At 36.5% G+C, this 144,179-nt stretch overlaps 2 protein-coding genes across 4 annotated transcripts; one reads left to right on the top strand and one right to left on the bottom strand.

The window, feature by feature from the left end:
* Window positions 1-34,613: 34,613 nt before the first annotated feature.
* On the top strand, window positions 34,614-84,608 carry LOC149777809 (mitochondrial-processing peptidase subunit alpha-like). The gene is made up of 11 exons (XM_089938868.1): window positions 34,614-34,701; window positions 46,523-46,725; window positions 51,592-51,671; window positions 56,422-56,607; window positions 60,183-60,275; window positions 65,405-65,683; window positions 68,630-68,841; window positions 70,543-70,633; window positions 74,101-74,163; window positions 78,935-79,079; window positions 82,818-84,608. The coding sequence occupies exons 1-11, from the start codon at window positions 34,649-34,651 to the stop codon at window positions 82,985-82,987; spliced, it is 1,575 nt and encodes a 524-aa protein (XP_089794994.1). The 5' UTR covers window positions 34,614-34,648; the 3' UTR covers window positions 82,988-84,608.
* Window positions 84,609-87,353: 2,745 nt separating this feature from the next.
* On the bottom strand, window positions 87,354-126,454 carry LOC149777808 (sec1 family domain-containing protein 2-like). Of its 3 annotated transcripts, none has more exons than XM_089938864.1 (16): window positions 126,363-126,454; window positions 121,750-121,973; window positions 121,294-121,530; window positions 118,385-118,528; window positions 116,362-116,439; window positions 113,367-113,498; window positions 107,468-107,643; window positions 106,289-106,391; window positions 104,200-104,327; window positions 102,742-102,951; window positions 99,677-99,776; window positions 98,525-98,588; window positions 96,251-96,353; window positions 94,933-95,088; window positions 91,756-91,888; window positions 87,354-88,822 (listed from the first exon to the last, which is right to left on the bottom strand). In XM_089938864.1, the coding sequence occupies exons 2-16, from the start codon at window positions 121,927-121,929 to the stop codon at window positions 88,730-88,732; spliced, it is 2,037 nt and encodes a 678-aa protein (XP_089794990.1). In that variant the 5' UTR covers window positions 121,930-121,973; window positions 126,363-126,454; the 3' UTR covers window positions 87,354-88,729. The 3 variants fall into 3 exon arrangements, with proteins under 3 accessions (XP_089794990.1, XP_089794992.1, XP_089794993.1); XM_089938866.1 differs by having other exon boundaries at window positions 121,750-121,943; window positions 126,363-126,429; XM_089938867.1 differs by having other exon boundaries at window positions 121,750-121,943; window positions 126,345-126,412.
* Window positions 126,455-144,179: the final 17,725 nt, after the last annotated feature.

Below are 144,179 nucleotides of genomic sequence, written 5' to 3'. Positions count from 1 at the left end.
ACCGTGTGCGAATGTTGTTTGAACGTTTTGAAAGGCACGATCCCTTTGTCCAAACACCAGAAACAATGCTTAGGCAAACATCGTCACGTTCTTCGCCAAATGGTTCAAAAGAAAATTCCCATTCGTCAAAAACAGAAGATGTTGGTCCAACGTGGAGGTATTTTACCTCTCTTGTTAGGCCCCATACTGAAAGGAGTCTTGGGAACCATGTTGGGAGGACTGGTGGGAGCAAGATAAAAAGGCCCTCGGAAGTCCCAAGATCTCAGAATCGACCCCTGACAACCCCATGGAAGGACGAAAACTAGCTTTAGTGCCTTACAAACGATGGATGGAATACCATCGGTGGCAAGAACAACGCACCCCGCATTTACCTCCCAATCCCAATTTGAGCGAGATGTCCCAGTTACAACACGAATTGCAGTCCTTGATGGATCGCCAAGATTTGTCCGAAGCAGAAAAATCGCAAAAGTACGGTCAACTCTTGCAACGATTGCAACTCTTTCACCAGAAAGCTTTAGACGAAACAGCTCTACCCACTCTGAAAGATTTTAAGACCTTGATGAAAAGTCCAGTACCATCACCAGAACCAGTACCAGTACCAGTACCACCAGTACCAGTGACCAAGACAGAAAAGGAGAAGAAGAAGACGAAGGGTTTCAAACTCCACCAGAAAAAGTACGCAAGTTAACAACACCACCTACCTCCAGAATTGGATGGATTAAAAAGATGATGGCCACCCCTTCTTCATCACAAGAGAAAAAGAAAGTGAAGACAGAAGTGAAGACAGAAGTGAAACAAGAACCGATATCCCCCGCTCAGACATCCTTCTCTTCCACACCTATTGCCGGCCGCACACGCAAAGCATTGCAATCCAAGAAAGTACCCCAAGAGAAAAAGAGTAGCATCCTCCAAGAGTGGGTGTCTTATTAACACACCAACCAACACAAAAAATGGATAAAGTCTTAGCCAGCATTTACTACGATCCCTCCCATCCTGCAGGTTACGCAGGAGTTCAAAAATTGTATCGTGCTGCCAAAACTCGACTGAAAAGTCTCCGTTTACCTCAAGTGCAACGATGGTTACAAGAACAAGCTACCTACACTTTACACAAACCCATTCGACGCAAGTTTGCCAGAAGTCGCACCCGAGTGGAAGGCATCGATCATCAATGGCAAGCCGATTTAGCCGATGTCTCTTATTTGGCCAGCTACAATCGTGGCTAGAAATATTTGTTTTGTGTCATCGACGTCTTTTCCAAATTTGCCTGGGTCGTGCCCTTGACTTCCAAATCGAGCAGCGAGTTAGTGCGAGCCCTGCAACGGGTGTTGAAACAAAGCGGTCGTCACCCTCTTCGATGGCAAACGGACAAAGGCACCGAATTTCTGAACCAAGCTTTCCAAAAAGAATTAAAGAAACGTGACATTCATTTTTTTACCACCGAGAATCCCGAAACCAAAGCCAGCATCGTGGAACGTTTTCAACGCACTTTGAAAGAACGCATGTGGAAATATTTTACGCATCACCACACTCTGAAGTACATCGACATCTTACCGCACCTGGTGCAAGCGTACAACCAATCTTACCATCGAAGCATTGGACGTGCCCCGCAAGACGTGACTCCCGAGAACGAAGTGTTGGTGTTTGAGCGTCTGTTTGGTACGTCCCCGACGAGGGCTGTCCCCAAGAAAAGTGGAGAGTTGACCGTAGGAGATTGGGTGCGCATTGGCAAAACCAAACGCACTTTCGACAAAGGTTACTTACCTAACTGGACGACCGAACTGTTTCGCGTCACTGGACGAGTGCATGGCCGTCATCCTGCCGTCTATAAATTGGAAGACATGAACGGAGAAGTGCTCAAAGGAACGTTTTATTTGCCCGAGTTACAACGTGTCACCAAAAAGGAAGACGACGTGTACGACATCGAAAGCATTCTCGAACGCAGAACCCGTAAAGTGGGCAAACGACGTGTCAAAGAAGTCAAAGTACGTTGGAAAGGATATCCACCCAGTTTTGATTCTTGGATCGACGCTTCGCAAGTCATCGACTATAAAAAGAAGTGACCATCATGCCTTTTCACACAGACGCACACTCCTCCTTCACCCAGTTCTTCTGTGCAACATTTACAAAAACAACCCTTGTGGGTGTGGTGTGGAGAACGTGTGCCTAAAACGCAAATCGACTTTTTCTGCCAAATCTTCGTGGTGTATTGTGTCATCGGGGCAGCCATCGCCAATTTGAGTTTGCAACAAGGAGACAAACAATTGTGGACCATTTTATTGAGCAGTTGCATCGGTTACCTGCTTCCTAATCCCTCCCTGAAATTCACCTCGAACGGGAACCACGGGAACCTTGTGTCCAGTGCCAGTGCCAGTCACCACTCCAACCACAACCAGAACCCCATTTTGGGCGGAGACACGCCTCTGACGTCCACTAACCCCTCGGACAGCCACAGAACTCTGGAATTATGAGTCACCAAAACCAATTTTACTTAACTTTACCCAGTGACAGTTCCATGGAGGTGTTTCCCAAGAACACGTTGTGCTGTTACACGGCCAAATTACCTCAAGCCATCCCATTAGATCACGAAGCCCATTGGGAAGTGGCTTTAGTAGAAATGATTCACCCGACCCAAGTCCTCAATGTCCTTCCCAATCAAACTTTTTTTGATGTGGAAGTTCATGACGAGCAAATGCAACAGTGGATGGATAGCAATGTCAAATATGACAAGAAAACCCGTACACAAAAGTACACCACCTATCACTTGTTCATTCCCCCAGGCTATTATTTTAGTGGTCAACATTTGGTCAGCACCATAAGCTCTAGGTTTAATGTCGTGTTTCTGAAAGCTTTGGAGCATGTCAACAAAAGTGTCACCATGGAGTACCACAATGCAGCTCGTCGCTTCTTGATGAAATTTGAACGAAGTAAAATCATGTCCATTTTATTTTGTCCTGAATTGTTTGACATGTTGGGCGGAGACATGGACATGAGAAAGACCATGATGAAGAAAAACGAATTACCCATCGTTTACGCCAACGAGTCTTTTAGCAAGTTATTTCGTGCCCCGGTAGAACTGAACCAAGGACTGAATTTGATGTTTGTGTACTCCGATGTGGTGGAGTATAACGTGGTGGGACACACCTCCGTACCGTTACTGCGTGTCATTCCTTTCAAAGTGGATTCTGCCACGAACGCTGACGAGGAAGGTAGAAACACTTACCACGTCCACCGCGAATTTGTCCATCCTCACTATTTGCCTGTCAGTAAGTCGTATTTGGACACGGTCAACATTGCTATAAAAGGAGATCTGGGACAAAATATTCCATTCACCAAAGGAAAAGTCACGGTGAAACTCCATTTTCGAAAACGGTTCTCTCACGACTCGTAAGTAAGTCATGTATCCAGTGTACCGAGGGGTTGCTCGACAGCGAGGACACGGTTTAGGAGACATGTTAAAATCGGCCTTTCGTTCGGTGGCCCCGGTGTTGAAACCGATGGTGACACGCGGATTGCACGCCTTGAAAGATGCGGCACTGACGCAAGGCAAAGAATTTCTCCAAAATGTCATCATAGACAAACAAAACCCTAAAGAAGCCTTCATGAGGGCAGGCAAAAATGTCTTGCTGCAAACGGACAAAGACATTTTAGGCCAACGAGAAACACCTATAAATGCCCTGCACGCTACCGAGTCAGGCATTCAGCAAGGACAAGGCAGAAAGAGACGACGAAGAAAACACCCTTTCACCAGACTTCAAGCGAGAAAGGCCAAGAAAAGAAGAACCGTTCGAGACTTAGACGTTTTCGATTATTGAGAAAAAAGAGACAAAAAAATGATGCACCGAGAATCTTGCGCTTGTTCCAAGACGGAACTGGATCTGTTTGCCATGCCCCCCACGATGATGACGATGCAAGAATCCCAGTGGGTGGAATTTCACCCCGTCTGCTCACTGACCGATTCCGCTCCCATCGAGTTTGAAATCAAAGGACAGCCCGAAGATTACATCGATCTGAATAGCAGTTACTTGTACCTGAAAGTCAAAATTCTAGATAAGACTGGAGGTGCTTTAGACGATGAAGCAGTAGCTCCCGTCAACAATTTCATGCATTCCTTGTTCAGTGGAGTGGACTTGTACTTGAATAACAAACTGGTCAGTAGCAGCATGGATACTTACCCTTATCGTGCCTACCTGGAGAATCTCTTGACGTACGGAATAGATGCCAAGAACACTCATCTCAATGCCTGTGTGGTATGGGAAGCTGACGAACCTACCAAGTTTGAAATATTGGAAACTGATGAAAAGAAAGACAACAATGATGGATTTGTAGAACGAAGAAAGAGAATCACGGGAGCCGACACAAGTTTAGAACTGATGGATCGTTTGCATTTGGACATGTGGTTGCAAGAAAAGTATTTGCTGAACGGGGTGGATGTCCGCCTGAGACTGAATCGTAGCAGTGCCGCTTTCCATTTGATGGCTGATAGTGACGGTTACAAAACCAAAATCCTAGAAGCCAGACTCTACGTACGCCGTGTGGAAGTGTTACCTAAAGTGGGAAACGACATCAGTCAGACGTTGAGCAGAACGACTGCCAAGTATCCCATACGACGCGTGGAAGTGAAAACCTTCACCATTCCCAAGGGACAGCGATCCATGATCGAAGATCATCTGTTCCAAGGACAGTTACCCAAACGTTTGATCGTTGGTATCGTCGAGAATACAGCCTTCAACGGAGCTGCCGAAAAAAATCCTTTCTACTTTCAACACTTTGGCGTGTCCAAAATCGAAGTCAGTCGCGATGGCAAGACCTTGTGTACCAGACCTTTCGAACCTGACTTTCCCAAGAAGAATTACTTGAGATCGTACTTGTCCCTGTACGAAGCCACCGGACAGTTAGGAACCAATACCAGTCACGGTATTACGTACGAGGATTATGCAGGAGGCTACGCTTTGTGGGCTTTCGATTTCACTCCAGACCAAGGCAGCGACGAGGGTCATTTCCACCCTACAAAATCCGGCCAGATTCGTGTGGAAATTCAGTTTAAAGACCGAGACCCTGATGAAACGGTGAACGTCATCCTGTATGCAGAATTCGATAATACCATAGAAATCAACAGTTTGAGAGAAGTCATCCTAGATTACTAGAAACCATGGAAGACTGTTATCCCTCTTTACCTAGTGGAGAAACTTTTAGTGTTGGATTATTGTTAAAAATGTTAGAGTTGTTGTTTAGTGTTAAGTGATTTTTGAATAAAAAATGTTGTGTTTTGAAAAAAATGCCTTTGTCTTTTGTTTAGCTATAAGAATGTTGGATTGATGCTCTTTCATTTCTTACTATCCCTCTCATGACACTCACTAAACGTTGCGACTCAAAAACCGTGTGGGGATGTTTTCCTTCACGTCCGCGCTTTGACTTTAAGAACCGGGTTGTTTCCAGTCTAACCATCCATTGTCGACTCATCCTCCTAAGAAGATGTGCTCCAAACTAACTAAACTCAACGAAGCCTACGTGAATTTGCATAGGGTCAGACACAGTCTGATACCGAAGCCAGAAGAAATAGAGAATGTGAGAATGTTAAAAATCACTGAAGACCTGATAGAAGAGCTCTTCAGAGAAGAAATGAACAGAGAAAAAGAAGAATGGACAGAGAAGTACAGACTTCAGAGACAGCAGCAACAACAACAACAAGAGCAGCAGCAGCAACCTGAACCTGACAGAGGCTTTGTCGATTGTCGTATCGACACCAAAGAGTTCTTCTTCTCTTTCCGAAGAAGCAGACCTATCGCCAGAAAGTCTATCCTCAGAGGACATCGCATTCTTAGAAACTAAAAAAAGAATGCCATAGCAAACAAAAAAAATAGCCCTTTTCAGGGCTACCCCAATACTCTAGAAAAGAAATAACAATCGATTTGCCAATGTGTGTAGGTAGAGTAGTGTGAAAATAAACACTAACTCTTTTTTTAAAAAATGTGAGGGTATGTGTTTGTGTGTTTGTGTTTGTAAGTGGTTAAGTAAGTTGGTATGGATAGTAGATTAAAATGATGGGTTTTTTTGGTGTTTGAGGTGTATATTTGGAGTTAGATTGGATTACTTTGCGTATGTGGATAGTCTATTGAAGTGATTTATAAAAAATTTTAAAATAGTGATGGGTAGCATAAAAAAGTGAGTGAGTGTTTCTTTTAGGTCGGCGCGTTGTTTTATGGTCATGATCTAGGTAAGATCAATTTTATGATTTTAGGGGATGTTTTCGTTCACGTCCGCGCTTTCACTATAAATTGAAACTCGTTCGGCAGTCCAGCTACCCTTGTTGATTGATCAACACCAAAAATGAACACGAGACTGGAGAAACTGTTGGAACTTCATGTGCATCTGGAATATGCCAGGCGCATATTAAATGAACTGGCCGCGGAAGCCATTGTGGAGGAGGGAAGGATAAGAGAGGAGGAGGAAAGAAGAAACAAAGAAGAGGAGGAGAGAAGATATAAAGAAGAAGAGGAAAGAAGATACAAAGAGGAGGAGAGAAGATACAAAGAAGAGGTGGAGGAGGAGGAGGAGGAAAAGGAGAGAAGAAGAAGAAATTTCAGAATCCCAGAGAGCGAAATTTGGGATTCTGAAGCGACATATCCTGCCTCTGCTCTCTCCCCCCAAAAGGTAAAAAGTAACTGGGGGATAAGATGTGTATGCGGCGCCAGGCCTGGAAGGTGCCACCATTAACCAGGTGTCCATGAAGTTCCAAACAAAAAAACAGCCCTTTTCAGGGCTACCCAATATTCTAGAAAAGAAATAACCATCGATTTGCCAATGTGTAGGTAGAGTAGTGTGAATATAAACACTAACTCTTTTTTAAGATAGTGTGAGGGTATGTGTTTGTGTGTTGGTGCTTGTAAGAGCTAAGGTATGTTTGTGTGAATAGTAGATTATGGGTTTCTTTATTGTTTCTTAGCGTAGGTGAAGAGTATAGTTAGGGTTCTGTAAGCGCTCACGTACGATTGTGTGGATAGTAGATTATGGATTTTGTTTATTGTTTCTTAGCGTATGTGGAGAGTATAGTTAGGGTTTTGTAAGCGCTCACGTAAGATTGTGTGGATAGTAGATTATGGATTTTGTTTTTTTGTTTCTTAGCGTATGTGGAGAGTATAGTTTGGGTTTTATTATATGAAATGAAAAAGTAGGGGATGTTTTCCTTCACGTCCGCGCTTTTCGTATAAGAACCCACAGTATTCGTCGTTCAAACCATTCTACAAAGAATAATCTAGACAAGATGACGCAAGTGACTGATTTATTTAATCAATTGAGGCATATCTATTTCTGGATAATAGATGCAGAATATGCTATAGAAAGGATACAAAAGGAATGGGAGTATGAAGATAAAGAACACTTGGTAACCAGTCAAGTCGAACGTATAAAGGCCGCCAGACATATAATAGAAGGAATGATAGAAGATGAAGTCAACAAATCAAGAGGATTTATTGACCCACCTTATGTAAGAGTGGGGAGTTTGAAGGAAGCACTGGATTATGTCATCCAAGTCCGGTGCTTCCTAGAACATATAGTGTATTGGACGGAGTTGTCATATATGAAGAGGGGACTGAACAGGTTGAAAAAAGGAGAAGAAATAATGAAACAAGTGATGACCCAAGAAGTAGAAAACATAAAGGAAAGGTGGACTAAAGAAAGAAAGGAAGAACAGAATAAGAAGAAGAAATTAGAATTCGACCAACTGAATAACAACTGGATGAAAATACAAGCCAAGTTCCGAGCCATGGGTCACCCGGACTGGATACCAGAAACAGAAAAGAAAAAGAAGAAAGGAATGATGGACAAAATAAGAGGATGGTGGAAAAAGTTAAGAAGTTAAAAGAAGAAGAAGAAGAAAAAACCCAAAGGCCCTTTTCAGGGCCAGCCATATTTCTCGAAAAGAGATAGCCTTTCAATTGCCTACCCCTTTTTTTTAAATTTAAATTTAAATTTAAATTTAAAAAAATTAAAAAAAAAAATCCCATATTCAATTCCCCTTGTCCCTAGACAGACCCAAACTCTATTCTCCATGTTCAATTCCCCTTGTCCCTATAGTGACCCGCGATTTTTCTCCATGTTCAATTCCCCTTGTCGCCAGAGTGACCCACGATTTTTCTCCATGTTAAATTTCCATTGTCGCTAGAGTGACCCAGGGGTCTCTGTAATGCTAATTCCCATTGTCGCTAGGGTGACCCCATTTACTACTCACCCGCACCCCAAAGGGCTAAAAGTCCCAGTCAAGTATTAACATATATATATTTATGGTGGTGGAAACATTTTGGTAGCCGTGGCCTAATACATTATTATTTATTCCACAATAATTTTGGTCTTTAGCACGTCAACCTTGATTAATGGAACGAACACTTAGTATGTACTTTCAGCTAGATCTGTAGCAATATGCTCCATAAAGCTCTTGTAAGTTATGTAAGAAGCGTGTGTGTGCAGAAGGACAGGATCAATACATATCGGATGTTCTTTTGTACTGTTTCCGACAACTATTTGATACATTATATCGTTTTACTCATCAATAACTGATACGTTATACTTTCATTTTACTTGTCAATGACTCGTTATGCAATTTGTTTTGTAAATATAATGCGAAGAAAATAAGTTTTGCTAGAGAATTCAGTAATAAATAAATATGCATTGTTGTTTGATAGTGTTGTAGCCTAATTTATGAAAAAGTTAACTTCATATTTTCTATATTGAAACATTGGAAAGTTATTTTGGTAAAAATAAATGTAAATGCGATAGCTCATATCTTGTTTCTGATTTAAGCTATAACCTTCATATATTAAATAAATGTAAAACGATGAAATTCGACCTTCTATATGCTCTTACTATGCTTGCGAAAACATTAATAACTTCTAAAGTAAACCAAGTATGTGTGCTTCATTGTTTGTATTTCGTCTTTTAATCAGTCTGTAATTTGGGACGAATCAGCCCATAATTTGCGCTGAATAAGCATGGTTCCAATCAGCCATTACCCGAATCAGCCTGATACATAGAGCGGCAAAACTGAGGAGGGGAGGCAAATTTTTAGTTGTGTTTTAAAAGAAAATGCCGCTTTTGAAAGGTACTCATACAGAAAAATACCCTTTATAAGTTGGATTCAGACTATATCTACGAGCTACGACATCTGCACCACTTACAACATCTTTAGATAAAGAGACAAACGCCCATTTCGTCAATGTAACGGCATCATCTTTACTCAACATGTGTCATAGCTTTGGCATGTCCCCTCGATTCGCTATTGAGACAGGGTAATTCATATATTGACATAAAGAATGTAACATGTAGAAGACCACTAATTGTATTTATTTCAGTACATACGTCTTAGTATAAGGAATACATTTTATTTTTGAATATACAGCATAAAAGACACTTCAACTCGAGTCCAGAGACAATTCGCCCCCAATTCATGCATGTTTAAAATAATAATTAGCATTAATATTAATTTCCACTAATCACGCCATTATTCATTGACGTCTACAATTCAAGAAGATACCAACACATCTCTAAGTCGCCGGAAAAAAAATGTCAACAGTTAATTAAAATTAAAGTCACATTTATTAAGTTAATGAATGCATGCTAATCTGAATGAAAATAAATCACATTTACTGCACACTAGAAATTTGCATAAAAAATCCGATTTGTTTTAGAAACAATAATTAGCACACTGCTAATGACCATTCCCACTAATCACACGGTTATTCATTGATGTCTGCAATTTAAAAAAAAACAGATAGAAAACAGTCAATTATAATTAAAGTCACTTTTATTAAGTTAATCAATGCACTCTAATTTGAATGAAAAGAAAATGGTTTGAAAATTAAATGCACCACACGCTTTAAATTTGTACAAACGAGCCACACATGTGTGTAAATTTTGGATTAATTTATAGTAATTACAGTTTATATTGTGACATTTCGATCGGATATATTGTGGTACAATATGAACTGAACTGTGTTAATTGTGACAATGGCGCTTTATCCTTGTGTACAATATCATAACCATGTCAGGCCTCGTTAGCTTGTTTTGTCTTGTAATACATGCGGGAAATGACAGCATCGCATTTGCGATACAGGTTAGTGTAATGATTCATTATCCTTTTTTATTCTTTCAGACTTCATCTCTTAAATATTTATTTATTTATCTATTTCTGAATTGAACATACGAAGTAGCATAGATGATGTTTGTATATTCATACATTTTAGATGTAAAAGTATATATATAATTTTTTTCCTTCAAGCTTACCAGCTTCATACAGTTATAGAATTTCTTTTTTTTTAGAACATAATGTAAATAATTAAATATTGAATCAATTAACGATTAGTAAAAACATCTTACTAATTTCAATATTTCAGGCTGACTCCAACATTGTTTGCAGTAATTGCGAAGTATTAAATGTTTGACTTTAAATACCAGTATATCATGTTCTGTAGTTTCCAATGTGTTTTATTTCTAAATTAATTATTAATGATCATGAAGTTAGTAGCGAAATCTTCTATACAATAAATCAATACTACGATTACAGATACATGTAAATTCTTAATAACATTTAGCTTTCCAAAACAATATATATTTTATAATTAGTAGTATATAATAATAATAGCTTTATTAATTACGGTGTATTTTCCATTTTGTGATTTCATGTACTTTGATTTCTATATACGTTTAATGTCCTTGAGGACGTTTGCGAAAATCTCTGTGTTTTGCTTTTCGGATTTGCACCTCCAGACGCTGTCATGTATGTGGCAAATGTGTTCTTTTTTCGTTAACTGATAATTCCCGCTGTCGTAAAGAGCACTTCTATCAACCATGAAATGGAGCTGTGTCACGCTGAAACGTTTATGTATTAGATCTTGCGCGTGTCGTGGTTTCCAGTCAAACGGAAAGTTGTAGAATGTTATTAATGGATGCATTGTCATTAGTCAAATCACGCGTTCAGTATTTTTGCAGCTATCTTTCTGAAAAATATTTATGTAGTCTTGGTTTCAAGTTATTTATAAAGTATGGTGCAAATGTCTGATGCTGTTCATTGAACTGTTTCCAAAAGTTCCGATCGACTTTCAAAATCTATTGTAGTATTTGCCTCTGTGATGACACCGGTATCAAATATTTGGGTCATTATTATATCACGTTCACCCTTTTCCACCCATATTTTATTTTGAAGGAAGTGCCTGGCATTATCCTTAAGATGTTTAGTGCAAAGATAGCGTGTAACCGATGTGAATACAGGCTCTATTGGCTTGGTTATATTCTTCACATCATCACTTCCAAATTCCATCATTTCAGACACTCTTACTTCCACGGACTCAACACCTCTATCTAGCTCTGTAGCAATGTGTTCCAGAAAGCTCTTGTAAGTTCTGTAAGAAGCGTCTGTGTACGACATTGATGTAAAATCGAAAGGAATTACAGAGCGACTTTCATTCACGGCTACATAAAATCAAGGGAAATCACTCGCGTGGAGCTTGTAACACTCTTTGGTCATGTATTCTAAACGTCTCTGTCAAAAATGTTGATGCACGATTTAAAATGAAAATTTGTATATAAACAGTTTGTAACAAAATAAATGAGAGAAGTATGGTACATAGCCATTAAAAAAGGAAATTGTTTAATAATATTATACAATTAAAGATATTTGATGCATAAGAGTTAGTTTCCGTAGGTTATTGGAAATAGGGACATCAACCAATACTATTAATCACTGATGGTAACAATGTATGTATGTGTGGTTGCTTTTCTTTTTGCTTCTTAGTGCGTTTTTGAGAGCTTAGGTGCCAATATATGTAATATTGCGGTGTTCTTGGAGAGTCTTGGGGTGTCCTGGGGTGTCTTGGGGTGTTTAGAGAGACCGTAATTTATTGGTTAAGTTTCAGATCAATCTTCATAGTTGTCTAGTTATACCACCATGTCGGCCAGTTCTGTAAACATTAGATCACGTGTTATTATGGGTCAAAAATCCATTTTGTATCAAGAAAGAACGGTCATAGTTTAATTAAGAAAAGTGATATTCATAAACTGTACAAAAATATTCCATATTTCGACTCGAAATGCATATGAAAATGTGATTTAAAATTGTCAACATGAAGACCCACTCCATGACCTTCTTGAACCTGTAACCCAGAAAATCCTATTTGCTATGTATCTTTTAGAATCGTACAAATAAATTTAAAAGATAGAAATGTATACCTTAAAAGAATTCTGCATTTTAATCCTAGTTTCGAATTTTGCAAGAAGTTGTCCCACACGTACAAAATCGTCTGCAACCCAACATGTCAACTTGCCGCTAGAACGGGATTCTCAAGAAACTCCTTAGCTTATAGTCTGTTTCTAAATTTTTTAATAATTTTTCCCCATAAACAAGACGTTGAAAACACATTACATCATATTCATTGTTGTTTCTCTTCCAAATAATAGCTTATTTTTTATATGTAAAATGTTGAACTTCTCTAAGTGTTTTGCAAGATCGGTTTAGTTGGTTTAATACCGTTTGCCATTTATTGGCATTGTTACGTTGAATTTTGTAAAACTGGCTATAAACCTGACCTAATTACTCGACCGAAATGCTGACAAAAACAGTCCAAAGTAATGTATTTCATTTCTATAGCCCGATGGATAAATATTACATCTTTTCAAGGCTGTGCACAGAATAGGCCGATATTTCGCGAGTCATGAAAACACGAGGGTGGTATCCTGAGTGTACAAAATTAATATTATTTTGAACAGAATATTCTGGTGACAATTGACTCTTTTCAAATGGTAACCATTGCAGTATTGTATTTTCGTCAATCGGTCGTATTCGGTATGCCTTTGGCTTCAGTATTGGTGACGGAAACCTTAGGTGCGCAGAAATGCCCAACAGCATTGTACATCTTCATCATAATACAATTACATGGAAAATAACAGGTGACTGTTGAGTCAAACGTTTAATGCAGGAAGTGTCATTGCTTATGACGCCATCTTGTGAAAAATAGCAGTTACAGTGTTGCGTGACGTAATTTAAATATTTTGCACAGTCACCTGCATATTTTGGTAATGTTTTATGTTGTGTGTTTTTGGGGTCATTTTTGTGTTTTTTTCCCCTTGTTGTCCCCCTACCCCCACCCCGAAAAGGAAGTGCTTTTGTGTTGCGTGGAATATTGATTTCTTCGATAAATACTAAACATACATTATAATAAGGACAATTGATTAATCTTTGCTTTCTTGAATTAGTTCTGAAGTTGGTATTTTCTGAGTAAGTAATCTACGGAGTAAATCATTAAAGAATTTAAAAAATACTGAAATAGAAAAACAGAAATGCTGATGCTTTAATTGACCCTATGTACAGAAGATACCTGATTCCGCGAAAAGACAAGTCTGAACAATTCTCAGTAGTTAATGGGGACACCCTAGGGACAATGGGACTTGCCATTAAAAAACACCTTGGGACACTCTGGGGACAATGGAAATTTAACATGGGAGAAATTGCTGGGACACTCTAGGGACAAGGGGAATTAACATGGGAATCTATTTTGGGTCAGTCTAGGGACAAGGGAAATTTAACATGGGAGAAAAAAAGCAATTCTAGGGACAAGGGGAATTGAACATGGGATTTTTTTTTTTTTTTTTTAAAAATAAAATAAATAAATAAAATAAAATAAAATAAAAATTTTAAATTTGTTTTAAAAAAAATGGTGTAGGCAATTGAAAGTCTATCTCTTTTCGAGAAATGTGGGTGGCCCTGAAAAGGACCTTTGGTTTTCTTCTTCTTCTAATTTCTTCTATTTCTCCACCAGCTTCTTATTTTCTGTCCTACAATCTTTCTCTTCTTTTCTTTCTTTTCTTCCTTCTTTTTCTCTTCTTTCTTCTTCTCCTCCTCTTCTTTCTTCCTCTTCTCATTTTCTTCTTCCTTTTCAATTTTGTCGTTCCATACTCTCATCCTTATCCTTTCCTCTTCATCCTCCTTCTCCTCCCTTATTTCTTTCATCAGAGCACTGATCATTTACTTTACTTTTCTGAAATTGTTGATCTCCATCTTCACTCGATGGGGACTATAAGAATAGTGATTCTCGTTTAACCTCACAAACATTTGCTCCATCATACCCAAATTGTCCAGGACGTCTTGCAATGTTTTCATTTTATCAAGTTGGTTTGAAGCCATCTTCTTTTTTATTCTTTCTAGAATGGTTTGAACGACGAATACTGTGGGTTCTTATAGTGAAAGCGCGGACGTGATGGAAAACATCCCCCTAAAACATAAAATTAGTTAGTTAGTTGGATTATAGTGGTTTTCGTTCTTTTGAACATGTACCACTTGTTTATTCACGCACTGCGTGATTGTTAATTACTCCTGGGGGAAGGAAAAGGAGCCTCATCCCCAGGCTTTTATGTACTCAAAGAGTACTTTTTAATTTAGCCACTCAGGTGTAGGACTAACTAGTCCATAACAACCTGACTAAAAGGCTAATAAACATGAGCGGGAATAGTCACACCACACACTCGTGTTTCTTAGTAGGATTCACTTAAAACGCGCGGACGTGAAGGAAAACATCCCCTACTTTTCTCATTTCATATGATCTACTATTCACATACGTAAAGCAGCAATAAACAAACCCCAAATCTACTATCCACACACGCAAAGCATTAAAATGAAACCCCAAATCTACTATCCACACAAACGTACGTGAGCGCTTACAAACACACACACACACACACACACACACACACACACACACAAGGAAAAAAGAGTCAGTGTTTATATTCACACTACTCTACCTACACACATTGGCAAATCGATTACTATTTCTTTTCTAAAGGTTTGGGTAGCCCTGAAAAGGGCTGTTTTTTTTTAACTCCATGGCACCTGGTTAATGATGGCACCTTCCAGGCCTGGCACCACACACACATCTTCTTCCCCAGTCTCTTTTCACTCTTTTTTGGGGGAGAGCAGAGGCAGGATAAGTGGCTTCAGAATCCCAATTTTCTGTCTCTGGGATTCTGAAATTTTCTTCTTGTGGTTGTGGTACAGCCATTCCTCTCTCCTTTTCCTCCTCTTCTTTTTTTCTTCTCTCCTCCTCTTCTTGTTTCTTCTCTCCTCCTCTTTCATCATTCCCTCTTCTACAGTTGCTTCCGCGGCCAGTTCATTTAGTATGTGCCTGGCATATTCCAGGTGCACATGAAGTTCCAACAGTTTTGCTAGCCTTCTGCTCATTCTCAAGTGTTGATCAATCAACAAGGGTAGCTAGACTGCCGAGCGAGTTTCAATTTATACTAAAAGCGCGGACGTGAAGGAAAACATCCACCTAAAACAAAATTGATCTTACCTAGATCATGACCAAACAAACGCGCAGACCTAAAAGAAACACTCACTCACTTTTTTTATATTACCCATTACTAATTTAAAAATTTTCATTAATCACTTCAATATACTATCCATATATGCAAAGCAATCAAATCAAACCCCAAATCTACTCTCCCCACAGGTCAAACAGCAAAAAAAAACATGATCATGATCTACTATCCACACAAACTTACGTGATCACTTACAAACACACAATCATATACACAAACACATACACTCACACTATAAAAAAGAGTCAGTGTTTATACTCACACTACTCTACATACACACATTGGCAAATGGATTGTTATTCTTTTCTAGAGTATTGGTTAGCCCTGAAAAGGGCTGGGTTTTTTTGCTTGTGCAAAGTTGAAGCTAGGGCGATCTTTTAGTTTCTAAGAATGCGACGTCCTCTGACGATAGACTTTCTGACGATAGGTCTGCTTCTTCGGAAAGAGAAGAAGAACTCTTTGGTGTCGATACGACAATCGACAAAGCCTCTGTCAGGTTCAGGTTCCTGCTGTTGTTGTTGTTGCTGTTGCTGCTCTCTCTGCTGTTTCTGAAGTCTGTACTTCTCTGTCCATTCTTCTTTTTCCTTGTTCACTTCTTCTCTGAAGAGCTCTTCTATCAGGTCTTCAGTGACTTTTAACATTCTCACATTCTCTGTCTCTTCTGGCTTCGGTATCAGACTGTGTCTGACCCTATGCAAATTCACCTAGGCTTCGTTTAGCTTAGCTAGTTTGGAGCACATCTTCGTAGGAGGATGAGTCGACAATGGATGGTTAGACTGGAGGCTACCCCGGCTTTAAAATCAAAGCGCGGACGTTGAAGGAAAACATCCCTCCACGGTTTTCGAGCCGCAACGTTCAGTGAGTATCATGAGAGGGATAGTAAGAAGTCAAAGAGCATGAATCAAGATTCCTATAGCCAAACAAAAGACAAAGGCATTTTTTTCTTCAAAACACAACATTTTTTTAAATTCAAAATCACTTAACACTAACAAACAACTATAACATTTTTAACAATAATCCAACAATATAACATCAAACATTTTTTTTCAAATCTCAAACATTTTTTTCAATTAACACTACTTTAAACAGGGCTGACAACGTTGTGAATGAAATTGTGATTTCCACTGTTGGAAGTCATTAGGCCATTGATGAACACTACGCTTCCTAGCTTGAGACAAAAGATAAGCATAATGGTCACAAAACCATTGATCTACTTTCACATCATTTCTAGAAGAAGAACGAGGATCAAAATGAGTCACTAAATGTTCTAAGGAATAGCCCAGGCTGCGATGATGCAGAAAATACACACAATATTTTCCACACATCAAGGAATCTGTGCCTTGTAATTTCACATTATTGAATCGGGTGGTCTGAGCATTTCTTCTCATAAAGTCAATGATATCGTCTTCCAAAGGGGGCAATCAGTACGAATCGAAATATTCCACACATCCTTCTTGAGGAAAGTAAACGGCTACCCAGTGGGTTCCTGGGAGATGACTGTCGTCCGTGTTGATCACATAAGCTAGATGGTCTTGAGGTTTGCGATGAGGGAGTTCATCTTTAGCACAGACGACAGGATTCCAAGAAGCCGTATACGAACTGTGGTTCAAAAGGTAATAAAGTTCCCAGGTATCCATGTTTTGTTTTTTTCTTCTTCACAGGTAATAATAAGTGATCAATTCGATCCTGACTTTTTGCTTGAAAATGTCTGACAAATAACCGTTTCTTCGTTTCGTCTCCTCACTCTGATTCAGGAGAGCTTCGATACGATCGATCTCTTGAGTGGTTAATGGTGGACAAGAATGTTCACGCAAGTCTTTATACCACTGATGCAACACGACTTCGTCCGAGATGAGACTCCAAGCTTCGTCCAGATACTCGTCCAGTTTTTCTTCTTGACTCAGCATTAGGCATTTATCGTGTTGAATTTGACTGGGATGATCGTTTTGACATCCATAGCAATCTTTCTTGATCAATTTCGTCATTTTTTCGACCAAGTGTTTGGCAAAACAGGAGACTAAATGCGCTGCTTGTTCTGGCCATCGGGATTTCATCATGATAACTTCTTCTTCCACAGTCTCCTCACATTCCATGTCTAAAGTTTCTCCACTAGGTAAAGAGGGATAACAGTCTTCCATAGCTTCTAATAATCTAGAATGACTTCTCTCAAACTGTTGATTTCTATGGTATTATCAAATTCTGCATACAGGATGACGTTCACTGTCTCTGGCAGAGGATTTGCAAACTGAAGTTCCACACAAATCTGGCCAGATTTTATAGGATGGAAATGTCCCTCGTCGCTGCCTTGGTCTGGAGTGCAATCAAAAGCCCACAAAGCGTTGCCTCCTGCGTAATCTTCGTACATATGCCGTGACTGGTGTTGGTTCCTAACTGTCCGGTGGCTTCGTACAGGGACAAGTATGATCTCAAGTAATTCTTCTTGTCAAAGTTAGGTTCGAAAGGTCGGGTAAACAAGGTCTTGCCATCGCGACTGACTTCGATCTTGGACATGTTAAAGTGTTCAAAGTAGAAAGGATTTTTAGCCAAAGCTCCGTTGAAGGCTGCATTATCGACGATACCAAGGATCAAACGTTTGGGTAGCTGTCCTTGGAACAGATGATCTTCGATCATGGATCGTTGCCCCTTGGGAATGGTGAAGGTTTTCACTTCCACGCGTCGTATCGGATACTTAGCGGTCGTTCTGCTCAACGTCTGACTGATGTCGTTACCCACTTTAGGTAACACTTCCACGCGTCGTACGTAGAGCCTGGTTTCCTCGATGACAGTTTTGCAAGCAGTAGTACCTATCAAATGGAAAGCGGCACTGCTACGACTCAGTCTCAGGCGAACATTCACCCCGTTCAGCAAATATTTCTCTTGCAACCACATGTCCAAATGCAAACGATCCATCAGTTCTAAACTCTGTCCGTCTTTGATTTTGTCTCTTCGTTCTACAAATCCCGCATTGTGTGGATTCTTTGTATTAATTTCTAATGTTTCAAACTGGTCTGCTTCGTCAGCTTCCCATACCACACAGGCATTGAGATGAGTGTTCTTGGCGTCTATTCCGTACGTCAAGAGATTTTCCAGGTACGCTCGATAAGGGTAAGTATCCATGCTGCTACTGACTAGTTTGTTATTCAAATACAAGTCCACTCCACTGAACAAGGAATGCATGAAATTGTTGACGGGAGCTATTACATCATCATCTTCTAGGGGCGGATTGTCCTCTTCGACAACTTTGACTTTCAAGTACAAGTAACTGCTATTCAGATCGATGTAATCTTCGGGCTGTCCTTTGATTTCAAACTCGATGGGAGCTGAAGCTGTCAAAGAGGAGACGGGGTGAAATTCCACCCACTGGGATTCTTGCATGGTCATCATGGTGGGGGGCATGGCAAACAGATCCAGTTCCGTCTTGGAACAAGCGCAAGATTCTCGGTGCATTATTTTTTTCTGTCTCAATACTTTAATAATCGAAAACGTCTAAGTCTCGAACGGTTCTTCTTTTCTTTGCCTTTCTAGCTTTAGAAGTGTGAAGTCTGGTCAAAGGGTGTTTTCTTCGTCGTCTCTTTCTGCCTTGTCCTTGCTGAATGCCTGACTCGGTAGCGTGCAGGGCATTTATAGGTGTTTCTCGTCGGCCCAAAAACTCTTTGCCCGTTTGCAGCAAGACATTTTTGCCTGCCCTCATGAAAGCTTCTTTGGGGTTTTGTTTGTCGATGATGACATTTTGGAGAAATTCTTTGCCTAGCGTCAATGCGGCATCTTTCAAGGTGTGCAATCCGCGTGTCACCATCGGTTTCAACACCGGGGCCACCGAACGAAAGGCCGATTTTAACATATCTCCTAAACCGTGTCCTCGCTGTCGAGCAATCCCTCGGTACACTGGATACATGACTTACGAGTCGTGAGAGAACCGTTTTCGAAAATGGAGTTTCACCGTGACTTTTCCTTTGGTGAATGGAATATTTTGTCCAAGATCTCCTTTTATAGCAATGTTGACCGTGTCCAAATATGACTTACTCACGGGCAAATAGTGAGGATGTACAAATTCGCGGTGTTTCCATCTTCCTCGTCAGCGGTCGTGGCAGAATCCACTTTGAAAGGAATGACACGCAGTAACGGTACGGAGGTGTGTCCCACCACGTTGTACTCCACCACATCCGAGTACACAAACATCAAATTTAGTCTTTGGTTCAATTCTACCGCGGCACGAAATAACTTGCTAAAAGACTCGTTGTCGTAAATGATTGGTAATTCCTTTTTCTTGATTATGTCCATTCTCACGTCCATGTCTCCGCCCAACATGTCAAACAATTCAGGACAAAATAAAATGGACACGATTTTACTCCCGTCAAATTTCATCAAGAAGCGACGAGCTGTTTTGTGGTATTCCATGGTGACACTTTTTTTGGCATTTTCCAAAGCTTTAATAAACACCTCATTAAACCTGGAGGCTATGGTGCTCACCAAATGTTGACCACTAAAATAATAGCCAGGGGTTTTCTTATCATATTTGACATGGGTATCCAAGTACTGTTGCATTTGCTCGTCATGAACTTCCACATCAAAAAAATTTTGATTGGGAAGGACATTGAGGACTTGAGTCGGGTGAATGATTTCTACTAAAGCCACTTCCCAATGGGCTTCGTGATCTAATGGGATGGCCTGAGATAATATGGCCGTGTAACAGCACAATGTGCTGTTGGAAAACACCTCCATGGAACTGTCACTGGGTAAGGTTAAGTAAAATTGGTTTTGGTGACTCATAATTCCAGAGTTCTGTGGCTGTCCGAGGGGTTACTGGACGTCAGGGGCGTGTCTCCGCCTAAAATGGGGTTATTGGTGTTGTTATTGGAGTGGTGACTGACACTGGCACTGGACACCAGGTTCCCGAGTTTCCCGTTCGAGGAGAATTTCAGGGAGGGATTGGGAAGAAGGTAACCGATGCAGCTGCTCAATAAGATGGTCCACAATTGTTTGTCTCCTTGTTGCAAACTCAAATTGGCAATGGCTGCACCGATGACACAATACACCACGAAGATTTGGCAGAAAAAGACGATTTGCGTTTTAGGCACACGTTCTCCACACCACACCCACAAAGGTTGTTTTTGTAAATCTTGCAGAGAAGAACTAGGTGAAGGAGTGGTCGACGTAGCTGCGTCTGTGTGAAAGGGCATGATGGTCACTTCTTTTTATAGTCGATGACTTGCGAAGCGTCGATCCAAGAATCAAAACTGGGTGGATATCCTTTCCAACGTACTTTGACTTCTTTGACACGTCGTTTACCCACTTTACGGGTTCTGCGTTCGAGAATGCTTTCGATGTCGTACACGTCGTCTTCTTTTTTGGTGACACGTTGTAACTCGGGCAAATAAGACGCTCCTTTGAGCACTTCTCCGTTCATATCTTCCAATTTATAGACGGCAGGATGACGGCCATGCACTCGTCCAGTGACACGAAACAATTCGGTCGTCCAGTTAGGTAAGTAACCTTTGTCGAAAGTGCGTTTGGTTTTGCCAATGTGCACCCAATCTCCTACGGTCAACTCTCCACTTTTCTTGGGGACAGCCCTCGTCGGGGACGTACCAAACAGGCGCTCAAACACCAGCACTTCGTTGTCGGGAGTCACTTCTTGCGGGGCACGTCCAATGCTTCGATGGTAAGATTGGTTGTACGCTTGCACCAGGTGCGGTAAGATGTCGATGTACTTCAGAGTGTCGTGATGCGTAAAATATTTCCACATGCGTTCTTTCAAAGTGCGTTGTAAACGTTCCACGATGCTGGCTTTGGTTTCGGGATTCTCGGTGGTAAAAAAATGAATGTTACGTTTCTTTAATTCTTTTTGGAGAGCTTGGTTCAGAAATTCGGTATCTTTGTCCATTTGTCATCGAAGAGGGTGACGACCTCTTTGTTTCAACACCCGTTGCAGGGCTCGTACTAACTCGCTGCTCGATTTGGAAGTCAAGGGCACGAGCCAGGCAAATTTGGAAAAGACGTCGATGACACAAAACAAATATTTGTAGCCATGATTGTATCTGGCTAAATGAGAGACATCGGCTAAATCGGCTTGCCATTGATGATCGATGCCTTCCACTCGGGTGCGACTTCTGGCAAACTTGCGTCGAATGGGTTTGTGTAAAGTGTAAGTAGCTTGTTCTTGTAACCATCGTTGCACTTGAGGTAAAGGGAGACTTTTCAGTCGCATTTTGGCAGCACGATACAATTTTTGAACTCCTGCGTAACCTGCAGGATGGGAGGGATCGTAGTAAATGCTGGCTAAGACTTTTTCCATTTGTTGGTTTGTGTGTTAATAAGGCACGCAATCTTGGAAGATGCTACTCTTTTTCTCTTGGGGCACTTTCTTGGATTGCAATGCTTTGCGTGTGCGACCAGCAATAGGTGTCGAAGAGGAGGATGTCTGAACAGGGGATATCGGTTCTTGTTTCACTTCTGTCTTCACTTCTGTCTTCACTTTCTTTTTCTCTTGTGATGAAGAAGGGGTGGCCATCATCTTTTTAATCCATCCAATTCTGGAGGTAGGTGGTGTTGTTAACTTGCGTACTTTTTCTGGTGGAGTTTGAAACCCTTCTTCTTAACCCTTCTTCTTCTTCTATTTTTCTGTCTTGGTCACTGGTAGTGGTGGTGGTACTGGTGATGGTGCTGGACTTTTCATCAAGGTCTTAAAATCTTTCAGAGTGGGTAGAGCTGTTTCGTCTAAAGCTTTCTCGTGAAAGAGTTGCAGTCTTTGCAAGAGTTGACCGTACTTTTGCGATTTTTCTGTTTAGGACAAATCTTGGCGATCCATCAACGACTGCAATTCGTGTTGTAACTGGGACATCTCGCTCAAATGGGGATTGGGAGGTAAATGCGGGGTGCGTTGTTCTTGCCAACGATGGTATTCCATCCATCGTTTGTAAGGCACTAAAGCTAGTTTTCGTCCTTCCATGGGGTTGTCAGAGGTCGATTCTGAGATCTTGGGACTTCAGAGGGCCTTTTTACCTCGCTCCCACCAGTCCTCCCAACATGGTTCCCAAGACTCCTTTCAGCAATGGGCCTAACAAGAGGGGTAAAATGCCTCCACGTTGGACCAACATCTTCTTTTGAACCATTTGGCGAAGAACGTGACGATGTTTGCCTAAGTATTGTTTCTGGTGTTTGGACAAAGGGATCGTGCCTTTCAACACGTTCAAACAACATTCGCACACGGTATCGATGACCTCTTTGGAAGCTGATTGACTGAGTTTTTTTCGTAGGGGTGGAGAAGCTTTGGACAGGACAGATAACATTGTCCCCATGTTTGACTAAACGTGGTGGCAGTCCTTTCCTTTTCTTTCCTTGGGGTTGTTTAGAAGAGGGATGTTTTTTGGAAGGTGACATCTTTGAATCTTCAGGAGCACCAAAACACTGATACCCCGACTTGGTCACAGACCTTTTTTATACTGGAAGGCGTCGCCACTGATTGTCTTTACGTCGTATCAATTTGAGGACAGGCATGACACGTCGTGCAGGGGTACGTAACGGACTAAATCGAGCCAGTTCTTGCTTGGACAAATCCAGTAAACTTTGTAACATGCCCGATCTTTCTTGGACTTTGATTTTGGGAGAAGGTACTTTGTGAGCAGCAGCCACTGCCACTAAATTGGAGGGTCCTTCCACTGGGAAGTTCTTGGGGTCATCAACGGAGAAGTTCTTGGTGTGATCAACGTCTCCAAGTACTCTTCAGTTCTTGGTGTCATCAACGGAGAAGTGGATGAACTTGAGGCTGCCGGAGACGCGGTCACCGCCGTGGCAGGTCGTGGTTTGCGAGTGTAAGGTTGCGTCCTGGCCGAAGTGCCTCTCTTGCGACTAGTTTTCTTCTGTGCACTTTTCTTTTTCTGGGGACTTTTTCTCTGTTTCTTTTTCTGGGGGCTTCTTTTCTTTTTCCGGGGTGGTGTCTGGTAAGAGGAGGGTCCCGCCACTGGAGATGTTCTCCTTGGGGACCTGGTCTTTTTCTTCTTCTTGGAGCTTCGTTTGACTTTTTTCTTGGGGAGAACTTTGGGGGCATTAGGATCCCATCTTAAGAGAGAGCGAATGATGACCCCTCCAAGAGTACCGCTCCCTCCAGGTTTCAAAATGATTTTTTTTTGGTTTGAGTGTCGATGCGGGGATCGGCCAGTTGGGTCGAAGCGACTTTGTTTCGATCAAAAAAGCATTTGGTTTGATGAGGAATCTGAATGATCCATTGGAGTAATTGATGTGCCGTCACCGTGAACCATCGTAAGACTTCTTTGAGACTAGCTTCTAAGACACGAGCTCGTATTTGTGGATTTTTTTCTCGACTGATGCTATACAAGGCTCGAATCAATTTGACGGGAAGATGCGACTGAAGGGACGTCATGTTGACGTTGTGTGAGACAGACGAAAAGGGTCTGAGGTTTTTATAGATTTTTTTGTTTAATGAAGTTAAGTCGAGGACAGAGACGTGTACAGGACAGGCCCTCCGTCATGGCACCAGTGGTGAAACAAGTGAGTACGAAATCGCAAATCATCGGGGGTCGTAGGTTTCAAATCGACGAGTAAATAGGCGTGTGGAGTTGAGTGGCATCGTCGTACGCACGAGTTAGCCAAGGTGTCCCTAACTGTTTGGCTAAGACTTGCACTTGCGATTTATCTCGAGGGCTTTTAAACAAGACCACGTAATGCGCATTGAGACTGATGGTGCGATGGGCTTTACTTTGTTGAAACAAGTTTGAGTGATGTAAACGACACTGGCATTACGACGATGCCCTTTGCGCGTGAACCACAGTTTAATTTCTTCTTCGTCTTCTCCTAACATGTCGTCGAAAATGACCAAATGGGTTTGACGGGAGTCAGAGACGATGCCGTCGTCTTCTTTAGGAATGCCTTCCATAAACACGATGGAATCGCCTTGACTTTCTCGCAAGAGGCTGTACGCCGTTGCCACTCTTTGTAACACCACACGATGCGTTGAGGTGGACGATCGATCAAATGATGTTTATGTTCGATCAAGCGTTTGACGAATTCGGTTTTGCCTGAACCTCTAGGTCCAGCAATGAGCATATTAAAGGGATGGCGAAGATACAAAGCCTCCCAACTGGCACGATCTAAGTGTTCGTCGATGACTTTGACAGTAGAGGAAGAGGGAGCAGAGACAGCAGAGGTAGCCATAGTGTTAGGAATGTCACTTGACGAGAGTTTATATACTTTTTCAGGACACGTTTATTGAATGTTTTAAACATGAACACGAAAGACAACAATATATAAAAGCCAAATGCTTAAGTACAACGATAAAAGGCACATGATAACCATCAACGTGGAATAGAAACAAGTGTCAGTACAACATGTTTTGGGTAATGTTCTGACCAGTTCTATAGGGGGTAAGGTCACACAAGTGTCCTCCCGAAAGGGTCTTTCAGGCATATCCACGACAGTTCTGTCCTGGGTGACGGGTTCTTCTGGCACCGTCACTAACACTGGTAGAAAAGTGACTTTTTTCCTTGAACAACTCTCGTGCATTTCTTGGGTCCAAGCCTCAAAATCCCATTCTTTCCAGGCACGGACATCTGTCCAATGGGGGTGTAAGTCACAAGCTACACACACATCGTCATACACGTCTTGGGTAGCTAAAAGTTGACGAATCTTTTCTTCCCGTAGAGGTCGAGAAGTATCCAGATGAAAACGCAAGGCTTTGAGCAAAAGGAGTCTTTCGTGACCATTTAAGACCATTGGGGTGGTAAGTACTGATCGTAAAGAGTCCACAAGGAATCGGCTGGTAAACGAAATCCCAGAAAACAAGTCACTAAGACACACACCACTTGTCGACCCAAATTGAATGGATACAGTTCTTGTAATAATCGATGGTAATGATCCACGGTTTGAATATGGTCATTGAGTTCCTTCCACGGAATCTGTTCAATGACATGTGACATGAGCCGTGGCATGGAAGCCTGATTTTATAGTCTCTTTGTTTCGGAAGCAATAAAGGTAATTTCTAACTCGACATCTTCGTTCTCCAGTAGGGAATCTAAATCTTGCATACTGTAACCGAAACGTCAGAGTTTGTCTAGATGTTTCGTCTTCCGCAAGCAGATTCCACGTAAAATATGTTGGTAATCCTTTAACTCGTCTTCCTCAATACGTTGCACTAGGTGAATCTCGAAGTAACCAAAATTACGAACGTTTAGTTCATTCACTAACTGAAAGTGTTCAACAAGGTCTGACCATTGAAACAATTTTTGACGAATCAGTCCTCTTATACCATTCAGGTACCAGTGGTTAAAGATCTGGTTACGTAACGGATGCAACTGTTCTTTACGTTTGAGTTGTATTTTGACCAGCTCTCGGTAAATGCATTCTCTCAACTCCACAGGCAACCCCAAAATGTTCTCTTGTAAAGTATCCATAAGTATATACACTGTTTTTGGAATCCTTGGGTGGTGGCCAATAGCCTCGTTTACCTTTGTGCCTGATGTAATATCCACTCATAATCAATCTTCTTATACTTTGGAACAGAGCATAATTTAAAAACGGACGAATAACTTTGCGTTTGCGTTTCACTTGTATTTTGATCAGTTCTCGGTAAATGCGTTCTCTCAACTCCACAGGCAAAGGACGAATGTTCTCTTGTAAGGTATCCATGAATAGGTTATACTAAATCCTCTTTTGTCTGACACAAGAAATGTACCGTTTGCACAGACATGGTTTTACTTCAGTGTCGAATTTAAATCGTTTAGTTACTAATTTACACACTACAATTCATTCAGAAGTTTCCTCTTTCACTAAGTTGACATTGTGTACAAGATGTTGGTAATTCGTTAACTCTTCCTCTGGAATTCGATGAAGTAAGTTTACAATGTAGTAGATAGAATCATCAATAGCAAACCAATCCTTTTTAAAACTAGGGGATCGTTGATCAATGTCTGTCCAATGGAACACTTTCAACTGAATCAGTCCTTGTATAGCATTCCGGTACCAGTGGTTCAAACACCGGTGACGTAACGGATGCAATTGTTCTTTACGTTTCACTTGTATTTTGACCAGCTCTCGGTAAATCCTTTCTCTCAACTCCACAGGCAAAGTGCGAATGTTCTCTTGTAAAGTATTCATAAACAGATTATGGTAAGTTACTTCAATGTCTCGGTCCCACTAAGGGTAAGTAATGACAATTCGGTGACCATCGAGCATGTTCTACGTAGGCCGAATCTTGTGGTTCCCAGTGGTGAAGTGACACACCGGAACTGAAGCACTTGACTTTATCTCCTTCGCCCAAGTAGAAAACTCCGGCTCTGGCTAATTCTTCGGGGGTCGGTCCTCCCAGATACTTAGGCCATTTTCCTTTGAACGATTGAAGACGATTTTCAAAGTCGCAGTATTCCGACAAACGCACAGGAAACGAATATTCATCTTTCACAGGTTCGTTTCGATGAGGATTGGGTGACATGGACAGGAGTTTGCTCAGGGCTGGATGACATCCGTAGGGAGGTAGACGTGAAGGTGAACATCCCCCTTTAAAACGAAACCCAGTAAAATGTCCAAGAGGACGAGCGGCATCGCTTTCGCATTCCTCAGGTTTGACACGCACAGCATCACTTTCCATGATAGGGGTAGTGAGAATAAAGTTCACATGATGCTTTACGGCATCGCTAAGGTCACAGCGTACAACGTTCCCATCGCAAGGCTCACAATCGCATTCCATTTCAGAAGCCCCACACTTGAATTGTGCCTTTCTAAACTTGTTTTGTGTTTCTCTGAAAGTATTCATCTTGTTCGCTTGGTCATGGTAGTCACAATGAACTATCGATCGATCTTGCCTAGGGTTCCTTTTTATATACAGACCAATACCGACGTGTCCATACGGTAAGGTGAAATGATTGGGAAGTCGCACTCGCTTCTGGTACACGATTTGATAGACTTTTTCCAAGGGTCGACTGACGATGTGGTGAGTGGGTAAACGTACAATCTTGTCGGGTTGATAGGTGGTCACTTTAAAGTGTTCATCCTCTCCAGATTGCAAGGCTTCTTTCAATACCCCAAAGTTCGCCACTCGACTGGTACGATAATTCAGAGTCAATCCTTTCACTTTCCACTTCGTGTGCACTTCTCCTTGTTTGTCCCGGTATTCGTAGCCATAATTTTTTGGACCGCCACTGACGAAACTTAGAATCTTGTCGTCGGGATGCTCGTCTGTCCAGGCTCCTAAACGGTCTCCTTCGATGTCAGGGTGCTGTTGACTCGGGTGATGGATGTAAATGCAACTGTCCGTGTCAAAGTACAGGACGCGTTCCCCTAACAGTTCTAAAGCTTCGTAGATGTCACGTAAGCCGCAATGATGACATTTCCAAAAGGGTCGTCTTGTACAAAGTCCAGATCTTCTTCGTAATTGACCAAGATCAAATCCTCACGAACGACGTCCACGTGTTTCATGTATTTGGTTTTGTCGTGAATCATCTGAAAGTAGCGGGAAGGTTCTGTCAAATACTCTGTCTTGGGTAAACACGGACGTTGTGCCATTTTACCCCACAAGCAATTTAACAACACATTGGCAAACGATCGCCTGCCTTCGTTTTTCTCGATGTGATCTAAAGTAATGCCTTCTTGTGCCCAGTATTTCTCTTTGAATTTTATTTGGTCTTCGGGAGTGTGACACCAGGAAGGATAGCCGCTGGCTTCTTGCTTCAGTTTCAAAAAGGCATCCACGTTGTCGTTGAAAATGCCTTTCTGCGTGGGGTCACCCTTGTGGTATTGTTGTGTCTTGGGAAAGTGACAAATTTCGTACACTTCTAACAGTTGGTATCCCATGTCCAGATCTTTGAACAATTCTACGCTGACTCAGGTTACCGTCAAAGCCCGTTCTTCCTGGGTGTGCTGACAAGGTTGGTCTTGGTTGCACGTTTCGGCACAAGTACGGCACAAAGGAAACATCAGTTTGCCTTGACAATGGTGAGGTAAGACGGGATGGTACAAGTCCTTGGGAGGCAAAACTTTGCACTTGATCAAGCCTTCGTATTGTCGAATGTTTTTCAGGTCGATGTGTTCCGTGAACAATTGTGGGTGCCCTGCAGGAAAGCGACAATATTTGCACACGTAGGGATACAGCGAACACACGTCCAAGTATTTCATTTCTTCTCCTTTCTCTTCGTCGGCTTGGTACAGCAAACAGGTGGCATTGGTTCTTCCTCCGTACAAACTATCCCTCGGGTTCAGGGGGTCCATGAACTGGTAACTTTCCACGAGGCGTTTAAATTCGGGATCAGTTTTCAAACGGTGATCGTATTCGTGTTCCCACGTTTCCACCACTTGGTATCCTTCCTGTTCTAACTTTAGGCGTCGCTGACAAGTGTCCTGGTACAAGTCTTCCATGGTTCGTTGTAAAAACTGATTTTTAGTGCCACGGTCAGGGTAACAGACGGGACATCCGTGAAATAAGCAACCGTTAAACTCGTACACGATCTTGGGGTTTCTAAGTCCTAGCCATCGACCAAATGCGTTCCAATGGTCTTTTCGCCCCCTCCGTTGCGGGCATGCTGAATCCATTTGTCTTTCTCGTCGCACAAGTAATGTAACCAGCGTAGGGCTTTGACCGAGTATTGACGTTTGACATAGTTGGTCGTTTGAGGACTGATGACAGCTACGGTGTTTTCAGGCATGAATCGTTGCCGGTACACTAAGGAACACGCTTTGGCAATGGTGCAAGCTTCTTTCAAAGGATCGACCCCTCCGTGTTCCATGAACAGTTCTCGAAATTTTCCACAGCAACGTCGTAAAATGTCCACGTCGGAACGACAATACTTTAACATTTCTTCCTGAAAGTCGAAAGGGTCCGAGGCGTGAGCCTGGTACCAAGCGTAGAAAGCTTCTCGTTGTTCGGTGCGCATGTTGTCAGGGTCGTAATAGTGAGCCTCAGGCAAATGGGGTAGAACGACGTGTTGATTGGCTTCCGTATTGAAAAAAGTGTGGAAAGTACCCTTTAGCCATTTCTGTCATTCCAAATGTTTTAGGCATTCGACTCAAAGGCATGGCCAAGTAACTCATCGAATCTTTAAACTGCACTTGTCCCACTTGCATGAAAATGATTTTGGCTCCGTTCAAAGTCACTTTAGGACGCTCGGTGCCTTGTTCCGTATAGTATCTCAAAAGAAACTGTCCATCGTATCCGGAGAAATTGTGAGCCATCACTGTGGCATGACGATGACAATCTCCGTAACGTTCGATGTCCTCTTGGCTCCACGTCTTGTCGATGGGGTCTAAGACCCATTGGGCAAAATCGGCTAGCGTGTTCGGTCCCTGAAAGATTTTTTCACGCTCTCCGGGAATCTTGCTGCAGTAAGGGCAATGACTGAAGATAGGTTCTTGAATGCACTTTTCGCACGCTCGATGAGCCACGCAGAAATTAGGAATGTGAATGCCGGACTCTTGCACGCATTCGAAATCGAAAAAGATGAAATTGCCTTTCTTCTTGTATCCATCCTCTTTCTTTGGCTGGGGTTGCTATTTTTGCACGTAGCATTGGTGTTCCAAGTCCACGATGTGGTGACAAATGTGACATTTTTTCTTTCCTGAACATCGTGTGCCTTGGTACTATTGGTACGTAGACCTTGTCCACACGTCGAGCACAATCTCAGCAGTTGACAAGCACATTTCTGCTGTGAACCTTGCGTCTTCAGATATTGTTGGTAACAGGTAGGACTGACAAACGTGCGCTGACAAGCTGGACAATGCACTGGTTTTTGCCCTTCGCTCAGACAGGGTGGAGAGGCCAAACATCCTGAGCATTTCGATCCACAATGCTTGTGTTGCTCTCGATTGTTATAGCCATAGTCACATTTCTCACAGTAATAACCGTATCCCAGGAATCCGGTGATACTGGTAATGGTATCAAAATGGTCATCGTGATGATAGACGTGAATGTATTTTCCATCCTTAAAGTCTTTCCCTCGAAACAACAGAGGCCCACGCATTTCTTGAGGGTACACTTTCAAGGTGTAGCGTGGAGCTAGGACATCTTGCAATTTTTGCATTTCAGGAATGCCGCAGGGTGTGTCTTTGGGCAAGTCGGCTTGTTGCAACAGGAGTTCTGCTTCGCTTCGTTGTTTGGCTCGGTCCGATTTTCGAATATTCTCCAAGGCTCTTTTCCATTCTACCGTGTCGTTTTTGTTGGCATAGGTTCGTCCCACCACGATAGCCCTGGCTAAACACATCTGGTCTTGAGGGTTGTGAATTCGGACGAGACTTGTTTTGGTGCTGCGAAGCTAGTCCACCAATAACATCTTTTTGCGTCCAGTCCCTTGAGGAGGAGAGACGTGGGTCATGTCCAGTGTGGCTTTTCCATCGGTGATGTCAAACTGGTCATTGGATTGTTGTACGTGTTGAATTTTGTCCATGACTTTGGAAGCGGTCAATTCTGCAGGGGTGCTAAACTCGATCCAAACAGGGGATTTCAAACCGTCGTGTTGTATGGAAAGTCTCAAGCGATCGTCTTCTTTGGGTTGACATTGTCGCTTGAGTGTGGTGAGTAAAGAATCCCACACCCCGGTGATGAACCCTTCTGCTTTCTCTAACGGTACTTCGGACTTGAAATCTTTAAACTTCACCGTGTATTTGTAAGCCGTGGTTCTAAATTTTCTAGAGGAGTGCTTTTGGATCTCTCGAATGGAATAGTATTTTTCAGGGTTAACTAAGGGTGGTGAACTTTGTTTAGAGGGTTTGGATTCTGGTTCACTCATGTCCTCTTTAAAATCACTGGCATGAATTTGTGCTAAGACTTCAGCTCTGGCACGAGGCGATAGATCACGTTTCTTCCTCTTACTTTCTTCTTCTTTCTTCTCAGATGAATTGGATCGTTTCATCTTGAGTGCAAAACGTCAAATGACTCAAGTTTAAACACCATAGACTAATTTATAGTCATGGCAGACCAGCGTATATAAAAGGGTGTTTGTCTTGTCCTTTCACTATTCATTTCACTCTCAAACCGAGCACAACGATGGAAGAGACTACCCAGATGGAACGTTTCATCAGAGCTTTGCGAGGGGTCATTAGAAAATTCTCTTCAGACCAGCCGACGGACTACTCTCCTTCCTTTCGTGATAAAAGTGAAGATACTTGCTATATCTGTCAGAAGAAAGGGCATTGGTCTTCAGAGTGTCCAGACCGTCAAAATAGAAAAAAAGGGGTTAGAAAAGACAAAAGTCAAGATACCTGTTATTATTGTCAAGAAAAAGGACATTGGTCTCCAGATTGTCCAAAAAAGAAACAAGAGGAGTCAGAAGAAAAGAGGGATTCTTCAGAAGAAGAGAGGGATTCTTCAGAGGAAGAAAGCAGCCAGGTAAAGAAAAAAAAAAGAAAAAACAGGAGAAGAAAAAAAGGGAAGAAAGTGAGGAGGAAGAGGAGGAAAAGACTGTGACGGTGAAGAAATTCAAAAAACAGAGAGACTAAACAATGAGACAGAAGAAGTGAATAAACTTTTTAAAGTGCTCTGTTGTGAATTGTGAATTGGATTGTAAATATTGATAAAAGAATAAATTAGGTATAAAAAGGTAAGTGTCTTTGGGTTTTGATTTTAAAATAAGAACGTACACTCACGTACTCATACACAGACACGTACTATAGGGGTAAAATGGTTATTTTTTTATATTTTTTTTTGAGTTATTGGCAATTGAAAGTTTATCTCTTTTCGAGGAATGTGGGTGGCCCTGAAAAGGGCCTTTGGTTATTGGTGTAGGGGTGAGTTTAAGCAATCAACTTTAACTGCCTTAAGCCTTTGCCACGGCCGAGGCCTACTTCTGGACTGCGTACTGTTGATGATGATGATGATTTGGTTGAAATCACTAAGGGTGGTACGGTAGGCTTAGTCGCAGGGTTGGCGTGTTTAGCTCGGGAAGGTCGTATTCTCTTCGGTCGTGATAAAGAAGTCTGATACATTTGTTTCAGACTTCTTAACTCCGCTAAAATGTCTAACAGTACCGTGACCGTTTGATTTTCACACCCTTGTTTCTTTGCTGCTACTTCTTCTTCTTCTTGTTTTTTTTCTTACATCTTCTTCTTGCTGTTGTTGCTGTAGGAGAAAAGCTTGTTCCGCTTCCTTTTGCTGTTGTATAAATTTCTCCAATTCTTCTTTCTGTCTCTGTCTAAAATTCTCCACGTGCGGTAATGAAGAAGGAGACGAAAGTTCAGGAACAAATTCTTACGAGGTAAGAAAATCCACAAAATCGCAATTTACCTCTTCTGAAAGTAAGTCCGGGTTCCCTTGGGCGGTCTCCACTGCTGGTGCACCCCAACTGATCGTTTTCTGAGTTTCCGTCATGTTGAATCACTGTCGCATAGATTGACTGCACACAGACGCTACCGAATCTATATAGACCACGTGACGTCACAGACTGCTCTCTTCGGATTGGATGCGGGCTAACTGAATTTTGTAACGCGTGTTTGGATTGGTGAATGCACTCAATCCGTTTCAATCCTTCCTGCCCCTATAAATAAGCACAGTTCACTGCATTGATTCACCTGTTCTCGGCGCCTCAACATGTGGACCGACGGACACTCTTCCACCCTTGTGTCAACGATGATGTTCAGGACGGACATACCCATGTATGTCCGATCCAAATGGACAGTTATACATAGGACAGACACCAGTCTGTGGATACGTAGGATTTACGTGGAGAGGCAAGGATGCCTGAAAAGAGTGTTAGTCTATGGACCTACCATTAGACGAAGCCTAAGACGAAGAAGATGTTGCAGATGCCCTTTATGTTAAGGGCATATTAACATAAACCCAAAGGCCCTTTTCAGGGCCACCCACATTTCTCGAAAAGAGATAGACTTTCAATTGCCTACCCCATTTTTTTTTTTTTTAAAAAAATTTTTATTTTATTTTATTTATTTTTTTTATTTTTAAAAAAAGAAACAAAAAAAATCCCATGTTCAATTCCCCTTGTCCCTAGAATTGCTTTTTTTCTCCCATGTTAATTCCCCTTGTCCCTAGAGTGTCCCAGCAATTTCTCCCATGTTAAATTTCCATTGTCCCCAGAGTGTCCCAAGGTGTTTTTTAATGGTAAGTCCCATTGTCCCTAGGGTGTCCCCATTAACTACTATTCTCAGTGCGTTGGCCATAATTATCACGCAGCTGAGAGATGCCACTAAATCTCATCTGAAGGTTCGTAATTACATCACTGTACACTCACCCGGTGATATAATATCTGAAGGTTCGTAATTGCATCACTGTACACTCACCCGGTGATATAATATCTGAAGGTTCGTAATTGCATCACTGTACACTCACCCGGTGATATAATATGAGCACTGAAATTTATACAGAATACATTCTGAAAAACGTGTGCTTTCTTTAGCAACAATCTGTAACCAAGTCAGGGGAAATTAAATAGATAAAAAATGTGAACCAAAACCTTTATTTAACGTTTGGAGATTTGAGATTTTCTTTAATGTATACACATCGTTATGGGTAAGCAAAATTGTTTTGCAACGGTTCCGTCAAAGCAAGTACGTGCACGTGACAAAATTACATAAAATATAACATAACGAATATAATACAAGAAGACTTACAGCTTATGTTAAGGCAAAATACATAGAACCAGAGAAGAGTGTAATGGTGCCCGAGGTCATGGTGGTAAGGTGTCCAGAATTTTTATAAACCAGAAAAAGAATATTTTAGGAAATTGTGGTCCATTTGAAACAGTTGCCATAAAAGTATATGTTCCAGAACAGTTATTAATAAAGGCGAACTACAAAGAATTATTTGACTTTTATAGAGCTGATAACAATTTTGGCGGGTAAAGTAGTAATCCTGATTGGCTCAGCTAAACGAGAAGGCGATGTCCCAGGCGGAATTCAAGGTTTTTAAAATAGTGTCCCTCACATAAATAGTCAGCACAAGTTTTTCCACCAAAGGGGAAGTCTTGACTCAGGGAAATATAAGATTTCTCGTTAGACTGTCCTATAGGGGCTCGTGTCGAAAAGTGAGGGACACGAAAAAGGTAGATGCGACTTCATAAGGAGGTGCGCGTCTTGGATAACCTATGAAATGCACTTATTAACTTCAATGCATCTTTTCCTCCCAGTTTGTATAAGCATGTTTATTTTTTGTGATTTGTTTGTTTGATTGGTTGGTTGATTTTGTTTGGTTTTGTTTCTTGTTTGTTTTGGAGTGGTGGTGGTGTTGTTTAGTTTTGGGAGTTGTCTGCGGTCTCTTACACTGTGTTGCACGTGCCTCATAGAGACCGATTCCTTAGGATAAAATTATTGGCTGCACAAAATTACTTGGACACCAATCACAAATATGGCGACTCGCGTATGGAATCGAATTATTGGACACTCAGGAAGGCTGTCAAGGTTATTTGTGCATTTGACATGTGCCTTTCATGAAATTAAGAAAGAACAGCTCATTTGAATTTCATTTATAGTGAAGTGATGTCGGTAACCATTTAATTGGTTAGAATGAACACGTGTTGGTGAAAATTCCATGCACGAGAACTTGCATCACTCAGAGTTTTATAATGAAACATACCATGCTTTCAGTTTTTGTTTGTTTATTTTAAACGTTTCTGTCTTAGATTTGCATTGCCACATTTGCTTTTATTATTTAACTCAGTAAATTGGCCAATTGTACTTGTACGTGGACAAGTTTTCGGGACGGTATACTCATTTTGAATAAGTCCCAAAGTCCTACAATGTATATTGTTGGATGCCGGTGTTTTCGTAACCAGGTTGGTTCGTACAAATAGAGAAAAGTGTTCTGTGCATTTAGCTGCATAATCACACATAAAGAGTAATGAAAGGGTAGTCCTACATATAAGCCATCGACTCTGATATTTATGTTTTAGGCGTCTAGGTCTGGTTGCCCAAAAATAACGACGCTTTTGTAAAGTAGTTTGATGTCAAATAGAATAGTAAAAAAAAGATATCAGATTTTCTCACACAACTGGTAGCCAGTAATGTAATCTGTGCTTTCTCTGACCCATGTCACCCCGTTTTTGATATTTTAACATTTATGTTGGGGTGTAGTCCTACCATGTAAGACATAGCACATGTTTTTGTTTTAGAGCTGTTGTCTTACTACCCAAATAACAGCCTTGTATAGCGTGTTCCGATGTCAGCTGACATTGGAATGAGTAGTCAAAGTTTCAGGAATATCTCACACACTTGGCAGCATAAATCGAAATTCTTCCACTAATTTATGTGTAATTAGTAGACTTACTGTGCTGTCTTTATCCTGACGGAATGAAAATATGACACTAGCAAATGGACGCATTTTCAAGTTCTGTTGACATACATTTGAATTTGTTGCAATGCGACGGTAGTCGAGGTATACCAAAGTATGTTTAAGTAGGTTCATTTGGGGGATGTGTTTCTTGAATGAAACAAAACGTTGCTTACAGTTCCAATAGGCATAATATTTTTTTATTTGAGTTGTTAACCCTTTACCTCATGCAAGCGCCTTTGGACACCTATCCTCCATTCGCATGGAAGCGCCATTTGATGCCTGCTGTAAACAGCCATTTTTAGCAGGTTTTCGTAGCACCACCTTCGAGGAAAAAACCCTGTTAGATACCTCATTCATTGCTGTGAATGACCATTACATCAGATCACGTGGTTGCTGTTTATGCATTGGTCGAAATCTGCTATTTAAAGTAACTGGGTTGTATTCTCCACTCTGCAAAATGGAGGTCGCGGATTTCGTTCAGTACTTTTCATGGCTAGAATTACAAGTATGAAAGCTTCAAAAACTTAGGTAAAGGCTCTTATATTGATGTAGATAGCAATTAGTTTTTATAAATTATCAAATTCAGATGACTTAATGATGTAGACGCAGACAATGATCTTTTAAATTTAGAGTATGAGAAATTGCAGCTACAGTTGGTCACACAGCTTCACTGACTTGATGGTGAACGAGTTCTCTCAAGATTTTAATGCAGATAAAAAAATTCTTCACTGAAAAATATTTACACAGCTATAACAATCGGACTTTACTCTTAAATTTTTCTATACATAATACAGTAAAACCTGTCATGAGCGACCTCTGCTATGAGTGACCACCTGTCATTTCCGACCACAATCGTAATAAACGGATCGATTTTACTATATAAACGCTCTGTTATGAATGGCCACCTGCTGAACGCGACCAGCGACCGCGATTTCTTGGCAAAATATGCATTCTGACTGCTATGAACAACCACATCGCCAAAAAAAGCAAAACAGATTGACACCACTGACCTTAACTTAATCCTTTGTAAACACTAGAGCTCGGGATAAATATAGTATGCAAACAAAGTGCACATTAAATAACACTATAGTTGAACAACCATATATCGAGATAAACACCTCTAACCATCATTTAATCCTTTGTAACAAAGACTGCATAAATAGTAAAGATTGCTCTAATAAAGTATTTAAAAAGAATTTGTCTTGCTACAGTACAAGTTTTGTGAAATTTACAACTCCCACATACGGTGTCATTTGTAAACTGCAGTAAACTAGACTAAAGTACATGTCACTAACCGCCATTGTAGTGCCGAAGTCATGTGAATAGGCAGTAAGAGTAACATCAAAGGGAGTAATGATGGATATACGTAGTCAATTTAGAGGTTTGTATTTTTTCATTATCTTTATGAAAACTCACAAAACGCCGGTAGTCCTTATGTCCCAGTGAGAAATTGTTTGAAAGGGCTTAAGTGTAGGTTTGAGTACATCGTTTGTCTTTCCAGTTAATCCATAATGCCTGGAGGGTGAATGAGCTCATTGTCTTTAATATTAGTAAGTGAAAATCATTTCCTGATTTTTTTTAAATTATTTTTTATTTCTTTTGTTAGTGTTTCACCAAGCCACCATTTGTTTACCGGGGTGGAGATGGTTGCAACCTTTGTTTATCGAGCTATAACGCTGTTGATTTAAACTTCGTCTCAGAATAAATGTATTGTTTCTTGATGAGTTAATTAGTCTTTTGGTTTCATTCATTGGTATATAATATATATTTATTCCACATTTCCCCAAAACATGATCAAAACAAATGGTCTTTATAATGTCAACAATAATAACAATGGCAGAACCTCCGCTGAAAAAAAGAAAAATTTGAACACTGGAAGAAAGGATTAATGTCATTGAAAGAAATGAAAAAGGGGAGACCGCTCGCAAAATAGCAGTCAGCTTAAGCATCAGTAAAATGCAAGTTCAAAATGTAATCAAAGACAAGGAGTCCATTAGAAACGAATGGCAGAAAGGTGCACAAGCACAGAGGAAATATGCCACGGCATGACGGACAGTTTATGGAGATAAAAACAAGCTGTTCATTTTTTGTACATATTAATGTGATGTTGAAATATAAATTTTATTCTCGTTGTTTGATAGATGTATACCTTTATTATATAAATATATTTTTAGAGGAATGCATGCAATATTTAACAAGATTTATGAATAAAGGATATGACACATGTACAGTGAGTATGGGTATTATTTATTTTTCAACAATGCTAACTATTGACCCTGAAAACCAGTCCATTTTCACACACCTCTTATGAGAGACCACCTGTCTTGAGAGACCGCTTTTGGTTGGCAGAAGGGGCGGTCTCTCATAACAGGTTTTACTGTAGATGTTTACCAAATATGTAAAATGGTTAAAATTGCTGTTAAGCGTAACATACACTACACTGCTTCACAGGTAACAGACAGGCCTATGTGTATGGAGTTGAATAGGTAACAGGTGTTCTATTCATAGTGCACTGCACTGGGTAACTTTGCTACATGTGTATCGAAGGGCCCAAAAGCCATACACTCTATGAGGTAAAGGATTAAAGAATAATACTTCAACTTAACCCGATTTCGACATTACTGGCTTCCACAGCATTCCAGCTGAATGAAATGTAGGCAAACGAATCTCGAAAACAGGTCCATTTCTTTTGTGAGACTTTAAATTTATTAGAGAAAAGACATCAGTGTAAGTAAAGTCTGACTAAAACATGACTTTACTCTATAGAAAAGTGTCGTTATTGGTAGTTCAAGCTTCCTCTGACCTGTTTTGATATTTGGACATTTATGTTGGGGTGTAGGGTCAGAGTCCACTACATATCAAAAGTTGGAATTCACCTACACCATTGGTGTTGGCATAGGGTAGCTGCTTACTAGCTGGCCTAGCAAACTTGAATGACCTTCCATTGAGATATACCTGCATGAAATCGATAGGAATATGATTTATTTTCTCAGAAATTGTGAGCATAGCAGTCATTATATCTTTGATCTCCTGACAGATGAGACGAAAGTACAGCATTCTGAAATTTGACTTAGATCTCACCATTCATTCCAAGTCACATGACTACACAAATCTGGCAACCTACATGTCAATGACATCAGAGGATGTATTTAGAAATAGCCCACAGAATGTGTTTCCTACTCGCATTTCAGGCGAAAACGAAAAAAACCTCCATGGGTTAATGAGTTAAGGGGTACATTTTTGCTGACATCACCAAATTTGAATATTCCTTGCATATTTAATCACTTATGCATCGATGTTGCACATAAATTTCAAATTTAGCCATTCCTTAACAATTTGTAAAAAAATTCCAACATCCTTGTTAACTTAATAACCCATGGCGCCGCGTTTACGTGGCAGGAGGTAGTAGCCGACTGCCAAGCTCTGCAGCATCAAGGTCATGTACAATACATTAAAGTGGTTGGTATTATAGAAATGTAGACAGATGTAGCTCTACAATGATACCAAATAATCTGAAAGGTCTAGTTGCACTACAAAATACAGAGGGAAAAACTTCATTTTTTGGACCCGATTTTGTTCCACCCATTGTTGGATTTCGATTTGGTGTCTGCATTTTAGACTTTTTGGCCTCAGATCTAAGGCAGATTGGTCTGAACTGCACACAGACAGATGAACCTTTGCAAAAAGTAGGATAAGATAGGCATTTGGAACAAAGAGTGGTCTTGATACGAAAATGATGGATCCATTAAGCAAGCAGAAAAAAGAAAGAACTACAACTTTTACCCTTCTGCTCGTGCATGAGCGAAATAGTCAATGCAAAACGATGTTTCTAACAAAACTAGGCATTAGGGTAATGGGAAATCACTTGGAAGTCGATGTATTAGGATGATTCAGAAATAGCCCACAAAATGTTTCCTACTCGCATTTCAGGCAAAAACGACAAAAACCTCCAGGGGTTAATAAGTTAATATTAAAGAAAGTGTTTAGGTAGCTTTAGGTTCTTATGATCCTTTTAACCGATTTCCTTATTCCAGGCTTCCTGATTAAAACATTAATATGGTAATTTGTTGAAAAGCGCCAATATGGGCTGCCAAGTGTGTGAGATATTCCTGAAAATTTGACTTGTCATTTTGATGTTAAATGACATAAGAACATGCTATACAGCACCGTTAATTGGGCAGTAAGACCTAGATGCCCAAAACATAAATATCAGCGTTGAAGTCTTACATGTAGGATAATGAAAGGGCAGAGAAAGCTGCTCTGCAGTTACCTATTTCCAAATGGAAGATTTCATATACTGACTTGAAATATTGATAATCAGCATATTTTCATATTTGGCAAAATATGTTGAATGAAAACATCATAAACATAAGAACATCAAACACAGTATAGGTGAGTGGTATCCCTTGTGGTATCCGTTGTTTTCATATGTCGTAACAAAATGTGTGTGCTTCCGTATCTGCTATTTTTATTCCCTAGCCATGCAAACCAACACCTAGCAACATTTTTCTTCCCACATAATTATGAAGGCACATCTCATTTTGTACGTAATGTTATAATAATACATCACATTCTGTTGTGCATGTCAACTACATGAGACTCACTGGATGGCTTTTTCTCCGTTTTTCCTTCAAGTAAAATACTGAACATTCAACCATCTTTTTTATTCTTTCATAAACAAATAGATCCATCAATACACTGGTGCATTAACAAATGGATACAGAAATAAGTAGAAACGTATAATGATTTTCAATTTGTATGGGATGAAATGAATAATTTGGTTATCATTTAAGTTAAAAAGCCAATCATTAATATATAATGTCATATTTCTAAAAGCATTTCAATCGGTTTTGACATTCAGCACAAAGTCATATTCCGTTTGGCACCTGTTTCATTTTAATATGGGGCCCCGAATGGCCAAGTAGTCCAAAGTGCTCCGTTACAGATCACTGCCATCTCACCTCTGTCTGCGCGGGTTCGAGTCTAGGATTCAGCCAATGTGGGAATGTGAGAAAGCTTGCCAATAGCTTCTAGTGGGTCGGTGGTTCTTCCCGGGGTTTTCCCCGAGTTCTTAATACTGGCCTCCACACATAGCCTGTCTTGTGCTGAAAAATGGCGTTAAACCCCAGAAAAACAACAAATCATTTTAATACACCGAAGATCAAACTTCTTTGAACAGTTCTGGCTTTCATTCAGTATCATCCTACGATCATCTCCACGACAAATACAGTATCTGACCTCGCTAATTTAAATTGGTTTGTCAGCTGTCTTAGGCACAAGTGCTTGTTTCTGCAGAAAGTATTGTACATAAAAGTTCTGGCAAAATACACATGCTGTGAAAGTTTAATTCTGTAAATGATATTGTATCCTGAAGATCATTGTCTGGAAATACTCTTTCAAGATGACAATCTTAGAGACAGCATACAAAATATTGTTAAAAATGTCAATATTGTCTGTCTGTAAAAAAATTAATGTGTTTCTATTTGATAGCACTATACACGATTATGGTTCATCTTTCTATATAAGTTAGAGAACTTCAGTGTTATTTTTATTTTGTGCTATAAAGGGCACTTAATTTCAGGCTTGATCTATGTTTCATTTTGATTCAGTAAACATCCTTATCAACAATTAAATCAGATTATTATCTTGAATATACATGATGACTAATGTTGACAAAGGTTTGTGAGGGACTCAAAATGGTGGCAAAAGGTGCACACACATTGCATTGTAGGTATTTGCATACACAAATGTGACGTCTGTGAAAACAACCCATAGAACAAATAGGAGATGAGGTGGTGTTGTGCTGATCACATATAAGACACATACCTGGCATACCTCTTGAAGGGTGAACCCTAATTGGAGTGTCTTCCTTGTCAGTCTTCACTGAATGTGGATCATATTGTTATTGAGTGTGAGATAGAAGCATTTTGATGTGAACTGCTTGAAGAAACTGTATAACGACATACCACCCAAGAGAATCTAGGAATTTTTAATGGGTTGCAGTTTATACATGAATTATTTATCACATTAGGATTTTAAATGTGTTACCTTCATCTGTTATTTTATATACATTTTACAAAAGTTTTGCATCTTTATACTTTTCTTGATGTTCTTATTGATACATTTACTTTGAAAATTTTATTTTCCTTATTTTTGTGCAATTCGTTTTTAAATTTTTGGAACATGACCTTTTGTTGGCACCACATAGCCACTTATGTGCTGAGGTGCCATGAAGTACCACTGTATGCATATCAATAAACAGCTAACAGCAGTCATTTGAAATTGCACCAGATCAGACATCATCTCGGTCAGGATAAAATTCATTACTTGAAACCAAAACTATCTAACAACAGTGCAAAACTAATGTGAAACTAGCCCAAGCTGGATTTCAATGATACAATCTTGCTAAATGTTTTAAGATTTATAAATTCTCCCTGAAGCTACAAATTTAAGCATTTATTTAAATGTTTTTTCATAATACTTATAAATGGGTGGTGGTAAACGAACGAGGTTAAATCAGAAAAAAAATCAAAGATTTGATCGATCTCTAAATATGGGTTTATATCATCAGGTTACTGGGAGATCCATGTATATTATTGTATCTGATCTGCTAAGCTTGTTACGACTCTGGACAATCAGATTTTTATAAAACATGGATTATAGGGTTATGTGATTACAAGCGATATAATGAGCAAGACCTACTCTAGAGGCTTCATTTTTTGTTTGATTTTTTAGTAAACTTTGTAGATAGCCTTAAATAAGCTTTATTCTGAGCAAGAACTGTGCGTATTAAGGAAATTCAGTGAAGTTAGAAATTGTTCTTAAATTGAAATTTTAAGGTAGTTTTTGTTTTTACTCTTAAAATACTTTTTTTTTCTTTCTTCAAATCTAACAAAACAAGGGAACTAACACATGATATTGACTATTGACAATCACCGGTTTGGGTACAGGATTTTTCCCCTTGCAAAATTATGAAAACCAGTTTCTTCTTTAAATACGTTAGTGAGTTTTTTTATTGCCCGAACTGAATGTGAAGTCACTAAGGCTCCACATGCAAGTACCTAAATGCATGATGACAACAAAGTGTTAGCAACTTGTTAAGGCAGAACTTTGTCATGATAGAGAAAAAGTTGAAAATAAAGATGGAGATTCCTTAGAAGTGAAAAACTCCTCCTAATTGTAGTGGTATATCTTCCATGTAGATTCTGGCTTTTGTGAGGTCTCTCGTGATGAGAGCATGCTTCTTGGCCTGAGTGGAAGTAGTGACTGAGAGGTTCTTAGACTTTGCCGCTAAATCTTATAGGTAATCCTAAGGGGAGATCATTCTACCTGACTGCCACATAAGTCAGCAGACAACTTTTAATTCCCTTTAGCTAAAAGTAGTATTTAGGAGGGCTAGATTTGTGAGGTAGTAGTAGTTCTCCTGATGTATTTTGATAGGGTACGTATTGTTGGAGAAACGTATTTTACTAAAGAAGAATTGGTGTTACAAAAAATTGAATACAAGATGCTAAATTTCAGTTGAATATTTAATACAAATTATGCACCTAATGGATTAAAACAAAATAAATTATAATTTATTATTGAAGAAAAAATAATAAATAAAAGTATTGTTAAAGAAAATACACAACTGCAAGTTTAGTATAAACAGTGCAGACTTGTAATCAAGGATCATTTACGTGTTTGCAAGCAACTGTGTTTTATTTTAAAATTTATTTTGTTTTGATAATATATTTCTTTTAAAAATCATGGTAAAGTTTTATCAATTCAAGAAAATTATTTCCAAACCTTTTGCACATTTAAAATGTGTAAATATTTGTAGACAAGTTTGATATGTTTAACAGTTGCTAGCATTGCCTTGATAGATTACTCAAAACATTTGTCACTATCACATGTATTGTGCATTATTTGATACGTTCCATGCCATTACAGATAAATTATATGAAATGTTTTTGAGCTTTTAATAAACCAATGCCCCAATATGCTTTCTGCTGAGACACTTTTGTGTAATGACATTTAAGTTTGTAGTCAACAGATTAAATTACTATTAAACTTAACTTGCATGACTTTGAGTAAGAGACTATGGATTTTGCATTTATATATGGAAGTTTTTTTTATCAGTCTATATTAAAATTAGTAAAATCTAAAAGGATGCAAACAATTTGACAGTTGTATAGGTTGTGTTTTTACATTACTACATTAAACCTGTTTAGTGAAATTGTTAATTCTTTGAATTATGTGAGCAAAAGCAGAATCAGGTTGTTGTTGTTGTTGTTGTAGGATTTAACGCCATTTTTCAGCACAAGATAGGCTATACATGGCGGCCAGTATTAATGGTGGAGGAAGAACCCGGAAAACCCCCGGAAAGAACCACCGACCCACAAGAAGCTACTGGCAAGCTTTCTCACATAACCACAATAGCCGAATCTGAGACTCGAACCGACGCAGACAGAGGTGAGATGGCAGTGATCCGTAACGGTGAGCGCTTTAGACCACTCGGCCACTCGGGGCCCCGCAGAATCAGGTACAGTTGATGCTCCTATCACAAATTGAAGTGATCCTTCAGTTTGCTGAAATGAAAATTTGTTTTTATCCTTTATGAAGTTGTGATAGACGGATCTTTATTACAGTATTGACTGTACAGTAAAACCTGTTATGAGAGACCACCCCTTCTGCCAACCAAAAGTGGTCTCTCAAGACAGGTGGTCTCTCATAAGAGGTGTGTGAAAATGGACTGGTTTTCAGGGTCAATAGTTAGCATTGTTGAAAAATAAATAATACCCATACTCACTTTACATGTATCATATCCTTTATTCATAAATCTTGTTAAATATTGCATGCATTCCTCTCAAAATATCTTTATATAATAAAGATATACATCTATCAAACAACGAGAATAAAATTTATATTTCAACATCACATTAATATGTACAAAAAATGAACAGTTAGATATGATGTACATGTACTCCTTGCAACACAAAACCACCCCCATACTCGCTCGTTCAGATCTCCATAAACTGTCTGTCATGCCGTGGCATATTTCCTCTGTGCTTGTGCACCTTTCTGCCATTCGTTTCTAATGGACTCCTTGTCTTTGATTACATTTTGAACTTGCGTTTTACCGACGCTTAAGCTGACTGCTATTTTGCGAGTGGTCTTGCCTTTTTCATTTCTTTCAATGACATTAATCCTTTCTTCCAGTGTTCAAATTTTTCTTTTTTTCAGCGGAGATTCTGCCATTGTTATTAGTGTTGACGTTATAAAGACTATCAGTTTTGATCAGGTTTTGGGGAAATGTGGAATAAATATATATTATGTACCAATGAATGAAACCAAAAGACATAATTAACTCATCAAGAAACAATACATTTATTCTGAGACGAAGTTTAAATCAACAGCGTTATAGCTCGATAAACAAATATTCCGACCATCTGCACCCAGGTAAACAGATGGTGGCTTGGTGAAACACTAACAAAAGAAATAAAAAATAATTTTAAAAAAATCCGGAAATGATTCTCACTTACTAGTATTAAAGACAATGAGCTTATTCACCCTCCAGGCATTATGGATTAACTGGAAAGACAAACGACGTACTCAAACCTACACTGAAGCCCTTTCAAACAATTTCTCACTGGGACATAAGGACTACCGGCGTTTTGTGAGTTTTCATAAAGATAAAGAAACAATACAAACCTCTAAATTGACTGCGTACATCCATCATTACTCCCTTTGATGTTACTCTTACTGGCTATTCACATGACTTCGGCACTACAATGGCGGTTAGTGACATGTACTTTAGTCTAGTTTACTGTAGTTTACAAATGACACCATACGCTGGAGTTGTAAATTTCACAAAACTGGTACTGTAGCAAGACAAATTCTTTTTAAATACTTTATGAAAGCAATCTTTGCTATTTATGCAGTCATTGTTACAAAGGATTAAATGATGGTTAGATGTGTTTATCCTGATATATGGTTGTTCAACTATAGTGTTATTTAATGTGCACTTTGTTTGCGTACTACATTTATCCCGAGCCCTAGTGTTTACAAAGGATTAAGTTAAGGTCAGTGGTGTCAGTCTGTTTTGATTTTATGGCAATGCGGTCGTTCATAGCAGTGTCAAAATGCATATTTTGCCAAGAAATCGCGGTCGCTGGTCACGTTCAGCAGGTGGTCATTCATAACAGAGCATTTATATAGTAAAATCGATCTGTGCATTACGATTGTGGTCAGAAATGACAGGTGGTCGATCGTAGCAGAGGTCGCTCATGACAGGTTTTACTGTATTATAATTACGTTCTAATAGTACTGCTCAAGGTGTTTTATTCAAAATGTTCAACATGCTCTTTGACTTCTTATGGTATGGCTCAAGGTCTTTTGTCTGTATTATAATAATGCTCTGATAATATAGATAAAGGTCTTTCCCAAATATTCAACATGCTCTTTGAAATTTATCAAATATGATGTTTTCAAGTTTCGGTCAATATTGTGGTACATATATCTGTAAATATTAATTCCTTCACTTCATTGCACAAGGCAGCATTTGTAACAGGGACCTGCCACCCCAAATTAGCTCATTAGTTAAAGAAAAAAACCCCTGATAATCTGAAGAATTAAGGTAAATTGAAGGTGAAGTAAATAATGTATGGTAAGTGTTGCTCGACAGCAGTTCCTGCAGTCCCTTTAAGGCATGAAAATGCCACAATGAATAGCTGATTGTGCTGACAACATCTTGATGCTTGTAATGAGAACAAATATAATACTGTTATTGAAGCATTTAGGATACAGTGGACCACAAGCCTGAGTCTATTTGTTTTGTTATTAGCTAATTTTGTTGTCCAGATAAATTCTCTTTTAAAATGAGCTTTCTGATGCTTCTTTAGTAAATAGAAAGACTGCTTTTCTGTTAAAGCATTGCATGGCACTGTGTTCAGTTGTTTTTATTTGCAGGCGACCATTGCAGCGTGGATTCAGCAGTGCATCTAGCCCAATATCTATTACTGATGTACCATTGTCTAAGCCCCTGCCAGGAGTTCTCCCACCAAAATACACCTCACCAAGTGAGCAGAAAAATGAGACCCAGGTGACAACACTGGATAATGGGTTACGAGTTGCCTCCGAAAACAAATTTGGACAGTTCTGCACTGTGGGAGGTATTGATACAGAAAAGATCATTTATTTCATTATTGGATAAAACATTCTCTTTGTTCGAATAAGATTAATTTCTCCAGTCATATATCTTATGATTTTATCTTCCAAAGGCTTTGTTATATCATTCCTTTCTTATAATATTCAGTTGGTTACAGTGTTTGGTTTATGTGTCTGTCAGAGAGAATTAGCCCAGTTTATGTTTTTATAGTTGGATGCTCTGAAGCAAGAGAAACAATGGTGGTTCTTAACAAAAAGGCTTTAAAAAGGCACTGGGTGATATGGGCATGATGATCATTAACAAAAGACACATAACAAATGTGTCAATTAACAAAAACATGATATTCATGCCTCATTAGTAATTGCATGCTTGTGATTCTACCAGCGGTAGGACAAAAATACTTTTCATAAGGCCATCAACCACACATACTGTTTTATAGTTGAAATCTACCTCTTTTAAAAATAAAAGATTGTTAAAAAACCCAAGAATAAAACTTTTTGTTTGTTACATCCCCACATTACAGAAACCAGTTTGACACATTCTACTATGAACTAGAAATGTTATACCGGTACAGTGATGTGTGGCTGAGTAATGGGATTAAGAAAAGACAAACATATTTTACTCAGCATGCTGTTAATTGATTACCTTACTTCTTTAATCTAGAAAGGATAAGGCCAAATGTGAAATATATTGTGAGGTGTTGTAAGCAATAAAGGGATCAAAGGTGGCTATGATGTCTTTTGAGTTTTTGAATGACATATCAGAGGTGGGCTATGATGTCTTTTGAGTCTTTGAATGAGGGATCAAAGGTGGGCTATGATGTCTTCTGAGTTTTTGAATAAGAATTGGCTGCTCTTATGGGGAGGGGAGATTAAAAAAAGGAGTGTTCAACCAAAAATTGATTTTGGCAGAAACATTTGAGTGGGGAGTTTGATTTGCTAGATTTTTTGGATTGTTTAATTGTTATTACATTGTTCAAGCTCTTTTTATTTAAGGGAAATTCATACATATGTTTGTTAATTTCATGTCAGTGGTAAATAGACATTGGTTAAGATACATATTAAGTCCAATGAAACTTTATTTTCAGGATCAACTTAGCATGGAGGAACACTGGAGAGCAGTGTGTAACCATAAAAATTCAACTACATGAAAACTGAAGTTTGAACTTTCTTGCAGGCTGGGAGCAGTTGTTTTGTTGTTGCCACATTATAATGCTGATACAGAGGGCATTATCTGTTGCCATATTATAATGCTGATACAGAGAGGACATTCTCTGTTGCCACATTATAATGCTGATACAGAGAGGACATTCTCTGTTGCCATATTATAATGCTGATACAGAGAGGACATTCTCTGTTGCCATATTATAATGCTGATACAGAGAGGACATTCTCTGTTGCCACATTAAAATGCTGATACAGAGAGGACATTCTCTGTTGCCATATTATAATGCTGATACAGAGAGGACATTCTCTGTCGCCACATTATAATGCTGATACAGAGAGGACATTCTCTGGGTGGTCGAGTGGTCTAAGGCACTCGCATCTACAGCTCACTGCCAACTCACCTGTCCGTGCAGGTTCAAGTCGATATCAAGTTAATGTCTCTCTGAGAAACAAGTCAGGGTGGAATGTCACCTTTTCTTAGCCTACCAAATTAAAGATGCATACATCTTTCCTGGATTTTTCTATAATCCTTTGAGCCATAGTATTTATATGTAATACTTAAATTTGAAACTCAAAACTGATAACACACGATGTTGCAGTAATGTTAGAAATTTTCAAATAGGAAATAATTTATTTTTATCCCAGAAGCATAAACAGTCAACAGAGAATCAGCTTAAATCATTAATTGTAACAAGTTCATTGCAGATAGTGTAGAATCATCAAAACATGTACTGCAATATTTGCTTTCTATCTGCCAGTTTTAATTTCAAGTTTTTTATTAGCCGAAATGCTTTTGTCAAAGGCGATTGCAGAAGAGACAGGACAAGCAGTAAATACAAAAAGCAGAATTGAAATTACAAACGTTTGCATGATTATGTCCAATGAAAGTATTGTTTGAAAATGTATATTTTATCTAAATGGTTTGAACTCTTAATGGTAAAAAAAAATACTGTCAAAATCTTTGCCATGGTCCATGTGCTATTTTGATTAAATTGACCTTCACTGAGTAGGATATCACCTTTTCCGATTAAATTGACCTTCACTGAGTAGGATATCACCTTTTCCGATTAAATTGACCTTCACTGAGTAGGATATCGCCTTTTCCGATTAAATTGACCTTCACTGAGTAGGATATCACCTTTTCTGATTAAATTGACCTTCACTGAGTAGGATATCACCTTTTCCGATTAAATTGACCTTCACTGAGTAGGATATCACCTTTTCCGATTAAATTGACCTTCACTGAGTAGGATATCGCCTTTTCCGATTAAATTGACCTTCACTGAGTAGGATATCACCTTTTCCGATTAAATTGACCTTCACTGAGTAGGATATCACCTTTTCCGATTAAATTGACCTTCACTGAGTAGGATATCACCTTTTCCGATTAAACTGACCTTCACCTTTTCCAATTAAATTTACCTATGTGCAGAAGAATATAATATTTTTAAATATAATTTACCTATGTAGGGTGGAATGTCACCTTTTCTTAGCCTACCAAATTAAAGATGCTTATATCTTTCCGGGATTTTTCTATAATCCTCAATAGATAAACAAACGATTTTCATTCCACGTGTTGGATACAGATGGAGTAAACCCTTAAAGACAATATATGTTGTAGAATTATTTCAGTTCTGGTCACATCTTGTGCATCATTTAAATCATGAAATTAATGAACAGTTCAGTCAGAGTTGTAAAATTGAGTGCAGTGGAATACAGGACTTTTGCCTAGAATTTTTAGCAAAGTGTAATACAGTACTATTGCCAAGAACATTTAGTTAAGTGGAATACAGGACTGTTGCCCAGAATTTTTAGCAAAGTGTAATACTGTACTATTGCCAAGAACATTTAGTTAAGTGGAATACAGGACTATTGCCCAGAATTTTTAGCAAAGTGTAATACAGTACTATTGCCAAGAACATTTAGTTAAGTGGAATACAGGACTGTTGCCCAGAATTTTTAGCAAAGTGTAATACTGTACTATTGCCAAGAACATTTAGTTAAGTGGAATACAGGACTATTGCCCAGAATTTTTAGCAAAGTTTAATACAGTACTATTGCCAAGAACATTTAGTTAAGTGGAATACAGGACTGTTGCCAAGAATTTTTAGCAAAGTGTAATACAGTACTATTACCAAGAACATTTAGTTAAGTGGAATACAGGACTGTTGCCCAGAAATTGTAGTAAAGTGGAATATAGGACTATTGCCCAGAATATATAGCTAAGTAGAATACAAGGCTCTGGTCTAGAATATATAGTAAAGTGGAATATAGAACTATTGCCCAGAATATATAGCTACCTGAGTGAAATACAGCACTGTTGCCCATAATATTTAGCCAAGTAGTATACATGACTCCAGCATAGAATATTTAGCTAAGTGGAATACTGGACTATTGCCCAGAATATTTAGCTGAGTTGAAAACAGTACTATTGGTCAGGATATTAGTTAAGTGGAATATTGGACTATTGCCCAAATTAATTAACTGCCTTAGTGGAATACAGCACTGTTGCCCAGACTATTTAGCCAAGTAGATTACAGGACTCCTGCATAGAATATTTAGCAAAGTTAACTGTAGGACTATTGCCCAGAATATTTAGCTGAGTTGAATAATGTTGCCCAGAATACTTAACTAAGTGGAATACTGTACTATTGCCTATATTATTTTGGCTGCACTGAATACACAACTATTGCCCAGAATATTTAACTAAATGGAATACAGTACTACTGCCTAGATTATTTTACTAAGTGGAATACAGTACTATTGCCTAGAGTATTTGGCTGCATTGAATACACAACTATTGCCCAGAATATTTAACTAAGTGGAATACAGTACTATTGCCTAGAATATTTAACTAAGTGGAATACTGTACTATTGCCTAGAGTATTTGGCTGCATTGAACACAGTAGTATTGCCTAGAATATTTACCTAAGTGGAGTACAGTACTATTGCCTACAATATGTAACTAAGTGGAATACAGTACTATTGCCTAGAATATTTAACTAAGTGGAATACTGTACTGTTGCCTAGAGTATTTGGCTGCATTGAATACAGTAGTATTGCCTAGAATATTTACCTAAGTGGAGTACAGTACTATTGCCTACAATATGTAACTAAGTGGAATACAGTACTATTGCCTAGAATATTTAACTAAGTGGAATACAGTACTATTGCCTAGAGTATTTGGCTGCATTGAATACACAACTATTGCCCAGAATATTTAACTAAGTGGAATACAGTACTATTGCCTAGAGTATTTGGCTGCATTGAATACACAACTATTGCCCAGAATATTTAACTAAGTGGAATACAGTACTATTGCCTAGAATATTTAACTAAGTGGAATACTGTACTATTGCCTAGAGTATTTGGCTGCATTGAATACAGTAGTATTGCCTAGAATATTTACCTAAGTGGAGTACAGTACTATTGCCTACAATATGTAACTAAGTGGAATACAGTACTATTGCCTAGAATATTTAACTAAGTGGAATACAGTACTATTGCCTAGAGTATTTGGCTGCATTGAATACACAACTATTGCCCAGAATATTTAACTAAGTGGAATACAGTACTATTGCCCATAATAGATACATGTAATTGCTAAAAAGATAAGAGCTAAGTATTTTGAAAACCATTTTAGATTAGGATTAAAGGAGCAAACTTTATTGTTATTCCATACAATCAGGACTTTATCTTTGCAGTTCTGATGGATTCTGGGTCAAGATATGAGGTTGCATATCCAAGTGGTATATCTCACTTTTTTGAGAAGTTAGCTTTTGGGGTAAGTTGATTGAGATTAACAATTTAAAACTGATTTGTTTTCTCATTTTATGGTACTATGCATTACCTACTAACCTTCTTTCCATACATAAATAGTGAATACATGCAGATGCTAGTACCTCATAAATAACTAATCCTTGTAACTTTAAGAAGAATTAAATTGCAGTAATTTAAAAAAATCTGTATTTTTTTTGTTAGGTGCCAAATTCACAATTTCCTTAAATGCCTGTTGCAGGTTTTTACTTCTAGATTATGAAAGTGGAATTCTTTCTCCGTATTTGTTGTATCTTTGCCATACAGTATTTTCTTTGGAATAATGTTTTTCCAGTGGTCGGTAAAAGTAATATGTGATCCCAGTTCTTTACTGTGTAATTTAAATGGCTGGTGAAAGTTTAATTTTTGTATGGCCCTGGGGCATCAGTAAATAAAGCATTTGGATTTTCCTCTTGTAGTTATTTGGGTATTTGATGTGGAGGCCAACTTTTGCTTATAGTTTTTCCAAGTACTTGTAGCTCAGTCATTCCTGTCCAATTCATTTAATTTCATTCATTTGCTTGTGTTCCAAGTGAATAATGAATACATTTCACAGAGTTAGTAAAAAATCAGTGTTTTCATGAGCGGCATTACTCCGAGTGAAAATGCTAGGATTGTGATAACCATGAGATGAAACATATCTGCTATTAACTCAGAACAAGTACATTTTATTTTTATTTTCTCAACTATCATGTTGGATAGCTAAAATTTATAACCGATTTTAGTAGCAGGTCTGTTGTGATAATGTCAGCTGTTTTTCTGTTATGTTCTGCTGTTTTTGTGTACCTTTGCACAAAAAAATAGTTTCACTTTAGTTTGATATAAATTTACAGGTTTATTTATTTTTGTGTACAAATAGAACCTTTTTATGAATACATAAATTTGTTGATTTGCCACTGTCAAAATTTTTATATTATTAAATATTTAATCTCATGATTTAACTGCTACAAATACCCAAACAATAAAATACAAAGGAACAAAAATGTACCAACAACAAATGGTGGCTTTTTGATGGGTTAAGACAGTACTACTGCCAGAATGAACACAAATAAAAGACCTGTCAAACCAAAACCTTGCACTGATTCCATCGGAGTAATCAACGTCAAAGTCTACACAGCCAACAACACCAAGTCAGTTGGTTACTGAAACTTGTCTGCATGACCTTTTACTTAAATCACTGTCTGTAAAGTTGTACCATCGGATCATTGTTATGTGGACATTGTTATCATTCCATTTATGAACCAGAATGCAATACAATCACTATGCTGTGGCAACCTCTGATGAGTAATGGAGGAAAGTGGCTATATCAGAGAAATCAGTTCAACAGATCTGCTTTTTCTTTAAGAAAGCTAAGCTTGTGTAATTGTGCAATATTTGTGATTATTTACATGACAAATGTATTTGTGTAATAGATCTAATTGGTTTCACAATCCTTGCTTATCTCAAACACTGTTTAAGGCAATGAGTGGAAACAACTGCTGCCAGTTACTGTTTGTATAGATGTACATTGAAACAATATGATCTTCTACTTTTGGTTTTCATTTGGTTTTCGAAATGGGTTAATATACAACAAACAGTTATCTAGGTCATATTTTATTATAGTACCGAATTTGAGAAAACAGTTATCTAGGTCATATTTTATTATAGTATTGAAGTTGAGCAAACAGTTATCTAGGTCATATTTTATTATAGTATTGAAGTTGAGCAAACAGTTATCTAGGTCATATTTTATTATAGTATTGAAGTTGAGCAAACAGTTATCTAGGTCATATTTTATTATAGTATTGAAGTTGAGCAAACAGTTATCTAGGTCATATTTTATTATAGTATTGAAGTTGAGTATAAGATAGCTGAACACTGATGATCGTAATGAATCAGTAAGAAAACTGGGTTGATTGGGGGTAGGGGAATGGAGCAAAAGGTTCTGCATTGCATGTGGTTCATTTTATTTGGATCTTTAAATTAGTGGTGAAAAGCAAGTTTGAAATCCCTGAACATTTTTACCCCATGAAACACAGTGAAATCAAAGTAATTGATATTTCCACAGTAAGAATGTGCTGAGTTACAAGGATAGCAATGATTGTTAATAAGGAGTCAACCTCAAGTAGTATATTGATTCTGTAAATTGATGAGAAGCCATATTTTAACATCTACATCAGGGAGAAAGGATGATTGAAATAAGCTTAATTTGGCTATTAAAGAAAGGAAGAAGATATCAACAGTTCAGATACATTAGAATATGTATACATCGCTTTCTCACAGCCCAAGGGATCTTCCCCACAGTGGCCAGATGAGGTCCAGAATTATAATGGTGACACATTTTGTTAAACTGTTTGATTAGTTTGTTATGGGTCTCTCAGCTTAGTAACTTCATTCTTAATTCACTTTATATTTGGTGTACAATCACATAATCCCATTCTCATAAGACCAAATTTTTCTTTCGTTTGGGGCAATTTGATCACGAATTATGATGAGGACACTTTTGTTTTAAAAAAAAATATGTCATGTTTAAAATATAATCTCATCACATGCACACCCCACAATATCAGTCCAGTCCATTTTTTCTACAAGCATGGGGTCCACGGGAACAAGAATTATATTGGAGACACATCTTTGTAGATGTGTTTTTGCAGCAGTTGTACAGTAACCCCTTACCAGATTCATATCATGTTTGAAATATAATATTATCACATACTTGTCTCAGCCAAACACCACTCCTTTTAAGATTTGTAGTGGGAATATATCATCACATACTCTCCCACTTTCAGTGTGGTCATTCTTCATTTTATTTATACTTAGTTTGCATTTCACTGGTAACATTACCCATTTTAGGATCTTAATTTTATTCCTTGTTTATAATGGACTATTAAACTTGTGGCAGATGTACAATGTACTGCCCATGGTACTCTTGTTTCCATCAGTTTATGAGCACACATGACTGTAATACATACATCCATCAACATTTACTATGTACCATTTTCGAGACCATATTTCTGATATGGACTATGTGCTTATATAATAAGATACTGGAAGAGTTTGACAACAAAATCTACACATACTAATGAGGTTATCTTGTGTTGGAGTGGCATAGCTTGTTGCTGCGCTGGAGACCATATTTCTGATCTGATTCTGATTGGTCTTGGAGTAGATTCTTTCTCTTCAGTGAGTTTTCTAATGAGTGAGATCAATATGTATTAAGAAGGATGGCTGAAATTGCTAATGAGTGAGATCAGTATGTATTAAGAAGGAGTGCTGAAATTGCTAATGAGTGAGATCAATATGTATTATAAAGAATGGCTGAAATTGCTAATGAGTGAGATCAGTATGTATTAAGAAGGATGGCTGATATTGCTAATGAGTGAGATCAATATTTATTAAGGATGGCTGATATTGCTTATGAGTGAGATCAATATGTATTAAGAAGGATGGCTGAAATTGCTAATGAGTGAGATCAATATGTATTAAGAAGGATGGCTGAAATTGCTAATGAGTGAGATCAATATGTATTAAGAAGGATGGCTGATATTGCTAATGAGTGAGATCAATATGTATTAAGAAGGATGGCTGATATTGCTAATGAGTGAGATCAATATTTATTAAGGATGGCTGATATTGCTTTTGAGTGAGATCAATATGTATTAAGAAGGATGGCTGAAATTGCTAATGAGTGAGATCAGTATGTATTAAGAAGGGTGGCTGAAATTGCTAATGAGTGAGATCAATATGTATTAAGAAGGATTGCAGATATTGCTAATGAGTGAGATCAATATGTATTAAGAAGGATGGCTGATATTGCTTATGAGTGAGATCAATATGTATTAAGAAGGATGGCTGAAATTGCTAATGAGTGAGATCAATATGTATTAAGAAGGATGGCTGAGATTGCTAATGAGTGAGATCAATATGTATTAAGAAGGATGGCTGATATTGCTAATGAGTGAGATCAATATGTATTAAGAAGGATGGCTGATATTGCTTATGAGTGAGATCAATATGTATTAAGAACAATGGCTGAAATTGCTAATGAGTGAGATCAATATGTATTAAGAAGGATGGCTGAAATTGCTAATGAGTGAGATCAGTATGTATTAAGAAGGATTGCAGATATTGCTAATGAGTGAGATCAATATGTATTAAGAAGGATGGCTGAAATTGCTAATGAGTGAGATCAATATGTATTAAGATGGATGGCTGATATTGTTACCAGTCTGGAGGCCATATTTCTGATCCAATGTTTTTCAAGCATGGAATAATTATGTCATTAATTTTGCATACAAGTTTGATAATGAACAAGATCCATGCATATTATTGATGTCCTCTTGCATCTGATTGGCTGAGTTTGTTGCCGCTTTGGAGGCTGTGGTACTGGTACAGTTTGGGATGGGGCTGTTGAAACTTAACATTTGAGTAGTTCTTTATTCACTTTGCACTGTTGAGCAGGCATGTCCTACCTACAGCCTGTGAACCAGAACTGGCCCATGACCAGGTTTTATGCCTATTGACATAATAGAGTGTGGCTTTAAAAATCGTTTATCAGGCCTGCGCCCTGGAGGAAGTTGCACATGCCTGCTGTTAAGTGTATTTGGGATATAAAAATGTGTTACAGTGCTATACTCTCAGGCATGCCATTAGTTTCTTTAAGCACATCCTGTTTTGAAGATATTAAATGCATGTTTTATTTATGAAATCTTCAACTAATATGTAGATAATACTTTCAGAAAACCAGCCGTTTTGCAGACAGAGACACAATTTTGCAAGAATTAGAGAGACATGGTGGTATATGTGATTGCCAGGGATCAAGGGACACCTTGGTTTACGCCATGTCTGCTGAGACTCATGGGCTGCCTACTGTCCTGGAAATTTTGTCTGAGGTTGTTTTGCGGCCAGAGTTCACAGATCAAGAAGTTGGTATTAATCTGCATATTTCTATTTCTGAGGATAGTGAAAGAAAGATAAATTGGAAATGCTTAATATTTCTGTAACACAATTTATTTGACATCTGACAGCTTTAACAATATTTTCATTACATTGAATTTATGTAGGATTTTTAGATGTGGAACATAATTATGTTTTGTTACTGATTTTATCAGTTTTGTTTCTTAGATGTGATAAATTTGGATGCAATTATTGCCTCATCCTTATCCACAACAAAAGAAGGAAACCATAAAAAATTGTCCAATGTTTGTGGTCAGGGAATGATGAAAATATGACTGGACAGAAAAATTGCCCAGTGTGTATGGTCAGGGAAGGAAAATATGACTGGACAGAAGAATCATGTTTGTCCTACATAAACACAGAGAAGATTGTATTTGTCCTCCATCACATGTTGCTCTCCAATGATTTTTGGTGGAAGCATTAGTAGATTTTAAAAACTATGCCTTAATTTCTATAATTGGACAGGAAACTTATTGACTGCTTGTTAAAGACAGAGTTTTTCCATTGAATACATTCCCTGATCACATTAACATTAGGAAAATAAACTCTGCTACGTTCTGAACAATTTCTTGCACCAAAACCCTTGTCATTTTATGTAGTGAATAGACAAGGGCAAACAACTCATACCCATTACCTCCCATGGAGCACTGCTTAGTGGCAGTAGTTTTCAGTGTTCATTGTTGTACTATCACCAGTTCCGAAAACCTCTTGAAGTCCTTTAATATCTTTGTGTTGTTAAGCTCTCTATCCAGAAAGTTGGTGTATTAGAGTTTATTAACACTTTTAGTACAGTAAGCAACTTATGTATGCATATTTGACTTAACTATAGTCTCTTGTTTATGTGAACTAATATTGACACAAAAGCAGAAAAGCGTACAGAGACATGCATGATTGGCATATATACCCCCCCACACACATCAACACCAAGTAGGAGCCCCCCATCCCCATTTTTGTATGTGTTCAACTGTGATGAAAATTCGGCTCTCTGTTGATATAGGGATTGAAGATTGTTGTCAATTTTTGTATCTTTTTCTTGCATTACTTAAAATGTTACTGAATAAATGTGTTTTAAAAAATTTAAAGCACAAAATGTTGTGTTTTTGGTCGGCTGACCATCCATGGTTTTTTGTGTGCTGACCTTAAAAAGTTTTCCTTCTGTATTAAAAAAAGAAAGAAAACTTTCCCAAAAAATCCTGAAATCAATTTGTGCAAGCTAAGAAACTATCAGCAGATTATACAATTTGAGTGGAATGTTTTGAGGATTTCAATTTCATAGAGCCTTAAGTGTAACTGGAAGATAAAGAGAGATATTTAAGTAGTCTGGTAAATATTGAACTAGAGCTGTTTCCTCCTCATTTTTTGGTTGTCTGCTACCCACTCATTTTGTTGACAAGGGAGGGGGAGATCCACCCATTTAGAGAAAATCTTGTCAGAATCTCTGCAAAGTTGAATAACGGTTGTGTCAGTGACACAACAAAGATCCCTGTGAACAAGCCCCAACTAGAAATTACTGTTTGAATGCCAGTTTTTACTTGGAGTGCCCTTTGTTACCATGCTTTGACACTGTCAAGTGGGGTCCAGAGAAATTACCTCTTCAGATCAACCTTCTAGAAATAAAGGCTATAATCAAAGATTTTCATGTCTCTAAGGACAGACTCTATGGGAAAGTAGTCCTTATCATGCTCAACAAATCACGGGTGGTTGCCTAAATGGGGTGGTGTGGGTGGGGGACTAAATCACCCACCCTATACATGTTCTGGTTTTAAAAGTTTCTGTGATGGTGCTTCCAGCTATAACTACAAAAAACGGCTCACTATGCTGGCTGACTCAAGAAAAGGCCAGATCCTGAATACTCAAATGTTCCATTCATCAGTTAGTCATAAACTGCATTTGCATGCTTTGGAGGAATCAGATTATGCACCTTATAGCAACAGGGACTGGTCCAAAGTCTACGTCATCCTTTTGAGTGCTTTAATTGCACAGCAAACTGATTTTTTTCTGTGGATTTCAAGGAGAAAATACTAGCCCTTGTTACTATCGAAGACTGCTACTCCTTGATTTTTGACACTCAGCCATCATGGCAGAGTGGATATTGGTCATGATATAGATCTATGGAAATTACTAGCCAATTTTGACTTGAATAGACCAAAATCCCACACCCTGTTTGCAAAATCAAATTGCTCATGGGTTTTGACATGAGTCAGCTTAGATCAAATTGAGCCTTTAGTTGAAACTATGATATGGAAGACATGCTTTCTGATAGCCTTAGCTTCGGCATGAAGGGTGAGCAAGTTCATGCCTTTTTACTGGATTCATAAGGCGATTGCAGCAGGCAGTCAGAAGGTTGTCATGTGCTCCCTCTCTTTGATAGATACGTTGAGAGAAGTCATGTGAGGCTCAGTCCATGACCTCAAGCATTACTTGAGTTATACGTAGAAACGTTGTGGAACAAAAAAGCAACTCTTTCTCCCAGTGGGTTATTCACTCTTTATACTCAGAAATATAACAGATCAGACTAGCCTTACAAAGATTTCTGCTCAGGAAATTAGGAATGATCTCTGTGAGCCTTTCTTTCAATCTAATACATAATAGAAGCTAGCTGTTGGTATGAACAGAAGGTTTTCTTGAGTTTCTGTCTCCAAGATATGAATCTGTTTGGTTCAGTATCTACTGCCCAAGTGATTCACAAAACCCAGCTGACATCAGCACAACTTCCTTATGGTCAGTAGTTGATTACTTTCAATGAATTCGCCCCTAATATTTATCGCTAAGAATAGTTAGTTATTTTCTTCCTTGGTATTGTTTTCAGTGATCACTTGACCATCAATTATTCTGCACACAGATTAAGTGAGCAAGAATGCCTTCATATATGGAATCCAGTCCTTCTTCCTTTGAAGAAGCCATGGTAAAGATGGTATGCACAGCATTTCCACTTCCTATGACTTATTTTCCTAATGCCAATATGACTGGAAATGTATTCAAAGGAGAAAATGTTTGGTAAATTACTTTTCTCAGAGAAGATTTATGAAGTCACATTAAAATCTCCCCACCAGTGTGAGCATCGTAAGTTGGTGTATCACTCATCGTAAAAGTGGAACTTCCTAGTGTTCTTTAAGGCAGGTACTTGTCAGAGTTTCATCGATTGTCTATGATGTATATATAGTCAGAAAAGTCAGATTGTTTTGTCTGTGTTGTATATACAGACAGAACAGTCGAATTGTTTTGTCTGTTGTATATATAGACAGAAAAGTCAAATTGTTTTCCTTTTTTTTCTCACAAGAGCTGGATTTGTTAGGTAGCAAAGTTCCTAATGCTGATGCGATTGGGTAATTATTCTTAGAGTTACATAACTTACTTGCAAATTTTCTTTCCAAACCTAATGGAAAATTCACAACAATTGTGTTATATGAGAGGATACACAGTTTTGATGTAAGTATGTATGTTTCTGTATGTGTAAATTCATTTAACAGAGACTGTTGAAATTTGTGTGGATTGAGGCTAAAATATTAAGTGAGTTCCATTGAATTTTTTTCTTCTTCTGCAGCTTGAAGGTGCACGGGCAGCAATTGGTTTTGAGTTAGAAGCTCTGAAGATGAATCCAAATCCTGAACCTTTACTGATGGAAATGATTCATCGAGTGAGTTGAAAGATCTAATGTATTTATGTAAAGGGCTAATGTATTTATTTAAAGGGCTAATCCATTTATTTAAATGGCCAAAATGTCTTTTAAAGGAATAATGTATTTAAAGGCTAATGTTTTTATGTAAAGAGCTAATTACCGATGGACCTTCCAAAAATCCACTAGACATCCAGAGCACTGCGGGGTCGGGGGGGGGGGGACTGGGATGTTTAATGACTGAATCCTTGTTTTATGATCACATTGAGAATAATTATCAATAAAGCACTTTTTCTGATGAAGTTGTTCATTATTCTGTATAAGTTACATTTATTTTCAAAATTTCCAACATCTGAAAGATCGATGGCATGATACCGACTGGTTTCAACAACCAACATGGTTTGCGAAAATATTCGTCTATTACATCACAGCTTTTTGTTTTGTTGATGAGTCTGGTTCCCGGAGTGGTGTCTAATAGTATTTTGTGAAACATGAAGTCTGTGAAGCAGGAAACCAGACTAACAGTTGATACCCTACCAAACAAGATTCCTTTTTTCAAAAACACGCAACATATCCTTGAGAATATCTCTACATGCGAATTCAGAAATTCTCTGAAACTTGTTGATTATCTGAAATGAGTTACCCGATATACGGGCCACTGGTTCTTAAGCATGTATGATATTGTATGCCTTTTATTTATTTTTATTCCACCTCCTTTATTTGATTGAAAGGACATAATTAATTTGATAATAGAAAAGGAGGCCCGCTTTTTATTTAGTGCAACAAGACAATGAATGCTTCCGCTAGTCCAATATCAAAACACAGTTTGCACTTAATTAGGTTCTCAGAGAAATGCTTGCATATAGAGCTGTTACACTACATTGACACATTTTACATTTAATTACAAGAAGACAAATTGCATTTATGATGGTTGCACTTAAATTGGTATTTATTTATTAAAATACTGCTTCCACTTGAATATCATTAATTGTGGTGTACTAAGAATGTTGTTTGGAAAGAAAATATAACAAATTATATGACTTCTTATTAAAAGTTGATATTTCATAATGTTGATTAAAATTTCCGGGTCCTTTCCTCTGTTTTTTAATATAAAATGAGTGTTATATAATAGTTTCTGTTACCAAATTTTTTCACAATTTTCATCAAGTTCAAGAAATAGGGATCAATTTTGGGGTATTTTCTAGTTTAAAAAATGGGATCCATGCCTGCCCCACTTTATAAGTGGGTTTGTGAGTTATCAGGACACAAGTTATCAAGGGAGTGGTGCATGTTATAATTGACTGCTAGGTGGGAGATCTCATGGTCATAGGGTTGCTTGTTCATGCTTTCAGACAGAAAAAAATTTTGTTGATGTACCTGTTTAACTTGGATCTTTGTCCCTGAATTGCATTATAATGGCAAGGGCATCTATGGTATATGGACACATTTCTAGCTTTAAATTACTTAATGTTTTTATGTCTTGTTTCTAATTAACATGTATTTTGTAAATACCATCAGGAAAGGAGCTAAGTACAGCGGTCCCCGTCTTATATGGCCACACCTTCTGCACCAGGAAAGTGGTCTTATAAGATGGATGGCCTTTCCAGAGGGGGACTATATTTGTGAGATGTGTATGCATATGTGTACATAGTAGGAAAGCTACATATAACTTAAAGCAGTTAATATCTTCATTAATTATTAAAATATTCTGCTTGTCTTAAAACAGTTATTTCAGGGTAACATAAATTAATACATAGGTCCCCCTATTGAACGGCCCCCTGGCCAGCGACCACCCACTTCTTAAGCCAGAGTCCCTTGACAACGACAAGTTTGTGTTCAAAAGTACCCCTCAAGAATGGCCACCCCTCTAATGTGACCAGTGGCCAGCATTTTAGTACAAAAATGTAAAATATTCCCATGACAATACATCTATCACTTCCTTTTCCAAGGAGGCATTTCATCCACTCTACAAAAGTTTCCTCTTTATAAGTAAATCACATACGGTTAGCAACATCCAAATAAATCATAACCAAACTTTAACATGTCATCTTGTAAACGGAGACATATTACTTGAAAAGAAAGTCAGTTATTCTACTCAACAACATGGGTGGGTGGGGAGGAGGGGAAAGACTCGCATAAAACAATTGTATGCTGAAAAGACTTGAATAAACAACGTCGTAACTGATAAGGAGATTATTCAGCAGCAGTAGGAAAAGGGAGCAGATGGAAAGACTTATATATGTTCCAACATTTAAATGACGTTTTTGAATGGTTTTGCAATGTACATGACAAAAATACCCTCTGGCATATCACGCTTACGTCAAGAATAAGAACTATTAATGTATATTCAGTTGAAATAAGCCGATTCTTGTGACATGAAGAACTTTTTAATAATTAATGTTACTTTTAGATGAAAATATTAAATGCTTTGAAGCATGTAGCTTTCTTACTACGTACATTACGTATACTTCTCACAAAAAATTTAGTCCCCCTCTGGAAAGGCCACCAGCCTTATAGGAGGGGGACCACTAGTTTTTATTCTTAGGTGTGAAATGTGAGTCAGATATTGCTGGCATGCGTTTACAAAACCATTCAAAAACATTATTTAAATCTTGGTACATACATTGTTTTGTATTTAAAATAATTCTCTTTCCATGTACTCCATTTTCCCACCGCTGCAGAGTATTCTTCTTATCTTTCATGATCTTGTTTATTTGAGTCTTCCCAACATAGTCGTTTCGCAATTGAACTCTCCCAATTGTCATCAAATCAAATAACTTTTACTTTTCCTTCTAAAGTATTATTTCTTCGTATGTGATGACATGTTAAAGTTTTGTAATGATTTATTCCTATATTGCTAATTGTACAGTACTGCAATTTAATTTTGCAGATAAACTTTTGTCAGCGAGAAACCGTGTTATAAAGGATGTGATACATGTACTGTTACATAATTTTTCAGTCTTTGTCTGTTACCCTGTTTTGTTCAGAGTTGATTGTTTCTGTGTGTATGTGTTAATCCACAAAATCTATCTGTAGCCTATCCAACCATGTTAGGGACCCCCAGTGGCAGAGTGGTCTAAAGCACTCGCCGTTATGGGTCACTACCATCTTATGGGTTTAAGTCTCGTGTTCGGCCAGTGTGGGTATGTGAGAAAGCATGCCAGTAACTACTCATGGGTCAGTGGTTCTTTCTGGGATTTTCCCATGTTCTTCCTCCACCATTTATACTGGCCACCATGTATAGCCTATATTGTGCCAAAAAATGGTATTAAACCCTATAACAGCAACAACATCTGACCATGTTATGATATTGACAAATACGTCAGTCATAATCATCAATTAAAAATAAAATATCTGCTGTATGAAGCTCAAAGCTCTATCAAAATATTGCTGACTCCATTTCTATATGACCATGTTATGATCTTGACAATTATGTCCGGTCATAATTGTCAATTAAAAATAAAAATCCACTGTATGAAGCCCAAAGCTCTGTCGAAACATTGCTGACCCCATTTCCTGCAAATGTCAGCATTAATGATATAATAATAACCTTAGTGGTACATGTACTTTAGCCAACACTTCTTTCAGTAACGAAAACCTGACATCTGGAAACATTGGGAAAGATAATCGGATTACTTACCGTAATTAAATATTGGTTCTGGACACATATTAATAATAAAGTGTGGCTGCTTTTGATGGGTAAATTTGACATTTGTGCACTAATATGTTGGCTGCTGCTCATGTTAGAGGGGTGGCCTTTCCTGAGGGTTACTTTTGAACACAAACTCATCAGTGCCAAGGGATTCTGGCCATAAAAAGTGGGTGGCCACTGGCCAAAGGGTGGGGGGCATTCATGAGGGGGACCACTGTATACATAACTTGAGGAGCAGGAACAATTTTAATTTTATTAATATAGCACCATCTGAAGATAAAACTTTCAAGCCACTTTATCCTTATCAATAGTAACACATTGATCACATGGTCAGTCTTTGCTGTCTTACAACTCACCCTCATATCTAGTTATCCCATAGTCAGCCTCTACTGTCAAACAATTCACTCGCATTTGGCCATCACATGGCCTATGTGTGCTGTTCTACAGTTCACTCACATTTGGTCATCGTGTGGTCAGTCTGTGCTGTTCTACAATTCACTCACATTTGGTAATCACATGATCTACCACTCCGGTAGCCTAGCGGTTAGAGAGTCTGCCTCGGATGCGGAAGGTCGTGGGTTTGATCCCCAGCTGAGTCATACCAAAGACTTAAAAAAATGGTACTAACAGCTGCCTCACTTTGCACTCAGCAATAAGAGGTTAGTGTTAGGACTGGTTGGCCTGGTGTCAGGATAATGTGATTGGTGGGACATCATGCTACATGTCTGCGGCATGATGCCTCAGTGCTAGACATCACTATAAACCGCCACACTGCAGACGTTGTAGCGATATGGCTGAAAAATTGTTAAAGCTACTTTAAAAATCCAAATCACTCACTCATCACATGGTCAGTCTGTACTGTCCTACAGTTCACTCAGATTTGGTCATCACATGGCCTATTTGTGCTGTTCTACAGTTCACTCACATCTAGTCATAACATGGTTTATCTATGCTGTTCTACAATTCACTCAGATTTGGTCATCACATGGTCAGTCTGTACTGTCCTACAGTTCAATCACATCTGGTCATCACATGTTCAGTCTGCATTGTCATCACAATGCTTACCTTTGCTGTCCTACAGCTTATTTTGAGTTGGTGGTACTTACTGTGGTCTTCCCAGGTTCTTCCTCCACCAGTCACAGCATTAAACCCCAAAACAACGACTGACTCTATTGATGAAAATTTTATTAAGACCTTAACCTTATTCAGTAATGTTTTACAAAGCAGCACAGATGTACACAATATTTGAGTTAAAGCTTTACAAATGAGAATCCAATACCATAAACCGAAAGACTGAATGCAGGGATATATTTACGCTTTAGAGAGCTTTGATTTTAATGTCATCAGCATATTATACAAATTTAATGATTCACTTAATTGCCAGTATTGTATCATATACATTTTGTACATTGTACTTTTATTATATGTCAGTGAAGTTTTTACATGGTTAGATTTTTGATTTTACAGTATGCTGAAAAGTTTGTTCATCTCATTGCAGGCTGCATACAGAGACAACACACTGGGATTACCAAAGTTTTGTCCAACAGAAAACTTGCAGTTGATTAATCGCAGTGTACTTTATACATATTCCAAACATTTCCACAGACCTGAGAGAATGGTGCTAGCAGGGGTTGGTGTGGAACATGACAAGTTGGTAAAACTAGCGAAGGAGATATTTTTAAGCAAAATGCCAGTTTGGGAGGAAAATAAGAAAATTATCGACCCATCGAAAGGTTCTGATTCTTCACTTGCCCAATACACAGGAGGGACTGAAAAAGTAAGTTACACTTGCCCAATACACAGGAGGGACTGAAAAAGTAAGTTCATCATTAAAAGGGCTTACATTTCAAACGAGCTTTGTGGAAATGCGTCTTGCGACCTGACATAGAAAATTATTTCTTTTATGGCCTCCATGGCAGCTGTTGGTTTCCATAGCATGTAGGTGGAAACCATAATGTTGGCAGGTTCTCTCAAAGCATGGTTCCAGATTTGATAGATCTTTGTGGAAATATTCCTTATGATATTTTCTGTTAATATTATGTTTTTGATGGCTTCCCTAATAACTAATTTTCTTCCACTTAAATAAAATTTCAGATATCATCCTTTACATCACTGCCGATTTTGGCCAATTTTGTGACATATTTATGTTTTTGTTATACTTTAATAACAACGAGGTGTGAAACTTGCTTTTGGCAACTCCAACACAACATAGCAGATTTGAGCAAAATTTTATACAGGGTTCTCCACTGGATTAAAAATTATGGGCTAAAGATCTCTTGGTTGCTAAAATCTCATAGTGACATATCTAGAACTCAGAGGAAGAATCTCCAGACCATAAGAATGATGATATATGATACATTTCCATATTCCGTGGTTAAAGGAGTTTATATATCTTAACAATGTTTTATCTGTATACAGTGAAACTTAAATCATCTGGACACTGATTATCTGGATAATTCACTTGTATTGACTGCTTCTGTGTCTCCCAAATTTTGTACTTATTACAGAGTGCTTCTATCTGTGGATAAAATAGATTTGCCAGTCATGATGTGAACATAGAACAGACTAACATAAATCAGAAGCAAACACAGTTGAATATGTCTTCATACAATGATATTTATTTCGTTATTAATAAAAAAACTAAATTATCTTTTTAAAATAAAAATAATCATAACTAGAAAAGGGATGGATATATCAAGAAAGAAAGCTTATTTTTATATCTGATCATTACCAGGTGAGTGCCAATATGTCAATATCCTAATTTGTCATGAAGAAATTACCAGCTGATTAAAGAAGTTTAAGACTCAAAGCAATGCAATCAAAGGCATTTTACATTTGAAGCCAGTGTAATTAACTGTCAATCAGTGACCAGTGGTGGCTTTATGGGTGATAAAAATTCTACTGGCAAAGGTGTGAATAGAATCCATGTCAGCCAAGTTTACCCGTTATATGCCTGCCATAACACAATGATACCTATTCTGTGCAGTATGGTTTTTATATGCCTGCCATAACATACTGATACCTATTCTGTGCAGTATGGTTTTTATATGCCTGCCATAACATACTGATACCTATCCTGTGCAGTATGGTTTTTATATACCTGCCATAACACACTGATACTTATTATGTGCAGTATGGTTTTTATATGCCTACCATAACATACTGATACCTATTCTGTGCAGTATAGTTTTTATATACCTGACATAACACACTGATACCTATTCTGTGCAGTATGGTTTTTATATACAGCCATAACACAATGATACCTATTCTGTGCAGGATGGTTTGTATATGCCTGCCATTAACATATTGAGACTTATTCTGTTCAGTATGGTTTTTATATGCCTGCCATAACATACTGATGATTATTCTGTGCAGTATGGTTTTTATATGCCTGTGAGGCCAGGCATAAATTCAGTCCTGTGTTGACATTTCCTGTTCCCTGTGTGGGTGCACATGTTTATCCTGTGTGGGCACCTATTACATTTTAGTGCTCTGTGAGGATGTATTATTCCATGTAGGCCTAACAACCAGCATTTAAAGCCATATATACCTTTTTGAATATTGTTGTTGTTGTTGTTGTGGGGTTTAACACCATTTTTCAGCACACAATAGGCAATGCATGGCAGCCAGTATTAATGGTGGAGGATGAACCCAGGAAAACCCTGGGAAGAACCACCAACCCACGAGAAGCTACTGGCAAGCTTTCTCATATACCCACATTGGCCGAGCCTGAGACTCGACTCCACGCAGTCAGAGGTGAGATGGCAGTGATCCATAACGGAGAGTGCTTTAGACCACTCGGCCACTCTGGGGCCCTCTTTTTGAATATAGAAATGTTGATGTATTTTCCTGCAAGTGACTGAATCTTACAATATTTGTTCCAACCAAAAAGTTCTGCTTTGATGTAATTGTTATTTAAATGAATGAAGTGTTGACAGCATAAATGTGTTCATAATTTACTATCATCAAATGTTATTATTATTATTAAAGACATGTTTGTGTGGAGTTAGTCCCATTGTATACAGATACATAGAAAGACCTATTGTAAATTGTAATGGTCAATGTGTAACACACTGGCTGAAAGAAGAAACACAGTTCGTGCACAGTAACATCAGTTTTATTTAAGTGGCTAATACTGGATTTATTACCTGGAGTGCACTTGGAAGAAGCTTGGTAAATTGGGAATCAAAAAGTCAGTGGTCAAGGTCAGAAGAAGCTTGGCAAATTGAGAATCAAAAAGTCAGTGGTCAAGGTCGGAAGAACCTTGGCAAATTGGGAATCAAAAAGTCACTGGTCAAGGTCACTCAGATCTAAAGAGGAAATTTGATTTCAGCAGATAAATTTCAGTTATCTACATAGAGAACTATTCAACATTGAATGAACATATAAAATGTGGTTCACAGGAGTCTTGTTTTAAATGAGTATTTTAGCTTATCCTCTATTGGACTGACTGATTGAAAGACACATTTTCTCTCTTTTTCAATGTCTGCATCTGGATTGGAAATGTGCATTCTTACTAGTAATGTCATTATTGTGGTAAGTGAAAGTGTGAACTGTTTGTAAGATAGTATGTTACAGCAAAGTTTCAATCTGCCAGCATTCCCACTTTCAGTATAATGTTGAAATGAATCAAGTCATGGTTTGAGTTATTGTTGGCGACCAGGTAGCTTGTTTCAGAAATGATAGCTTTTCTCTCAATATTTTTTTTTCTTTGATTTAGGTTGAGGCAGACTTGTCTGATGTCAGCCTGGGCCCAACTGCAATGCCTGAGCTTGCCCATTTTGTTATTGGACTGGAGAGCTGTTCACATAAAGATAGTGATTTTGTTGCATTCTGTGTCCTAAACATGATGATGGGAGGGGGAGGTTCCTTCTCAGCAGGGGGACCTGGAAAGGGAATGTACACAAGACTTTACCTCAATGTCCTTAACAGGTAATTCACCCCTAACATTTGATACAGTTTTCTCAGAATCCACTCACTAGATGGAGATGATTGTAAACTCACGCATTTATATTGAAAATGTTATCTCATTGCGAATGTATTGGAACTAGAATTGGAATTACAGTTTGTATGTTTGCTTTTGTTTAATTAATAGACCTTTTAATCATACAAAATGTACAATTTGAAAATTGGACTACCAGGTATATACTTTACTTGTGATAAATATTCCAAAAGTTGAAAGGATCACCATATCCACTGCTGTTGGTTCCTTGTTTCGTGATAAATATTATTCCAAAAGTTGAAACGATCACCACTGCTGTTGGTTCTTTGTTTTGTGATAAATATTATTCCAAAAGTTGAAATGATCACCATGTCCACTGCTGTTGATTCCTTGTTTTGTGATAAATATTATTCCAGAAGTTGAAAGGATCACCATGTCCACTGCTGTTGGTTCCTTGTTTTGTGATAAATATTATTCCAAAAGTTGAAAGGATCACCATGTCCACTGCTGTTGGTGCCATGTTTTGTGATAAATATTCCTCCAAAAATTGAAAGGATCACCATGTCCACTGCTGTTCGTTCTATGTTTTGTCCTCATTTATCCATCTGACTCCATATTCTTTTGACTCCAAACTTTTTATTGCTCACTCAGAAATTTTGATAAAGTAATGAGCAGACTTATTTCAATTCAGTGAATTTGTGCAATTTTAAGGAAGTATGGTTAAATGCGGTTTCTTTGGGGTAAATTAAATGTGGTTCCACTGTGGTAAATTAAAAGTGGTTTCACTGTGGTAAATTAAATGTGGCTCCACTGTGGTAAATTAAATGTGGTTTCACTGTATAAAAGTGAATTTGGTTTTACTGTAAGAGTTGGAAATAAAATGCATTTTTACTGTGATATATTAAATGCATTTTTACTGTGGCAAATTAAATTTTGTTTCATTGCAGTTTCACTAGTAAATTAAATGTGGTTTTACTGTGGTAAGTTAAATTGGTTTACTGTGGGAAATTGAGTGTGGTTTCACTATGGGAAATTAAATTTGGTTCTTATGTGGTAAATTAAATTTGGTTTTAGTGGGGGAAATTAAATGTAGTTTTACTGTGGGTAATTAAATTTGGTTTTACTGTATGAAATTTAATGTGGTTTTACTGTGGGAAATAAAATTTAGTTTTACTTTGGAAAATTAAATACGGTTTTACAGTGGTAAATTAAATACAGTTTTAATGTGGAAAATTAAATGTGGTTTTACTGTGGCAAATTAAATGTGGTTTAGTGTTAATTGAGTATTATTAATAATCAAATTGTCATTGAAATCATGGTTAGTTATATTTTTAAAACCTGCTGATAGGTGATAATGTATATGGGTTTATGGGATTTATTTCCATCATCAAATTCTGGGACCATGAAATCACTAAAATGTCTCTAAAGATAACAATACCACTATATGTTATTTTAAAACTATTCTGTGTAATTAAAATTGACATTGTGTCAGTTTCTTTCAGGACAAAATTTAGCAGCAACTTGGAAAATCTAGTACCAATCTATAACACATCAGAACTGAAGAAAATTACCTTTTTTGACAAGATCATGTTTTGGAATCTATATTCATATAATCTAGAGATTTAAGTCTCATGAAAAAATGTAGTGAACATACTTATATTGTGATTTGTTCGTGAATTATTTTATTGTAGACACCACTGGATCCATAATGCAACAGCTTATAACCATGCATACAGTGATAGCGGTTTGTTTTGTATTCATAGTAGTGCACACCCAGATAAGGTAAGTCAGCCATGTCGGGTATTTCGGGGTTGCAGGACTTGCTACTAAAGTGACTATTAGGTTCAAATCCTGCCCAGAACAGACCTGAAAATCATAAAACATCTGAGCTTGAGTTTGACCCAGTTATTTTTTTTTGTCAGTTGCATGGGATTTTTCGTTCTCAATGTCACTTTGATTCACTAATTGTGAAAACGTAGTGTCAGACATTTGCTTTAAGATTTACTTAAAGCCAGGTCCCTGGCAAAGGAACTTTACTCCGATTGCATGTGCACATTATAACCTATCATGCATTTATGTGTTGTGAAACACTCTATGGATATAAAAATGTATTTTGTAATCCCCATGTTTCAAACTAGGGAAAATATTTTGTGAACCATGTCCATAATATGTATGTACACCAATCCATATGTTCATGAATTTCATATTTAGCTTTACTGGTAACATCTTTTGACATGATCTCTGTCCATGTATTATCACAAGTTATCACTACTCCTTAACTACCTGGAGGATTGCATTGAAACTTTACAAAAACATTCATCCCATAGTCTAGTTGGTCCCAAATAAAAATGTTGCTGCTTGGACTTCCAATATGGCCATCAGAATGGTCTTGAAATTGTTGTTATTGGTACTCCTTCTGTATTGATGATCATATCAATACAAGGTTTTCATTGAAAGATTTCTTACCATGTCTGGATGGTCCTAGACAAGAATGGTGCTGATCTCCTAAGATGACAGCTGTATCTGTGATCTTGAAAATCTAATTGTCACTACTACCCCTTAACTGATTCGGCCCCAATCCCGTCTGTAGGCGTGATGAGGCTGTACCTTATTTCCGAGCTCTGCAGCATCAAGGTCATTTAAGATACACCAACATGGGTGGTATTACAAAAAAGCAGACAGATATAGCTCTAAAATGATACCAAATAATCTGGAAGTTCTAGTTGCACTACAAAATACAGAGTGAAAAGCCTAATTTTTTGGACCCGTTGTTTTTTTCACCCAAAATTCAGAATGCGATTTTGTGTCCAGATTTTAGACCTTTTGGCCTCAGATCTAAGGCAGACTGGTCTGAACTGCGCACAGATAGGTGAACCATTGCAAAAACTAGGATAAGGTGGGCATTTGGAATAAAGAGCGGTCTCCATACGAAAATGATGAGTCAATTAAGCAGAGAAAAAAGAAAAAGAAAAAAAAATCCAAATTTTACCCTTCTGCTCATGCACAAGCAAAATAACCAATGGAAAATGATGTTTCTAATACAACTAGGCATTAGTCTCATGGAAAATCTGTTGAAAGCCGATGTATTACAATGTATTCAGAAATAGCCCCCCAAATGTCTTTCCTATGCGCATTTCAGGTGAAAACGACAAAAACCTCTATGGCCGAAGGAGTTAATGCAAAGTCATTTTGACCTGGGATTTTCATGAGAAGACTCTTTCAATAATATTGGTGCCACTCAGACATCTAATATGGCCACCATGGCAGCCATCTTGAAATCTTGTTAAAGATACTCATCTGAAATGCAAAGTCTTATCTGTACAGGGTTCTCAGCAAAAGACTTATCCACTTGGGCCTAAATTAAAATGATGCTGATCTGACATCCAAAATGGCCATGATGATGGCCATCTTAAAAATCATGCTATCACTACTCTTCCTAAATGAACTCATTGTTCACAAAGGGTTTTCACCAAAAACTCATCCAGTACTGTCCTGTTTGTCCTAAAGAAAAATGGTGCTGATCACCATAGTGGCAACTTCCAAAATAAATGTTATTGCTCAAAAATATCATAGATGGTTTCAACACTAAGCAGTTAAAAAGAAGGAATGGTCTTATATTGAATTTCTGGGAATTCATTCCAGCCATTAGAGCATCTCTCCCTTCGAGCGACTCCTGCTTGAATTTGACGGTGACCTAAATATCAAGAACTTACAGTTTCAGTTCTGTTTTCACTTTTGCATCTAAATTCAGTGGGGTTTTTCCTAATTGGAAATAGAAATAACTCATGCATTAGTGGTTGTTTTCTGCTCATTAACTTGAATGAATTTAAAATAAAAACCAAGAAGGCCAAAATAATGTGTTATTTGTCTTTTGGCATAAAACTTTGAGCTAGGGCCTCAGTTTAACCTGCAAGATTACCTTGCATCTGGATGCAAGGTTTTTTCAATTATACCACATTGGCTGTGGCATATGCGTCCTCTTGACACATATTATTTTTGTATAATTAAACAAATACCAATCTTGACACCTTTAATTTTTGTTTAATTAAAAAAAAATACCAAGTCCAGTATATATTTTTCATAGTATGCTTCTTAATTAAATATGCCTCAAACTTTTAAGGAAAAACAAAAATATGTCTTAAAAAAAGGATGTACTATGTTGTCAGAATGATCCTTGAAAAATATTAAATTCTGTAAAGCTTCAGGCATAGTATATGCTTTAGATCTCAATATGTGCTAATTTATATTTCAGGTTCAGACTTTATAATTCTTAATATGTGTTAATTTATATTCAGGTTCAGATTTTATAATTCTTAATATGGTGTTAATATATGTTACAAGTTTAGACACTTTATAGTTCTTGATATGGTGTTAATTTATATTACATATTCAGACACTTTATAATTTTTTACCCCACAAGCACAATTTTCAACAAAACAAACTTTACACAACTTCTGTAGCTTTATATTCAGCTAAGACCAATCACATTTTATATTCAACCAAGACCAATCACATATTATTCAAACAAGACCACATGTTTTATATTCAGCTAAGACCAATCACATTTTCTATTCAACCAAGACCTGTCACATATTATTCAAACAAGACCACATGTTTTATATTCAGCTAAGACCAATTACATTTAGGTAAGACCAATCACATGTTTTATATTCAACCGAGAGCAGTCGCATGTTTTATATGCAGTTTTATATTCAACCAAGAGCAGTCACATGTTTTATATGCAGCTAAGACCAATTGTATGTTTTATATTCAGCCAAGACCAATCACATTTCATATTCAACCAATACCAACTACATATTCTAGGATTGTGTGTGTGTGTAATATGGATTTTTAACGTAGCTTTAAAAAAAAATCAGTCATATCGCTATGATGTCTACAGTGTGGCAGTTTATAGTGATGTCTAGCACTGGCACATCATGCCGCAAATATGTAGAATGATGTCCCGCCCAGTCACATTATGCTGACACCAGGCCGACCAGTCCTAACACTAACCTCTTAATGCTGAGCGCCTAGCGAGGCAGTTGTTTGTACCATTTTTTATAACTCTTTGGTATGACTTGGCTGTGGTTCGAACCAGCGATGTGCTGCATCCAAAGTGGATGCTCTAACCACTTAGGCCACTGAAGCAGTCTTGGATTGTGTTTAATTATTTAGTTAGCAGCATTATTTTTTGTCATATACAGTCAGATCAGTGCAAAAGCTTTTTCTAAAACATGTCTTCATTTCAGCTTCGTGATTTGGTGGAAGTAATTCTTCAAGAGCTGGTTAATACAACAGGGTCAATCCATCCTGTAAGTACATCTAGAGTATCATCATAAGTTCCAAACATGTCACGGTGATAAATAGGTGGATAGATGGAAGGGTGGATAGATATTGAACTTACCATTTGAATGATGCATTGAATAACCAAAATAAGATACATATTGGCAACTCACATATTACTTTATTACTGTAGGTAGGTATGCTTCTCTTTGTAAGGCTGTTCATAGGAGCCATTAAAGAGGTAGATAATCAGTCCCTCTTTATAAGGTAGTTCATATGAGCCATACAAGTCTTGTATTAGACCCTTATATAGAAGTTATTTGCTTGCATTAGGGAAATAATGTATTTTAAGTGAGTTTATTTATTTGAAATTAAATATATGTTGTTTACTTGGTAAGTAAATTTTCTTTTTATTTTATGCAAAGATTTATTGGTTATTAAGATGTAGATTGAAGTGGCATATTTCTTATGGTGTCCCACAAGATAATGTTGAGGACTTAATGCCATTTTCAGCACATTATAGCAGTGTTTCCCTTTACGCTGGAGAAAATTGACGCACACATTTTGTTGCCGTACGTTTTTTTGACGCAAAGGATTTTCATAATGTGATTAGAATTTATTTAACACCCAATGCATTGGACGATGGATGGCATCGTATATACTTCGAGCATATGCATTGACTGGTTCCCTGCTTTGTTTGTTCCTTGCCTTGCGCTCCTCTATTTGTATAGCAGAGTGCAACGCAGGGAACATTCGAAATAATGAACCAGACTAGCATAGGCAATGTTATGATGGAGTAGCTTCCCCTAATCTCGCGAGCTCTCGCGCGATTTCCATCTAGTTCAGCAAGCTGTCATCTAGCTGTTTAATCTGAATGCATGTTGCACTAGATAGTGATCTCCGGATTAAAACGCCGTGCACTAAATAGCATTCATGAAGAAAGTTAAAGAAGCAGAACACAAAAGAGTAACTGTGGATCTAACTTTAATGAAAAATGGAGAAAATAATGCCCTTGACTGGAATACAGTATTCATGCATTAGGATTACCGGTGTGACTTATGATCGCGTGATTGCGGAGACTGCAAAAGTGAATAATCCTTTCTTGACAGGGTTTTAGAATTTTAAACAATCTGCCCTCATTCGCCACAAGATCTCTGGAGAACAAATTATAACCCAAGACATTCTTTCACAAGAAAGAAATCAGAAAACTTGCAGAGACAAATGCGTTATTTGGATTACAAAGACAACGGGTCATTGCAGATTGTGTTGGTTTTTAACTTTGCAGCAATAAAAGATAGATCTTAAAGTTCAAGTATAACTTATTAGAAAGAAGATGAATCATTATCCTCCTTGATATTTGGATAATTATGTTCTAGGACGAAGTACAATGAAACCGATGATAGTACACATTTTATGAAAGGCAGTAATTTGACTGCCATTTTGTTAAAAAGATTGATTTGGCTTTTTGTATTGGCTTGTATGTAATGTGTTGGGATATAATATTGCTTCATATTGATTATAAGGAGACTGTTAACAGAACGACTTTAAAAGAAAAATGAACTAATAAAATTATTCTTTGAATGGACAATGCATTTGTTTGTTAATTGTGCGTGTTGATTTATTTGTATATTTAGAGAGAGGGAGTGTGTGTGTGTGGTGCAAGTTGCAATATCCTATTTCAAGCTGAAAAAGTACAAGTCATATGAAAATTTGTCAGTACATTTTTGACCCCCACATTTTTTATTTGACCCCCAATTCTGACACCATTTTTTTTTTTTTTACCCTCAATTATACACCCCTGGGGGATACACTGAATAATAATCTATAAATGGCAGCCAGTATATCTGGTGGAGGATGAACCTGGGGAGAACCCCAGGAAGAACCACTGACCCATGGGAAGCCACTGGTAAGCTTTCTCACATATCCACATTGGCTGAGTCCAGGACTCAAACCCACACGAACAGAAGTTTCTTGTCAGTGATCTGTAATGGTGAGCCTTTTAGACCATTGGCAACCCGTGACCTCTTCACAAGATAATGTCAGTTGTTAACTGTTTATTTTCTGCTATGTTTTGTGTACATTAAGACAAAAATGTCAGTAGTAACCTGTTCATCTTCTCTAAATAAAAGCACATCAACACCCAATAATTGATGAACAAACAAAAAGCACATTGTGTGATTTGAACCTGGTGCTCCTGCATGACAGGTGTGATTTGAACCTGGTACTCCTGCATGACAGGTGTGATTTGAACCTGGTACTCCTGCATGACAGGTGTGATTTGAACCTGGCACTCCTGCATGACAGGTGTGATTTAAACTTGGCACTCCTGCATGACAGGTGTGATTTGAACCTGGCACTCCTGCATGACAGGTGTGATTTAAACTTGGCACTCCTGCATGACAGGTGTGATTTGAACCTGGCACTCCTGCATGACAGGTGTGATTTGAACCTGGTACTCCTGCATAACAGGTGGCCATGCTGGATCCAGCATAAGACATAGTGGATCACAATTTCTTGATCATGATGTTATAGATGGTTGTTGACTGCATTCGAAACTATTTTTTGTTTGACAGCTACTAAACTTAAGTTACATAAATTCACTAATAATGATAAAAGAAAACTTGACCAAATTGAATGGGAGGCATGGCCATACACATAAGAGGGGTGGCAGTGCCCATGAGGGTTTCCATGGTGATTGAGCAAGGGTGATACATAGATCATGACTGCTCTTGCAGCCCATCAAAAGAGTCTCCGACTCTCAGCAGTGTGTAAAATTCAGTTTGTTTTCAAACAGTTCGGTATAATTTCCTATTACTGGTACTTGTAATGGACTGACTTTCAGCAGTGTGTAAAATTCAGTTTGTTTTCAAACAGTTCGGTATAATTTCCTATTACTGATACTTGTAATGGACTGACTTTCAGCAGTGTGTAAAATTCAGTTTGTTTTCAAACAGTTCGGTATAATTTCCTTTTACTGGTACTTGTAATGGACTGATTCTCAGTACTGAACTCTAATCTTGTAAGTCAGGTTATGTTTTGATGTTCTTTGAAGAACCATGGAACCTAAATTTGACTTGAAAAAAGTTGAGATATGATGAAAACATTGTTCAATATAGAGTGAAACTGATGATCTTCAAGTACTTTGTGTGCCACCCCCCTTACAATTACAAGTTTCCATAAATACTTGAGTAAACAAAATGTTCATTATATTATAACCAAGAACTAAAAAATCGCAAATAGAGAACCAAAGACTTCTTGTTTTTTTAACCAAATAAATGAAAATTATGCCAGTGTGACTTTAAGTGACCACTATGGCGTCCATCATGGAAGTCTTGTTTAAGCTGTTCTTTCTGAATGGATGGTTGTATTGACATCAAAAATACTTATAATGGCTAGTTGGTCTAAATGAAAATGACAATATGGCTGCCTTGGTTGACCCATCTTGAAAATCTTGTTATTGTTAAGGAATATTAGAGAGGGCTTCAGCCTCAGCAGTACAATTGAAGAAATAATTTTATATTTGATTCCTGTATACATAAAAAAATAGCTTTAATCATTTACATGGGTTATTGCCTTTTGGACTTGTGGCAGAATGCTGTGTGCAAAGTTTATTTTTGTTTGGTTTCGTTTTGGTGTTTTTATGGCACATCAACACAAGCAGGTTATTTACTTCTGATGCAACTAGAGTGAAGTGCCTTGCCAAAGACACACAGCCATAGCTTGTCCAGGCTGACCTATGATTCAATTTTAATCCACACCGTTTTGGTCATGAATCGGGAATGCTAATCATTCAGCCATCTTTTGGTCATGAGTCCTGCTTCATCATTTCATTCATCATTTCTCCTGTAACCTGGCTGGTTGAGGAGCACCACTGATGACTTTTTTTGCAACATTCTCTATCCATTTTGCCCTGTTCCCCACTGCTCTTTGGGATTGCAAAGTCCATGTCTGTCCAATTTTTGATGTTATTTTCTCATCTCTGACTCGTTTTCTCTTTCCTCTCACTGGGCCCTGTAAGATTGTCTTTGATAGGCCAAATGAGCACGAGACATAACCAAACCATCTTTGTTTCTTGACAATGGTGAGCAGATCTTCACATGATCCAATTGCACCTTGGATTCTAATGCACACCTGCTGATAAGAAATGTCAAAGTTTTGAGATGTTCTGATCCTTGGATAACATCTTACCTCTAGTTCCACTGACAGTGTCCATGTCTCACATGCATACTGGAAAGTGGACATGACGAGGGATCTTGGACCCAAGTGTGATGTTGCTGTCCTTCAAAATAGGCTTCAGCCAGTGCAGCTATTGACTATGCAATCCTGGAAGGAACCTCAGGCTTGGAACCTTCATCAGGAGCAATAGCACCTAGGTACCTTGAAGCATGTCACTATGCCCAGCTTCCGTCCATTCACTCTTATTTCCTTTTGGGGGCCACTCGGGTTTGTCATTAGCTTGGTCTTTTCAGCAATGATCTCCATCCTATACCTTAGTGATGCTTGGTTGTGACGGTTCACTAAGGTTTCTAGTACTTCTTCATCTCCTGCTAAGCCATCAGTATCATTAATTAAGTGCAGGTTGGTGATTGTTCTGCCTCCAACGCAATGAAATTTTCCAATATGGTAGAAGAGCCAATACAGATAGCATAAGTGAACACATTTTGTACATTAATGATAACGTCCTGCTAGCTGAGTGAATAATCAAACCTTTAATGTTGCAAGAAAAACTGATAATAGTGAAAGTTATTATTGCCAAAATGAATCTTTCTTTTCCTAATCAGTCTTGATTTCTTGCGACAGGAAGAGTTAAACAGAGCTAAGACCCAGCTCCAGTCGATGTTGCTAATGAACCTTGAGGCTAGGCCGGTTGTTTTTGAGGATGTCGGGCGCCAAGTTTTGTCCACCAATTGCAGACAACAGCCAGAATACTACTATGAACAAATAGGTAATTCTAGACTGACACTTGGATGTATGTTCTATTCTTTTTTGTTTTGTTGCTATTTTGGGATAGAAGTATTGTATTTTAGCATCTGAGATCTTAATGGTGGTTTTACTTTTACTAATGGAATTTAACTGGGACACATCATTGATCAGTAAAACAGAAGTTGACTGTGACAGTAAAGCACCTTAAAATCTAAAGATCCTTAAATGTTACTTTCATTTCCATTCTAACACACTTTGAGTGAAAAAGTTTTATGTAATGTATATACTCACATATAAGCTTATTCACATATAAGCAGACTCCCCCAGACGGAATAGGTAAAACCATTAAAAAGTGCATGACCATAAGTTCAAGATGACATCACAAGATGCACTCTGTAAGTTCTAAATGCATTTATATAGGCAAACTTGTATTAATAAAATTATAACTCTCGCGGTTGGTATGAATGATTATTACATTGAAATGTTTTAAGTTAATAAATTTGTTTTAAAAGTATAAATTTAATTTTCTGTTTTCTTGGTTTTGACTACTTAATTATTGTTTGATTCTGCCTTATTTCCTTAGAATTTTGTACCAATGCATCAGTAATTACATTTTTATTTTGCCTTGAAATTGTAAATAGCTGAATTATTAAAATGTGATCCTAGGATGACAACAAACAACAATAGGGTTTGATCCAATGCTCGCATTTAGGCTAGTGAGCATATTGACAAAATGGCACTACCATATGTACATTGAAGTTTTGAGCTTCCACTAAATGAAGTACATCAGTGGGATTCAAATTATAGGCACTACTGCACTGAACTTAAATAATAATATCTCCAAAATACAATAATGAAGTTTCAGAAATAATGCTTTGACAATAATTGTAATACTATACAAACTGAGTTGTAGTTTGCTTTGATGTAAGCAACCTTACAGCCCATTTTAGACTGCTACAGTAATTGTGCCATTATGGAGTGAAAGGCAATTGTACATTAATGTACTGGTATAGCAGCCCGACAAAATTACCTCTTAACCGAAGCCAGTTGTATAATTTTAATAATGAACTGGCCTAGATTGCTGTCAGAAAACAAAAGACAATTCTGCCAGATATAAACAAAGGAGATACCAAGACAACTTGCTTTCCATTGTGTGAAAAATTTCGATTTTGTTCAGCCAGAACACGAAACTAAAATAAATTGATGATAATCTTAGCTGATCTATATTCAGAATAGTAGCCCATGTTGATACCATTCTTTTAAAGTGAATATATGCTAGTTATATGCCTTGCACAATTAAATGTGTGTACCTTATCATAAAGATTACCTCAAGTTGTAGGATTGCTTATATCATTGAAAAAGAGTAACTCCTGAGTATGGATCAGCGTAAATGAAAATGATATCTACATCTAGCTGAAATGTGATCTGGAAGAATGCGATTTGGTGGAAACAATGAGTAAAGCAAAATCTGAATAAAATATTTTTGGGAAAAAGCAAGGATTTAAATGACACTAAGTATGATTTGCACTGTGCAAGTACTGTATATTATAGTACAGCCTTCTGGATAAACTCAAACCGGCCCTTGGATTATGAATTCTTAGTTTCATGTTGGAGAAATCAGAAAAATATGCAAAACAATAACAAAAACAATCATAGTAGTTTATAACAGTTTAGTAAGTGTTTGGGACACCTAAAATGAATTTTGTATTCGCATGCATACAAGTCCCAAGATTTACAGCCATTATGGTAGTCAGCAAAAATACTTAAACATTTTCAAGCGTTGACCTTGACCTGTGGATAAGCCACCACCCCTTTATTCGGCTTATATGTGAGTATATAGAATAAATGAAGTTTCAAATATCATTCTTTGTGGTATTATATGAAAGATATGGTAATGATATGTCAGAGTTTCTCTCTGAATTTTGTGGAGTTTACTGCCACAGGTGTTTACTTGAAACTTATTGGAAAGCAGATATTTTAAGATACATAGGAATGATTCTTTAATTGATAATGAGTCTCGATGAAAATAAAATCTTGAGATATTATGCCTGCATTTCCAGTAACATCTCCTTCTAGTGAAACCAAGGAAAGAGGAAGTAACCACTAAAGCCACTAAAGCCGTTGCATCATGGCTACAGTGGGTTATACACTCTGTGTATTCCAAGATCTCAAAATATCAAGTATGTCTGATGAAAAATGTTAGCTCAGTAATTATTGCTGCAAGGGTCGTGTTGAAACAGAATGCAGCAATCCAAGACATAGATGCAGTTAGCATTATATAGCTTTGCCAAGACAAGAATTAAATATGGTAGGTCCAGTGGCTGCAGCAGCCCAATCACCAGACCATTTGAAGTCAGAAAAGCCTTACTATGGGCATAGAACAGCACATTTGCTGGATTCACCTGGTGATTTTTTTTCTTCTCTTTTTTATAAAAAAAGTTATTTGCTTCATTTACCGGGGGACTGTCATCATGACCTTTTTGACCGTCAGTTGTGCTGGTCTGATGTTAGGAAGTATCCTTCTTCCCTCAAGAATGACCACGGTAAAAGTAGGACGCTCAACATTATCTCCTCCTGTTGCCTACTCTCGTAATGTGAACATGATGGGGTGGGGCAAGGGGAAAATTTTCGAAGCAGGAAGCAAATATTTTGATAAATAATGTTTCATGGAGAATACTGACATGATTACATACTATTAAACTATGCCACACCTCCTCAAAAATGCCTTCAGCCAAGTCGAGATATTGCTGAAGCTAAAACTGGTCAACCATAGCCACCTGGTGGTGGTGAGGGTAGGTAGGGGGAAGGGTTGAAAACAGTTTCTTCCCTTTGTCTGTATGAATTTTTAATCTTTTCATGATTATCAGTTTTTAGAGGTAGAAGTGCTTTTTCCCAATGTTAATGTGAATAAGTATTCTTGGAGAAACTTGGTTTACGAAACAGTTTGCTTGAATGTGGTAGCAATGCAATGCTAACACATACCGACACTTAAGATGACATGAAAAACACCCAATACATTTACTACACACAAGTTCAGAATAGATTTTTAGCAAAGATTTGATTTTTAAGATAAATATTATAAATATATATATGTACTACAAGCAGAATTAATGAAACTTTTAAAGATAATTGTTCCGAATATACTTTCATGATATTTTTGAGTTGCTATCTTCTGTTTTAAATCTCTGACATTAATCATGGTTGGAGCATGTTTGAAAAAATAAATAAAGATTTCATAGAATTTCTTTTGACAATCATTTTTCTCTCTCAGTATTTCAAGAATCTAGAAATATTTAATTTCTTGGTGATAAATTCTTGATTTTAAAGTTTTCCGTGGTCAAGGATGTAAAATGAGGAAAACTTTATAGTTGCAATCCTGGAGAACACAAGACTCAGCTTTTGCAGCTTTATACAAAATTTCAACATTATAACATTTGCATCACCATTTGTGATGGAGAAAGCAACATGCTAGTCTTGGTTTATGCTTGGGCTTGCTGGATGAAAAATTGCAGTTTTTAGTTCATTGTACATAACCAAATTACTTCTGATTTCGTCATTTTCCTTTACACATAAAGTTTATAAATAAAGTATAGTTTGAGGATATTATAACAGTAACTTTTACAAATTTGAGCACAAAAATTATTTAAGGATTTTATGGAAAAGAATCCTCAAAACCTTATTGTATAGATGATGCCATTTGGACTATCCAGGCTCATTTCATGTGGCAATTGTCTAATGTTGTTTTGGTCCTACCTTTCAGCAAAAATAACGGAGAAAGATATTATTCGTGTGGCAGAAAGAATTCTCCAGAGCAAACCAAGTGTAGCAGCCTATGGAAATTTAAGCAGACTTCCAGCCCTTCCAGAAATCCAGTCTGCTTTATTAAACAAGAGTGGACGTGTGTCACGGAGATTTTCGATCTTTAGATAACCAAGAACCTATGACCAATTCTGACTTAACTTTTTTTTATTACAACTCTATATATATGTTTCCATAACATTAAATGAAGTATGTACAGGCAAAACAGATGGATATCTACTTGTGTACCTCACCCCATGGCAGTAAATAGAAAGTGATAGAAGTCTGGCACCTGGGCTTCTTGTGTATCTCAGCCATAGAGTAACTTAAACTTGATAGCAGTCTGGCAATAGGCTTAATCTTGCCCTTCCAAGTTAGATTTAGTTGGAGTGACTCTTTGGTTTACAGTAGAGTATGTCATAAAATAGTGTTGATAACACATGTAAATCAAAATTTATATACAGATGAAAGCACAGATTAGTATGGTAACTGTTGGCCACAGCAGCAGAAAATCTAGACAAAATGGTTTACTTACAGGTCACTATAATGAAATCATGACAGATCGGTAATGAATTTTAATGAGAACTTACAGTTACCATTTGACTTCATCGTCGTTGCTTTTATGTAGCATAGAATGTTAATGATCTTCTGAGTAAATTTCAGATTAAATGTATGAAACAAGTTGAATAATTTTTATCTTTGATTCTTGGTGATCAAAAGATTGAAATTGTTTGACAAGTTTCATAAATTAATTTTGAAATGAGCACAGAATCGACATGTTTTTTATTGCAGCGCAAAAAAAAGGACTGAATTTATTGGACTAAGCAACAGAATTGTGTAGTACAATGACTTTGAAAATAGTTGTTGTGCCTCTCCTTTAGTCGAAGTGATAACATAATTTGTGATGTCATAAGGTGTGTATAGACATGCTACATCTTTAAACTTTCATTATAAATGTATTAACAGAAATAACACTTGTTGTCGGAAAGTTATCTTTCTTATGTTCAGTAAATTGCTTTTGTTCTGTGTTCGTGTCAAACAAAAATCCTATATGGAGTAACAAAACGAAGGGTTGAAAAGTGACGTATCTAAATAGCCCACATAAACATTTTAGATGGTTGAAAAGAAGAATGCTCAATTCAATTAACATGTATATTTTCATTTTAAAAAATGAATGCATCTGAGAACGTTAGAAAAGTAACTGCATGTTAACCAAATCTGGTGTTTCTTAGCTACCATCTCTCTTCAATGCAGCTGAAATCGTGCACAGTCTGAAAAACTCGACCCTTTGATTGTGTTTGGATATACATCAGCAATGACAAAGGCATTACATCAAGTACAAGATGATGAATACAAATGGATTTTAGTATATGCAAGTGTCAGTATAGACTGCCAGCAATGTGAGATTTTCTTGAAAATTTGGCCTCTAGTTCTGGGGTTGACTGACTGCGGAACATGCATCATGACACTGATTGTTCAAGCATCAAGACTTATGAACATCAGGGTCTGCATTCTAGAAATTGAAGGACTAAACAAAAATGCTGCATCATAGTTTATACTTGACAGTAAAATGATGAAACGAATTTTGTCAAGCAGGCTTAAGAAACAAAATTTGACAGTCATGAGCATGCAGGCTTACTGATTCATCAACCACCTGCTGTAAGGCAAGACCATTTGTTAGGGAAATATTTTTTATCAGCGGATATTTACACCATATAAGTTACAAATCGAACAAATAAACACCTTGGAAAAACCTGTGTATTTTTTGTGTGTGAATCTACCATCACAGTGTATATGTACTATGCAACCACAAAGCCAAAATGATGCTATGTGTTCATCTACCAATCACAGAGTACATCTACTGTGCAACCACAAAGCCAAACTGATGCTATAGGTAATAAAGAGCAGATCTTTTATCTTCAGATTTTTAAAGATTTACATCGTATGATTGACGTATATAGTACTCTATTTTGCATGCACCAACTGAAAACATTAAAATTGTGTGCATATTAGCAATAGGTACCCTATGAAAGTGCCATTTATCAGTTATTTCTGTACTAACAGTAAAGGGAAACAGTACAATCCTTATTGTTCTGAAGGTTGTCATGGCAAAGTCTGAAACGTGTACTGTTTTCAACACATGGTCGCAAGAAGATGCCTCACATATTTTTTTTGTGTTGTTCCACAAACCTGTTCTACTCAAAGATTTATAACGGACCAAATCAAGCACAACAACATAAACTTTCTGTTTATTTTTAATGTAGGTCCAATAATAGTGCGTCCTGTAAAAGTAACATAGATGCAAATGAGAAAATTAACTCCTGACTTGTCCAACAATATCTACTAGAACTCATGTTGCAAAACCCATCATGGTTTTAGATGGCCCTGCCTCATTACCCATTAAAACCCAGGCCAAAACCCATCATGGTTTTAAGATGGCCCTGCTTCATTACCCATTAAAACCCAGTCCAAAACCCATCATGGTTTCAAGATGGCCTTGCCTCATTACCCATTAAAACCCAGTCCAAGACCCATCATGGTTTTAAGATGACCCTAACCCATTACCCATTAAAACCCAGGTCAAAACCCATCATGGTTTTAAGATGGCCCTACATCATTACCCATTAAAACCCAGGCCAAAACCCATCATGGTTTTAGATGGCCCTGCCTCATTACCCATTAAAACCCAGGCCAAAACCCATCATGGTTTTAAGATGGCCCTGCCTCATTACCCATTAAAACCCATCATGGTTTTAAGATGGCCCTGCCTCATTACCCATTAAAACCCAGTCCAACACCCATGGTTGTTTTAAGGTGGCCCTACCCCATTACTCATTAAAACCCAGGCCAAAACTCGTCATGGTTTTAAATTGGCCTTACCTCATTACCCATTAAAACCCATGCCAAGACCCATTGTGGTTTTAAGATGGCCCTACATCATTTTAGAACTGTGCAGCTCTGACAAAAGGAACTGCAGCATCAGTGGTATATACTGAATTCTTCCTCTACCCAGTAAAAGACCCATCATGGTTTTAAGATTGCCTTACATCATTACCCATTAAAGCCCAATTCAAGACCCATCATGGTTTTAATATGGCCAGACCTCATTACCCATTAAAACCCAGTCCAACACCCATCGTGGTTTTAAGACCACCATGCCTATATGCTAAGACCAACTCGATAATAGACCAATTTTCTTAAGCCCAATTAGTGGTCTTGTTAGCAGACTTACCCTTTCGCCCTCACACAAACTAGAAGTGTTCTTGAGATGTTTTGTCAGTTTTTTGAAAATCAGTTGACCACAGTGAATAAGACTAATCCTTCAGCATGCAACTTGCAGTTTTTATGAGGAGGGTGTATGATAAGTTTTTTTTAAAATATCATTTAAATTCTTATTTTTTTTATTTTTTTTACAAAATAACCCAACAATTGTCAAAAAATATTTTTTATGGGATATAGCACCTTAATTTGCCATTTAAGGTAAAAGAAGACTCTTGAATACACAACCAGTTCTCACCAGGACAAACATCAATCAGTAGACCAAGATACTTTTTACTCCAAATTGGTGACAGATAATTCCATGCCAGTAAATACAGTGTGTGCGTGTGTGTGTATAAATATAATTGTAAGTTACATTAACCTGCATTAATCTATCAGGACAAGGCAATCCGTGAATGTCTGCTCTAAACTGTTCTATTAAAAAAAATTCAGAACACATGTATCATACGAAATCATATGTGTATCATAACATTAATATTCCAAACTGCTTCAAGGTACCTACAGCTTAAACTACACAATCAGACCTGCCAACCCTTACAATTTTGCATCAAGTCTTATAGAAATGACCCATAATAATTGGACTTACAAAATAAAATTGCAGAAATATGATAGCAGTAAAATCTGGATACTGGCATATCCATATTTGATTTGGATCCAGGTTTCATGTTAGATTCACTGGAGTTGGTCAGGGAACCAGACTTACTTTACAGGAGTACCTCAGATGCTTTAAACTGCATTTATTTTGTTCTGCAAAACTTCAGAATGATCAAGCTGTTTTTTTTAAAAACTGGCATTCAACAAGTGACAAGGATGAAAGAGACAACAGTAATGAATAGTAAAGCAAATATTCATATCAATAGGGAAAACAGCATGAACGGCATCTACTGCGCTAATGAGGTCTTTGGGAAAATAGCATGAATGGCATCTACTGCCTTAATGAGGTCTTTGGGAAAATAGCATGAACGGCATCTACTGCCTTAATGAGGTCTTATTAGGGTTGGCACGTCTGCATGATACTTTTGTGCATTAAAACTTTGCCGATGATAAAAAAATTCTGGTATTTCCACAGCTTATTTCATTAAAATTATCTTTGCAAAGTTTTAAAAAACTCTGAATATGAGAAATATAAATGAAATAGTTTTAAAAAATCTGACCTTAGGTTACAATTATATCCATATTCTAATGATACATGTAAATGTAAAACTATTTCAGTCATCCATCATTTTTATATATTTATTAGTATTCACTCAACAACATATTTCAATATGAACAATTTCTGAAACTAAATAATTTAATTAGTCTTCTGTCATAAATAGCAAATTTTAACTGTGCACTATTTTGATAGGTTGATAAAGGATTTAAAAAATATATTAAACCAGGATTTTTAATGCAGATCTTTTTAATAATTTACATGTGATGTACATAAAATTTACCCTGTGAATCGACCAAAATGTATTGGAAAATCTGGAAAATAATGGCATGCATGAAAACAAGCATATACAGAAAATATAGTTCTTCCTGTATTTTTATGAAAGAAAGGGCACATCTCTTTCATAAAAGACAATAATGTAAACTTGGCTCCTGGTATGATTGTTTTGACCCTATTTTTCGATTTCCTTGGGAGTTTGGTGGTTCAGTGAATACCATGCCAGACTCAAGATCAAGAGAGAGTGGATTCAAATCCTACCATCAGACTAGCTACCATGATGTGTCCTTCGGCAAGGCTCTTTGCACTATAAAGCCTACATGTGTTGCTGAGCTGTAAAACAAAACAAACTAAACCAAACCTCAGCTATTCTACATATATGTGCTTTGTTTACATTCTCCCATTTTTTCTTGTTGTCTTTCATACTGAATCAGCTATCTTCAGGTAATCTTCTACCAGTTTGGTCACCTTCATGTAATAAACTTTAAATTTCATTGACAAGTGCATATTGCATGTACTAAATTAAAAATAAAAGCACACATAACTTATTTTTAAAGATTTTAAAGAATCGCAGCCCAAGTTAATATAATTAAAAATATATGGTTAGAAAATATTGCACATTCAGGCACCCTATATACATTACAAATGTGGCCACTGTGAACTAATGACAATGTGACAATAGTTGAATGAAAACTGCAAAACAGCTGTTGATTTTGCACTGAATTCAAAACTGTTTATTAAACTAGAAACTGTTTTGGAAACAACCCCTGCTGAAAAACCAGAGGATCGTTCTGCTGTTATCAAAGTGGGTTATAAAAATGTACTGCAGTGATGCATGACTTCCATCTTGTGTGGTTAATTCAGGTATCCTCACTCGGTGAAACACTTTATAGTATCCTTTTTTATCTTGCACAAATTCTTCTCACTGAAACTGACACATTAACTAAAATGCTGCATAAGCTGAATATTTTACACAAGTTTTAATTATATTTCCCCATGATTGCTTCATATAAATCTAACAGACAAACAAAGACTGGACTGTCATACATTTCAACTAGAAGCTTTGCTCCACAGTTCCTAATGTACTTGATTTTGGAATATTTCAAACTGCTTCTGGGAAATTTTCATCTTTATTGTACAGTGCCTGAGCTTTGATAGACGGACACAAATCATTGGACATCAGAGATGTTTACGTTGTCATGGGCTAAACACAAATTCAAGCCATCAGCTGGTGTGATCAGTCTTGTGCTTCCTAATATGACCTGTTCAAAATAAATAATAGAATGGCCATGAGTTTGGTTGGTCGTACATGAAATTGTTGTTGTTGTTGTTGTTGTTGTAGGGTTTAACGCCATTTTTCAGCACACGATAGGCTATACATGGCGGCCAGTATTAATGGTGGAGGAAGAACCCGGAAAATCCCCGAAAAGAACCACCGACCGTACATGAAATAAACAAATCATACTTTCACTATTTGGAAACAAAAATTCGGGATGGCTTTATAATGCTGTGGCAAACAAGAACTAGCCCATTAACAATTCTGCTGATTGCCTAAGATGAAGATCAATGGTTACAGTATATACAACCATACAAGTCGGATTAAAGTGAATACAATAACAGCTGATCTGCAATAATATAATGTGTTGGGTGATCTTGGGGATCCATGTTGTTTTTCTGATTGGTCCATGCAAATTGACTAAATCCGGATCTGTCAGCACATTATATGATCTCAGATCAGGGTCATTGTTGCTTGTTCCACTATTAATCGTACCAAAAGCACAGGGACCCAGGTTGACAGGTTCATTATCGGACATGAGACGGCAGATCTAGCTCTATGTTCTACTGAATATTCCAAACAATCTGCATAGACTTGGAATGGCTGGGGTCTTATGTGACAAAGATCTAGGCCTACAGGTTTGCAATTAGACTTCTACGTGACTATACATGGTACATGGTACCCCATTTTGTAAATTAACTCATATACAGCACAACTTTGTATAACTTTAACACCAGTTACTCAAATACTTGAGAACGTTAATGACTTGTTCACTCAAGGTTATATTATATCTGATCTGTCATTCCTTATACATCAAGTTTGGTTACCTCCCCTTAGAGCAAGGATAATTGCAGCTGAAGCTCCTTATTCATCAAATTTGGTTACCTCCCCTTATAGCAAGGATAATGGCCGCTTAAACTCCTTATTCATCAAATTTGGTTACCTTCCCTTATAGTAAAGATAATGGCAGCTTAAACTCCTTATACATCAAATTTGGTTACCTCCCCTTAGAGCAAGGATAATGACAGCTTAAAGCTGCTAGAAACTTCCAAACTTTCTTTTTTTATTAAACCTTGTTATCTTAAACATGACAAAAGCAACACACAATAACCCCAACCTAATGCCTAAGCTGGCAGATCTAGTCATGACCTAGTAAATTAATTGATCTTGGCAAAAAATAACAATTTAAAATGAGTCTGACCATGGATTAAAATGTTTTCTACAGGTAGTGGTGTGTATCATGCCATCTGGGGAGTAGTTTGCTTTCATTCAGAATACAGGGTATTCACAATTCATTTTTTTTGATCCACAAACATTGTTTCAGTGTATTAAAAGAGGCAAAGATATTACACTGTGACCACAGTACATGTGAAAACAGATCTGACTGTCCTCTGCCTGCAAAGTATTTAATGTTGGTATCATGAATGAGAAAAAAGCATTTCTTTAGAAATGTACAAAGCATATTTTTAACAACCTGCTATCTGTTTCTTCATTATAAGCAGACAAAAGTTTATTTTTTGGGTGGGTGGGTGGGGAAACAACTACCATTGATAAGCTTGGTGTGCAAAGATTCAATTAAACAGGGTATCATTTTAACTGTATTTAACATTTACTGCACTTCAAGTTCAACCAATGTTCCGGAACAGTAAAACCTGTAAAATTAAAACAATGAAAAACATAAAACACTAGCAATTATTTGGTTAAAAAAGCAATATTTTTCCTCCACATATTCTGTCCATGATTCTTTAAATTGTAACTCTTTAAGCAATCAATTGATATCATTGATATTTAATTCTGTATAAAAATATGCTGAAGAAGGAGCGCAATTACCCACTGATTATAAATCTATATCAATCCTGTGCTTGTTGGTAAAAAGCTCATGAGAGTATGTGTTTAGATATTACTTCAGTAATGACATCTTGTTTTAATTCAAGAACACCCCATGAAATTGCAGTTTCAGCTATTATAGGAAACATTCTGGAAAAAATGCTTTAGATGACTGACATGACAATGTCAGGAAGAACTGAGCTGGCTTAACTATGTATGCCTTGTGCTCTAGACCTGCTGTGACAATGGAGAAACAACTCAAAGTTTATGCACTTGTGTTTTTATTGAGAGATGCTTACAAAGAACTTTCTGACACTTGTGTTTTTATTGAGAGATGCTTACAAAGAAATTTCTGACACTTGTGTTTTTATTGAGAGATGCTTACAAAGAAATTTCTGACAGTTTTATGATGAACACTGGAAAGTCTAGATAATGGAGATGTCTGCACTCACATGGATAATAATGGTTCAAGCAACAGCAATGATCGTGAAGAAAATGGTGCATGTAGCACCAAGTGATGAAAACACTCCTTCAGTAAGAACTATTTCCATGAGTCAAAATAAGTGAGAAACAGGAAATGTTTTGTAAAATAGGAAGAAAAACCTTACCAATCTTAGAAATATGAACTTAAGAATATCTACAATGGATGCAAGTTTTCTACAGCAAGGGAGAGTTTCCTTTTCCAAGGACTTGTCAAGAACATCCAACAACTTTCAAGGAAGATTTATATTATAGAAACAGAATTTTCTCCATATATTATGTTACATATCACTGCAAAACAGGTAGAAAAGAGTAATACATAACAAACCTAGATATTCAAGTTGCTGATGCTCAAAACATTTATGGCAAAATGATTGATAAATTTAGCAATGTGGTATGCTTGTGCAACTTCTGATGAACTATTTTTTCCATGTTGGAAATGTGAACGACTTTGTGACATGTCTTGCAGATCATTTTGTGTTTGTCCTCCTTCAATGCTTTTAGCCAACTGTAACTTGGGGAACTTTCTCTTCTTGAGATTGACAAAAAAATAATTTGTGATTTTTGTATGATCTTGCATAAATAAAAATACACTCCCTTCATACATCCTACCTGTGTATCTGGTTTGTAAGTGTGCAGAACATCCTTAATCTGTTTAAACTCCATACTAGTAACACCTCCAACAACAAAGAGTATCATCAGGGGGGCATCACTTGGCCTTGGTTTAGCAACACTTCGGAACAACCTTCAAACCAAAGGAAGAAATATTTGAATAGTGAGGTTTGTTGAATGAATTGTTCTAATATAAAATACATATTTCCTGCAAACATTTTAGACATACAGAGGATTCTGAGACATGAGGGGCTTATTACAAGTATGATTTTCATGCTCAAGGTTATTTGTGGTTAGATTTTCACTCCAAATATCTTAAAATGTTTTTGATCACAAGAAGAAAACTCGGGTGATCAATAAATCCTGGGACTAATCAGGTGATGCTACAAGTAAATTCTGGGACTAACATAGTAGGGGAATTAGAAACTATTGAGCTTCTAGTCAATTCTGGGACTAACACAATAGGGCGATTGGAAACTACTGAACTACTAGTAAAATGCGAGCCTAACACACTACTGAGATTGGAAACTACTTAGCTACTGGCAGATTCTAGGATTACCACACAAGGCAGATTGGAAACTTCTGAGCTACTAATAAATTCAGGGACTAACATCCCTAGGAGAATGGAAACTCCACTGAACTAAATTGGAACTACTAGTACATTCTTGGATTAGAAACTCTACTGAGCCACTAGTAAATTCTGGGACTAAAACACTAGCGGCATTGAAAACTACTGAGCTACTAGTCAATTCTGGGACTAAAACACTAGCAGCATTGAAAACTACTGAGCTACTAGTCAATTCTGGGACTAATACACTAGTGGTACTAGAAATGTATTAAACTACCAGTAAATTATGGGACTAACACACATGGGATACAGGAAACTACAGAACTAACAAGTAGATTCTGTGACTAACACACTAGGGGAATTGGAAACTGTACTAACTACCAGTAGATTCTGGAACAAACACTCTAAACACTCTAGGGGGACAATAAACTCACAGAGCTATCACTAAATTCCAGGATTATACACTAGATGAATTGGAAACTACAGAACTACATGTAGATTCCAGGACTAACACATTAGTGGGGATGGAAACTCCACTGTGCTTCTAGATATCACCCACTCCCTGCAGATGTGCAAATGTAATGACCAGTGTACTAACTATTCCTATTGGTGTCTGAGATTAAAAGAACAGCCAGGGAGACTGTGCCTTCAGCTATAAATCACTGTTGTGCTTACCTAGCTGCAGTAAACTGTTGGTTAAACCTGCCTTTACCTTTTAAAACTCCTTTCTCAGTAAATTAATTATACCAGCTGAAAAATTAATATCTCATCTCCAAGCTAATAACTTCTTATACAGAATTGTTGCTAGAAACTGATATTCTTTCTATGAAAAAAATGTGTCATCACTACCCACATGTAACATGCGACTTAAGATTAAAAAGTTTAAAAATGGAAATAATAGACTTTATTCTTGAACAAAACAAAACTAGAAGCAATGCATTTCATGTGTTCAATGTTTAAAATTTCAAGTTTTATTACTGTATTACATACATACCATATTAACCATACTCAGCTTTCACTGATCACTTTTTAATACTTTGCTCAAAAAGTTATAGAAGTTAAGCTAATGCATTTCCATATCTTCCATGAATAAAATGTTTCTTTTATCTTCTCTGTTAATGATTCAGTTCTTAAAAGCATAGTTCACAAAATATGCACTGTAAAAAAGCTCAAAATGCCTGAAGCCATAAACCCTTGGCTTCTTTGATCTAGATGATAAACACCCTCACTGGCATATGAAATGGGAACGGACAATATTTGTGCATAGACAAGGAGTTTCCTGTATCGGGTAAACTGTAGGTCAAATACAAAATACTGTTAAAAAAGGTCCAGTACTGTGAGTTATTTAAAAACAAAAAGAAATATAGTAAAAACAGATATCTCAAAGTTTTCAAAATGTTAATAACCCTTCACTATGGCTCATCTACAGACTAGGTTATTTACCACTGAAATGAAAATTGAATGCAAATGAAATTCAGATGAACACTAATGATACACGGAGAAACACAAACACAACAATTCATACATTGTGAAAAATGAAGGGTTCCTCAACAGTTTCAGAAAAACAAAAACAATTTTGATAAATCCGCTGATACTAAATTCCAAATTAAAAAAATAAAGGGAAATGATGACTGGAAGAAATAAGCACAAACTCAAAATGAATTTCTTCAACCCTATATTGAAGATTATAAATAAATAGAGTGTATTATTAAATATGTGTAATAATGCAGATATTATATGATATTTCAAAATTTGTCATGTATCTGTCAATAGCTAATTAATAACATTACATTTTTTAAAACATTTTATTTTAAAGAATGAAATTTGAATTGTGTCCCCTTGTACAATTCTTTAACAAGATTATGAAAAAACAATCAAGTGAAACCAGTCGTAGTTTTGTGTGTTGGTGTTGTTTATTGTGATAACAGTTCAAGGACAAACCTGAATGTAATGCAATCAAAATGAATTCTGAATGTTTTTCACATGCATATGAAATGCAAGCAAACTGCAGATTTGATGCAATTTCTTGTTTCAGGGTCTGTATTCAATTTCACAAATTATTCTTACGTGTCCTAAAATCAATGAAAATCCAAAAAAGAAACTAGTCACTAGATCCAATCAAGTCACCTGGGCATGCCATATTTTTCTTCAATTTCTAAATAGATATGTCCATGATCTACCCAAATCCAGACTTCTTTATATCTCTGAATCCGGTATTTACCCAAATCCAGACTTAATTACATCTCCGAATCAGTATTTACCCAAATCCAGACTTCTTTATATCTCTGAATCCAGTATTTACCCAAATCCAGACTTCAGTATATCTCTGAATCCAGTATCTACCCAAATCCAGACTTCAGTATATCTCTGAATCCAGTATTTACCCACATCCAGACTTCAGTATATCTCTGAATCCAGTATTTACCCACATCCAGACTTAAGTACATCTCCGAATCCAGTATTTACCCAAATCCAGACTTTATCTCTGAATCCATTATTTGCAAAACTCCAGACTTTAGTATTTGCCCAACTCTAGACTTTAGTATATCTCTGAATCCAGTATTTACTCAAATCCAGACTTTCAGTATATCTCCAAATCCATTATTTACCCAAATCCAGACTTTAGTATATCTCTGAATCCAGAAGATTTACATTCTATACTTGGCAAATCTGGTTTACTTGGATCAAAGATGGCTGCTACCAGCTGCTTCAGCAAGGGATTGAGGCCAGGTAGACTGACAGCTGATCCTGGATCTAATATGGACCTGAAATAATACAATAATTTTGTTCAAAATGCTTCCTTCTACAGCTAAACTTGTCAGAATAGATAGCAATGAAAAATCATAAATAATGTAATAAATCATAAATAATGTAACTTTAACAGAAATAAAGGCTAATTATGAATGAATGTTGGTGAAATGTCAAAATATTTAATTTTTTGAAGAAAGCATTATTTATAAAAAAATTAATTAAGGTTCTATGCAATTTACAATTCTGGAAATTTTACTAGGCTTTATGCATTTTATCAGCTAAAGATAAATATATATCCTGCATTAACGACCACTACATGGAAAAGTCTAGCAAACATGCATACAATTCATAGCTGACTGTGCATTTATTGTTAAATCACAATTTCATTTGCACTGTTTCAAGATCAATGATTTCTCATTGCAAATATACCAAGAAAAAGTAGATTCCTCTTGGAGCAAATTTTGTTCTCCAGGATGTATTGAGATTGTGTCAGTCAAACAGAATGTCTGTCAAGTAAACATATGGCAGAATGTTACGTGTCCAATGATTACCCAAGGTTCTGTAAACTTTTTGATGACTTTGTTTGTTCTCAAATGCTATTACTTGCCACATATACTTGCTCATAAGGTGGGTTCAACTGAAAACAACAGAAACTATAACCTACCATTACATAATCTGCCAGGAGATCAAGGTCTACACAGTTTGTTCTACTGATTACTCCTAACAAAATGCAAAGACCTAGATTTGCCTGCACATTATGCAACAACATATCTGGATCTACATAATATGCAGTTAGACTAAATGGTATTTGTTAATACTTATATAGCCATCACCATCAGAAATGTTATACCAAAATACAGGCAAGACAAAAATTATATTTATGATAGAAGAATTCTGCAAAATACTATGTCTAACCTGTTCTGCTAAGGCATATTCAACACACACCGCAAAGTCACCAGAGTATGAAAAGGAGGTTTCTGTGACCTATTTTTTTTATGTGATGAGCGGCTTGATCAACAGCAGATACAATAATCAAGTTTCATGACTGTATGCAAAACTGTGTCAGAGAAGATGACAAAACTTCAAAACCTCGACATTAGTACCTATGCCAACAATGACAATACAGCCAGAAAAGTGATACCTTTGCTTTGCAGGCAAGACAAAAATCAAGAATACCTGAACTGCTGCATATGCTCTCTGGCAGAACTGAGGGATATCAGTTTCTCCCAAAGATCTTCTACTATGTCAGTCACCATGCTCTCAGCTGAAGCCTCTCCAACTGAAACAGTAGATAGACAGTAAAACTTGGCACCAAAACTTTAGTAAACTTAAATACCCTTAAAACCTCAGTAATTCTAAATAACCTGTTATGAATATATGGTCTTAAACCAAGTAACAGAAGTTTTGCAAAATTAAACAAATAATTTATTTTCCTAAAATACAAAGTGAAAAATAAAAAATAACTTACAGTATGGTGAATGAAATCCACAATAGCCCTAAAATTCTATTGCCAGTCCAAAAGTATCCTGTATTCCAAATGAGTTCCATCTGTATTCTGAATGAAGTTCAATCAATTGAGCTGATGTGCCAAAAGTCTAGAATAGTCGTTGTTGTTGTAGGGTTTAATGCCATTTTTTAGCACACGATAGGCTATACATGGTGGCCTATATTAATGGTGGAGGAAGAACCCGGAAAAACAATGGAAAGAACCACCAACCCACAAGACTCGAACCCACGCAGACAGAGGTGAGATGGCAGTGATCCGTAATGGAGAGCGCTTTAGACCACTCGGTCACTCAGGGCAAATAGTCTAGAATAGTCTGATGTGCTAACAGTCTTGATGTATCATAATGATATAATCCAAAATGTCTTTAAATGAATTCACAGGAATTCCAAAATAGTTTTTAGTCATAAAGTCAGATCACGTAATTCCAATGATTAAATGAAAAAGACAAAAAAATAACACAAATAAAGCTGAGTCTACTAAGACTGACGTTTAAGACATGAATAACTAATTCTCAGCAAAACATACCTCATATAAAAAAATAAGATGCAATTAAGAACCAGGGTAGAATACTCACTTCCAGATCATTCTAACTTTGTCAACAAAGTCAGGTACTTTCGCAGCTTACCAATCAGAAATTAGGTTACCACATTTTTCTAGTGGGAAACCGATGACCTGAACTAAAATCCTGTCAAATTTGTGAACATGGTATATTCTATACCTTCCAAGGTCAAATGGCCACATCAACATGTTTACTCAAATTAAAAGTATAAATCACTATCTTGAAACTATATAATGTATTTTTAATGACCCTTACAATCTGTAATCATAGAAATTAACATACATAATATAGATATATATTACAAGCCATAAGACTTCAGTAATCTAAATAAACTTAAATCCTCAGTAAACCTAAATACTCTTTTAAAACCCCCATAAATCTTAATACCCATAAGTCTTCAAGTTAATCTAAATACCCTCAAAACCTCAGTATATCAAAATAACCTTAAATTCTCAGTATACCTCAATATCCCTAAAATCACAGTAAACCTAAATACCCTTAAAACCTCAGTTAATCTACATATCCTTAAAACCTCAGTTAAACTAAATACCTTTAAAACCTCAGGAAATCTAATACTCGTATAACCAAAGTCACATTAAAACTAATACCCATAAAACCTCAATAAATGTTAATACCCATAAAAACTCAATAAATCAAAATAACCATAAGACGTAAGTAAATCTAAATACCCATAAAACATCATTAAAGCAATATACTCTTAAAACCTCAGTAAATCTAAATACACGTAAAGCCAAATCCAATACCATGAAAACCGTAGTAAATCTAAATACCCTTAAAACCTCAGTAAACATAAAAAACCTTAAAATGTTTGCAAACATAAACAAAACTGAAACCCAACTGAACCCTTAAAATGTCAGTGAACTGATGTTTTTATGTTCCAAAAGACGATTTTACAAAAAAAATGAGTTCCAAACAATTTAAACACGATCAGAGCATGTGCTAGCCCTGGATTTAAAACAGCTACTGGCAAGCTTTCTCACATACCCCCATTGGCCGAATCAGAGACTTGAACCCACGTAGACAGAGGTGAGATAGCATTGATCCATAACTTAGAGCGCTTTAGACCACTCGAGGCCCCCTATTCCTTAATGCAAATAGTGTACCTCAGCAAAGCAGAAACTAAAAATTTGGTTATATGGAATTTAGGTTGTAGGACGCTTCCCTGTACTTAGCTTGATCTTGTTACTCTAATGAAAACTGTCAGCAATTAATATGTTTGACCATCCCAAATGAAACAGGATCAAGTCCAGTTTAAAATGATTCATACATTTTTTTAAAAAGGTGTACATACAAGAAAACTTGAGGAATAATGAATAATTGGTGGCTAAAAATAAATTTAGTTAAAAATGTACAGTGTACTGACCTATAGATTTTATCACTGGAGGTAAATACTCTTGGTTTTTCATGATTTTCTTCACAAATGCTGCCTGCAATAAAATGTATAACTATCTAAGCAAAGCAAGTGACATTACTTTTCTAACTGCTATATAACTGTCCTCTATGAAGACTGATTTATCACATGCTTGCTTTTATTTACATTAAAATACATAATTTTTATAAATGGAATGTGTAACAACACTTCATAATGTCATAAATGGTGTGATAACATAATGCAAAGGGAAAGGCATAACAATAGAAAAATCCAAATGTATTGCAAAGTCATTTTAATATATTATTGTGCAATTTGGTGATATGAAATCAATGTTTTTATATCATTTCTGCTCATTTCATATGAAATTTATCAAACTTGTCAAACAATTTCAATTTTTTTATCACCAAGGCTCACAAAAAACCCACAGAAATTGACTCATTTAATAAATTTCATTCGAAACGAGCACTCATATAAGATCTTTCTTATGTTATAAGGTCATAATTTATAGTTTCAAATAACGTTTATGAATGGGTCCTGAATTGTATAAAACTGTATGCTGTGTAAACTTAAATCTCGACTAAAGGGACCACAATAATTAGGTACAGAAATAATAGAAAATGTTATTTCCTTATATTTTAATACCTAGGTATGTTTTGATTCAAGTTCAACTATGGCAAAAGATTGTAAATAAAAATTGTTAATGCTACTGTAATTTCTTAGCTGTTTTTCATAAGGTGTCTGTGAATTATGCATGGTATCTGGCCTTTAAGCCACGTTATGATAACACAATTTTCTGCTCAACCATGTATTTTGTGTTTCGGGTTTTTCTTTGATTTAACATTTAACATAATACTGGCTATATCTTGTAAAGAAAATGGAAGCCAAGTGCCTTTCCCAAAAACACACTGAGGAAGCTGACCTGGGCAGGTATCAAATTCAGGACTGAGCTAGCATGGCTCCCTCAAAAACATGAGACTGGAAATCATAGTATATCATGTACAAACTTTAGGCATCTAGGAAAATTGTATCAATGATCCAGCTAAATACAGCAACCAATGTACAAACCATATGACATTCAAAAATGTAATGGATCTTGAAGTTGACAGTGACACCTCAGGTGGTCAAATGGGAATCAATTCATACCTGCAGCTTTTTCTCAAGATCTGTATTTCCAAGGGAATCTGTCTCCAGCATGGAGTACATAAATACCAGTAACGCCAAGATATCATCCAGGTTAAAGTTCCTTTGAAGACAAAACAAATTTTGTTCACTGGTAAAGTCCAATGCATACAACTGATACATTTTTCGATTGGAGTATTTAAAGATACCATAATTTTTTAAAGTAAACTGTGTGTGTGTGTGTGTGTGTGTGTGATTTGGATTTTTAACGTAGTTTTTTAAAAAATTCAGTCATATCGCTATGATGTCTGCAGTGTGACAGTTTATAGTGATGTCTAGCACTGGGGCATCAAGCAGCAGACATGTAGCATGATGTCCCACCCAGTCACATTATTCTGACACCAGGCCAACCAGTCCTAACACTCACCTCTTGATGCTGAGCACTAAGTGAGGTAGCTGTTAGTATCATTTTTGCAAGTCTTTGGTATGGCGAAGTATAAAACATTTTGAGAAATGGTGAGATAGCTCTAAAAGTGCTAATCTGGCTAAGTTGATTTTTATATGAGACACAAAACTATTGTCATGATACAAATTTATACCAAATTTCATGAGGATATCTCAAATGGTTCTGGAGAGATTAACAAGTCAAGAGTGTAAACAACAGTCAGTGTTTATGTACACTGTAGTGTTTTATAGCACCTCAGTACAATTGTGGCTATATGTTGCCAACTAAATGTAAAGTTTGAAACATGTAAAAATTGCACAAAAATTCAGGAAGATAAACCTTTCCAAATTAAACATAAACATGAAGAAGATAAAATATAAATTAAACCAATGTAGATACACAACTTGTAATTTACACTGTATTGAGGGTTCAAGTAATATTACATTAAACAGGATCAAAGATATGTATATAACTTGTGAGACATTGATAATTATGTATCTTCTTTATCATCATAAGGAAATATCAACATCCTTCTAAACACATGTAATATTATAAATGTCTGGTCTTTCCACATCTTTGTCTCCTAATAAAGACATGATAAAAGAATTCGTACAAAATTTAGAGAAAAGTATTCCCTTTGATAATCAATTTCTATCAAAATGATTCTATACTGTTTGAAGTGCTACAAAGAAGTCAACAAATTATATCAAGGGAGACAACCAATCTACCAATTTTCTTTCAGAATCCAAATGAATTATGCTCCTTTACATGACAGGCCTGTCAATGTCAAAAAGACCAGAAGAGCTAAATTACAGAAAGTGTCTTACTATTAGAAACACAAATCATTCTTATTAACTGTGAGCAGACAGAATAGAGAAACTTTTATGAAATCACTTCAAGGCAAAAAGAGGAATAACACATAAAATGCTGCTGAGACATACTCCATTTTTAACTGGACACAATGGCACAAGGCATACCAAGTTCCCTGAAGATATCTCAAGAGGTTAAGGAGATAATAAGACATTAACATTGTTTGTGGTGGGTATAATGAGCATGATGGAGTCAAACTACTTGCTACAGAATATTTTCATAGGATGTCTCGAGTTTCTTGTACGTGCATATATATATATATATATCATTTAAGACACTGTCAGCCTTCCTTAAGCAGCTAATAAATTAGTAGAAGATCTAATTATCTTAATAATCTGAGAAAATGGCATTATGATCTTAAATAATGCAGTCATAACTGTTTTTAACATACCTTGAATTTGTGCAGCACAATCTCAAAACAAAACAAACTATACTCTATCAATAGCTATACTATCAAAGATGTGTGCTTCTTGTGGGATCTCAAATTTTTCTTCTTCAAATACTGATTTTTAATTTACATGAGCAGAGTTTGCTTAAGATAAAGGTCACTTCATCATTACAACTCTCTTTGTGTTTCCTAGCCTTTGAATTTCCAAATTTATATTTTTTCATATTGAAAATTCTGTGAATTTACTTGGGGATGGGTGGGGTGGGGGAGGGGAGGGAAGGTGTACCAATTTTATTGTGATTATGATTTCTAAGAAGCACAAATATAAAAACCAAACTAACAATGTCCATTCTGTGGAAAAACTAAAACCATTTCTTAACCTGAACTTTAAGTACTCAGAAAACTCACATTAACTCACAATATCAAATCGACCTTTTATTTTTCTGATTTTTGACAGGCACAACTGTATGAATTCAAAGAAACAAATCTACCCTTTATCTTTCTGATCCTTGTCAGACACCAGTTGTAGGAATTCACAGCAACAAATCTACCTTTTATCTTTCCGATCCTAATCATACAGACGCTATATGAATTCACGGTATCAAATATACCTTTTATTTTCCTGATCTTTGTCAAACAGCAACTGTATGAATTCATGGTAACAAATTGACCTTTTATCTTCCTGATCTTTGTCAGACACCAGCTGTGGTGGTGCTATACAGTTTCGAATTTTCCATAGGCTTAAGATTTTAAAGAAAAAGAATTTCCCCGGCTTTCCTCACTGGTTATAATGGCTATTTAAAAAAGACCTTGTATATCTTAGGTATAATTAAAAGAACCTTTAATTCCCTTTATTTTGATGTATGATTGATGGGTGTACTATGGGTTATAGTGTATACAGCTTGGCCTTACTTCAAATGCGCACCTTTCAAAAAAGTGCTAGCTCTACTTGGTCATTTTCACTTCCTGAACTTCAGAGGTAAATTGTATAAAAAAGAGCAGATAACTTTTTTGTACATTTTATATATTTGGTAATTCATACATTGCACTTTCAGAAGCTGGTATTGTCTAGTCTGGCAAAATTCATTTTCCCTAGTTTAATAGCTGCTATGTATAGTGTACTTCAGACTAATTCAGGCTGATTTTTTAACACAAGGGAGCAGTCATTTGAGTTAGCAGTGTGCTTAAATCATGTAAAATTTCCAAAAGTACAATATCCAAAGAAATATCATCCACATTACATTACTGTATCATATAGGTATGCCAACATTCTCTCCATTGTGCATGTTTTAAATGCAAACTACTTCACCTTACATACGTCACCCTCTCTAAAGTACATATTAATTGGTGAGCGCCCCCTGTATGAATCCATAGTAACAAATCTGCCTTTTATCTTCCTGATCCTTGTCACACAGCAGCTTTAGAAGCTGAGAGGTCACTGCTTCCAGGTCATCATCAGCCATACTCTGCACAAGACCTTTCTCCACTCCAAGAAGTTCATCACAGTGGTTACCACTGGCACAGTTCAAGGACTCTGCTGCTGCCATAGCAACTTGGATTGCATCCAAATGTGAAGTAATTTGTTTGTATTTTCCTCTGAAGAAAATACATAACATAATCAGTTTTTACTGAAAATAAACCATTAATTTCTAGACACAATTTCTTTCTAAATGTTGTTTTTACTACTTGCATTTTTTTTGGCAAGTTCAGGAAAAACCAACTTGCAATTTTTATTGGCAATTACATTTCTCGCTTGTTGCTGTTACATCCTTTACTGCAATAAAGGTGCCTGAGAATAAGAAGGAATTACAATATTTAAAATCAAATTCAATTGCCATTTGCATTATAATTTCTAATAAACATAAAAATACACGAAGAGCCAAATTGTTTTCCTTGTATATAGCTGAAATCTAATTCATGCAAATGCCTATGTATGTATTTTGGAACCATGCAAGGTTCAATACAATAAGATTTTCCAGGAAAGAACAAAAAAGTAACAGAGACAATCCTTTCATTCTAAAGGGAATGTCAGAATTATAGGTAACACAATATCTTTGAATTGCACTTTTTAATAACTGAGCATTTCATCAAGGAGACAAAGAAACCCATTTAACAAAACGGAAAATAATATTGGACAAATATTTCTTAATTTGCAAATGAAATGGTTGTATGAAAAAAACTGAAAGGTCTTAATACCAGAATGCTTTCTATTATTAACAACTGGACAAATTTGAAAGTTTTCTGTTTTTAGTATTGGCAGTTCTGCCTGACAGCGTATTAGCACATCTGTACAAATCTGAAATGCATTCAATCTATGATGCTGTCAAATTTCCTCAGTTCTTTAAAGGACTTGAACTGGCATCATCTGAACAAAAACTTTAAAGGTTTTTATGCTAGGATCCCTTCAGTCTAATTTGGTCAAGCAGCATTTAAGAAAGTCACTCATAGGTTTTCTATTTTCAGTAATGGCATCCATATTGGATGAAAGGTCGGAATCATTTTTATCAATAGGAAAGGGGTTTTATGAAAAGATGCTTTATGCCAAACTGATCAGAATCTTTTGTTAATTTCTTTTTTTAAACAAGAGTACTGTGAATGGTGCATTATACGCCCACTTCATATTTAATAATCATCTAAGCAGAATACTTAAATTTCTTTGCAGGAGCCATTTTTCATCTACCAGTAAGTGACCTTGACCTTTTACCTTTTGACTCTGAAATCAACAGGCTTCTTCCATATTCCTAACTTGACAATGCTTTTTTTGGTAATAAACACTGACCCCACCATGGGACCTCAAAACACTTTCTCAGTCTCTGCCTGGGAACATGGAAGGCATACACTTACCTGAAAAGATCTAGTGTGCAGTACAACTGTTCAGCTGTCACCTTGGTGGGTTTGCCCTTCAAATTGATGGGAAGCCCTGCTCTTGAGGCAGCTTCGACTAGATGTCTGTTCACATCCATCAATGCATCCTACAACAATAACAACAGCATATGTCAAATCAGTCAAAGATTGCATAATGCATGTCCTTCACAATTATTATTTATCAGTGCTACTGATACATTTTGCACATTGGGATTATGGTATTCTTTAGTTTTTAACCCACTTAGAAGAGTGAAACAATTTTTCCATCATTTGACTGCATGCATTTTTACACAAAGTTATGATTATGGCTTGTATCTTATGTATCTAAAACAATGAGAGAGAGAGATTAGGTCCTATGTGAGGTCAAAAAAATAAACAGAAACATGCAGTCAATTTTTTGTCCATTACGTTCAACCACAACAACTTTACAAGTGTGCACTGATTTTCTCAACACATGACAGTCCAAACAATATAAAAACCTGTATTTGACTGGCTAGTGCCTAAAGCAACTTGAACAGTATACAGTGAAGCATTAGGTATGGCAAGTAGGGAAAGACAACAAGGTGTAATATGTTTATTGAAAGCATATTTGGTATGTTTCCAAAACATAATTTTGGATGTGCTTTGAATTTTAAGCATAATTTATGGCATTATCTTTTTGGAAAAGCTGAGGTTAGCTTAGTGTCCAATGAACCATGCATTACAAAACAGGAAGTTATAATCTTACAAAGAAAGTCTGCAACAAATGAAACATTCATATCCATAGTTTAATAAACAGGAATACTCTGAGAAGAATCCATATATTTTCCTACAAAAATCTAATTTTATTTAGCATAATAAAACATAATTGTGGTACAAAGCATGCAACCAAAGGTACAAATGTAGTCTGTGCCCACAAATTATTATTAAATTTAAAAATGAGTTTGTCCTATTTGATTTTGATGATTTAATAAGATCAATAACCAAACCAAATTCTGCAAAAATACTGAACACAAGTACTGTGAATGGTACATCATATACCTGCTAATCATTTAATAATTCTCTGTATTGAAACTAGTTGGGCATGGTTGACTGATCAATGTATATTGTCTTCAAGTGACGTTACCATGCAGAAATCATTAATCTATTAAACCCATCATGACCACTCCAGACCCTAGAATTGATAGGATGCTAAGTGCAAACCATCTGCAAACTTTATGAATGTACTCTAGAAAAATAATTATTCTGCAATAGCCACTTTTTATTCAAGCAACAGTGACTTTGAGCTCTGACTTTTAGACCCCAAAATATATAGACCTCTTCCATTCCTTAAGTGCAAACCCTCCACAGACTTTGGACCCCAAAATATATAGACTTCTTCCATTCCTTAAGTGCAAGCCCTCCACAGACTTTGTTCAAGGTTCATGGTCTAAAACTGGAACCTGTTATGCAAAACCCTTCAATGACAATGACCATGGTATATGACCTTTTGACTTCCAAATCAAGAAAGCTCTTTCTTATCAAGCGCAAGTCATCCATAAATTCTGGTAGATGGAGCAAACTATCATGGAAAACCAAATTGCTTTTGTATTTCAATTTTAATATAGTACAAGTTCAATTGTCACTTACAGCACCTTCACATTGTGCAAAAAATAATTTTCTTTTGGTTACAGTAACCTTAACCTCTGACCTTTTGACACTAAAATAGTGTTTTTCCTTGCCCTAAGTGCAACTTATCTGCAAAATCTGGTGGAAGTATGTGCTGTAGAGTTGAGGTTTACATTTCCATTATGTAAAATTAACTGACAGATGCACAGATTGGATCATGGAATAATATGATTTGCAGATAGAAATAAAGACTGACTCCTATTATTTATAAAAAAAATAGTTATAATTTATATAAAATAAGACTTTATAACCAGGACGTTTCAGGTTCTTTAGTCTTCTTCATTTTTCCAACTTTAAGCAATTATCATCAATATTTTTAAGTTGCTTTATCAATGCAGTACATTCAAAAATCTGGGAAGGCCAAAAATAGAAAAGCTACACAATTTCTTTAAAATCACTAAATACCACAGGATCACATTACTTTCATTTTTGAGGTAAGCACTGACTGAAGATGACTCTGGGAGGAATTTTCTATAGACGAAGATGCCAAACATCCTGGTGCAATAACATCAGCCCCCAGTTTTCTGAAGGAAAAAGAAGGTCAATCTCACATTACTGCAGATACTAAATGTATCTGTATGGACTAATCATTATTTAAATTTACTATGCCTATAAACTGTAGGTCAATATTATTATAGATTCAGTGTACTAGATTTGACTTTTTCTACATAGGTCATGGATAAAATGAGATCAAAGTGGTTGTTTTATGTTCAAAAAGTTCCATGTAATCATTTCTGGTAACAAATAATTAGTAACATACTCAGCCTTCTCCTAACAAAAGACCATGTTTTAATTGTATATTATGAATTCATTATTTTTGTTTGGAATATGTTTTTGGGGTGTGTGTGCTCACAATATTAAATTTTTAAAAGTATATAATTTGTACAACTGGAGTGCAGTTCTACTGTTTTCAAAGATTTGCTTTTTAAAGGTTCTTTAAATTCATTCCTTTTAGTGATGGTGAAATCAGAGGACATAATTATTGTGAGTGTTTTAATAAAAGATCCTTCTGTTTTTAAAATGTTTTACTGCTAAATAAAGCTTAGGTTACAAATTTCTTACACCTAACTTAATATGTTCATTACTGAATAATTTCAACTCATGCTGAATTTTTTTAATGTGAAAACAGGGTCAGAAAATCAGTTTACTCCTGTGCATTTCTAAGAATGATTCCTGTATCTAGACTTTTTAAAGTTTATGGATATCACAAAAGTCTGGTTTTCTTAGGTTTCTCCAATTTAGATCACCAAATGTGCTATAAAAGTATTTTATAAATAGTGTTTAAAATTTGATAAAATTTCATCATCAATCATCAATTTCTACTAACTTATTAATGACTGATTAATAATCAATTAATCTTCCACATGATAGCTTACCAAAATTGTACTGTATTTTAAACAGCATTAATTTTGTAACAGTAGAGATGGTGCAAAACACTATTTTTATAACAAATGAAATTAAAAATCAATTAATTGGTCATATCAATGAATGCGATCAATGTTCAACAATCCAATTAGCAGGTACATTTGTTACACAAACAGCTGTAGAATAAAAACAAATCAAATTACTAAAGCCTGAAGTAGAATGAATTTAGACTTACTTATCGACACAGCAAAGTCTTGCCATATTTATATGTAGATCTGTATTGTGCTGGTTTGAAAGGCGAGGCAGGGTCTGGTTGAGTCGGTCCATTAATGTCTCACTGCTGTGGGACATAGCAGATGCCATGTCCAATGTTCTGTCTACCAGGACCAGTGAAGCTCTGTTTTGGGCAGTCTACAAATGATAAAATCAAAATGCCTACACAAAGAATGGTCTATAATAAAATGGTTCAGCATAAATAAAAATTGTCTTGGTATAACTAATAAAATCTTGTAAATATCATATCAAATTATATTAGAGACGAGTTTCATATCGGCCCTGTTGGCATTAGAGTTAAGATAAAGATTCCTTATCTTTGCTACATGATAAATGATCTTGCAACATAATTTTAGCCTGAACAGGCTGTACCTGCTACTCTTCATTATTGAACATAATTTTATACATGATGTGAAAGGCTTTTATCAGTGTTTAACTGAGAACATGAGGCTCAAGTAGGCCTGATATGTGTTTGACCTAAGAATGCATCATAATAATACCAGATATTGTACAAAATCAATTTCACTGAATATTTTAAAGATGAAGAACAAATTTTTAATTGTGTTTCTTCAAGAATACTTACTGAAACACATTAATTTCAGGGATACAAGCCTGTTACCTCATGAATTAAAAGATGAAAATTGTCTATTATGACTCAGAGAGACAAAGTAATAACTCTTGCCTATTACCTCCCCTTGCCACAGACAGATGACAGCTTTTAAGGTGAGCAATATACTAACAAGGATGCTCACATGGCAGAGTGGTTGAGTTAAGTAATGTGATTGGGCAAGTATTCTTGGAGAAACACTTAAAAATTTGCTTTCTCCTTCAAACATGTTCTCGAATAACATTAATGTTAGGAGAATAGGCAATTGGAGGAGGGAATGCTGAACATCCAACCTCTACCTCAGGTATCCTCTGAGGGAATGATGGCTGGATTCCCTATGCTATTGATAACCTATTCTCCTGATCACATACACAGCACAGCCTAGGGTCACTTGATCTGTGACTCCTACATACTGAGTAGATTATAATTGAAAACTCAAATTCACAGACAACTTCAGCAAAGCTGTAAGGTTGTGTTGATTGTTTTAATTGGATCTGGTAGTCATCTGGGCTGCCACTGGAACTACCAAATTCAAGATTTTCCTCTGCAAAGCTAAATCTCTCAGATACAAATCTGAGAAGGTTGACATGCAATCCAATAGTTTCTACTATATCTCTGATCAAAATTTTATGTTCGTAAGTAAGGCTTGCAGACATTACTCTAATCATACGAGTGGCAATCTTCATTAGGTGATTCTGATCTTGTGTAACATCTGAGCATGCATAGTGTATTACCCATTTCAGCCATGAAGCAAAGACTTGAGCTGTTTCCTTGCTTTCACCAGAAGAAAGAAGTATTTGTGCACAGTAGTTTAACAAAAATGTGGACTACAGACTCAAATTATCTGAATTAAGCCATGTTAAAACCCAGGACAGATTCCATTTTGGAAACTGAGTGATGGATATTGGTTAATTGAGATCAAAATTGGCTAAATGATCTGACAGATCTTTATCATGCCTGATATCACATCTACCATTATGCCAGAATGTGTCTGATATCATGGAGTGGTAGCCTTTGATAACATTTGGGGCCAACTGGTTTCCTCAAAGAGCCAAAGAATTCAGCCAGTTGAGGGATCAAGGCTTTCAGAGGGATGATGTCATTAATAAGAAACCAGTCCCTGAAAACACAACACTTTCCTCCATATTGGAGGGTCTTCTTCCTCTGGAGATTCTCACCACAATCAAAGGTCTAAACTGTCTCGCAATGCTGTCCAGAAAAGAACCAGGCTTGAAGATGAAGATGGTCTGGGCAGAAATGGCCGTGGTTGCTTTAGAAGACTCAGGTTGACTGAAATCTTCCTGGGTAGATTTATCACTAGATCGAGTAGATCAGGAACCTAGGACTGATGGAAGTGAAGTCTGGCAACAGGTGGGCACCCCAACCATATGTAATGGCATTGGTACATACTGTTATGTCTGCTTAGAGCTTCTCCAGCAGGATCCCTGTCAACCTTGGTTGCACCACTGATGAAGGAAATGATCATATCTCAGGCATAATCATTACTGTTTAACTGAGTGGACTTGAAATGGGTGCCAATGTCATTTATAAGGGCTGTGCAAAACGACAACCAAGCTGGATCAAGTCTGCTGCCAGACAGCATAATATGAGGAGTTGCAAGAACTCTCTTGCTGAAATCCAAGTCCTGTTGGAAACCGACTCGACGGGTTCAACAATCATGATTACATGAACATGAGGAAGCTGTACCAGATTCATGTTGGTTAAGATCTCCATGAACAAAGTTCTGTGATGGACAGAGGTCTGACTCAATTCACTATAAAGCATAGATGATCTATAGGAGGAAGAAGATCGTTCTTGACTTTGAGTAGGATAGAAGTTACCTTGTGTTTCTGGAGGATGTCATTTAGATATGCTGCCATCATTGTAGATCATGTCGACCAGGGAGATGACACAATCCATAATCTGGGTGAAAGCCATGGGGCTGATGTTGAATCCAGGGGGAAGAACAGTGAATTGATAAACAGTGTAACGGTAAGCAAAACAGATAAACTTGTGGGAGACGTGGTGGATAGGGACATTAGAGTATGTGTTAGTGAGGTTGAGACTTATGGAATACTTGCTCTTTCTGAGGGAGAGGCAGATTGACCTAGCCATCTCCATCTGAAACTCTGGAGGTGCAATGAATCAGTTGAGGTGACTCAAGTTGATGATGGACCTCAGCTTGCCATTTGCTTTCTCAATTAGAAACTTTCTGAATTAGAAACAGCTGTGAATAAACCCAGGGGATTGTGGCTTTTGCACAATCTCCACTGCCTGTGCCGAGATTAGCAAACCGCATCTTTTGTTGGAGGAAGGCAACCTTATCCCAATCTGCCAGGACTTCCACGAAGAGGGGAGAGGAGCAGAGGGGAGGGAGTGATTAACAAACACTGAAACCCTTCTAAAATGACCTGGATCACCCAACCGTTTTGAGGGAAGAAGGAAATCCAGTGAGCCCGAAAATGTAGGAGTCAGATGCCCATGGGTAGGCTGCCTGCAGACAGCAGCAAGGGTACATTAATGCCATGGTTTGGAGGTCTGAAGGCAGAGAAAGTCTCTTTCTTCCTGCCTCTGTATGATCACCTCCTAGGTTGTTAGGTTGTGGTCTCATGGTGTTGGGTTGGGATTGGTATTGGAGTATATATGACTGAAGAAATTCCATCTTGGGGGTGCTGAGCATTGCTTCACACTGGTGGGGGCTGAGAGGAGCAGCACATTGGAGGGGCAGTTCCTGAGCTGCCTGCCTCTGAATTTCTCTGATCCATCCTCCAAAACACAACAGAGACCTAGCAGGGCCATAAGTAAAGCAAGAGTATGGTGTGGTTTAAGTGATCTTGACTGCAGACATGCATCCAGTTGGATTAGGTCTACATTGGCCAAAGCCATCAAGGCACTGGCCATAGTATGGTGAGCTGCTTGGTTAAAAACCCAAACAATCCTGTCACATCCCAGGTGTGGCTGTTGTTGGGTTGTTCGGCAAGCTGCAAGACTGCCAATGATGCCAAATCTAACATAGATGATGATGCTATGATGTTTTACACCAGCTTAGACTTGGCATGAAACACATTCTTATCCACATAGTAGTACAATGGAGCTGACATGCTGATGGCTGCCAAATTCTTGTTGAGAAAGTCTGTATTAAAGGCGCAGGAGTTCAAGAGGAGAAAGACGCTGGAACTGGCTTTCCGAGACGAACACTTTAGAGTTGCCCGGGGTTGCCAATCTGACCCAAAAGCTAGTCGTTCACCTCTTTAACTTTGCCAGTTGGAGAAGGAGCTGGAAAGACGCTATCTCTTCCTCCTCCCCAAGGTCAACCAATGCCTTGACTTTGTAATTGTGAGTGGTGGTAGGGGTTTCTGAAATGGCCACACCCAACCAATTTCCTCAAAGGCAAATTTAGTCTGCTCATTAGTCAGATCTGAATAAGATGGATTTGCCAGCGTCTCATCACATTCACTGTGTGCTGGGTCCTTGTCCAGGTCAGCTTGTAGCTCTGCATCAGTCATGATGGGTGGCATCGGTTGCATTTGGCAATGCCACTAGCTCTCCCTTGAGGGTAGGCAGTGAGTAATCAAAGGTCCAGCATAGCTGACACTGCCAGCTGGTGTGAACAATGTGTGGTTGGCCCAGATGCTGGCAGTATATAAGATGGTTCGTCAATCACCGGTTCTGGCTGCTACGAAGACCTGGCATAATGGACAGATATCTAATTGAAATGTCCAGTATATTAGTGATAAGATGCCAATGGCGAGGCTAGACAGATGCACCTATCACTAAGATCCCCTTATAAACTATTTGGCTGGACTATTTTTAAAAAAACGCCCGACCCTGGGATGGCTGGACTGCTGGTGTTAGCTGGACGGTTGCCCAGATGTAAGGTGTTGCATCGTTGTCTCCTGTACCAGATGACGCATTTGTTCTAATGACAGGTGAACCCTTCCTGTATCCTCTCCATCCCTTGAAGTAGCTGTGGCTGTGGCTTGTCCCCGATGAACTTTGGGGGAGGGGAAGACCCCAGTGTGCACCAGAAGGCTTGCCATGAAAGTGTATTTGGGCTGAAGGCTGAGGACGTCGGTGCTGTCCTTTCTTGATTTTGACCTTTATTACCCTTGGCTGCCCTTTGGAGCACAACTGTCCAGGTGTTCTCTGACCACAAGCTGCAAGTTTGACAAGGTGGCATCAAAGTAAATTTTATGCATACAATGCAGGGGTCATGAGTATCCTCCGTTGACTTGAATTACTTGCATTTCAGACATCTGAAAGACATTCCACAAAAATGACAAAAAAACATTAATGAAAGCTGAGACTAGTAATGTAAATGAAATTACTAAGTCTCTAAAACATGGCCATAACTAACAGAGTTGAGAGTGAGTAAATCAGAAACTTATGACCCTGTTATAAAACTATGCACAATGCTTAGTCAATAATTAAACCATAAGTCTAACAAAACAGTGTGAAAAATGAATAAACTAAGCATAAATATCAAGAAGCACTACATAATTACGCTATTAAGAGCTCCATCACAGATGGAGTAAGCAAATAAATTCAGTCATGTTAACTCATAATGACCATGTATAGGTCAATGATTGGACATGGGTCTAAAAAGACGCATCTTGAAAGGTGACAAAATTCTTTAAAAATTGACAGAAGTAGTAAAATAACACAAACAACCTGCAGCAGATTGACATATCCTCACAATAAATCCAAAAAAACGACGGATGGGCCTATAGGAACACAAAAAGAAGTGGATTGTTGGAGAATGAACTTCACAATGTATGCTCTGTGCAGCAGCAAATCTAAAAACTAGCGATACCTGGTGGTGCCAAGGGAAGGTAATGGGCATGAGTCACTGCCATTTGTGTAGTTGAAAATGAGAGTATAAGATTATTTTCATCTTTTAGTCAGACTTGATTTGTGAGGTAGCAGGCTAATATTCCTAACATAATATAATTGGAGAAAATATTCGAAATAGAAAAAGCTGTTTGCATGCCCATATTTACACAGTGTATTTTTTTAAATCACACTTGATTTAACATCTTTGACAAAGTGTTATTACCTATGCTCATTCAGTATTTTCATAATGCACATCGAAGCAGCAGATATTTAGGTGAATTTAATGATGCCTACACATTTATATTCTCTGAAGCACCGACTTAGACTTCTACAATTTGAATGAGCACTAAAATTCTCTTCACATTTATTGCAACTTCAGTATATAAAAAAGAGCAACAAAAAAAAGCATTACAATGTATACCTTCCTGCGACTTTTTGCAAGTGGGAAATTTTCCAGTTCTGTAGCCAGGATATGGCTTGTGTGACCAACACAGTAAACATCTTCCCTAACTCCCATCTCAGACAGAAGTGAGTTAAGTGAGGCAACCAGCATCTGCAGATATTTTAACAGGATGTATAACAGTTATCCAAGACAAATACAAATCAGTGTTGAGCAAGTGAAATTTAATTTAAGTAGCCCAATTTAAATACTAAAACAGGTAACAAGAATTGGAATTCATAGGTCATATTTCAATGCAACTCCCTTGCTGTGTTAGTAGGTGAAAAGTGGAATTCCTGCATCTTGCAGCTGCAATTAACTCCTGACATGTTGTATTTTTAAACTCTTTTCACTGGATTTATTCATTTCGAACGAGGAGTTTTTCTGTCCATTTTTAAATTTTCTAAATTTGCTCTATAATGCATGTGTGAGGTGGTGTTATATCACTTCTGAGATATGTTCTGTATTGATATGTTGGTTGCCATGGAAACAGCATTCAAATAAGATAAAAGAATACATTAAAAATTTTCAACCATCAATGGAGCATATCCACAAATATTTATTCACTAAATTTAAACTGAGTGTTATGAGTCTATGCTCTTAAAATAAGTAACAGAAAAGAGTGAAAGACAACAAGCTTTGTAAAATTTAACAAATAATTTATTTCCCTAGAATACAAAGTGAAAATGAGGAAAAAGAGCTTATGGTATTGTGAATTAAATCCCAAAATAATCCAAGAATTACAGATACAAGTCCTAATAAATTTAAGTCCTGAATAAAACTCAGTACAAGTCCAGAATAAATCTCAAAACTGAAGGTGATGATGTGTCTGTTATAGCTTAGAGAGTGTTGATGTGTCAACAGTCTTTTGTTAAATCACAGAGATTATAATTCCAGGTTTGAATTCAGTATAAATTCCACTGAATATCTTTATCCAAAAATTTAATCAGAGCACTTTTGTATTTCCAGGGAAAATAATTACTTGAATTCAATAATTTGAACAAAAAACATTCCAGCTTGAAATAATAAAAAAATACTGCACACCATATACAACTTGATTCTGGTAAAACTTAAAGCACGAATGATCAACTCCTCACATTTGCAATATTAAACAGTTCTCTACTTGACCTCAAGTCACAATTAGCATTTTCTATATAAAAAAACATTAGCTAACGGAAAATAGCATGATCCTGATGTTTACAAAACAATAACCTGGATTATGTATAATTCACTTAGAAAATTCCAAAACTTTGACCCAAATAAACATATTTACTACTTTTATTAATAATAATACTGATTTTAAACCCATACATACAGAGAATAATTTAGCTACATATTTGATGTTTACAATGAATAAAATTTTAAAAAATCAATTTGAGTCAAGCAGAAATGAACTAAATTTTGGACAAGGTCAAGTCCAACATACAAAGTTACATTACAATAGCATGTAAAGAAATAAAAAATAAACTAAAAAAACCCCAACAACTAATAAACAATAAAATTAAACATACATGAGTCTTACTCATCAAGAAGTTAATTATGCTTTTTTGAATGCATCAAGGAACTTAGCAGTCAAAACTAATTCAGGGTGTATTTGATTCTCATAGCAATCAATGTAAAAATTTAAAATGAGAGCATGCATCAAGGAACTTAGCAGTCAAACCTAGTATAGGGTTCATTCGCTTCTCACAGCAATCAAGGTAAAAGAAATTTAAAATGAAAGCATAGATTATATTGATAAAAAACACCACCATACAAAATGGATTAGTTTTTGTGTAATTTGGACACATTTAAACATTTCTTTTTGCATTTGTATCCATTAGGTTGCATAAAATATGCAAATTAGCAGCTCATTTAGAGTTCTAATTTGTATTTCACTTACTGTTAAAGGTACCACATATTATACAGTGACAAATGGAATCTATGTTGGGGGTTTGGACCGAGATAAGGAAATCCCAGTTAAGGGGTTGTATTATATGTCCCCCGATGAGAATTTGTGAAAATAAGACAAAGCTTAACACCCAATTGATTCACTAGACATGGCCCTGAATGATGTATCTGAAAAACAGCTCTGATCTGTTCTATGCATAAGCACTGCAAGGGAACTAAATGTTTCAAGTGGAGTCCAATAAAATGAACTGGTAAAGTAACTGATTATGTAATAATACCAGCCTTAATTGGCATGCTTAAACATATGCTGACACACATGGAAAAGAGTTTAAATCCTCAGGTGTTGCCTTAGGTTCAGGTTTTTCTGCTCCATGTTACAACCAGTCATTTAAGCTTGACAAAACTTATATAATCTCTATAATGATTACTTCCCTCTCATATACATAGTTTTTATTCTAGTACAGTGGAACATGTCTTGAACAGCCACTATGACCAGCAGTCATCTGCTTTTTAGTGCCAGAATCCCTTGGCATCGATGAGTTTGTATTCAAAAGAACTACTTTAGGATGCACACACCTCCAATGTGACAATTAACCGTCACAAGCACACACAATAAGAAAAGTGAAAGCAAATGAATGTAAAGAAAGAGAGTCATATTATCAATACTGAGAAATTTGACATCAGAAAGATTCAAATGAACATTGTCGATGTACATTCTGCAGCAGTTGGAAAATGGAATCAATAGATAGATGATGGCCTTCACTAGGATGGTGATTGGTAGTTATAGTCCAATGTTTATACCCTCATATTATTGACAAGGTTTAAAATGACTTTGCACCGTAACTAATAGTTAGTTATCGTTATTTCAAATGACATATAAGTTGTATCATTAATTCCATATCATGTAATTTTTAAATAAAAATATGAAATTTTAAAGATTAGTTATACCTTTCATACTTTACGTTATTACTTAGATCTGTGTGTTGACCCTCTTGAAAGGACTACCCCTTATAAGGCCACCTTCCTCCTGCATAAAGGGTGGCTATTTAGAGACTGACCACTGTATCTTAGATTTACATATTTTTACCTTATATCTTTTCTGTAAGTCCATCGGCAAGTGCTGGAGCCCTATTTCTTTGATTGCATCAAAACTGTATTTATCTGACTGAAAGTACAAATGGAACACACCAGATATTTGTTTGCATTTGAACATTAAAAAGCAAAATAATTAAATATTGGGGTCAAATTGTGAATTAAACCCCCTCATGAAAGCTGCAACATAATAATTGATCAATTTATATCCAAAAAAGGTTCTGAATGCAATGTGGATATTAGTGTTGCTACTTTACACATCTACTTCACTTAGTTAATTTTTATGTACTCATCAATTCAGTCATGTCTACAAATGTTTATACTTAAAATGCACTTCTGTTGTCTCTATAATAAATACCACATACTAAATATCCTTATAATAATAATAATAATAATAATAATAATAATAAACATAAACATAATAATAATAATTATTATTATTATTTAAACTTTTTTATGTGCACTGTGCAACAAAATCATAATTATGTTAATATTTCCCAAACTTACATTTCACACAAATATGGGATCCAGCTCACTTTAATCCATCCTATAAATGAAATCATCACCGACTTAAAAAATATACACCAAACTTAGCTTGTTCACAAAAATAAAAGATAAATAATATCTGGATTAGTCAGTTGCTCAGCTCATCAGTATCAAGATATGTGGGAAGCCTGTGATCAACAGAAAATCATAGAAAAGCAGTATATGCCTATTCCTTGGAACTGAAACTTCACCTGCCTTTAAAAGCAGGTTTTGAAACTTTAACGAGTCAAGACCCTAATGAAAAGTGATGTAACTTGTATCTCTTCCCAATGATGAACTTCTGATTTCAGAGATAGCTAATCCACATGGCAAATAGAATAAGACATCTATCCTTGCCTGTTATGCTGGCACAAAAAGTGACTTTGACTTCTGCTTCAATGACACAGTTACTTTTCCCACTATTCAACAAAGGAATTGAATCAACCCTATATGATAACACCTTCCAGTTATCAATGTGACTGAAGTTATGACTACAAGCAAGATAAGAAATGTTTGCATACCAATTCACATAATTTTCCTTTATTTAAACAATGCCATCCTCATGAGAAAAAATTCAGTTTGCACAGACTGAATGGTCAATGTAAATGCTTTAAAATAACCTGTTAAGGCAGGGAGTAACCATTCTTTGGTTAGGAAACAACTGAACACTCATTACAGAAGGCAGGTGACTGTTACATACAGGACACTGATATAGAAAATTTGTCTGGGGTGAAATTTTAATGGACGATGTGAACAGGTGGCTAATGAGTAAAGATGACTATATATATATATATATATATATACATATACATATATATATATATATATATATATATATATATATATATATGTATATATATATATATATATATATATATATATATATATATATATATATATATATATATATATATATATATATATATATATATATAGTTCTTGTCTATTCCAATTATGGATGTAAATGTTCATATTATATATATATATATATATATATATATATATATATATATATATATATATATATATATATATATATATATATATATATATCTGTGTGTGTGTGTTGGTCACACCAATATCAAAAATTAAACATTGTGTTTTTACCTATAATAATCGATGGTAAAAATGACATTTACAATTTTCAATTTTGTTGGGTAGTATGTACTTCTGACCAATAATCTATAATTATTTTAAAAAATCATATATTTGAGGAATATGCTGTACCTGTTACCAGTCATCTATAATTATTATACAATCATATTTTGAGGAATATGTTGTACCTGTTACCAGTCATCTAGAGTTATCTACCTGTTACCAGTCATCTACAATTATTGTATCTGTTACCAGTCATCTACAATTATGTATCTGTTACCAGTCATCTACAATTATGTACCTGTTACCAGTCATCTACAATTATGTACAGTCATGAGGAATACTTTGTAATGGGTACCAGTAATTTACAATTGTTCTATAATTATACTGTAACTTACCCTATGACTATTATATTGCAGTTCAACTTGATTTATATCTGAATTCATCAAAGGAAACAACTGACTGTAGGCTGGAGTCAAAAATAAGCTCTGCCCAAGGCTAATGCTGAACAAGGGATAGTGGAACACCTCTGCTGTATAATTCTGCATATAAAAATGTGTAATATCATGAGTCATTCAATTTTGAAGAAAATACACAGGAATCATGAGACAGATCTTGCATGGAAGAATATATTTTGCTTAAAAATGTACAGTAAGTTTTACAATGTTATATTGGGTACTCTATCATAATGTATTAAGTAATCTAACAACCAATAGTCAGCATTCTTATAGAGTAAATTGTTGGTCTTATGTGGTATCCAATGCAAACTGCACAACCATGAGAAAAGCAATGATTCTGGATGGGAGACTTACATGTATTTGTAACACATCTAAAAACCAGGGACCGAACTTTGAACTACAGACCTACTGCATTAACCAGGCATTCTACTAATAAAAGTCAATGAATGGTGTTGTATCAGCTACTGTCTTATGTGGTCTCCAAGGTATGAGCAAACAGCAAAACCATCAGAAAAACAATGATTCTTGATGGGAGGCCTACATGTACCTTTGTAATGCATCTCAGAACCAATGACTGAACTCTGAACTACAGACTGAGTTTGTCATGAATGCATTATCCAGGCATTCTACTACAGCCAATGAATGGTCTTGTGTCAGCTACTGTTAGCCAATCAACTCAAAATAAAATATCATGGCCAACATTTCTGAAATGGTGACACAAAAAGTATTTTGGACTGCTTGAAAGAACTGATAACAAAGCTACAAGAGATACGTTTTGGAGGTATATTTATTTAGCTAGAAAATATATACAAGAAAGGAAAGATAAGAACTTTAATATGAATGTTATCTTTGGGTGTAGAAAGGCACATGCAGATATATGTTTTTAATATGGCAGGCACAGAGCTCAAACATCAATGTTAATATGGCAGGCACAGAGCTCAAACAACAATGCCAATATGGCAGGCACTGAGATCAAAACATCAATGCTAATATGGCAGGCACAGAGCTCAAACATCAATGCTAATATGGCAGGTACAGAGCTCAAACATCAATGCTAATATGGCAGGCACAGAGCTCAAACAACAATGCCAATATGGCAGGCACAGAGATCAAAACATCAATGCTAATATGGCAGGCACAGAGCTCAAACATCAATGTGAATATGGCAGGCACAGAGCTCAAACATCAATGCTAATATGGCAGGCACAGCTCAAGCAACAATGCCAATATGGCAGGCACAGAGATCAAAACATCAATGCTAATATGGCAGGCACAGAGCTCAAACATCAATGCTAATATGGCAGGCACAGAGCTCAAGCATGGCAGCCACAGCTCAAACAACAATGTCAATATGGCAGGCACAGAGATCAAACATCAATGCTAATATGGCAGGCACACAGCTCAAACATCAGTGCTAATATGCTAACCTGCTGCTAGCAACTTTGGCTACAGATAACAAAAACCTCAGCTGTTATAAAAATTACTGCTGGTCGCTATCATAAAAGCTGACAAAAGGTCTTGTGTCAAATGTATCAAACAAAACACAAGTAAAATTTCCTTCAATAGTTAATTGATCTTATATTGTATTATGGGGTAACCGACTGACAAATAAACAATGCCCTTTTTGTTATAACAATGCCTAAAATGGGTGTGAATTTATGTTAACAGTTCAAATGTGGTCCCAAGCTACCATACATGTGATAACTATTTCTCACATTTTATATCCAACCTTATTTCTTTATTGTTAACTCATATGCATATAACACTGCTTACTAAATAACATATTTATTCCACATTAGCTTTCTGGGTGCAGATATGATCTCTATGTTTCTTCATTCCTTCTTTTAATTTAATGATGGTAATTAATGCTCATATATATGGTACATTAATGCCAGGTGTTGACGTAAGTTTCATTTGTGGGAATGGATATCCTAGATTGCTTGTTGAGAAAAAATCTACAGCATTCAGTGCAGTGATCGTTCTTGTGATTTAGGAAGCAATTCACTACATGCAAAGCATGTAAAGTATGGCAAAAATAAATTTCTGATCTTCAGGTTGACGGCAATATACTTTATGAAGCTAGCCGGGGTGGGTGGGCATTTAATTCCTAAATACCATGAAATCAACTGTCGCATTATACGTCAGTTATCTTTCATTGCAAAGTATGATCATAGGGTTTTAGTATTAAAATGTCATGAACTAAAGTTCCTTACAAAATTATTATTCGGAAAATAATATACATAATTTAGATTTGCTTAATACCTGATGTTTCTATTTCAAAAATGAGAGAGAGAGAGAGAGAGAGAGGAGAGAGAGAGACTGTAGATGTCAGGATAGTAGATATTTTACATTTGATTATGCATTTATTTCAGGTGACAACAGTCATTTAATGATTTATTATGTAATATTATGGCTGTATTGCTTGTTGTCAATAAAGTAATAACTATCCCATCTTTTCCAATTTTCACTGCCTATTACAATAACAGACTTGGAAAAATATTCACTACTTGCTCTGACGACATTATCTGTTGTTGTTGTTGTAGGGTTTAACGCCATTTTTCAGCACATGATAGGCTATGCTATTCTGAGAAACAATTTCATCAATGAAACTTCTTTTTAAATATATACATCTGAAAGAAAACTAAACACCAATTAATTTGTCCAAATTATTGGCAGAATAAAAATGGGCTCTCACATGCAATATGATTAACTGCTGGGATGGAAGAACTATCCTATTAGAGTAATAGTTGTGAAAGAGACACATCACTTGCCTGAATCAACAACAATAAGGGCAATCATGCATTAGTCATTCTATTTTGTATATCAATTATGCAACCTTTAAGTCTTACCACATTTCCCATCCACATGAGCAAGTTATCCTCAAACTTCTCAAAGTCACTTCTATCATCTGTGTCAAGAATTGTGCCTGTATGACTAAACCGATGAAACTGCGAGCTGTGTGCAGTGATGACAACTACATACTGAAACTTGCTGGCATGGATAATGTCACAGATTATCTCACTTGTAACTCCCTCCAGCAATGTGCTGACAATAAACACACCCTTCTGTTGACTAGGATCCGCACTCTGAAAGTTTACAGGTATATCAAGAGTTATTTTTCTATCTGTCAAGTTACACTTTTAACTTGTACTGGAGACATGATACATTAATAATTAAAACCTCAATGCATTTAAGAGATATAAATATAATAGCTATCAACAATGAAGATGTCAAAAACTAATTCTAAAGACTGAATCTGAAGACAGAACAGTTTGAGGTACAGCATGCAGACAGTACAAACTTACTTCAAAGGATGAAAATTCCTTTACATCAAGTGCACCAGCATCAAGAAACAGCTTAAGCCCACTATGCCAGTGGAATATCTCTGCACAGGGATTATCCAAAAATATAACTGCCCGCTTTACATGGGACAAAATCTTCTCTATGACTGCAGCAGAAGTGGATGCTATGGACTTCCCTGACATTGCACAGGAGATTGCTGGTACTTGTAAAAGAAACTGTTCTGAAGCTATATGAAAATGAATATTAAAGTGATAAATTGATACAAGTAAAATTCTATTGGATTCAAATAGAAAAGAATGATGACTGTTTTTAAAATTACCATTAAGAACCTGGTGGAGTTTAGACCAGCAATTATAGAAACAAATAGCAACAATGTTAAATATGACTGGTTTCCTTTGCAAATTGCTGGCTTCAAGCACTTGATAAGTTTTTGATTTTGCAACTTGCCAAAAGAAATTATTCTGATGAACAAAAGCTATCTTTATTTCACCTAACTGAGGTAGCGCCTTACTATGTTTACAGTTTGATAACTAAGTTCTGTTTGGAACTGTGTTATTTCATCACACCATGCCCATCCCACCTCCAATGGCACCCAATGTTTTGCTTATAAGGATAGTGTCGTAACCTTACATATATCACATTGCAAATGAACTAACAGCTATAAGCTTGAGTATTCAATACATTCCAGGACATATCCAGGTGACAATGATCATTATCAAAATTACAGACCAACCAGTTGTTCTCCACAACATTTTATTATTTTCTGACACTAATAAACTGACACAGAGAACAACAGCAATGTGACAAATTCATGCATGTGTTACAAGTTAAAATAGGAATTAAACAGCTGCTGTTGATTCAGAGAGATTGCAAACCACTAAAAATGCTGCATATAAAGCAGTTTTTTTATGGTACGGCACTTATCAGTATACATTCTCCATAATGAATGCTTTGAAACATTTTCATCAAGCAGAAGTCTGTCAACAAATGAGAAATTAGTCGAGCACTGGAAAAAGCTAACAGGTCATACTACCAGGTGAAGTGGGTGACTAAGTCACCCAAAAATGTAAACTTTGCCTTCCTCTGTTTGGAAAGCAAAAATTAACTTGCCCTCTTATTTTTGTTGGATGCACACCAAATGACAGTAGTCTGACACTTCTGAGATACTCCCACAACTCAGCCAAGTGGTTGTTAGTGCTATAGGCAAAATGTATAGCATGTACTCCTGGCAGCATCAATAAAGCAAACTGTTTTAAGTTCATGGGCACAGTTTTAATACTTGACTATTAACTCTTTCTCTTCCAAGATACTGCTGACTGATTTCTGCAGATTATCATCTGATAATGAAAATTTACCAACTTGTGTTTTAAAATGAAAATGGCTATAAGTAAACAATAAATTTGTGTTTTAAGAATAGAATTGGTGAAAGCACTTTCAATATATGCAATTTTAAGATTTTAACTGTCGTACTTGCAATATTTTCTTAATAAAATAAGCTTGAAAACTGTAAGTGAATCTGCCAAGGGGTAATAATGGTGGGTATTACTTTGGCTCGAAAGAAGATCTTCGTTGGTTATTTCAATAATTCATTAGGGAAAATATACAATATGTATATAGCTGTGAAAAAATATTTAGCCCAACAATAAAAATGTTTAGGTCAGACACACATAGGACATGGGCTGTGTTGTGGAATTCAAGAAGGATTGTGAGGTCAAGGCTGTTTTCTTATATCACTCATTTTTTTGAATATTCCACAAGAAAGCACAAAGGAAATAATATCCAGACAAAATACATTTCTATTGTGAGTATATAAACAATTATTGATAATCTACAATCCTATCTACTAAAGCTAGAAAGTGAGTGATCATTTTAAGAACATCCCTATTTCTAAATACAGATACAACTATATGTCATGAGTAGTGTGGAGAATTATTTACTTTGATGTGTAGTTCATCACTGAGTGATGTAGCACCTAGATTACATCACTGCAATTATAAATAGGTGTACATAGTTAATCAACTGCCACTAGAGAAACAATTCTTATACTTTCAAAATCCTTAACCAAAAATGAGTCCAATAGATTCCTATTTAATTTAGAATGAAAATTAAATTTGTTGTTTAAATGCAGTTGTTAAGTAATTTACCTATATGTAATTAAAATATTGTAATCTATGCATTCCTTTCAGTTCAAATCAATTACCGGTACATTATATTTTCTGCTTTGAGCTTTTGAAGTCATCTTCTCTCCATCTAAACATATCACACTTTCAAGTATGAATACAATGCATATGAGTATGATAGATTCATTCATTTACAAAATGAGTTTATAATATAAATACAACACAGAATTTTCTACCTGAAGATAAAGTATTGTTTACAACCAATTTTAAATACAACTATGCAAAAGGAGAAGCAGAGGACACAGTTTGATAAAAGAACCAAAGCACACACACACACTATATATATATATATATATATATATATATATATATATATATATATATACCTACCTGGCAAGTGACTTAAACCATTAGCCCAATTACAAATCAAGAGTTTGAAATAACCAAACATGTATTCTGAATGCAAAAAATGTTCAATAACTGAAAAAGAAAGATATATACAGTGCAGCATAATTTCCACTTTTAGGTTATGAATGCTCAATTGTTGCAATGTGACACAATCTCTAAAGTGTCATATACCATGGCACCAAGTGACAAAAATACAAATTCAGTCAACTGCACACGTATTAAATGCTAACTATTTCACATCAAAGAGAGTTTGGAAATAATTTATACAATGGATCCATAGCAAATGAATAGACTGGTCATCAGAGTACTGTGCTCAGTCCATATACTTATATTCAGGAGTCATGCTACAAGGCAAAATGAGCAACTAAGTCACCTAAAAAAATGTGTAACAGGCAAAGAGGGCGACTAAGTTGCCTAAAAAGGTAAACTTTGCCTTTTTTGTTAGGAAAGTGAAAACGACTTTGCCCTGTGATTTTTGTTTAGGAAATAATGGCAGATATCGTTGTGTCTGGGAAGTACAGTATTGTCTAATTTTGTAAATCATGGGGCAAATATATTCAGAAAATATAACATTCATAGAAAGCAATGTCTAGGTATTATATTATTGAAGACTTAACTTTAAAATGCAATTATGAAGGTCAGAAATGTATGGGACAATTAATGTGGGATTTGTGAGAAGCGCTGAAAGGTCAAATGAATTGTATTTGTGAAAATACAGAATAAAAGCAGCGAAGCAGATACTATTTAACCAATGTCTATTATTACAAGAAGTCTGTAGACAAATAATAAAACCATAAATTTGCAATCCTGTCAATGACTATTGTAAAGAAGTTATATGAGTGGTTACATTACAAAAGCCTCCTCCTTCTAAATTAGATGCACTCACATGTCAGTGTTGATTTGATTGGAAAGAAGGGTTTAGTTCCCATCCAGACTATAAAGGAGCAATGTCTGTGATTTTATGCATTCTAGTGTGTTGTGTATAAATAGTTGTGGTAATGTTTTATCTGCAACAAAGAAAGTTGGATGAACAGTAAGATCTAAAGACAAGTTTGCATTTGCCCTTATGTTTATGGTACAGGGGTTGTTTAAAACGCATTTAGAAATCTTTCAAGTGCCATTATTGTAAACTTTTAAAAAGCAAAATAAAACAGATTGCGGGTAATTAATTAAGCATTGCTATTAACTTGCAATTACAATAATGCAGGGACCCTGAGTGGCAGAGTGGTCTAACGCGCTCACAGGTTCGGCCAATGTGGGTATGTGAGAAAGCTTGTCAATAGCTTCTCATGGGTCAGTGGTTCTTTCTGGGGTTTTCCCAGGTTCTTCCTCCACCATTTATACTGGCCGCCATGTATAGCCTATCTTGTCTGAAAAATGGCATTAAACTCGGCAACAACAACAACAACAATAATGCAATCTGGTTACTCAGTTAAAATTCGTTGCAAAGTAGTTTATATTATTCTCTTTTAGTCATATGGCCTAAATAACTCATAAAATTTTCTATTTGAAAATAAAGTATATTGCTTAAATACAATGCTAAATGCAAATATGAATGCTGGGAAAAATAGAGGGCACTTATCCCTGAAGTTCAAGTCTTGCTTGACCAATGATGAATAATAATGAATTTCTATGGGTTGTGGTTTGTAGGTGTATAGTACATTGACAAATTCACTTTGTAGAGTCTCAGTACCTGCCACATATCACAACTAACAAATTCAATTATATCAATTAACCTTTGGAGGTCTAATCCGTGTTCCGTGGATCCATTGCATAAAATCTGAACATACGGTCAAAAGATTCATTTACTCTTTATTAGCAGCCCCTCTTTGAATCTAGCACCTATCAGTCCACTGATTATTTCAATCCCTTATGAACTGCCAAAGAATCCACCACGGCCAGTAGTGTCAAAAAAGTAATAAAGCGAACTGACACCTGTTGACATATCGAAATTAGGGAGTACTTAGTTTTCTATGATACAATGATAAACTTGAGTCACAATAATTTACACGTTAAAATATCGTACTCAAAGATAAAGTGATTACAAAAAGAACCATCAAATAAACTACTTTCAGTTAACTATGAACCTTTCTCGCCCAGGTACCACGTTTGCAGCCGACAGTATAAACTTCATTCAGGGTCTCTAAAACGATTTAAAAATATTGGTGATGGACTAAACATTATCAAAACTCCGAACACAGCTGGTACACTTGGAACGGAACTACGAAATAAAATACTCGCAAATCTTCGGGATGATTTTTTCTTTTTGTCTCTGTATTTGTGTGTGTGTGTGTGTGTGTGTGTGTGTGTGTGTGTGTGTGTGGTATGTATAATTAATTTGTATCGTATGTTAGTTTTATTTCATTCATTAAATGCTTTTGGTTATGCAAAATTATATTGTTTAGCTGACCTTGTCCAAAGTCAAGTTCATTATCCACCTGACCAGAATCATTAATTTTTTTTCTCTAAACAACTAATGTGTAGCTAATATTTTCTCTATGAGTGTAGTTTTATTATTAGGATCGTTATCAATTATTATGATCATTATCAATAGAAATAAACATTCAAGGACATTTTTACCATGTTCTTTATTATAATTTTAGCAACAGACCTTCTAATTATAACTAATATTAGTCTAAAAATTAACCTTTGACCTTCATTTGGATTACAATTTTGTGTCTTAGTTTTTACATAATGCTGTTTAATGAGAAAAAAAATTGTAATTGTGCTTTACCATCTGGGAAGAAATCATTGTTATGCACAGTATTTTGATTGGAATTATTAAAATTACACTGGACAACAAATTTTTACAAAAGTCATGTTACTGAAATAAAATTGGTCAATTCTTATCAATTTTTATGTGCTGAACACGAATATGACAGTCAAATTGCAAAATTGGCTCTAGTTTTTTTGTAATCTGCAAGAAATTAATGTTTACATAACGAAATGCATTCCAATAGTAAAAGGTCAACTGTAATAGCCTACCTATAAAAAAATCAAGTCATTGACTACATCTTAGATTTCTTCGCCTGTCTCTTGTACAGCTGTTCGGGAGCATCTCTGAGGAGTGTCCAGCAGTAGTCAGCCAGCATTGTAGTGGACCATTTTCCCTGGTATCTTTGTTCCATTGTTGCGATATCTTGATGAAAACGTTCGCCGTGTTCATCACTAACAATACCACAGTTGCTAGGAAAGAAATCCAAATGGGAATGAAGGAAGTGAATCTTTAGAGACATATTGCAGCCAAGTTTCTTATACTTCATCAACATGTCTTCTACTAGTTCCTTATAGTTTTCTGCCCTAACATTTCCGAGGAAGTTTGTAGAAACTAGGCGAAAAGCATTCCATGCTTGTTTCGCGTCACCTTCCAGCAAGTTGTTGAACCGGTCATCTTTGAAAAGCTCTCGAATCTGAGGACCCACAAAAACTCCCTCTTTAATCTTTGCTTCGCTGAGTCGAGGGAATTTTTCATGCAGGTATCGGAATGCTGGCAAAGTCCGGTCAATGGCTTTCACGAAGTTCTTCATCAAACCTAGTTTGATGTGAAGGGGTGGTAGCAAGATTTTCTGAGCCTCAACCAGAGCTGGGTGTTGGATATTCTTCTCTCCAATGGCTACATTCTGCCTGTGAGTCCATTCCTTCCTCATGTAGTGCATTTCCCTTGCTCGGCTATCCCACTCGCATAAGAAACACATGTATTTTGTATATCCTTGCTGCAGTCCCATTAAAAGGGCAACTACCTTCAAATCACCACAGAGGTGCCAGCTGTACTTGTTATACTCAATGGAATTCAGTAGCTGCCTTAAGTTATCGTATGTCTCTTTCATGTGGACAGCATACGCTACTGGAATAGATGGAAGAATGTTTCCATTGTGCAAAAGCACAGCCTTGAGACTCAGTTTCGAAGAGTCCACAAATAGTCTCCATTCTTGTGGGTCATGAGTGATTTTTAAAGCATTCATGAGGCCCTCAATATCGGAACAGAATATCAGATTACTTTCCTTTCTGAAGAAAGGCTCCAATTGCTGGTGGCGCTTTCGATATGCAGTAATTGTGACATCTTCTTCTAGAAGATTCCATTGTTGGAGTCTTGATCCTAGCAATTCTGCCTTGTTCTTTGACAAGTCCAAATCACGAATCAGGTCATTTAGTTCTTCCTGTGTTATTCTGTGTGGGGTTGATGATGCACCACAGTGAAAATCTGGATCACTGCATGCTGATGGACCAGGAGAAGAACAGGTCGACTCACCTTTGTCTTCGTCAGATGAATCAAGAGAATATTCTGCTGGAGGTTCTGGAATAGGAAGTCCCTCACCATGTGGAACTGGTCTCAATGCAGACGGAATGTTTGGGTAGACTATTCTCGACTTCTTTCGCTTCGTTATTCCGCCGGAAAGAGGAGGAACCAAGCAGAAGTAACAGTCATTTAGGTGGTTGCTTGGCTCTCTCCACACCATTGGGACTGCAAACGGCATTGATGACCTTTTGCAATTCAACCACTGTGAAAGCTGTGTTGTACATGTAGCACAGCATATATGCGGAGCCCAAGGCTTGTCTTGGTCACCAACCTTGCATCCGAAGTAAAGATGATATGCCTTCTTCACTTGAGAATTGATACTTTTCTTCTGGTTGGCAAATGTCACTTCCCCACAAATATAGCAAAAATTTTCCGCGGTATTAACACACTTTCGAGGCATTACTGTTCTTTATTGTACGTAAATGGATAAAATAATAAGTTTTATGTAACAGTAGCTTGAACTGTCTCGCACAACGTCTAAAATATTTTAAATGCTGAACCTATCTGATTGGGCTTTATATAGTACACTGCTTACGTCAGCTTCAGCAGCCGCCTGGCATTAGTATAATAGGCCTACACATGTATAGTACACTGCTGACGTCAACTTACTTCAGCAGCCGCATGGCATTAGTATTGCATTGCATCAGAAAATGATGCAATCAACTGTGGATGATGTTAGCATGATGGTATTATGCAATGTTACATCATTATTCCGGATGTTGCTGCAGTCCTACTGGAGAAATTTACACAGTGAAACATAGAAAATGAGGTATATGAATATCTTCAAAACGAGAGCCAATACAAATTTTTCACGGTTATATTAGTGTTCGGCACACCAAAATACTACAGATTAGGGCCTTTTCAAGTCAGTAATGATTTCACTGTTGACCAGTGTTATTATTCACAGGAAACACAAGTGCTCTCATAATATTCTTGGAAAGAGACTTTATCTGGGAATTAAAGTGAATTCAAACAAGGAAACCTTGGATTATGTTGCTATGATTAAACAAAAGACTGTTGGCACATCAATACGAGTCAGGACAAGAGTACATTAAAAACTACCGGACTCTACACGTAAATCAACACCGGACCCTACACGTACATCAACACCGGACTCTACACGTACATCAACACCTAGGCCGATAAATTAACAACTCACCTATAATAATATTACTGGCATATCGTCCATCAGTATCAACAAAGATGCGCGGGGGGGGGGGGTATTTATCGAACTAATCAACACCTTCACCGTTGCGTTAGAAATTATCTGGAATACCACTAAATATTATTCAGAACATTATTCATTAGGACTTGTATTTATAGGTTACTGCATTTGTATGGGAAAATATGAACGAGTTTTGGGATGGAATACTGCACGAACTTTTGAGTGCAGTATATCCTTCCGACAAAACAGCTGGTTTTTTTTTTTTTGCAGTCCACGAAGCGTGTTTTAGTTCATTCAGAAACAAATTTAAACAACCACAACGTAAAGAGCCTCTTACGCGAGTGTATATGATTTGTTTACAAATCAAAAGTGCTGGCGTCTGCGTCCATTGTTTTTTTTTTACAAAAGAAAGTAGTTTCTTTATTCACGTGAATGCTGTATGTGTATTGTCGCTCGCGTTCAGTATCGGGGAATACTGTTCAGTATCGGGGAATACTGAACGATTCTGACAATGTAAAGTTAACGGGGAAAAGAATGAGCATATAATAAACTGCCTTTTCCTATTGGTCTAAAGAATATACTTCCTTTTCCTATTGGTCTAAACAATGTGCTTTATTTTCCTATTGGTCTAAAGAATATGCTTTCTTTTCCTATTGGTCTAAACAGTATGCTTCCTTTTCCTATTGGTCTAAACAATATACTTCCTTTTCCTATTGATCTAGAGAATATACTTCTTCAGTAATATTGCACATTCATAACTATTAGGCATGTGATCTTTATCGAGTTATTGCTGCAGTCACAGTGACGTTTAATTATATTTCTACAAGAAGAAAAAGAAGTTTACCCAGAAAATCAGAATTGTTTTCAGTGACTAATAGTATTAATGTTCATGTATTACTACTACAGGTTCACTTCATTTTTATATCATTCTATTATTACATATAAGTATCAGCACTAGTTTACTTTATTAGTTATTTCATTCCACCATCACATATATCTACGATTATTTGGGATTTAATTACCAATACCGTAAGATCTTCTGCTTTACATTTACACTTTGTAATCTTGGGAAATAAATTATTTGTTGAATTTTACTAAACTTGTTGGTCTTCGTTATTTTCTGTTACTTTGTTTAAGACCATAGTGCAAAACGTTGTGAACTTGCTGGCATTTCGAATCAAGCTGGAGTTTCATTATCAACACAGTCGCCATATTAGCTTTTGCCAGTCTATGTTTTCAAGCAACATGTGATATACTTCAATGGTTTTGAAAATCTCAATACTTCTGTAAATTTGGGATTTACATCTCTTTGATGTTTCTTTGTTCGATTTGTTTTCGAAATATTAAAACAGACATTGCAAATATTGGACGCAGGTTAGCAGTTTTTTTAATTAAAATTACTGAAAAAGACTATTCTGTAAATAAGAAATGGACAGCTTCCGTTTACGTTGAAAAGCTAATAATTCGACAGTATTAGGGACACCTTGGGGACAATCAGGTTAGAAATTATAAATCAGTTAATGTTTGTTTTGTTTTGTTTTGTTGTTTGTTTTGTGTTTTGTTTTGCTTCCTTCATCCTTTTCATTTTTAAAATTGTTCGGAGGGTACAAACAAGCGGGAGGGTGTGCTAATACTATAGGTGAGTAATATCTGGAAGATTAGTGTTTAAAAGTATGGAATATTAACGACTGAGCTCAGATATAGCGTATTTTATGTAAAGCATTTACAAGTTGTACAAATATATCATTTGCTAATACAATTTTACATGGCTAGTGAATATAAGCTTTTTCAAATCTTGACTTTCTTATTTGAACATAAAATAGTTCATATCTCTGTATTTGATATTAGAACGCAGGTTGAGAACTTATTGGTGATATCGATTGGTTCTAATCTCGTGTGGGATATTTACATCTAGTCAATTCAAATCATTGAACAACATCCTTATTTTTCACATTGATCTAAAACAGAATTGTTTTTCAGTGACTAATAGTATTAATGTTCATGTATAACTACTACAGGTTCACTTCATTTTTATATCATTCTATTATTGCATATAAGTATCAGCACTAGTTTACTTTATTAGTTATTTCATTCCACCATCACATATAAAGTGTACATTTGAAAGAAACCGCAAATCATTTCCTATTTGTATTTTATTATTATTATTAGTATGTATCTTTTTAGTATGTTCATATATGATGTGTGTTTTTATTCATTATTCAAAGTACTTAGTACTTCTGAACTGATGCAGTTTTATGTCTTGTAAATCCATATATAAGCCAGTACTTAACAGTGTATAATAATGTATTAAGCCATGTCAAATACAGTTATGTACATACTTTGACGAGCAAACCAGGTCTCAAAGCATTCCAGGTCCAGTTACCACCTAATAATCATCGCATCAGGAGTAAGCTTCGAGTATCCATTTTCTTCCTATAGTAGATTAATCCTGGCATCTCAAGTAAATCTGAGTTACGAGGATTAGGATGAAGGTAGTACGAAAATATTCTTGAAGTTTGACCAGCATCTGCCTGAAATATGTCATGCCGACCGCACATGTATGTTTATGATCTGAGAGTCATCATCATCATCGTCGTTCAGGGCTGCGGACAGGGTAGGACAACTAGAAGAAAATTCGGGGCCCCACAACTGTCAGGGGGACCATCGCCGTCACAATTTGTATTTCATGGAAGCCTACTAAAGACTATTTCGTAGGGCCCACAAATCCTGTCCGCGGCCTTGTGATCATTCTTCTTCTTCACACAACAGGGGACCTCCTTAGCGAGAACTATTCACCAGGGGGCTAACAATAGCGAAATGGTAGAGCCGGTTGCTTCGTACCTATATATACCGCGCTCAGCGCCAGTGGCTGATGCTTACAATGTTCAGTGATCACTTATTTGTGATCGCTATAATCATGAGATTATATATAGGATATCTCCACCTGTAATGCGGTTATCTGCCCAGTCAGCAGCACTCAGAGTAATTTATAAGAATGGGAGAACTTAATGTACAATTAACACATACACACACAACAATAACAACAACAACATATTTGAAATGTTTTAATTATTTATATAAAATCGGAATGGGGGGGGGGGTCAGTATTTTTATCTAGAGCCACACCAATCACTTTATAGCGTTGTAATATCCATTATTTGGATGCGAAAACATTAAAGATTACAGGTAAAACTCATTAGACAAGCTTTATTTGAAAACTCACTAGACAAGCACTATTTGAAAACCCACTAGACAAGTACTATTTGAAAACTAATAAGACAAGCACTATTTGAAGACTCACTAGACAAGCACTATTTGAAAACCCACTAGACAAGTACTATTTGAAAACTCACTAGAAAAGTACTATTTGAAAACTCATTAGACAAGCACTATTTGAAAATTCACTAGACAAACACTATTTTCAAGAATATTGAAACTTATTAAAATTACTAGACCACTGAAACTATTGAAAAGAAAACAGAATTTTATCTGTAAGAATTTGGGTTTTCATACATAAGTGACATATCAGACGTTTGATATATATTGAACAGAGCTAAAATGGATAATTCACTAAAGATATGACTGACGTTTACATATAAAGTTTGGACTGAAAACAAGCAAAAGTGCAAAAGAGCTGATTTACAGAACTGGATTTTTAACAGTGCACATATGAAGATGTAAACACGTTTAGGAGACTAATACATAGATTTTGCCTTCATGGGTTTATCTATAACAACTTGTGTGAGTATGAACCTAAAGGTGGGAAATAATTTGTTCATGTTCTGTAATCTATGTTGCATGGGCCATGCTATCATATAGATAAACCATCAAATTATCAAAATACAAATTAAATAGATACCGGAATTTGTTGAAACAATGTCCGTTAAAAATTGAGGGTATTTTATTTTAAAATTAAACAATTTAGATGTGTCCTTAAATCTGTCTAAAATATTAGAAGGACCGGGCAGTTGACTGGAGAGAAACTACATTAGTACTATATATATATATATATATATATATATATATATATATATATATATATATATATATATATATATATATATATATATATATATATATACAAACTTAGAGAGAACAAAGGAATCCGACACGTTAATTTTATCTTTGTATTGTGGTCCTGATTACTAGAAATATAACATTACAATGGAATAAAGAAAATATTAGTGTCATCATACATCAATAGTTATCACGTCTTGAAATTTACATGCACATTTTATAATTTAAATACACCAAAACAGAATGATCAGAATACAAACGACTATCATACAATGTAATTATTATAGATATCATATCAGACAATGGTTGGAAATAAATTCAATAAATATCAACATTTCTTAAATGCTCCCTTTATTCTTAATTGTGAGTTTGAAAATATCACCGTAGGGTATTCAGCGTATAAAACCTAAAATAACACATAACAGAATAGCTATGAAGAAGTAGGATATGGAATCGTTCCAAAGGCACGTTGTTCTTTTGGTGAAATAGCAAGGACAGACTTCGTTAAATTCGAAGCAGAATTCAGTATAATATTGTGCCAAAGATAATGTGTGCAAAGCATGTATATAAAGTGTATACCACAACTGTTGACAATACGAACATACTTAATATCATGGTTCTTTATGTATGTTAAATCCATCCATGACAAATAAAACCCAATAACTTAAAGAGGAACAGATTGTATTGGAGTGTTTTACAGTTCGTTCTGTAGGAGTGTAACACTTTTGTATAAACAATTAAATTTTGAACATGCAGATCCAATGGTGCTCACAGAGGAAGATTTTTTTTAAAAAATATTAATTTACAAAATGTATTGTACACATGTGAAATAAAATAAATAAAAACAAAGTAAGAGAGGGCAAATAGCACACACAAAGCATATTAGACCATGGCCATTAAACAGATTCGTTTTGATATCCAGCACAAGCGAATGATATACAAATATCCAAATCAAATCCCATATTTATTAATAACTTGTAGGTTTATGACAATCAGCTGCTTGTCAAGACATTTATTACAATAAAGATCATATCGAGCGACGACGAGAAATATATATTGCTCAGCATAGATGTCATTGTTTTAGACAGATTTAGATTAAAGCGCCAGGCAATATAACAGCTGGATAAATAAATCCGAGCAATGAAAAGTTAAAACATTGAAACTGTTAAAAAATATGTCGCCAAAATACGTGAACAAAAAATAGATACAACTGATACGGATTGTTTTGAAATGTTTCATGAAGCAGTTTGACAATCCTGAGAAAGGTTTGCTCAGCACTCAAGAATTCAAACATCATGTGGTGTAACATTATAGCCTGAAAACACGTGCAGAGTTTCAAACCATTACGCAAAGAAAGGTATATTGATTTTATTTGTCACTTCCTAGAGTTTAGAAATGTATATGATAAATATTAGTGGGAGTGGAACAAGACGTGGAATTAGCGCCATACCCAATAGATCCACAAAATGCATAACACAGATAAAAATAATGGTGTGAACAAAATATCAAGATTAATCATTATGTACATATACTCTGTAAGTGGCAAGGATTTCAGATTGGTTACATATAGTCAAATTTCGTCTGTTAGAATCACCAGTTGAACAGTATACCTGTTAAATTTTAGAAATAGATTTGAAGATTCCATTGCACTTGAATTATTATTTCCAGAATACCCCCAGCTCAGAAGAAATTAATTTTATTTAAAAATGATTTACCTCCCTTGATAGCGGTCAATTGAGTACTGCAAGGAGCAAATGCCATCAGTATCAAAACTATTTTGCACCACCGAAACTTAAAGCGATACATGTAATTGTTAAAACCATGACTTAAATTAATTTTACATGGAACTGAATAAACGTCGGGGGGAAAAAATGGAAAACAAATAAATATTTCAAAGTAATAAGCAATATAGTGTTTGGTAATGCTTGGAAAATGTTAGTAGATTGATATATATATATATATATATATATATATATATATATATATATATATATATATATATATATATATATATATATATATATTAATGAAAACAAAAGTTGACATTTTGTAAGTAGAATAATTAATGATGATTACTTGTTATTAGTCAGTCTAAAAAGCAAGAAAATCAAATTAACCAATTTCCGATGGATTAACAGTGTTAGAATTATCGAAATGTTACAGGATGAAAGAATCAAATTGGTAATGACTGATATCAATTAATCTGTTTTCCATGCTGAATCATAAATTTTGCAATAACATGAACGATAAACAGCAATTTCTTTAATAATAGCGAATATCCCAATGAATGAATAAAACTCTACCTTTCTATAATTAGCTAAATAGTGTTTAGTTAGGTCAATTGATTTCTTCTTTATGTTGTCATCCGTCGTAAACACAGTAGTGGTTCCTTGATAGATATCAGCAGTAGATCTAATCATTAATAGACTTTATCCACAGCATCTACCAGCACGCGGGGGCGGATTTGGATCATTTTTGCGGGGACTTCTGGATTTACGCGCTGGGCCTCCCGTGAGCTCAGCAATTGGAAATAAACTTTTAAACAAGTTTTATATGATATTGAACGTCAAACCTTTCTTCTATTGCCTTAAAATTACTTTCTCTCTGCAGATATATTTTTTTAAATGACTAAAGCTCAGTACCGCAATGAGCGCGGGACCCGATTGGGCAAATCGGTCCAATCGTCCTAAGGCCGGCCCTGTTTTCGACAGATAATGACGATAACGTCTAAGCAATGTTCGTAGACTGGAGATTTATAAGATTAAGTGCAAACAGGGTCCTTACACAATGAGTTGCTGTACAGATTACGGTGTTATGGGTCTCTCTGAAATACATTTATACATGCCTTCCAAGGCATTAGACACAATGAGTCGCTTTACAGATTACGGTGTTATGGGACTCTCTGAAATACATTTATACATGCCTTCCAAGGAATCAGACACAATGAGTTGCTGTACAGATTACGGTGTTATGGGTCTCTCTGAAATACATTTATACATGCCTTCCAAGGCATCAGACACAATGAGGTGCTTTACAGATTACTGTGTTATGGGACTCTCTGAAATACATTTATACATGCCTTCCAAGGCATCAGACACAATGAGTTGCTGTACAGATTACGGTGTTATGGGACTCTCTGAAATACATTTATACATGCCTTCCTAGGCATCAAACACAGATTAACGCACAATTTGTGAGCACGTACATTTATTTCTCTGCTTGATATGAAAATGAATACTTTGTTCAACGTATAGCAATTCAAATACAGTACCATGGTTATAAGTGTAAACATTCTGACATGCACGTTACAAATTACTTCGTATTTACCGTACGTTGACAGCTTCACTGTTTACTGTGCGAAAGGCATGCCACACGCGCGGCATGATGCCTTAAAGTTTTTTTTTTAAACAAGTTTAAAAGCAACATACACACTAATGCGCATGACATGGGTACTTATGTACTTATATGATAGTTATATTTTCTTTGATCATTAGGATAATTATCAGTAGCTGCGCGAGGGTTCGAAGCCCCTGGGCAATGTTCTTTAGTATCTCTCTACATTGCCACAGAGAATAGTTTTTTAGTCTGTTGCCAACCTCCATCCATCATGTGCCGAAATCTAATTATAAGTTCTGTGAAGAATTGCATCCGTTAGACTAAGGTGATGTGAAAAACTTTGAAATTTTCATTAGCAACGAAAACATTCTCCCGACGGCGCTCCCTTTCACATGGCACCTAGCAGCAATTGTGCCACCCCACCCTCTCGCATAGCCACTGAGAATATAAGACGTTTTACATAATTCTCTGGGTGAGTAACTATAAATACAACAAAAGCATTATTAATTTCATTTGACGTCTGTTTCCAAACCTCGATATCTCAAACTTCCATTAAAATGTTCAAGTATCTGGGCTTTAGTTCGATTAACCGTGCGCTTTATATCTGTGCATCATCCGTAATATTATCATTTCTAATTATGGTGTTCATCAGTTATATTAGAATCAAATAATTAAAACAGATAACGTGCTTCCTCTACATGCTAGACCTTAAACAATTCCTTCTCGAGCTATACTCCTGTTTCCGCAATTACTCGACGAGAATACAATTTTGATTGTGATGTCGGTAATTATTTTACATCCTGAATCGCCAACTAGTTCCGTAAGGTTACATCTAGTTATTAAAACATTCTCTTTTTGGTAATATATACATGTTTCAATCTTTTTCTCTGAAGCTTTAATTTCATCGAAAATATTGAGAAACCTCTAAAGGCCTAATCTAGACTGTTACAAACTACACATCAGAATGTAACTTGGGCAAACATTTGCAATGTCCTGGATCGTTACTCTCTCTCTGTGTCTCTCTGTTCAGTTTATCTGCATTAAAGATTGATCCAATTTTCAGCTTTGTATTTTCAGTTGATGGAGTCGAATTTATTTTTAGTATTTGTTTTTCATTTACAGCTCTATTTTAGGTACATGATACCATTGTCCCTTGCAGCTGATGTAAATCAACATGACGTCGTTGCAGCTTCCATATATTTTACACAAATTAAATTTCCTTGAGGAGGTGGGGGAAAAGTAGTACCAGTGGGCGGTGATAAATTACATATTTTTTCAGTTCTGCAGGTATGACCCCAACAAATTAAAAAGGCCTTGCTCACTCAGATTGCTGGAAACTGCAATGACAATAGAAATATTCAGTTGTATAACATTAACCTCCTGTTAAGTCCTAGCTTGTGGACAAATATATATTATTTTCACAGGAACGACTCTGCAAAGGAGATAGCAAGACGAATTAATAAACACATACTGGCAAGTAATTTTAGAAGACAAATTTGTACGACAATATCAGCTGTTAGGACGGGCGGCGTTGGAAACCAACAACTTCCGTGTTTAGAGTGGGGCCAGATACTAGTGCAGTTTTCATACTAATCATACTCATAATTTCATTTAAACCACCGGATTTTGTTTAAGCGTTTTACGTAGTGCACTCCAGGAGTCATTTCAAACATTTGCCAAGAAATTTCTATCGAAGTTATCATTATAAATTTCCTGGTCCGAAGTCGGCTGCTAAACTGTGCAGTATCTGTATAATCTGAAGAATAATTAATGATACAACCATTGGTTGAATAACATACTTTTTAAGCCAATGGGATCAAACATACATTGTACAAAATCATACAGCCACTGTTATCAATAGGCAATCTCATACACAATCAATCGGAGGAACGACTAGTTAGTGACAACATATGGTAATATAAGCACGATTACAAATTGACATTCAGTATACGCAGATCGTCTGTGACAAAAAGCTATTCCCATGAAGGACTTACAATAGTACTGACTTTCAAGAGGAAAACCCTCTCTTTCAGTAGATTGATCTGTAGCCAACGTAGTACAAATCGATAGAACAGTAAAAGCACGTACGGTAACATGACTGCCTACTTGACATTTAGGAATGCAATTAATGCTTGTAAATTCAAGGGTATCGATCGTGATAAAAGCGGCGAAAAACCTGAGCTGGTGAATGCATGTAATGGAATATTGTTTCATCGTTAAACAATTTGTGCTAGCTCTCATTTAGTATTATTCACAAGAAATTGGGCGGTAAGAAGTATAGTTATTTCAACACGTTAGCATCGTACAGGAACGTGCTCACACTTTTGTTTTTGTTCTGATTGTGTATATGCGAGGGTTGGTTTGTGAGTCTTTGTGCCTGTATGTGTTGGAGAGAGAGAGAGAGACAGAGACAGAGAGAGGTAAAGCCAATACAACCAAGGGCATCAGACAAAATGTTCTCTAAAATACCTGTCAAAGAATTTCTTGTGTCCGATTGTAAGAATAGAAGTGATGCTTTTCATTAAACAATTGTTTGTCAGTGTGAAAAAAAATGTGCACTGTTTGCAATAGGCAAGGCGCGTACACAGATGTATGTATGTATGTATGCACATATCTATCTATCTATCTCTCTCTCTCTCTCTCTATATATATATATATGTGTGTGTGTGTGTGTGTGTGTGTGTGTGTGTGTGTGTGTGTGTGTAATCCATGAATGGTCACTTATACCGGTTGTTTGCTACAAAATTTATATAACTGCTTTAGTAATAGACTTTTAATTATAACTAAGATTTTAATTTGTAAATTTAATTTGTAAACATTAGGAACCTTCTAGAAGGTTATGTTCCATTAGGTTACTGTTTTGTTTTAGAAAATGCTAATCGTGACTTGAGGTCAAGTAGAGGACTATACAATCCTTTTTTTTGTAGACATTAGTTATTCGTGCTACAAAACATTGAGGTAGAATCAGTTGCATTATTGTTGTATCTATATGTTCGTATGGGCTGAAATTTTATTTATTCAAATTATTTATTCACTAGAAATAGAAAGTGTCTTCCATTAATAAGATTCTTGGCAATAGAGACTCGAATTTATACTGACATTTCAAATAAGGACTTAATATTGGATTGTATTATTGTAATCGAACAAAAGACTGTTGGCACGTCACCACTACACAGGCCACCACAGACACATCAACACTTTCTGTATTGTTGGATTTAATTTGGATTCCCACAAAAGTTTATTCAGAACTTTTATCATTAGGTCTGGTGTCTATAATTCTAGGATTATTTAGGCAAACCATGTCGTTGATGTGCAAAAGATCATCCATGATCATCTTTTCCTTCTTAAAGTTTTAAATTACATATTGTGCCACTGGTATAAGTTGAGGTTGTTAAGTTTCAAATCATAATGTTTATTTTGCGTTCTTGATAATCCCCCTCCACTCCAAAAATGCCTTCCAAAACAACCTAAGCAAACGGAAAACACCAACAAGCAACCAAACAAAAAACAACTATGAAATGATTACACCAATACAGAACATAACTCTAAAAATAGGTTGTACTGAGAGGGAAAACAATGAAGACGAACCATTTTTGAAAAAGTTTCAATTTTTTGAGCAGACGGGAGTGAGTATATGATGTGATCTCTAAGATAGGAGTACTTTGGACAGTCTGGAATATTTGTTTTGAGGAGATATGAGTACTTTGGACAGTCTAGAATATTTGTTTTGAGGAGATAGGAGTACTTTGGACAGTCTAGAATATTTGTTTTGAGAAGATAGGAGTACTTTGGACACTCTGGAATATTTGTTTTGAGGAGATAGGAGTACTTTGGACAGTCTGGAATATTTGTTTTGAGGAGATAGGAGTACTTTGGACAATCTGGAATATTATTTTTGAGGAGATAGGAGTACTTTGGACAGTCTGGAATATTTGTTTTGAGGAGATAGGAGTACTTTGGACAGTCTGGAATATTATTTTTGAGGAGATAGGAGTACATTGGACAGTCTGGAATATTTGTTTTGAGGAGATAGGAGTACTTTGGACAGTCTGGAATATTTGTTTTGAGGTCTTTATCTCACCACAGGAGCAATATTTCTGGTTAGATACAAGATTCGAATATAAATCTTAATTTAAACTACTACATTTTCTTTTTAGCATAGCACGCACAACCCGTGGCATTCAATCACCAACATAACAATAACAACTGTCAATAAGACTGAATGAAGATGTTGCCCAAATAAAACATGGGTCTCATCGTCAACCTTTCAAGGCACTCTAAAGTTGAATACGCCCGGTACTTTAGTTGCTGGGTCTACACCAAAATGAAAGCAGGCAAAAGGCTTGGACTTGACCTTTTATGAAGGCATTGATGGTGTGATTCATTCATACTTTAGTTACTGAAAAAGAAAAGAAAAACACAACTTTGGCAGACTTTAGAAATATTAAGATATTTCTTTAGTATCAAAATAATTATGACTACAGGCTGCTTTATAAGGAAATGAATAACTTAGTCGGAACCTACAAGTGTAGGAACCTAAAATTAATATATATTTTCTGTAATTGGTTTAAATTTTGAGAGTTCAAATTAGGGTCCTTATTATCCGTTGTTTTTAACCTGTCTTTGTAACTGGGTATTATGAGTATAATTACTGAGTATATTTGCTTCTTTAAATGATTTTATATGATTATATTATTAGCCCTACATTTGGCTTGAAGCTTGTAACTATAAAACAGCTTAATTCTCAGAAGTACGATTCAGCTAATGGGAATAATCAATAATTTCGAATGCAATTTATTCAATTATCCAGGCATTTACAGCATTGCTTTATGTATAATATTTCCATGTTTAACGTTTATCTATATAATGATAATAGACAAGTTTTGGTAAATCTGTGTGTGTGTGTGTGTGTCTGTGTCTGTGATCTGGATTTTTAAAAAAAATCGGTTATATCGCTATGATGTCTACAGTGTGGCAGTTTGTATGGATGTCTAGCACTGGGACATCATACCACAGATATGTAGCATCATGTCCCACACCGTCACATTATACTGACACCAGGCCGACCAGCCTAACACTAGTACAAATTTTATAAATCTTTGATATGACTCGGCCGGGATTCTAACCCGCTAACTGCCGTTTCTGATGTGTTAAGTCTTATACAGTTATAACGAAGAAAACATTGACTTATTTAAGATTCTGAGACAGCATTCTGTTAGTTCTGATAATTTCATCTATTATCATTTGTGGTGACTCGAATGCTTTTCAGGACATTGAACTTTATATATATATATATATATATATATATATATATATATATATATATATATATATATATATATATATATATATATAATTCATGACAGAAATACCTTAGTCCGAACAACAATCTATGATATCAGTGAACTTGAATTTACTCGATCCATGGAAAGAAGTAAATCCAGATGCTAAATTATTTACTTGAAGACAGCTCGGTCCCATAAAACAAAATAGATTAGACCATTTCCTGATTTCCGGTGTCATAGTTTCATATTGTACAGATTCAGCTCTTGTTCTTGGTTATCATACACACCACACCACTGTAGCATTACCTTTATCACAGAGGTTACGGCTATAGGACTCAGTACAAAACTGTGAAGGCTAAAGAAAAGGAATACACTCAGTCAAAAACTGTATTTTAAACACAGTTGATGAGTATCAGCTTGAAGGGGATACAAATGACATACTCCAGATAAAGCTAACATGTAATGATTAGCTGTTTTTTAATGTCTTAAAATGGAAATTAGAACTCACTTTAGAAGGTTGTCTGTCAGATAAGCTAAACATTTGCTAGAAACACCCAACCCTCCAGTTTGGTTGATGGCATTTTGGACAATCCTACAAGTGGAATATATGTAAGTGACAAGCACAATCAAGTGTATGTTCGAACAAAATTAATGATACCTATTTTCTCCATAGGAAGTTCTTTGTGACAGCAGCAATATGTCGAACACGTGGATGAAATTTACCCTTGCGCCTTTAGACGATAGTTTTGTATCCTGTTTCTCGATGCCAGATTTATAACAAGATTTTTCTTTTTTAACAAACATTCATCAATTGTGACCCAGATGCAGCTGGTATCAACGACACGGATAATAGAAAGATCAGATTTCATGTTTTAAAAACGATAATGCAATTTAATTATGCCATTACCATTAAATATATCTGCTGCTTCTCGCTGTAATTCTCAGTCGATAATTCCGTTTGACTTGTACGTCTTTTAGAATCACTGTCCTGAAATGTACCAGAATGGAAATAAATGTTTTATTTGTTTGGTTTTATTGGTTTAGTTTGTGTACGTTTTAAGTGGTGTTTATGTTTCATTTTTATTTTGTTTTAGTTCGGTTTGATTTTGAAGCAACTTCAATTAAAAAACCTCTTCCTTCTGTAAATAAAACGCGAGTTAATGAACTTAAGTATGTCATAATTCGATGCAGCTATTGTGTCATCTATTAACATAAATATGCAAAGGTATATTTTGTACATGAGGAAGGTATGGCATACGATAAAGGTATATGTTGAGCACGAGGAAAGTAGGGGCACACCATAAAGAATAAAGTTTGGGCGCGAGGTAGGTATGGGAACACGACAAAGGCTATATTTTGGGCATGAAGAAAGTAGAAGCACAACATAAAGGGTACATTCTGGGTACGTGTAATGGTTGGGCACATAATAACGGGTATATTTGGGCACGAGGAAGGTAGAATAAAACTACAAGGGGTTTATTTTGGGCACGAGGAAGGTATGGCACACAATAAAGATATAATTTAAGCACGAGGAAAGTAGGGCAATTATTGGTGTTTGCCCATTTAAGGACCTTTCTGTTTACAGCGACTGTTTTCGTGAGATTCTTGGAAATAGGGGAAATCGTGGACTATCAAGTCATACTCACCCAAATGTTTGATTTGTTCGGTATGAAACCCCTTGCGTGTAACATTCTTAAAATAACCACATTCGTGCATGAATCTGCGTCCGGTAAAAGAAAATCTAAATGAATTATAAGGACGAAAACATTACTTGTCCTTTAATGCATGTAAAGAATAACTGAAT

Source organism: Sinohyriopsis cumingii, chromosome 17 (assembly GCF_028554795.1).
Source record: "Sinohyriopsis cumingii isolate HCF-2022 chromosome 17, ASM2855479v2, whole genome shotgun sequence".
In the NCBI taxonomy this organism is placed as follows: Eukaryota; Metazoa; Mollusca; class Bivalvia; order Unionida; family Unionidae; genus Sinohyriopsis; species Sinohyriopsis cumingii.
Note: the sequence above shows the minus strand (reverse complement) of the source record. Positions and strands in the feature narration are given on the sequence as shown.

Coding starts and splice junctions, on each gene's coding strand:
- LOC149777809 (XM_089938868.1), top strand. CDS start 34,649: ATGGCGACTCGCGTATGGAATCGAATTATTGGACACTCAGGAAGGCTG. Junction 68,842..70,542: donor TACCTCAATGTCCTTAACAG/GTAATTCACCCC, acceptor ATTTTATTGTAG/ACACCACTGGATCCATAATG. Junction 70,634..74,100: donor GTAGTGCACACCCAGATAAG/GTAAGTCAGCCA, acceptor TCTTCATTTCAG/CTTCGTGATTTGGTGGAAGT.
- LOC149777808 (XM_089938864.1), bottom strand. CDS start 121,929: ATGTCAGGGAAGTCCATAGCATCCACTTCTGCTGCAGTCATAGAGAAG. Junction 107,644..113,366: donor TTGCAAAAAGTCGCAGGAAG/GTATACATTGTA, acceptor TATCATTTGTAG/ACTGCCCAAAACAGAGCTTC. Junction 99,777..102,741: donor AAGGATCAGGAAGATAAAAG/GCAGATTTGTTA, acceptor TTGTCTTCAAAG/GAACTTTAACCTGGATGATA.